Source organism: Limanda limanda, chromosome 11, assembly GCF_963576545.1.
Source record: "Limanda limanda chromosome 11, fLimLim1.1, whole genome shotgun sequence".
Lineage (NCBI taxonomy): Eukaryota > Metazoa > Chordata > Actinopteri > Pleuronectiformes > Pleuronectidae > Limanda > Limanda limanda.
The window spans coordinates 14064004-14208182 of record NC_083646.1 but is presented as its reverse complement, the minus strand read 5'-3'; the positions used below and the strand labels follow the sequence as shown (position 1 = coordinate 14208182).

General features: G+C 42.5%; 4 protein-coding genes and 1 pseudogene across 6 annotated transcripts; 4 read left to right on the top strand and 1 right to left on the bottom strand.

Moving 5' to 3' along the window:
- Nucleotides 1-9171: 9171 nt before the first annotated feature.
- On the top strand, nucleotides 9172-23256 carry LOC133014722 (uncharacterized). Its single transcript, XM_061081986.1, has 4 exons — nucleotides 9172-9213; nucleotides 14088-14466; nucleotides 22367-22774; nucleotides 22993-23256. The coding sequence occupies exons 2-4, from the start codon at nucleotides 14160-14162 to the stop codon at nucleotides 23223-23225; spliced, it is 948 nt and encodes a 315-aa protein (XP_060937969.1). The 5' UTR covers nucleotides 9172-9213; nucleotides 14088-14159; the 3' UTR covers nucleotides 23226-23256.
- On the top strand, nucleotides 23256-27043 carry LOC133014551 (gastrula zinc finger protein XlCGF49.1-like; annotated as a pseudogene).
- Nucleotides 27044-41212: 14169 nt separating this feature from the next.
- Nucleotides 41213-124826, top strand: fhod3b (formin homology 2 domain containing 3b). The gene is made up of 30 exons (XM_061081985.1): nucleotides 41213-41377; nucleotides 47385-47491; nucleotides 53711-53775; nucleotides 91914-92001; nucleotides 93502-93626; nucleotides 105944-106038; nucleotides 106626-106737; nucleotides 107760-107854; nucleotides 108045-108188; nucleotides 108319-108559; nucleotides 109809-109956; nucleotides 112288-112350; nucleotides 112800-112907; nucleotides 113014-113148; nucleotides 113540-113590; nucleotides 114071-114261; nucleotides 114451-114743; nucleotides 114834-115092; nucleotides 115183-116105; nucleotides 116454-116612; nucleotides 117519-117701; nucleotides 118588-118707; nucleotides 119949-120110; nucleotides 120407-120597; nucleotides 120774-120966; nucleotides 122612-122635; nucleotides 123172-123358; nucleotides 124091-124252; nucleotides 124350-124426; nucleotides 124600-124826. Exons 1-30 carry the CDS (start codon nucleotides 41213-41215, stop codon nucleotides 124603-124605), a joined length of 4872 nt encoding a protein of 1623 aa, XP_060937968.1. The 3' UTR covers nucleotides 124606-124826.
- A 2833-nt stretch (nucleotides 124827-127659) lies between these two features.
- On the bottom strand, nucleotides 127660-134901 carry rxrbb (retinoid x receptor, beta b). 3 transcript variants are annotated; one of them, XM_061080471.1, is made up of 12 exons: nucleotides 134730-134901; nucleotides 133538-133731; nucleotides 132790-132943; nucleotides 132342-132521; nucleotides 131982-132035; nucleotides 131255-131415; nucleotides 130948-131077; nucleotides 129942-130068; nucleotides 129788-129829; nucleotides 129588-129679; nucleotides 129393-129498; nucleotides 127660-129282 (listed from the first exon to the last, which is right to left on the bottom strand). In XM_061080471.1, the coding sequence occupies exons 2-12, from the start codon at nucleotides 133676-133678 to the stop codon at nucleotides 129135-129137; spliced, it is 1335 nt and encodes a 444-aa protein (XP_060936454.1). In that variant the 5' UTR covers nucleotides 133679-133731; nucleotides 134730-134901; the 3' UTR covers nucleotides 127660-129134. The 3 variants fall into 3 exon arrangements, with proteins under 3 accessions (XP_060936454.1, XP_060936455.1, XP_060936456.1); XM_061080472.1 differs by lacking the exon at nucleotides 134730-134901 and adding an exon at nucleotides 134483-134658; XM_061080473.1 differs by lacking the exon at nucleotides 131982-132035.
- Nucleotides 134902-138798: 3897 nt separating this feature from the next.
- Nucleotides 138799-140541, top strand: LOC133014550 (lithostathine-1-alpha-like). The gene is made up of 2 exons (XM_061081817.1): nucleotides 138799-138980; nucleotides 140175-140541. The coding sequence occupies exons 1-2, from the start codon at nucleotides 138799-138801 to the stop codon at nucleotides 140539-140541; spliced, it is 549 nt and encodes a 182-aa protein (XP_060937800.1).
- Nucleotides 140542-144179: the final 3638 nt, after the last annotated feature.

Genomic DNA, 144179 nt, shown 5'->3' with positions numbered 1-144179 from the left:
CTGCGCTGCGTGACGTGAATGGAGAAGGTCCAAGGATAACAAGAGGCTGCAGGGTTCCGCTGCTGCAGGAGACCTGCCGCATTCCGCTGGCCGGGGGAGGGCTGTCTGTCACAGACTGCGGTCATCCATTTATTTTAATCATCTCCAAAATGTCGGATACATCATGGCTACGTTCAAGTGCAGGGTACAGTTCTTAGATGATACTGATCCATTCAACAGCACCAATTTCCCCGAGCCCACCAGACCACCTCTGTACACTTTCAGGGAAGATATTCCTCCGATCAATCAGATCGCTGGAGTCCACAGGCTGCTGAAAGCCCCACAGAAGGTATGCACTTTACTTTTCACTCTCATGATTTTGTCCATGTGTCTATAAAATGAATAATTAGCCTGAACAAGTTGATGTGGTTACCACCAAACAAACCTTATGGACCATTGGTTGAGTCAATGACTGTGAAGCTGATGCAGCATCCATATACATCAAAGTTATTACATGTACTGTCAGTACAGGACAGGCCCGTGATATGACATTATGTGAATAATATAAATATTTTGTTGGTTTAAATGTTATTGGAGGTTAATAGACATCCATTATTTCTCCTGGAGGGGGCAGGCATCTGTTAATTTTTTACCTCAACCACAACACGAATCCCATTTCAGCTGAAACTTCTCACTATTCATTATCCAGACTAAGACCTTTCAAAACCTTTGAAAGTTTTTGTTTGAGAGAAAAGAAAGAACCAAGGTAACAGAACATATATTTACATTGATTAGTTGGCCTCGCTGAATAGTGTTATCTCCCTTCAAATTCAAATCAAATTCTTATCTCTTTGCATTGGTGCTAATCATGAATGGGCAGACTGAAGACTACGAAGGAATCCACTTCTACTGTTTTCACCAAACACCAGTCAGAGTGCATGGGGTCAAATAGCCAGTTGGTCAGTTGTTGAGGGATGGAAGAGGATCATTTATGATCTGGACTGACCTAGATCAGGGGATTTGTATTAGAACCCATCTTATCTCATCTTCATTTTGTTATGTTTGGTCAGCACTATCACGTCAGGCTTAATTTAGTCCTAAATCTTTGAGAAGGAGAAACTTTACACATGGTTTTTGTCAGGAAGTTGAGTAAATAGAAAGTTAATTTAGGTCTTTCTTCATTCTGTCAGATCAGGGGGTAGAGAGCTGGTAAGATAAGCCTCAGGATGCTGTGGATCACCACAAGATCTCTGCATCATATCCTCAGCCGTGTCTCATGTGTGGTGACCACATCAGCAGCAGCAGCAACACCAGTGTTAGTATTTATTAAGATTTGATCACATTTTACACACAAACATTTATAAATAATGACAAAACACATAGTTCTTTATGTTCAAACGTGAAACTCTTTATTCAGTTCGTTTTCTAATTTGGGTTATATCAATTCAGTTAACATAAAAAAAAAAAATTAAAAAAAAAACACTAACCACTTTTGAAACTAACACTTTGGTAGCACTAAAATGGCACTTACTTATAGCACTTTGTAGTTTTGCTTTATTTCGAAGAAATGTTACTGTCTTGATTCTTGTTGTTCTTGGTTTGTACCCTCAGGGTTGAATGCACTTATTGTAAGTCGCTTTGGATAAAAGCGTCAGCTAAATGAAAATGTAATGTAAATGTAATCTGTCACATGTTCTTTTGAGTTGTTGCTAACACTTACATTTATGTTTGTCTCTCTGAGCTCCCCTTGTAAAAAATCCTGAAGCCTGGCAACTATGGCATTTCAAAGACAGCCCACAGCAAGTGGAAGAGGCTATATATATTCCAACACGCAGCAGGGTGAGTTAAAACAACGACAAGCCCTGGTTCACAGCAAAACTCAAACAGCTCCGTTTGGAGAGAGAGGTGGCCTTCAAGAGTGGGGACATGGAAAGGTTCATACTCGTTTGGCAAGGAGATTACGGAAGCCAAAGGACAGTATTCCAAGAAGCTGGAGCAACAATTGGCAGCCAACGACTCCTCCTCAGTCTGGAAAGGCCTTCGGGTGATCACCGGCTGTAAAACCAAATCCCCCCAATCTGTGGAAGACCTCAAACTTGCAAACGACCTGAATGACTTTTACTGCAGATTTGACAGACAATGGACCAGCTCCCCACATTCCCAACCCCCCTCCACAGCTATCACACCTCTTCTTCCAAGCATGGACAAAGACCCTCGCACATAAATATCCGAACCCAATCACTGCACCTTAGTACCGCACATGCCCATAACTTATTGTTGTCTTACTGTATATATTGTTGTTTTATGTCCAATTGTTTTATGTTTTATTTACAGTGCACCAACCACAACAAGGCAATTTCCTATATGTGCAAATATACTTGGCAAATAAAAGAATTCTGATTCTGATTACTTTACTGTCTTGGTACTTTTATCTCAGTGAATGATCAGAATTCTTCTTCCACCATTGGTTAAGTTTATTTTGTTGCTTATACTTTAGTACTTGAGAATTTCCACTGTGCAGTATTGGTACTTTCGTTTCCTCTTCGTCCTCTGTCCAGCAGGGGTCGCTGCTGGCTCGCAGCTCGGAGTCTCTGTTTCCTGCTGCTGGCTCTCTCTGTTCGCTCCGAGCCTCCATGTGCGCAGAGAGGAGGAACATGTCCGCCGTGCAGCTGCTGCGGGTGTCGGTACATGAGCGGATCAGCGCTGCCGCTGAAGACTTCCTGCTGCAGCTGGAGAAAGGAGGAGGAAAGGATCGAGTCCCGGAGCTGAGAGCGATGCTCACCGAGCGGCTAATGGCGGCGGAGGAGGAGATCCTCACGGGGCTGGAGGAAACCTTGTTAGAGTCCGAGGAGCGAGTGGAGCGGTCCGAGCGGGAGATCTGCCGCCAGAGGAGGCTGCTCGATGCCGTGATGCAGCCCGAAGTCCGGCTGCACAGAGCAGGTCAGTCCCTAGAGGAGCCGCTAACAGGCTAACGTTAGCTAGCATTAGCTTGAGCAGTGGAGTTAATACGTCACTTCCTGTCTCTGTCTGCTGCTCCACCTCTCACTCTCTCTCCCTCTGTTTATTGGAAAGGTTGGTGTACTTATTGTGCTTACCCTCTGTAATACTGTTCACACTCTATCTTACAATTCTGCGGATGACAAGTTATCTAGCAGGGATTATCTGCAAAGTTAATACCAATAAGCCAAACCATGGATACATTAACTTAGCATAGCAAGAACTCCGCTTACCTCGATATGCTTCTTTAAATTTTAAGGCGAATTCTTGAAGGCTAGCAACTCCTTTTTTTGAGGGAGACAGGAAACGCATTGAAACCTCCACGAGTCATTCTTGGGGCCTTTGAACTCGAACATGTCTTTTAAATAGGGCCACGGGTGGCTCACATCAGAGGGCTCAGTTGAGGCTGACTCTGGATCCATGTTGAATAGGCAGTTAGTCAGGCTGTCTGTTGAATGTTTCAGCAAAACAAGCAAGGTTGTAGTGCTGCTGCCAAACACGCTGTTGCAGGTATGGCCTGCCTCTTTAAGGAACGGGCCCAGAGAGTGACGTAGTGCACCTGGGTATTGTGGGAAAGGCGCACTGTGTGTGTGTGTGTGTAACCCAGATGCGGAGCTGACGAGTGTCCACCCTCCGTCGGCCCAGCGCTAAACAGATTAGCTGATGGTTAGATAGTGATCAACTACGAACTTTAAAAGGAAGAGTGGAAATGTTTGTTGGCGTGTGTGTGGTTGCGTGTGTGGCTGTGTGTGTGGACCGCTGGCGGAGCCGCTCCGTCACAGCAACATTTTGGCGAAACTGTGTTCATAAAATGTAACGAGTAACGACACATATTGTAGAAATGTAGCGGAGTAAAAGTATAGATCAGAGGTCTTCAACAGGGGGCCCGCGGCCCCTAGGGGGTCCGCGGAGGTACTGCAGGGGGTCCGCGAAATCTTTGGTTGATTAGACAATTTTTTTAATTTTTTATAATTTTTTTTTTTTTTTTTCACAAATTTAATTGTCTTTCAATACACATTAACATGCATCCAACATATTGTGAGGCTGATTTGACCCTCTGCCGGACAACCTCCATCCATCCAAGATTAGATAAGTTGTGTGCTACCCATCAGGGTCCGACATCTCACTAATGTGGGAGTATGTGTGCCATCCACAGATGAGGATTCACTGTCTCTTCTACATGTATGTTTAAAATAAAAACATTAATCTGTGAATTACTTTAATAGCTCAGTGTTGTATGCAAGATGTACAGTGGGTACGGGAAGTATTCAGACCCCTTTAAATATTTCACTCTTTGTTTCATTGCAGCAATTTGCAAAAATCAAAAATGTTCATTTTATTTCTCATTAATGTACACTCACCACCCCATCTTGACAGAAAAAAAACAGAAATGTAGAAATTAAAAAAGAAAAACTGAAATATCACATGGTCATAAGTATTCAGACCTTTTGCTGTGACACTCATATTTAACTCACATTCTGTCCATTTCTTCTGATCCTCCTTGAGATGGTTCTACACCTTCATTGGAGTCCAGCTGTGTTTAATTAAACTGATTGGACTCGATTAGGAAAGGCACACACCTGTCTATATGAGACCATACAGCTCACAGTGCACATCAGAGCAAATGAGAATCATGAGGTCGAAGGAACTGCCCAAAGAGCTCAGAGACAGAATTGTGGCAAGGCACAGATCTGGCGAAGGTTACGAAATAATTTCTGCAGCACTCAAGGTTCCTAAGAGCACAGTGGCCTCCATAATCTTTAAATGGAAGAAGTTTGGGACGACCAGAACTCTTCCTAGACCTGGCCGTCCAGCCAAACTGAGCAATCGTGGGAGAAGAGCCTTGGTGAGAGAGGTAAAGAAGAACCCAAAGATCACTGTGGCTGAGCTCCACAGATGCAGAGCCCGCAGAGAGTTTGCCAAAAAACACATGGAGAACACTCCCAGACTATGAGAAATAAGATTCTCTGGTCTTATGAGACCAAGATTGAACTTGATCGCCGCCTTAATTCTAAGCGGTATGTGTGGAGAAAACCAGGCACTGCTCATCACCTGCCCAATACAATCCCAACAGTGAAACATGGTGGTGACAGCATCATGCTATGGGGGTGTTTTTCAGCTGCAGGGACAGGACGACTGGTTGCAACTGAAGGAAAGATGAATGCGGCCAAGTACAGAGATATCCTGGAAGAAAACCTCTTTCAGAGTGCTCTGGACCTCAGACTGGGCCAAAGGTTCACCTTCCAACAAGGCAATGACCCTAAGCAGACAGCTAAAATAACAAAGGAGTGGCTTCGGAACAACTCTGTGACCATTCTTGACTGGCCCAGCCATAGCCCTGACCTAAACCCAATCGAGCATCTCTGGAGAGACCTGAAAATGGCTGTCCACCAACGTTCACCATCCAACCTGACGGAACTGGAGAGGATCTGCAAGGAAGAATGGCAGAGGATCCCCAAATCCAGGTGTGAAAAACTTGTTACATCATTCCCAAGAAGACTCATGGCTGTACTAGCTCAAAAGGGTGCTTCTACTCAATACTGAGCAAAGGGTCTGAATACTTATGTTACAGTTTTTCTTTTTTAATAAATTTGCAAAAATTTCTACATTTCTGTTTTTTTTCTGTCAAGATGGGGTGCTGAGTGTACATTGATGAGAAATAAAATGAACTTTTTAGATTTTAGCAAATGGCTGCAATGAAACAGAGTGAAAAGTTTAAAGGGGTCTGAATACTTTCCGTACCCACTGTATGTTTATAAATGGCAGTGGCATGGCCACCCTGTACCATGCACATGTTTAAATTAAAAACATGAATATATGAACCCGTGTAATATTTGAATAGCTTAGTATTGAATGTACAATATCAGGGTAGTTATGTTGAACATGGCACTAGGTCCAGTTTAATATAAAACACAATTTTATGCAATATATATAATAGGGGGTCCCTGCTCCATCTCTTCACCTGTTTGGGGGTCCTTGGCCTGAAAAACGTTGAAGACCTCTGGTATAGATAATAGCTGCAAAATGTAATGGAGGAAAAGTAAAAAGTATGCACTATTATTTTTACTTAAGAAAAGTACAGATACGTAAAAATTTACTTAAGTACAGTAACGAAGTAAAAAATCCACAGGTATTGTCTGAAAGCAGCTTAGAATGCAAGTGCAAGTGGATGACGAAAAATACTCGTTAACAACCTTTTCCCGTGACTAAGACGAGACGAAGATGTAACGAAAATGTTGGTGGTTGACTAAGTCACAATAATTTTTTAAAACATCATCGTATCAGGCCGTCATGAAGTACCAGGAGCGGGCGAGTGTGTGTGTGTGTGTGATCCCAGATAACGCACCGGCCCGGAGCTCAGCCCCCCCACACTCGCTCAGAGACACCGTGAGATCAGAGCTCGTTCACGTGAAGCACGCCGGTCACTGATTGACCGGCCTGCTAAAATATATTAGGCTGCAGCTATGTTTTTATTTATTTCAAAATAGGGTACTTCTTATTTCATACATTTCCCACAAATATGGGGAGGACTCAAATAGCCCCAGATAGTTTAATTTATTTCAAAGTAGGCCTACACTTGCCTGTGTATGTTCTTCTCCTCTTCAATAGCATTTGGTGTTTCCCTTTGTTGTAACAGGTAAAAATAGAAATAAAATGCGAACAGTTTTCTTTATTGTTCTATAATTTCATAATTGCAACAATCTATAGTTTAGTATAGTATAACTTTATATAAAACTTTATTAGCTTTGTTATCAAATATTTTTTGCGGCTCCAGACAAATTTTATTTGGGGGGGAATGGCACTTTTGATAGTAAAGGTTGCCGACCCCTGCTATAGACCTATAGGGATATCTAATGGACATCCAAAGTACTGCAAGCTAGACTAGTATGCAGTTGTAGACACAACACAGGGGGTCCCTGTACCTGATAAGGGAAGATAAGGAGTTTAATGTGGCTATTAAATGTGACTAAAACTAGACTAAAATGTAATTAGTTTTCGTCGACTAAAACTAGACTAAAACTAAGAAGGATAAAAATGACTAAATGTGACTAAAACTATTATGCATTTTCGTCTAAAGACTAAGACGAAATCAAAAATAGCTGCCAAAATTAACACTGCTTCATAACACCAACTGTAAACGACTTCAACATCTCTACTTTGCTGAATGGGAACAGTCGACATTAAACAACACAACACAAGTTTTTCAAAACTCTGAAATGATAAACGTGTGTATTTGTGTTTCTGTGTGTCCTGCAGACGTCCAGCAACTGATGGTGAATAAAGAAGAGGTACGCCCAGAGCAGCAGCAGCAGTGGAGCCCCATTGTGGACCAGCAGGACCCAGAGCCCCCCCACATTAAAGAGGAACAGTAGGAACCGTGGACCAATCAGGATGGACAGCAGCTTCAAGGACGGGAGGAGGCTGATATCAAGTTCACATTGACTCCTGTCGCTGTGAAGAGTGAAGAAGATGAAGAGAAACTTGAATCGTCAAAGCTTCATCCGAGTGAGACAAAGGAGACCAGAGCGGACTGTGGAGGACCAGAACCAGCCAGGAACTCAGGTCCTGACGGACGTTTACAACCAGGTCCTGAGGACAAGACTGAAGACTCTTCTGAGACTGAAGGCAGTGAGGATGATTGGATGGAGACCCTAACTTCCCCACGTCCTGTTCTCCTCTGTAAGTGACCTAATTGGCTTATTTGGCCTCAAAATGAAAATCTTTTTTACCAGAAAGCCTTTGTTTTATGCTGCTTCCTTTACAAGCTGCGTCGTAACACCAACTGTAAACGACCTCAACATCTCTACTTCCTGAATGTGATTGTTCAAAAATCCCAACAGTCGACATTAAACGAAGAAGGAAACTCTGAAATGATAAAAGTAAGTATTTGTGTTTCCGTGTGTCCTGCAGACGTCCAGCAACTGATGGTGAATAAAGAAGAGGTTCCCCCTGAGGAGCAGCAGTGGAGCCCCCTTGTGGACCAGGAGGACCCAGAGCCCCCCCACATTAAAGAGGAACAGGAGGAACCGTGGACCAATCAGGATGGACAGCAGCTGCATGGACTGGAGGAGGCTGATATCAAGTTCACATTGACTCCTGTCGCTGTGAAGAGTGAAGAAGATGAAGAGAAACTTGAATCGTCAAAGGTTCATCCGAGTGAGACAAAGGAGACCAGAGTGGACTGTGGAGGACCAGAACCAGCCAGGAACTCAGGTCCTGACGGACGTTTACAACCGGGTCCTGAGGACCAGACCTTTGCAACAAAATATTTATTAGGATTTATCAGCAGATATTCATAGTATACATATTCATAGTTCACTGTTTGAAATAGACTATTAACAGTTTTTATGTCCCTAGAAAATATAACTCATTCAATAACACCAAAGATTTGTGTTTATATATATTGTTTCTACTGATTTCGACATAATTTTTCTTTTTTTCATAGTGTCCTTCATGTCATTTTAAGGTTAAAGTGTGTTCCTTGCACAGTCTCAATGTGTGTTCCTAACTAGTTCATATGATTAAATATGTTGGTTTTAAAACAATGGTTTCTTGGTTTGTGAGATTCAATGACAGTGTGAGTTGTCCTTTATGTATTGAATGTGTTTCCAAGAATAAAAGTCTAATAAAAAGATAATGGCGTCCTCGCCCTCCTCCTCTTTGTGTCTGTACGAACGGAGGCTGCACTGGCTACAGATGAATTGTCTCATCACGAGAAAAATGAGTCAGCTTCTCACAGTCAGACACGTTTGTTAACGTTTGACGTGAAGTCGGAACGGGGCCATTTCAGGTCAGAATATCTGACATACGAGTCGTCGGGAACACAGCATTACACTCACAGACACGGACAATGAAGCAGCGGTGATGGAGGAGCCCTCTTTGACATGAATGGTGGTATATGTCAAACAGCAGGATTGTTAAATTCAGAGACAGCTGAGATGCCCCCAATCTATCAAATTTAAGATCATGATTTTTATATGCTTGTGTTTGTACTGGGATGGTTCGATTCCGTCGGTCAATCTGTGTGATACTGGACTCAGTAGATCACAGATCTATTTATAAAACAACATAGATCATAGGGCAGTGATTCATCTTACTAGGAGAAATAATTAACTGAATGGATTAATGAATTACTTTCCCTTTTTCCTATTTGCTATTCAACCTGCTGAGTCATTTATCTTCTCCATTCAACCTCTCCATTCCGTGACACTTTGGGCCTTGTGCTGATAAAACAAGGTAAAACAAAACAAATTAGCCACGAAATCTAAGAAGCTCTCTGATAACCGGGGTTTTGGATAATCTGAATATGTCATTCATAACCTGAGACAATTTGTAGTTTTTGTAAATCCCTTTTTAATTTGAAGAATTTATTGATTGATTACATTTTAGTCTGATTGTGTAAAAATGTATACATTACTTTGTACATAAATGTATAATTAACAATGTTATTTTTTATTACTGTTTTGTGGAAACTTGTTGTTCTCGGTTGTTTCCATGATTAATCTTCAGCTCTTTGCATTTATCCAATGCGGCATTGCGTATTTGATAAGTGGGTTAGGGTTAGGGTCAGTAAGACGGCTGTCGAATCTGTCTGTCGCTCTGAAGCAGATAATGGTGTAAACAACAATTGCAGAAAAGACAGAGGTGAAACCATTGATGACGGAGATGATCACTGCGTCCTGTTCACAGTTGTTGTTAAAGGAGAGATGAGCTATTTTTATTCAAGGATAAGTACATATGCCTTTAACTTGAAATGAGAGTTAAACAAGATGATAAACTTACTGCACTGAGTTGGAGCTGCGAAAGGAAATAAGACCACCGAAAGCCAGAGAAAAAGAATAGAAAACCTAATCACCTGCATCAAGCCAAGTTGATGGCTTTGCCAGCTCTGCAACCTGGAAGAGGTAGCATGTTAGTTTGGGGTTCTGCGTGCTAAGTCCAACAGTCGGTCTTTACTTGTTGTGGCTCAATAACTGCATTACTTATTTTACAAAGTTATCACCTGTAAAATAAATAATTAGTCCAACCTAACACACATTGTTTGAGTCAATGGCTGTGATGCTGATGCAGCATCCATACACATTAAAGTTATTACATGTACTGTCAGTACAGGACAGGCCCATGATATGACATTATGTGAACAATATGAATATTTTGTGGATTTAAATGATATTGGAGGTTAATAGATATCCATTATTTTTTCTTGTAGGAGGCAGGCATCTGTTAATGTTTACCTCAACCCCAACACTAATCCCCTTTCAGCTGAAACTTCTCACTATTCATTATCCAGACTTAGACCTTTCAAAGCCTTTGAAAGGTTTTCGGTCCGTTTTTTGTTTGAGAGAAAAGAAAGAACTGCGGGAACAGAAATTGTGAATGTGGTGGATGTGTCATTTTGTAAATAAGAATGTGATGTCTGCGATCTGTTGCTTTGGGCTGTCTGCGATTTGTTGCTTTGGTCGTTGTGATGTGTTCACACTGGGGTTCCGGGTTTGGACAGCAGAGGGGGTTGGCTCGGGCATTACACTTGGACCTGAAACCTGCATCAACGTTTCTGCTTCTTTCCTCTTTCCTGTCCTTTCCGCTTATTTTAGGTAAGGACAGGTGTTGGAATATGGTGACTGAATGCATTTAATGTATGTTTTAGGTCGTGGTGAGAGCCCTGGTGATGGTATATTTGTTACTGGTAGTTTTGATAGTTAGTTTTAGGAAGTTTAAAACATGAAAGAGCTGGCCCGATGCTCCATGCTTACTGGGTGGGCCCGCAGACGGCGCATGGTCCAGATGTGCGGGCAGTGCGGGGCTCTTTGTGTATTGTGTTGTATGTTCATGAATGCCACATGTGTGTTTTTACATCTTGTATATGTCATGTGTACGATTTTCCTGATGTGTTAATATTTGTTCGTGCATTACACTTGGACCTGAAGCCTGCATCAACGTGTCTGCTTCTTTCCTGTCCTTTCCCCTTATTTTAGGGGCGTAACATGAAAACTGAATGAATTCATATTGATTAGTTGGCTTTAATGAAAAGTTTGATATTCCGTTAAATTTAAGTTTGATTCTTATCATCTGTCCTATGTTCCACTTTGCATTTGTGCTAATCATGAATGGGCAGACTGAGGTCTACGTAGGAATCCACTCCTGCTGTTGTCACTAAACCCCAGTCAGAGTGCATGGGGTCAAATGGCCAGTTGGTCAGTTGTGTCAGGCGTGTTCGTTTATCCTATATGAGACGATGAGCCGAACTCTGTTTGTTCAATCAAGACTTTATATGGAAAGCAATGAACAGGTTATGAATCAGCAAAACAATGGGCAGTCGCGAGTCGTATCAGAGCGCGCCAAACAGCCGGCGCCTGTCCATTTTACAACAGTAGATCTTTGTTCGTCCTCCTCGAAAGTGCGCAGGCATAGGCCATCCTCCTGGCATTTGAATACGGAAGTGAACAGGAGCAAAATCTCCCAATCTTACGCCTCCTTTGATAGTTGCTTGGCAACCCAGCTGATGTCATGAGGGGCAAAACTGTTGTCGAGTGGAGCAAGGAATATTATGTTCCTGCTATATCAAAACAATCCTGAAATAAGTAAACATTCAAAACAACTAAACCCAAAACAATGTCAGTCTGACTTTGCCCCAGAAGGGACAGTTCCGTGAGCTCTGTCTGATGTTGAGTGCAGCGAAGGGAATAAGCCTTTAATATCAGAAGTTGGAATTTAGAACAATTAAAAGATTAATTATTAACACTAAGCAGCAACAGTTATTAAAATAATTTGTATGAAGGCATAATATCTAGCTAAAACTACTCCTATCTTTATTTGGTTAGAATTCTGTCAGACACAGACTATAGTTAAAATATTGAAATCCTTACAGTTGTCGAGGGATGGATGAGGCTAATTTCTGATCTGGACTGACCTAGATCTGGGGATTTGTATTAGAACCCATCTGATCTCATCTTCATTTTGTTATGTTTGGTCAGCACTATCACGTCAGGCTTAATTTATTCCTAATTCTTTGAGAAGTGAAACTTTACACATTGTTTTTGTCAGGAAGTTGAGTAAACAGAAAGTTAATTTAGGTTTTTCTTCATTCTGTCAGATCAGGGGGTAGAGAGCTGGTGAGATAGGCCTCGGGTTGCTGAAGATCACCACGAGCCTGGCTTTGTGTCGCCACATTTGAGCAACGAGTTCTCAAATGTGGTTCTCTCAACGTGTAAAGACCTCAGTCAACAAACCTTTGTGTATGTGTGTGTGTGTGTACTCGTTTGTATAACTTCTTCAGGACCGTTCCCAGCATAAAAACAGACGTTTTCGTTTGGGTGTCTACAAAAATGTTCACAGGGAAACAGTTGTTTGTCAATCACAGCTGGGAAGAAGATGTTAGCAACAACACTTTGCAAAGTAATAAGCACAAGCTACATTCACATAATCCATCTGTGAGATGCAAGTAACATCATATGATGTAAATTCCCTCTGGTTTGATGTGTTTTTGGATTCAATAAACCACTTTTTTTTAACATCTAAAAACAAAGGAAAGAAACCAAAACAAAACAAAGGCAGATTTTCTGATCGGACAATAAGAGAGTCATATAAAAACTATGACATCAAACATTATTGATGTTAATGGTTAATGTTTGAATGTCAATGTTATTATCAGTGAGTTACAAACATCATTCCTGCACATGGTAAATGAGATACAGCATTTAACTCAGGTTGTCTCATCTGTTCAGTCATCTGCATCAGCCGTGTCTCATGTGTGGCGGCCACATCAGCAGCTGCCTACAATTGTTTATTAAGATTTGATCACATTTTACACCCGAACATTTATAAATAATGACATAACACATAGTTCTTTATGTTCAAACGTGACACTCTTTATTCTGTTTGTTTTTTAATTTGGGTGATATCAATTGAGTTAAGATCCTGTCACATGTTCTTTTGAGTTGTTGCTAACGCTTACATTTTTGTCTGTCTCACTGAGCTCCCCTTGTAAAAAATCCTGAAGCCTGGCAAATATGGCCTTTCAAAGACAGCCCACAGGAAGTGGAAGAGGCCATAAGTATTCCAACACGCACCAGGGTGAGTTACAACAACGACAAGCCCTGGTTCACAGCAAAACTCAAACAGCTCCGTTTGGAGAGAGAGGTGGCCTTCAAGAGTGGGGACATGGAAAGGTTCAGACTGGCTAAATACTCGTTTGGCAAGGAGATTAAGGAAGCCAAACGACAGTCTTCCAAGAAGCTGGAGCAACAATTTGCAGCCAACGACTCCTCGTCAGTCTGGAAAGGCCTTCGGGTGATCACCGGCTGTAAAACCAAATCCCCCCACTCTGTGGGAGACCTCAAACTTGCAAATGACCTGAATGACTTTAACTGCAGATTCGACAGACAATGGACCAGCTCCCCACATTCCCAACCCCCCTCCACAGCTATCACACCTCTTCTTCCCAGCCTGGACAAAGACCCTCGCACATAATTTATCCTAAACCAATCACTGCACCTTAGTACCGCACGTGCCCATAACTTATTGTTGTCTTTGTTAACAGGTAGGCTTATAACTTCTGCCTACCTGCACAACGGAATAATGATCCTAACTGATAAACAGACGTGCGTTTCTTTGGTCATCCATCGAGTGGCGTTGTTTATTGCAGAGGTGTTCACAACATACTGCTCTCCGGGAGAGTCAGGTAAACAGAGAGAAGGAAGACGGTAACACCCCCTTATAAGATGGTGATGTCACCAGTCACAGGTGACTTCATGTCATATGAGGCGCAACAGCGCCTCCTCCTGGACAAACACAGTTGCATGCATACATACACTTATTCACTCTCAACAGTCTTACTGTATATTTTGTTGTTTTATGTCCAATTGTTTTTTGTTTTATTTACAGTGCACCAACCACACCAAGGCAATTTCCTATATGTGCAAATATACTTAGCAAATAAAAGAATTCTGATTCTGATTACTTTACTGTCTTGGTACTTTTATCTCAGTGAATGATCAGAATTCTTCTTCCACCATTGGTTAAGTTTATTTTGTTGCTTATACTTTAGTACTTGAGAATTTCCACTGTGCAGTATTGGTACATTCGTTTCCTCTTCGTCCTCTGTCCAGCAGGGGTCGCTGCTGGCTCGCAGCTCGGAGTCTCTGTTTCCTGCTGCTGGCTCTCTCTGTTCGCTCCGAGCCTCGATGTGCGCAGAGAGGAGGAACATGTCCGCCGTGCAGCTGCTGCGGGTGTCGGTACATGAGCGGATCAGCGCTGCCGCCGAAGACTTCCTGCTGCAGGTGGAGAAAGGAGGAGGAAAGGATCGAGTCCCGGAACTGAGAGCGATGCTCACCGAGCGGCTAATGGCGGCGGGGGAGGAGATCCTCACGGGGCTGGAGGAAACCTTGTTAGAGTCCGAGGAGCGAGTGGAGCGGTCCGAGCGGGAGATCCGTCGCCAGAGGAGGCTGCTCGATGCCGTGATGCAGCCCGAAGTCCGGCTGCACAGAGCAGGTCAGTCTCTAGAGGAGCCGCTAACAGGCTGTAGCCGAGCGTTTATTTGTGTTGTATTAGTCAAAGGAAGACAGAAGAAGGGCATCCATTCGGGAGACAGCACCCGTTTATTATCTGTCAACTTCACAACAAGTCATCACACACCACACACTTCCGGTAAACCCTTCACACAACACACTTCCGGTAAACACCTCTTCAAACTAAAAGTCACTAACTAAAATAGCTTACATACCTCCCCCCTAACAAAAGAAACGTCCCCGTTTCCAAACAGAGACAATATCAAAACACAAAAACAACAACAACAGCCCCAGCAAAAAAATTACACATATACATATATATATCAAAAAAACAAAACCATACACATACCTATACATACACACCTGATACCATGTACCACGTACACCCGGCCCAAAAAAAAAAATTCAGTTAACTCGCACAACTGTCAAACAGATCAGTTATTCCTAAACAACATAGTCCTTGAAATGAACCGGCCGTCTCACGGCTCTCCCAGAACGGGACACCATCTGGCGAGGCTCTCTCAGGCCAGTGTCACTACCCGCCAGCGACCTTTCAGCACCACAGCTTCCTTCAAGTGACCCCTCGTCCTGTAGCGAAGGAGCATGACGAGGAGAAGCTGGGGAACTACACGCAGAACCCACCGGCAGTGGTAGAGTGTAAGCCTTGAGTCTGTCATAATGAACCACCCGCTCCTGTCCAGGAGTGAAAGGGCAGTCAATGCGATAGGTCAGCCCACTTTCTCCAGCAGAGTCCATCACAGCCAGAACCTTGTAGGGGCCCTTCCAGTGGGGAGCCAGCTTCATACGGTCCTCCGTAGGATCGTGCAGCCACACCAAATCTCCTACTGCATATGGCCGATGACGAACAGACACATCATAATACAGTTTCTGTGTCTCGTGAGCACTGATACTAAACTGCCTGGCTCTTCCAAAAGCAGTTTCCAGCCCCCCCACCAGAGAGCCTACGAAGTCAGCGTGAGACAAAGTCACGTCCAAATGCCCCGCCTGAGGGGACACTAACACATCCACCGGGACACGGGCTTCCCGCCCATGAGTCAGGTAGTAAGGTGTGTAACCCGTACTTGCATGCACTGAGGTGTTGTAAGCAAATGCAACATGTTGTAGGTAGTCGTCCCACTCACCTCCACAGGCCAGCAATGATTTAGCTAACTGGTCAATGAGTGTCCGATTAAAACGTTCCACCATACCATCCGATTTTGGATTATATGGCGTGGTGCGCGTTTTCTTAATCTTCATAAGCTGACACAGTCTCTGAACAATTTCCCCCTCGAATTGCCGACCCTGATCACTGTGAATTATCTCAGGAACACCATGAACCAACACATAACCCTCAAACACACACTTTGCGACCGAATGAGCGGTTTGATTAGGAAGATCATACAGATTCACAAACTTGGTAAAATAGTCCTCAACAACCAACACATATCTGTTACCCTTAGACGTCACTGGTAGTTCCAAAATGTCCATCGCCACTCTCTGGAATGGATGAGTAGCTTGGGACCCCCCCATCGGTGCCCGATGTTTAGGGACAGGGGCCCTGCGGGTCTGACAGGGGACGCACTGCTCACACCACTGCCTAACATCCTTAAACATACAGGGCCAGTAACACGATTGCCTCGCTCTTTCCCACACCCGCTCTGCAGAAAAATGTGCTGATGCAGGGCCTCCATGCAGGTGCTGCAGTACATCAGGGATAAACGAGGAGGGCACAACCACCTGATACTGAGCGTCCCCTGTGAGAGAGGAATACACTGACCGACAGAGCACACCATTCACCACAGAAAGACGAGGATATTCAGTCCATAATTTACGAAGCCACCGAGAGCTCCCTTTCATCTGCCACCGTGGAGGTCGCGACCCCTTCACCTCAATCCAGTCCAAAACTACACTAATGTCAGGATCATCCTTTTGCCGCAGCTTAATCTCAGTCTCATCCTGAGAAAGTGAATGAACAAAGTCAAAGTCATCTGAATCACAGTCCATGTCCTCATGCTGCCCCCTTGTGGAGGAACTAGGGCTCTGGGGATTTTGCAACTGTGACTGAGAACTGCCTATTCTGGACTCACTCAACTCCCTATCAGAGTCCACGACATTTACTTGGCCAGATGTTTTTGTTACGGTGTTCCTCATCGTGTCAGGCTCAGGATCTGGAGGTCGCCGTGATAGAGCATCCGCATTAGTGTGTCGTTTTCCATCCTTGTGCTGTATGGCCCAGTTGAAAGGATCCAGTTCCAGTATCCATCTTGCTCTTTTCCCTGTGGGGTCATGATCAATTGACATGCCTCGGAGGCCCAACAGGGGTTTATGATCTGTTATGATAGTGAAAGCAGCTGATCCAATGTAGTGTCTGAACTGCCGTACGCCCCAAACTACAGCCCACAGCTCCTTGTCAAAAGTGGACCAGCGTCTTTCGGTGGCAGTGAGTGACTGACTAGCATACACCACCACTCTCTCCAATCCATCCCTGTCCTGTGCCAATATGGCCCCCACAGCGTCCATGGAGGCATCCGTATACACTTTAAAGGGGCAGTTGAAATCAGGCATGGTGACCACCGGAGCGGATGAGAGCACCCCTTTAAGATACACAAAGGCTGCATCACACTCCGCTGTCCATTGGAAAGGTGTGTCTTTACATGTGAGGCGGTGCAATGGAGCCGCACGCTGGGCAAAGTCTCTGACAAAACGTCTATAGTAAGAGCAAAGGCCCAGAAATGCCCTCACTTCCGTTGGATTCTGTGGAGTAGGCCATGTTCTGACCTTGTCTGTGTTTCGTGGGTCTGGCTGCAGGCCACGGCAAGACACAACATGCCCCAGGAACACCACATGATCTTTAGCTAGATGACATTTCTTAGAATTCAACCTAAGACCCGCCGCCTGAATCCTGGAGAAAATTTCCCTCAGGCTGGAGAGATGTTCCTCAAAGGTGGGGCTGTATATGAGCACATCATCGAGATACACCATACACACCTGCCATGGGAGTCCTCTAAGCACGAGCTCCATCATGCGCTGAAATGTTGCAGGCGAGTTGGTGAGACCCATGGGCATCGACCGCCACTGGTAGAGGCCCCTCCCCGTTGTGAAAGCGGTCTTCTCCCTGTCATCTTCAGCGACCTCAACCTGCCAGTAGCCATTAGAAAAGTCCAAAGTGCTAAACCACACGGAACCTGCTAATGCATCTAGTGTGTCATCCACCCTGGGAAGGGGGTGGCAGTCTCTCACTGTTACGCTGTTTAAGCGGCGATAGTCAATACAAAACCTCCACTCTCCATTCTTTTTCTTCACCAGAACGACAGGTGAGGCCCAGGGGCTGCAACTTTCTTCTATCACCCCATCAGCTAACAGAGCCGACACCTGCCTATCTATCTCTTCCCTCTTGTCTGGTGAGGTGCGATATGCACGCTGTCGCTGGGGTGGATGATCACCGGTTTTAATATGATGTTCAATGAGCCTGCATTTGCCAATCACCCCCTCTGGTGTACTAAATATTTGCCTATATTCCTCCAGCAGTTCCATCAACTGTGCCCTCTCATGCTGATTAGTTGGGGATTCCCTCAGGGACACAATCGGCCCCTCCGTGGATGAAATGGTGGAGACCGTCGCCACTGGGGTTTGAGGGAGTAGTACTAACTCAGATTCCTCGACCGACAAAAACTCCCCCAAATGCATGCCTTCTCTGAGCACAATAACTCTGTCTGTAGGGTTCAAAACACGGGCAGTTGTGACTCCATTTTTTACCAGGGTCACAGTGTGAGCCACTACAAACTCACTATTTTGCTGGAGATTTGGAGACAAATATCCGACAAAGTCTGGGAGCTGATCAACGATCCCAGCTGGAGATACACTTACAGGAACAATCATTTCACTGAGGGGGGGTAATTCCAGAGCAGCAGAGACCGTGACATTGCAGCATTCAGGAACAAAGTCTTTGTCACTCAAAAGGGGAGTCATTGTGTCCCACAACTGCAGTCGGCCATGGGCGAAATCCAACAGGGCGTGATTCGGAACAAGAAAGTCCAAACCCAGCAATACTGCTTGTGTCGATCCCCTAAGTACATAGAAAACTTGCTGCCAGGACTCATTACCCAAGCGTAGAGTGGCAGTTATAGTGCCCAAGGTGTCGAGCATCTGGCCATTCACCGCACGTGCAGCAATGAGATCAGGGTTCAGGGGTCGTCTGCGCAGGGCGGGGACAGCCATACGGAAATCAGCACTGATGAAAGACTCTGTTGCCCCAGAATCCACTAGGATATTGACTTCAGTCCCTTCAATGCAACCTTTCACATAAGAGGTGCTCTTCTCCTTCAAATGGCCCATATGTGTTGTAGCTGGTGTCTGGGCCGCAACATCAGCTACATCTCTTTTCCCGACTGCTTGGCTGAGTCCTCTCTTTTGGGGGAGAGAAACCGCACACCGCGCTGTCTCTGCGGTTCCTCATAAAAGGGTCCCCTGGCAGGTCTTGGACCCCTCCAGTTTGGAGAGGGGGCTCTGTTATGTTCAGGGCCCCGGTAAAACTGTCTCTCTCTGGAGCCACCCTCGGTTTCCCGTTCACGCCAGAAACGGTCCGGGGAGCGTCCTCCTCGCTCCCCCTGTGGGCGACGAGATTGGCAGCCATAATTGCCACAGTCACACTGGCAATGACTTCCATGCGCTGAAGGAGAATTTTTCCATTCGCTACGACCCTCGATGGATCTCAGGCGTTTATTCTCATCTGCCATCTGTCTCATGTCCATTCTCATTTCTCTCATTTCCTCATTCAGTCTATCTATGGCTTTGAAAAAACCACCGCCATCAGAAATGGACTGCACCATGGATGTTGAACCACTGTTTACTGCAGGCTGGTTTGCATGAGGATTGCCATAGTCCATCTTTAACGTCTCTCTGGCCATTTCACACCGACCTGCGATAATCAGAGCTTCTTCCAAATCAGTAGCCCCCTGCTCATGACATTTAGCCCTCAGGGACGGGTCAAGGCCATGTAAAAATCTGCGGAATTTTTCTTCTCTTTGAGCAACATCCCCATAGCCTGGGAATGCCTCCTGGACCAGCTTGCTGATGTCTGCTGCATATACCTCCAAGCTCTCACCTAAAGCTCGAGGACGAGCAGAGAGATTTGCTCTGAAGCGGTCCAGAAAATGTCTCTGTCCAAACGCCTCTTGTAGCTTCTCCTTCACTGCAGAATAGTCACTTTGAACTGCCTTTGGCAGGCTATCCCACAGGAGAAACGCAGCTCTAGCCAGGCGGGTTGGTAGAATCCGGACCAGTTCATACTCATAGTCGCCTCCTGCGCCGGTAACCAGCGCCTGCACGGCCACCTCGAACTGTCGAGCCCAGCAGGGGAAACTTTCTTTTTCCTCCCCAGTGAAGGGCAGCGGGAGCTCGATCCTGACGTTGCTTGCGATCGATCTCTCTCCGTAGGGCATCTTAGAGTCCAGGGGGTCTGTGGCACCCCTCCACATCTTAATCCACGTTGACGTTCTTTTAATTCCAACACTCTCTTTTCTTATTGTGAGGGAGAGCTCTGGTTTTCCTCGTTGAATACGTCACAGAAGATCCGTCCACACTTTAGCGGCACGTCGATTAGCTGTGGCTAACTTTAGCTAACTCGTCAAAACTTTGAGCTGCTTCGTTCTTCCTCACCGTGCACTTTCCTGCGATGGGCTTCGGGTGGGCTCGAAACCACCGCTGCCACCAATGTAGCCGAGCGTTTATTTGTGTTGTATTAGTCAAAGGAAGACAGAAGAAGGGCATCCATTCGGGAGACAGCACCCGTTTATTATCTGTCAACTTCACAACAAGTCATCACACACCACACACTTCCGGTAAACCCTTCACACAACACACTTCCGGTAAACACCTCTTCAAACTAAAAGTCACTAACTAAAATAGCTTACACAGGCTAACGTTAGCTAGCATTAGCTCGAGCAGCGGAGTTAACATGTCACTTCCTGTCTCTGTCTGCTGCTCCACCTCTCACCTGAAGAATGAGGAGGATTTCATGCTGTTATGAACGAGTCTGTGCAGAGAACCTGCTGCTGTGTTGCTCATGTGTGAATAAAAAGTCTGGACACATTTCTCTGAGTTTGACCCACAGGTCTTGTCTGAAAGCAGCTTAACCAACTAACTAACTTCCCCTCGCCCTGTTCTCCTCTCTTAGTGACCGAATTGGTTTATTTGGCCTCAAAATGACAAACTTTTTGTACCAGAACCCCTTTGTTTTATACTGCTTCCTTTACGAGCTGCGTCGTAACTAGGGTTGCAAAATTCCGGGAATATTCAAAGTTGGAAACTTTCCATGTTAATTAATGGGAATTAACGGGAATAAACTGGAAATTATGTGGGTAATTTATACTAACTGTATTTACCTTGTCATATACAGACGTAAATATAAACATTTAGTTTCATAGGCTGATTTGAGCCGAGGAAATCTCGGCTGATCTGAGGAAACTTTGGGCACTTGACTATATGCTTCTGCATCTTTGTGTTATTCTTAACATAGGTCTCTGCACAGTATTTGCAAATGTACACAGCCTTTCCTTCTTCATTGGCTTGGTTGAAATGTCTCCATACAGGAGATAGGGCATGTGGCATTGTTCTGTAGAATAAGATGAGAAAAAAGCTTGTAAAAAAACACAAATGCAATGCCAGATAGATGAACTGATGAACAATCCAGAATCCGCATGCTAATATATTTCCCCCAGTAATATCATCGAAACTTACCTGACTAGTCCTGCACATTACAGCAGACCTCGATAGCCCTGCTGTAGTGTGCAGGATGCTGGGAAATATCTGTGCATGTGATGGAAGAATGCACAGTGCAGGGTTGAAATTCAACGTGCAGCGTGTGCTGCATTCCATACATCTTTAAAACAGAGTTTTGAATGCTCAGCATTAAATTTGTGTTTTTTTCAAATTCCCCAAATTCCCGAGCTTAATATTCCCATGGCAAGTTTCCGGATATGTTCCGCCCCTTTGCAACCCTAGTCGTAACACCAACTTTAAACAACCTCAACACAGCGCCAGCCCTGGCAATGTTGGCGCCCTAGGCGAGATTTCAGATTGGCGCCCGCCAGCATACACACGCAAACTGTCATGCATCCCCAAGAACTTTTGGACTGTATACAGATGCTCACACAGGCAGACAAAATTGTAAGCTATAAAAAATATTAAGAATTAAGAATTGTGCACCTGATAATGTAATCCTTTTTTAATTCATCTTTGACTCTAACCGCAGTCTAACACCTCAGTGTGTACGTCAGGGACACACCTGAGGCGGAAGCCAGATTCTCGTGCGAGCAGCCGCCTGACTGTTAACACAGGAAGCGCGTTACTCCACGCTGGTTCAGGTGTAAATGATGATGGTCTTCACAGGTGACTGATCTATGCAAGCCTGTGGCAGCCCCCCACAAGAGATTATGTGCTTGTGTGTGTCTGTCTGTCTGTTTAGACACAGCTGACAAAGATGTGGATTAAGTACAAAATTAAAGATGGTGAAATTTCAATTTTGTATTACAATTATTTAACATGGGCACAGAAAGGAGGCGGACTGCTTTTCTTGGCGCTTCTACCTCCACTGGTCCCCGGGGTTAGAGGATGATGGTCCGACGTTAATGTATTGTTTTACATTGCATGTGTCACGTCATGATAAATCAGTCTCTTGTGCAGCCCTCTCGGCATTTTGCGCCCTAGGCAACCACCTATGTCGCCTGTACCAGGAGCCGCCCCTGCCTCAACATCTCTACTTTGATGAATGTGATCGTTCAGAAATTACAACAGTCCACATTAAACAACACAAGTTTTTCAAAACACTTCAGGAAACTCTGAAATGATAAACGTTTGTATTTGTGTTTCTGTGTGTCCTGCAGACGTCCAGCAACTGATGGTGAATAAAGAAGAGCAGCAGCATTGGAGCCCCCTTGTGGACCAGCAGGACCCAGAGTCCCCCCACATTAAAGAGGAACAGGAGGAACCGTGGACCAATCAGGATGTACAGCAGCTTCAAGGACTGGAGGACGCTGATATCAAGTTCACATTGACTCCTGTCGCTGTGAAGAGTGAAGAAGATGAAGAGAAACTTAAATTGTCAAAGCTTCATCCGAGTGAGACGAAGGAGAACAGAGCCGACTGTGGAGGACCAGAACCAGCCAGGAACTCAGGTCCTGATGGACGTTTACAACCAGGTCCTGAGGACAAGACTGAAGACTCTTCTGAGACTGATGACAGTGAGGATGATTGGATGGAGACCGTAACTTCCCCACGCCCTGTTCTCCTCTGTAAGTGACCTAATGGGTTTATTTGGCCTCAAAATGAAAATCTTTTTTACCTGAAACCCTTTTTTTATTCTGCTTCCTTTACAAGCTGCGTCGTAACACCAACTGTAAACGACCTCAACATCTCTACTTCCTGAATGTGATTGTTCAAAAATCACAACAGTCGGCATTAAACGAAGAAGGAAACTCTGAAATGATAAACGTGTGTATTTGTGTTTCAGTGTGTCCTGCAGACGTCCAGCAACTGATGGTGAATAAAGAAGAGGTTCCCCCTAAGCAGCAGCAGTGGAGCCCCCTTGTGGACCAGGAGGTCCCGGAGCCCCCCCACATTAAAGAGGAACAGGAGGAACCGTGGACCAATCAGGATGTACAGCAGCTTCAAGGACTGGAGGACGCTGATATCAAGTTCACATTGACTCCTGTCGCTGTGAAGAGTGAAGAAGATGAAGAGTAACTTAAATCGTCGAAGCTTCATCCGAGTGAGACGAAGGAGAACAGAGCGGACTGTGGAGGACCAGAACCAGCCAGGAACTCAGGTCCTGATGGACGTTTACAACCAGGTCCTGAGGACAAGACTGAAGACAGTGGGGATGATTGGATGGAGACCAGGGAACCTCAGACTGGTTTAAATACAAGAAATAACAAACAGCCTCTAAGTGATATGGGATGTAAGACAGAAAATAAATCGTTTAGTTGCTCTGAGTGTGGTAAAAGATTTAAACGAAGGGACCATCTAAATAGACATATGAGGATTCATACTGGAGAGAAACAGTTTAGTTGCTCTGAGTGTAGTAAAAGATTTATCCAAAGGGGCCAACTAAATTCACATATGAGGATTCATACAGGAGAGAAACCATTTAGTTGCTCTGAGTGTGGTAAAAGATTTAACCAAAGGGGCGATCTAAATAGACATATGAGGATTCATACAGGAGAGAAACAGTTTAGTTGCTCTGAGTGTGGTAAAAGATTTATCCAAAGGGAGCATCTAAATTCACATATGAGGATTCATACAGGAGAGAAACAGTTTATTTGCTCTGAGTGTGGTAAAAGATTTATCCAAAGGGAGCATCTAAATTCACATATGAGGATTCATACAGGTGAGAAACCATTTAGGTGCTCTGAGTGTGGTAAAAGATTTAACCAAAAGGGCCTTCTAAAAATACATATGAGCAGTCATACAGGAGAGAAAGCGTATAGCTGATCTGACTGTGGACAAAGATTTAAGATTCAGTGCTATTGTACGAGACATGTGAGGATTCATAAAGGAGAGAAGTGATTCAGTTGCAACCTTTGCAACAAAATATTTATTAGGATTTATCAGCAGATATTCATAGTAAACATATTCGTAGTTCACTGTTTGAAATAGACTATTAACAGTTTTTATGTCCCTAGAAAATATAACTCATTGAATAACACAAACGATTTGTGTTTATATATCTTTCTACATAATTTATCTATTTTATATAATGTCCTTCATGTCATTTTAAGGTTAAAGTGTGTTCCTTGCATAGTATGAATGTGTGTTCTTAACTAGTTCATATGATTAAATATGTTTGTTTTAAAACAATGGTTTCTTGGCTTGTGAGATTCAATGAAGTGTGGGTTCTCCTTTATGTATTGAATGTGTTTCCAAGAATAAAAGTCTAATAAAAAGATAATGGCGTCCTCACCCTCCTCCTCTTTGTGTCTGTACCAACGGAGGCTGCACTGGCTACAGTTGAATTGTCTCATCACGAGACAAATGAATCAGCTTCTCACAGTCAGACACGTTTGTTTACGTTTGACGTGAAGTCAGAACTGGGCCATTTCAGGCCAGAATATCTGACATACGAGTCGTCTGGAACGCAGCATTACACTCACACACACGGACAATGAAGCAGCGGTGATGGAGGAGCCCTCTTTGACGTGAATGATGGTAAATGTCAAACAGCAGGATTGTTAAATTCAGAAACAGCTGAGATGTCCCCAAATTTAAGAAGATTATTTTTATATGCTTGTGTTTGTACTGGGATGGTTCGATTCCGTCGGTCAATCTGTGTGATACTGGACTCAGTAGATCACAGATCTATATAAAACAACATAGATCATAGGGCAGTGATTCAAAACAAACATATTTAATCTAATGAGCAATTAGCAGGCAAGGATCGACATCACGTGACGGACGCAGGAAGTGAAGCATTTATCTTTGCCGAAGTGTGCAAAACGTATGCCACGCTTCAAACTGCGTGTGCTCGGGCCCATTCAGTGCTGCTTTGCAGTCCTAGAAATATCAGAAATTGTAATTTTAATATTTAATTTGTTATTGTTTTCATCTTAATTTGAAGTTGATCTGATATAAGCCCTGGTACCTCAAAGTAAAAATGTGCAATATGGCCAAAATGGCCACTTAATGCAAAATGGCGTGCTTCCTGTTGTGTTTTTCATAATGCCCTTTGAGACTTGTTTGTTTTTCTGGTCATGATAAATCGGTCAATGTGAACGCGTTCCAGGGGTCTCATTGTATTTGATTTTTTTGTTCACAAAAGTTTGAAATATAAGTATTTACTTTGTGCTGTCTAGTGTGTTTTTTTCGGCACAGCTTCAAGAAGAGTAAAGCTCAGCACAGTGTTCCTTTTCCAGTGCCTTTGTTGATGAAACAATTTGTTCCCTTAGTTTGTAGCTGCAACTCTAGGATAATGACAACTATGATGAAATCTTAGTTTTTAAGACATCTATGAAAAGAACCTGAGCAATGGTGGTGTCTGTTTAACTGAGGATTATGTATCAGTGATCATATCAGGTTTGAATGACATCCTACGGATAGGAAGTACGGAATGAGACATTTCGATAGCATATTTCTTAAAATGGACCGAATGAAAAAGTCTGCGGAGTGACTGTTTTCAAACTTGGAGGGTCCCAGACCCCCTTCAAATCATTACGGATAGTAAAAACCCAGTGGGCCCTTTAATGTAAAAACAAGGTTCACGTTGTAGTAGAAGGTATTCTGGAAAATATTAATAAATAATTTTCCAAAAAGGAAGTTTTCTTTGTAATGTTCTGATTTTTATTGTCATAAAAATAATAAAATGTAAGTTATTTCAAAAGGTTTTTTAACATGGCTGCTAATTTTGTGGAGAAATGCTTTTGATGGATGTGAAATGTTTTTTTGAACTGGGGTAACACATCCAAAGTGAAAAGCCATGTTTTGGCCAGACTGTCTTACTTTACTATGTTGTGTCAACTTGACAAATGCATAATGAAATGTAAATCAAATGTTCTTAACTCCACCATTATTAATTATTAATCAATATGTGAAAAAGTTCAACAGAGAGGTGTATTATTTTAATCTATGGCTCCTTATGTTTATTAGATTTCTCATCTCTAGTGTAATTAGAAACAAAATATAAATATAAACAGTTAACGATGTCTCACTCAGAATTATTGGGTTTACACGTGGACTATGCAAAATAATACCGCCCATTATAAAGGAGAATATTGGCTTTTTGAAGCTATGCCTACCATTTTAAAATGTCATAGATAAAACCATTATATCCTTCACTCAATTTTGAAAAAGTATATCAGACTGAGATTTAGTTTGACTCACTGGTGATTTCAATTTCGACTGACATATCGATGTGTGACTTTTCACTTTTCTTTGTCTTTCTCCTGATACATTTCCAGATGGCAACAAAAGGTACAGCAATACAGGGTATTCCTGCCAATATAACAATGATAACATTGATCCAGACTGGAAAAGGATGGTCCTCCAGGACCGGAAATTTATCCTGCAATACAGTCAGAGGTTTTTTTGTTTTGAATCAACACGTGACAAATAATCAATGTATTATTCAAGGACCTAGATTATCTACCTAGAAACGTTAGCATTTTGACACACAAAACTTTTCTTTACCTTTCACATACGTCGTTATCTGTTTTTGAAATGTCGGAAAAAAGCAGAGATTTCACAAACTGCCAGCTGAAAATGTAATCCTGGTGGCAGTAGCAGACACATACAAACACATTTATTTAAATTATCTCCAAAATGCCGGATACATCATGGCTACGTTCATGTGCAGGTTACAGTTCTTAGATGATACTGATCCATTCAACAGCACCGATTTCCCCGAGCCCACCAGACCACCTCTGTACACTTTCAGGGAAGATATTCCTCTGATCAATCAGATTGCTGGAGCCCACAGGCTGCTGAAAGCCCCACAGAAGGTATGCACTTTACTTTTCACTCTCATGATTTTGTGAAACTTTACACATTGTTTTTGTCAGGAAGTTGAGTAAATAGAAAGTTAATTTAGGTCTTTCTTCATTCTGTCAGATCAGGGGGTAGAGAGCTGGTAAGATAAGTCTCAGGATCCTGTGGATCACCACAAGCCTGGCTCTGTGTCGCCACATTTGAGCAACGAGTTCTCAAACGTAGTTCTTTCAACGTGTAAAGACCTCAGACAACAAACCTTTGTGTATGTGTGTGTGTGTGTCTGTGTGTGTGTGTGTGTGTGTCTGTCTGTGTGTGTGTACTTGTTATAACTTCTTCAGGACCGTTCCCAGCATAAACACAGACGTTTTCGTTTGGGTGTCCACACAAATGTTGACATGGAAACAGTTGTTTGTCAATCACAGCTGGGAAGAAGCTGTTAGCAACAACACTTTGCACAGTAATAAGCACAAGCTACATTCACATAATCCATCTGTGAGATGCAAGTAACATCATATGATGTAAATTCCCTCTGGTTTGATGTGTTTTTGGATTCAATAAACCACTTTTTTTAACATCTAAAAACATAGAAATAAATCAAAGGCAGATTTTCTGATCAGACACTAAGAGAGTCATATAAAAACTATTGGAATCAAACATTATTGATGTTAATGGTTAATGTTTGAATGTCAATGTAATTGGGTGGATGACATGATGCATGATTTTTCTGTAATTAAGTGTGAATGTTTATTTAGATGCATTTAACCACTTAAACAACACATGGATGTGATGCATATTATGGTACTTTGTTTTAAACTTATGATTTTGTATGAAATATCTGTTGTGTTTTGATTATATTTTAAGGTGAATACGCAAAATGTCCTGCAGTGTGACCATAACATAGGTGAAGCATTAAACTTACATATTAACAAAATAAACCAGAAATATCTGGAGCAGGTAATAACTGCCTTGGCATTATATTGTATATAATGACTTAATCAATATTAGGTTTTAATATGCACAAAACTAGTATATTAGTATTTACAGCAAAATAACTTTCGTGACACAAATGCTGTCCTGTGGCGTGACATGGAAAATCAGATTTTTGAACGGCAGTTACATGGACAACTATAGGGGCCCTCAGTTTATTCCACTACCAGGAAGCCCCCCAGATGTTGGAATGTACTGTGTATGTTGAAAGGTGACTGTTAACCTCTGATTAATTTCATAAATTTCACTCTTTCTGTCAGACAATGAATGTGTGATTTTTTTGAGAGTCCTGTAGTGTGACGGCTGTAGTTAAAAATTTGTAAAAAATGTAAATTTAATTAAATTTAATTAAACATATTAAGGTTAAACTGTGTTATTCTTCAGTTAGCATTATAGCTTAGGTCAGTCTTGTATAGCAATGACTCACAAGGATGAAAATGTCGTGTGGTGTGACATCCTGTCACACCACAATGAAATTATACCAAAAATCCACGGAACACTAGCAGTTTAAAAAAATTCAGCATTTGAACTTTATAATTTCATACAACTGTAATCCTCATTAGAACTTTATTTAAAAAATACTGTTTCACCCTTATTTGTCAACTACCCAATTATCAGTGAGTAACAAACATCATTCCTGCACATGGTAAATAAGATACAGCATTTAACTCAGGTTGTCTCATCTGTTCAGTCATCTCTGCATCAGCCGTGTCTCATGTGTGGCGGCCACATCAGCAGCTGCCTACAAGTATTTATTAAGATTTGATCACATTTTACACCCGAACATTTATAAATAATGACATAACACATAGTTCTTTATGTTCAAATGTGACACTCTTTATTCAGTTTGTTTTCTATTTTGGTTGAAATCAATTGAGTTAAGATCCTGTCACTTGTTCTTTTGAGTTGTTGCTACCACTTACATTTTTGTTTGTCTCACTGAGCTCCCCTTGTAAAAAATCCGGAAGCCTGGCAAACATGGCCTTTTAAAGACAGCCCACAGGAAGTGGTAGAGGCCATATGTATTCCAACACGCACCAGGGTGAGTTACAACAACGACAAGCCCTGGTTCACAGCAAAACTCAAACAGCTCCGTTTGGAGAGAGAGGTGGCCTTCAAGAGTGGGGACATGGAAAGGTTCAGACTGGCTAAATACTCGTTTGGCAAGGAGATTAAGGAAGCCAAACGACAGTATTCCAAGAAGCTGGAGCAACAATTTGCAGCCAATGACTCCTCGTCAGTCTGGAAAGGCCTTCGGGTGATCACCGGCTGTAAAACCAAATCCCCCCACTCTGTGGAAGACCTCAAACTTGCAAATGACCTGAATAACTTTAACTGCAGATTCGACAGACAATGGACCAGTTCCCCACATTCCCAACTCCCCTCCACAGTTATCACACCTCTTCTTCCAAGCTTGGACAAATACACAGTTTTTTCCCCATGGCAGTGGGGCTCACAAACAAGCCCACTGCATCACACAGACCCCCCCCCCCCCCCCCAGCACATAATTTATCCGAAACCAATCACTGCACCGTAGCACCGCAAGTGCCCATAACTTATTGTTTCTTACTGTATATTAGGGGTGCAACGATTAGTCGACGTCGTCGACAAAAATCGATGACAAGAATAGTCGCTGACGAATTTACTCGTCGATGATTCGTTGGTTACGTCATAGCACGTGTTTTTCGTGCCGCGCAGCGGAACTAAACGGCGTTTTACCGGAGGTACTGATGAAAGCAGCTGAGGAGTGAGCCATCTCGCTTCCTTCCTGGGCGGCTGTGGCTGAGGGGTAGAGCGGTCGTCCTCCAACCTGAAGGTCGGCGGTTCGATCCCCAGTCTGAACCATCTGCATGCCGAAGTGTCCTTGGGCAAGATGCTGAACCCTGAATGGCCCCCGATAGAATAACAAAGTGCTGCAAGTAGATGCACTGTATGAATGTGTGTGTGAATGGGTGAATGTGAAACTGTACTGTAAAGCGCTTTGAGTGGTCTTCATCAGACTAGAAAAGCGCTATATAAAAACAAATCCATTTACCATTTACCATTCCTATCTCTGAAAGTCGCGCATGTGCAATAGCGTCAAAACACGGAGCATTGCTGGCTTCCGCTGCAGCAGCATGGTGCACCAGAAAGTAAAAAGTTCGGGAGAACTTCACCCGTAACAGCCCGAAAAAAACTACCTGCAGTATCTGTACAGCGGACCTGTTCTCCATGGAAGCAGGACACGTGCATGTGAGGAGGAGGAGGCACGTGTGACATCGTAACGGAGACGATGCTGACTCGCCTCGGTCAGATGTTATATATACACGTTTATACCTGCGCGCAGGATTCTAGAATCCATTACAAAAATATGGTTTAAACTTTTATTAACGAGTTTAAAAGCTAAAAGTTATCCTATTGCCTGACAAACGTCTTTTTTTAATCACAATTATTTAGTCAGAAGAAGACTGTAGTTTCGTTTGTTGATGTTTTTATTGCTGTTACTTTCCCTGTTATTTTTGTTAACAGGAAAAATGGATACTTGATTTTTAATTTATCTTTTTTATTAGAACTTTGCCTGTCCTTGGTTTTAAATGGTCAAAAACTTGATTTGTCTTTGCTTTTGTGTCACAGTACCCTTATATGCAGCAAAGTTTATTAAAAGACATTTTTTTTAATGAAGTAACAATCTTTATTGCCTGTTTTTTCAGTCATCACATGCCTCGAACAACCTCAAGCAAAATTTAAAAGCTGTTTGCTAAATAAGAGCAATTGAGAATTTGTGTCATTCATAATCCGATTAGTCGATTAATCGTTTCAATAATCGGTGACTAATCGACTATCAGAATAGTCGTTAGTTGCAGCCCTACTGTATATATTGTCGTTTTACTGTATATATTGTTGTTTTATGTCCAATTGTTGTTTTATGTTTCATGTACAGTGCACCAACCACACCAAGGCAATTTCCTATATGTGCAAATCTGCTTGGTAAATAAAATAATTCTGATTCTGATTTCTTTACTGTCTTTTACCTCAGTGAATGATCCGAATTCTTCTTCCACCATTGGTTAAAGTTTATTTGGTTGCTTATACTTTAGTACTTGTTTAATAAGTACTAGTAACAGAGTATTTCTACTGTGCAGTATTAGTACATTCGTTTCCTCTTCGTCCTCTGTCCAGCAGGGGTCGCTGCTGGCTCGCAGCTCGGAGTCTCTGTTTCCTGCTGCTGGCTCTCTCTGTTCGCTCCGAGCCTCGATGTGCGCAGAGAGGAGGAACATGTCCGCCGTGCAGCTGCTGCGGGTGTCGGTACATGAGCGGATCAGCGCTGCCGCTGAAGACTTCCTGCTGCAGGTGGAGAAAGGAGGAGGAAAGGATCGAGTCCCGGAGCTGAGAGCGATGCTCACCGAGCGGCTAATGGCGGCGGGGGAGGAGATCCTCACGGGGCTGGAGGAAACCTTGTTAGAGTCCGAGGAGCGAGTGGAGCGGTCCGAGCGGGAGATCCGCCGCCAGAGGAGGCTGCTCGATGCCGTGATGCAGCCCGAAGTCCGGCTGCACAGAGCAGGTCAGTCCCTAGAGGAGCCGCTAACAGGCTAACGTTAGCTAGCATTAGCTCGAGCAGTGGAGGTAATACGTCACTTCCTGTCTCTGTCTGCTGCTCCACCTCTCACCTGAAGAATGAGGAGGATTTGATGCTGTTATGAACGAGTCTGTGCAGAGAACCTGCTGCTGTGTTGCTCATGTGTGAAACAAAAGTCTGGACACATTTCTCTGAGTTTGACCCACAGGCAGTGGTGGAGGAAGTACTGAAGTTTAGTACTTAAGTAAAAGTACAAGTACACAGGAAAATATATACTTAAGTAAAAGTAAAAGTACTACATCAACAATCCTACTCAATTTAAAGTAAAAAGTACTTACTTTTAAATTTACTTTATGTATTAAAAGTAAAAGTACTCACACAATGGGTTGTCTCTCAATGTCTAGGCTGTGCCATTTTGATAAAGAATGCAGATATAGCTACTGGTAATACTCATGCCTCTACAGATGTCACTACTAGTAATAATTATAAGCAACAACATTTGTTTATTGGAAAGGTTGGTGTACTTATTGTGCTTACCCTCTGTAATACTGTTCACACTCTATCATACAATTCTGCGGATGACAAGTTATCTAGCAGGGATTATCTGCAAAGTTAATACCATTAAGCCAAACCATGGGGACATTAACTTAGCATAGCAAGAACTCCGCTTACCTCGATATGCTTCTTTAAATTTTAAGGCGAATTCTTGAAGGCTAGCAACTCCTTTTCTTGAGGGAGACAGGAAACGCATTGAAACCTCCACGAGTCATTCTTGGGGCCTTTGAACTCGAACATGTCTTTTAAATAGGGCCACAAATGGCTCATATCAGAGGGCTCAGTTGAGGCTGACTCTGGATCCATGTTGAATAGGCAGTTAGTCAGGCTGTCTGTTGAATGTTTCAGCAAAACAAGCAAGGTTGTAGTGCTGCTGCCAAACACGCTGTTGCAGGTATGGCCTGCCTCTTTAAGGAACAGGCCCAGAGAGTGACGTAGTGCACCTGGGTATTGTGGGAAAGGCGCACTGTGTGTGTGTGTGTGTGTAACCCAGATGCGGAGCTGAAGAGTGTCCACCCTCCGTCGGCCCAGCGCTAAACAGATTAGCTGATGGTTAGATAGTGATCAACTACGAACTTTAAAAGGAAGAGTGGAAATGTTTGTTGGCGTGTGTGTGGCTGCGTGTGTGTGCGTGTGTGTGGACCGCTGGCGGAGCCGCTCCGTCACAGCAACATTTTGGCGAAACTGTGTTCATAAAATGTAACGAGTAACGACACATATTGTAGAAATGTAGCGGAGTATAAGTATAGATAATAGCTGCAAAATGTAACGGAGTAAAAGTAAAAAGTATGCACTATTATTTTTACTTAAGAAAAGTACAGATACGTAAAAATGTACTTAAGTACAGTAACGAAGTAAAAATACTTCGTTACATTCCACCACTGCCCACAGGTATTGTCTGAAAGCAGCTTAGAATGCAAGTGCAAGAGGATGACGAAAAATATTCGTTAACAACCTTTTTCCCGTGACTAAGACGAGACGAAGACGTAACGAAAATGTTGGTGGTTGACTAAGACACAATAATTTTTTTAAACATCATCGTATCAGGCCGTCATGAAGTACCAGGAGCGGGCGAGTGTGTGTGATCCCAGATAACGCACCGGCCCAGGGCTCCGCCCCCGCACACTCGCTCAGAGACACCGTGAGATCAGAGCTCGTTCACGTGAAGCAGGCCGGTCACTGACTGACCGGCCTGCTAAAATATATTAGGCTGCAGCTATGTTTTTATTTATTTCAAAATAGGGTACTTCTTATTTCATACATTTCCCACAAATATGTGGAGGACTCAAATAGCCCTAAATAGTTTAATTTATTTCAAAGTAGGCCTACACTTGCCTGTGTATTTTCTTCTCCTCTTCATAAGCATTTGGTGTTTCCCTTTGCTGTAACAGGTAAAAATAGAAATAAAATGCCAACAGTTTTCTTTATTGTTGTTCTATAATTTCATAAATGCAACAATCTATAGTTTAGTATAGTATAACTTTATATAAAACTTTATTAGCTTTGTTATCAAATATGTTTTGCGGCTCCAGACAAATTTTATTTGGGGGGAGGAGGGGACAAAATGGCACTTTTGATAGTAAAGGTTGCTATAGACCTATAGGGATATCTAATGGACATCCAAAGTACTGCAAGCTAGACTAGTATGCAGTTGTAGACACAACACAGGGGGTCCCTGTACCTGATAAGGGAAGATAAGGAGTTTAATGTGGCTATTAAATGTGACTAAAACTAGACTGAAATGTAATTAGTTTTCGTCGACTAAAACTAGACTAAAACTAAGAAGGATAAAAATGACTGAATGTGACTAAAACTATTATGCATTTTCGTCTAAAGACTAAGACGAAATCAAAAATAGCTGCCAAAATTAAAACTGCTTCATAACACCAACTGTAAACGACTTCAACATCTCTACTTTGCTGAATGTCAACAGTCGACATTAAACAACACAACACAAGTTTTTCAAAACTCTGAAATGATAAACGTGTGTATTTGTGTTTCAGTGTGTCCTGCAGACGTCCAGCAGCTGATGGTGAATAAAGACGAGGTTCCCCCTGAGCAGCAGCAGTGGAGCCCCATTGTGGACCAGGAGGATCCAGAGCCCCCCCACATTAAAGAGGAACAGGAGGAACCGTGGACCAATCAGGATGGACAGCAGCTTCAAGGACTGGAGGAGGCTGATATCAAGTTCACATTGACTCCTGTCGCTGTGAAGAGTGAAGAAGATGAAGAGAAACTTAAATTGTCAAAGCTTCATCCGAGTGAGACGAAGGAGAACAGAGCGGACTGTGGAGGACCAGAACCAGCCAGGAACTCAGGTCCTGATGGACGTTTACAACCAGGTCCTGAGGACAAGACTGAAGACTCTTCTGAGACTGAAGACAGTGAGGATGATTGGATGGAGACCAGGGAACCTCAGACTGGTTTAAATACAAGAAATAACAAACAGCCTCTAAGTGATATGGGATCTAAGACAGAAAAAAAATCGTTTAGTTGCTCTGAGTGTGGTAAAAGATTTAGCCATAAGTGCCATCTAAATATACATATGAGGATTCATACAGCAGAGAAACCGTTTGGTTGCTCTGAGTGTGGTAAAAGATTTATCCAAAGGGGCGTACTAAATAGACATATGAGGATTCATACAGGAGAGAAACCATTTAGTTGCTCTAAGTGTGGTAAAAGATTTAGCTATAAGTGCCATCTAAATGCACATATGAGGATTCATACAGCAGAGAAACCGTTTTGTTGCTCTGAGTGTCGTAAAAGATTTGTCCAAAGTGGCAATCTAAATTCACATATGAGGATTCATACAGGAGAGAAACCATTTAGTTGCTCTGAGTGTGGTAAAAGATTTAACCGAAGGGGCCATCTAAATAGACATATGAGGATTCATACAGGAGAGAAACCGTTTGGTTGCTCTGAGTGTGGTATACGATTTAACCAAAGGGGAAGTCTTAATTCACATATGAGGATTCATACAGGAGAGAAACCGTTTTGTTGATCAGAGTGTGGTTAAAGATTTAAGATTCAGTCCTAATGTACTAGACATGTGAGGATTCATAAAGGAGAGAAGTGATTCAGTTGCAACCTTTGCAACAAAAGATTTATGAGGATTAATCAGCAGATATTCATAGTATAAATATTCATAGTTCACTGTTTGAAATAGACTATTAACAGTTTTTATGTCCCTAGAAAATATAACTCATTCAATAACACGAAAGATTTGTGTTTATATATATATTGTTTCTACTGATTTCGACATAATTCATCTATTTTTCATAATTCTTCATGTCATTTTAAGGTTAAAGTGTGTTCCTTGCACAGTATCAATGTGTGTTCCTAACTAGTTCATATGATTAAATATGTTTGTTTTAAAACAATGGTTTCTTGGTTCTCGAGATTCAATGACAGTGTGAGTTGTCCTTTATGTATTGAATGTGTTTCCAAGAATAAAAGTCTAATAAAAAGATAATGGCGTCCTCGCCCTCCTCCTCTTTGTGTCTGTACGAACGGAGGCTGCACTGGCTACAGTTGAATTGTCTCATCACAAGACAAATGAATCAGCTTCTCACAGTCAGACATGTTTGTTTACGTTTGACGTGAAGTCGGAACTGGGCCATTTCAGGTCAGAATATCTGACATCTGACATTGGGGGCGGTGTGGCCTAGGGGGTAGAGTGGGCGTTCTCCAAAAGAAGGTTGCTGGTTCAATCCCCACTCTTCCCCATCTGCATGCCGAAGTGTTCTTGGCAAGATACTGAACCCCTAAATGGCCCCTCATAAAAATGTTGAGTGTACTAAAAAAAAAAAAAAAAAATGTAAGTCGCTTTGGACAAAAGCGTCAGCTAAATGACATGTAATGTAATGTAATGTAACATACAAGTCGTCTGGAACGCAGCATTACACTCACACACACGGACAGTGAAGCAGCGGTGATGATGGAGCCCTCTTTGACATGAATGACGGTAAATGTCAAACAGCTGGATTGTTAAATTCAGAGACAGCTGAGATGTCCCCAAATTTAAGATGATTATGTTTATATGCTTGTGTTTGTACTGGGATGGTTCGATTCCGTCAGTCAATCTGTGATACTGGACTCCCATAGATCACAGATCTATATAAAACAACATAGATCATAGGGCAGTGATTCAAACGAACATATTTAATCTAATGAGCAATTAGCAGGCAAGGATCGACAGCACATGATGGACGCAGTAAGTGAAGCATTTATCTTTGCCGCAGTGCGCAAAACGTATGCCGTGCTTCAAACTGCATGTGCTCGGGCCCGTTCAGTGCTGCTTTGCAGTCCTAGAAATATCAGAAATTTTAATTTTAATATTTAATTTGTTATTGTTTTCATCTTAATTTGAAGTTGATCTGATATAAGCCCTGGTACAAGTACCTCAAAGTAAAAATTTGCAATATGGCCAAAATGGCCACTTAATGCAAAATGGCGGGCTTCCTGTTGTGTTTTTCATAATGCCCTTTGAGACTTGTTTGTTTTTCTGGTCATGATAAATCGGTCAATGTGAACGCGTTCCAGGGGTCTCATTGTATTTAATTTTTTTGATCACAAAAGTTTGAAATATAAGTATTTACTTTGTGCTGTCTAGTGTGTTTTGTTCGGCACAGCTTCAAGAAGAGTAAAGCTCAGCACAGTGTTCATTTTCCAGTGCCTTTGTTGATGAAACAATTTGTTCCCATAATTTGTAGCTGCAACTCTAGGAGAATGATAACAATGATGAAATATCTTATTTTTTAAGACATCTATGAAAAGAAACTGACCTGTGGTGGTGTCTGTTTAACTGAGGATTATGTATCAGTGATCATATCAGGTTTGAATGACATCCTACGGATAGGAAGTACGAAATTAGACATTTCGATAACATATTTATTAGAATGGACCGAGTGAAAAAGTCTGCGGAGTGACTGTTTTCAAACTTGGAGGGTCCCAGACCCCCTTCAAATCATTACGGATAGTTAAAACCCAGTGGGCCCTTTAATGTAAAAACAAGGTTACCATTGTAGTTTAAGGTATTCTTGAAAATATGAATAAATAATTTTCCAAAATGGAAGTTTTATTTGTAATTTCCTGATTGTTATTGTCATAAAAATAACAAAATGTAACTTATTTCAAAAGGTTTTTTTCCATGGTTGCTAATTTTGTGGAGAAACACTTTTGATGGATGTGAAATGTTTTTTTTGAACTGGGGAAACACATCCAAAGTGAAAAGCCATGTTTTGGCCAGACTGTCCAACTTAACTCTGTTGTGTCAACTTGACAAAATGCATAATGAAATGTAAATCAAATGTTCTTAACTCCACCATTATTAATTATTAATCAATATGTGAAAAAGTTCAACAGAGAGGTGTATTATTTTAATCTATTGCTCCTTATGTTTATTAGATTTCTCATCTCTTGTGTAATTAGAAACAAAAAATAAATATAAACAGTTAACGATGTCTCACTCAGGATTATTGGGTTTACACGTGGACTATACAAAATAATACCGCCCATTATAAAGGAGAATATTGGCTTTTTGAAGCTATGCCTACTATTTTAAAATGTCATAGATAAAACCATTATACGTATCCTTCACTCAATTTTGAAAAAGTATATCTGACTGAGATTTTGTTTGACTCACTGGTGATTTCAACTTTCTCCTCCTGATACATTTCCAGATGGCAACACAAGGTACAGCAAGACAGGGTATTCCTGCCAATATAAAAATGATCACATTGATCCAGACTGGATATGGTTTGTCCTCCAGGACCGGATATGTATCCTGCAAAGACAGACAGAGGATTTTTTTTTTTAAATGAACAGATGACAAATAATCAATGCATTATTCTAGGTAGATAATCTCAAAGTAAAATGTATATGTACCGATTCTGGATCCCAAACTTTGTAAAAAAGCTTTTCAGAAAGTTTAGTGACAAAGTAAAAGACCAAGATGACAAACATGATGAGCGGGCTGATGACTCTCCAAGTTGCCTGCCAGAAGATGTTGGGTTTGTGTCCAATCATGAACTCAATGTCGTCATTAAACCTTTATGTAACCCAGATCTCCTGGGCCTGAGTTCGTAAACAAAAAAAAAATGAATATGATCTCAGAAGAATATTTGAAACGAATCTTATCTTTTGTTTCAATTCCTCTAATTAATATTAAAGACCACCACAACTGTATTTAAAAGTCAAAACCTTCACAGGTGTTTATTTACAATATGAAATAAATTAAATTGTTGTGAGCTCCTCTCTCAGGAAGTAAAATATTTGTAACTGAGGAATCTTCTAAAATGCACAAAATAAAATACGGGGTGTCTTTTAATTGTTTAAACCGTTACTATGGATTCTCAATTTACCCTTTAATTCACTGACAAGGTTAAATAAAATCTTTACCTTTCACATGTCTCTGAATCAAAACAAAACAATTCCTATCAACTTTAAATTAACTCACAAACATCACATGTGGGCCCACTTCAGAAATGATAAACTGTAGACTCAGTTGCAGGCTTGTAGTGATGCTCGGGTGCGGGGAGGCCTGAAAACTATAATGGCCACTTCACTCAATCAAGAGCAGAAAATAAAAGCATGTGCATTGTCATATCAGTTGAATACTCACAGGTCCAAACAAGGAGCAATAGGCCAATGACACAGATAGGGGTAATGATGGCAGTCACAATCCAAATACAGGCAGCACACACAGCAATGAAAATCCAGGGAAGAAGAAAACAGCAGGGTCTATCCACCAGCAACCATCTCAGTTTCTCTCTCTCTCTCTTCACAGACGTCCGTCTCCTTCGGCAGGTTACATAGAAGAGTAATATCAGGACCACGAGCAGTCGACCTCGAAGACACCTCTTAAATGTTTCCCACAGCACTACACTTTTCCTCAGGACTCCGGACTCTATCCCTCTCTCTAACCCACCTGCTCAAAGTATGCTGAACGACAACCTCTACTTCATGTCCCTCCCCATACCAAGACGGATGACTTGGATTGGCTGTGACTTTGCTACTACCCAATGAGAAATGCAGAAACTGAATGACTGACACACAACTGAGAAAAAGTTAGATTTCACATTAAAAGCACTCAAATCAATAAGTCTCTCGTCTTCTCAATCACAGAGCTTTTTAACCACACATCTATTTATTGGTTTACTTTTTAACTGTAAATAGCTAAACTTATTAACTGTACATATTATATTTATTACATTTTATCCCGTATTTATCCTTATTCTAACTACTATTTTTAATAATATGAAGTTATCTAATTATCATGAACTTTCTCTTTTAATACAACATTTGTTATGCTATTTTGAGATTAATTTTATGCACTGTATCCTAATGATTTTATACAGGGCTACATATAGGAGGACAGTGACACACACGGGTCATTGTCAGCAATATGCAAAACAACAATTTGGCCAAATTTGGTCGTGATTTTGTTGAGTGGCTAGGTGTCTCTCACTGTGAGGGAGCAACAAGTCAATTGGCAGATGCAGAGCGGAGTGGACGGGCTGGGGTGTGAGGTTTGACCATGTCCTGGATGTGTGAGTTTCAGGGGTAAACACTGTGGCCGAATAGTGACATATGTTCAGACGTAATAAAACAGAAAAACAGATCATAAGTCCATACAGTGTTATATTGTGTTGTGTCATCAGTAACATAGATTAAATCAACAAACTAAAATACTTCCAAAACAAATGATTCTAGCTCTTTATTAAACCATTATCACGTGTTCACAGACACTGATAAGAATAATAAATATAATAAAGTAATGTTCAAAGTTCACTCTTGATCAAAAATCTCTTGGCTCACCACATTTCAATGTGTCATAGTGTTATAAAATCATAAAATATTTAGTCTCTATCACATGAATGCTGAATGGGGTGTTTTTCCATAAATCTGTAATCAATAGTGGCCTTAAAGTGCTTATTGCTTTGATTTGCTGTGTTTTCTTTTGTGTTGTTGAAATTTCTCATTTGCAGTTGTTTTTTTTAAGCTCTATTGTTTTTTTTTGGTTTTTGAGTTTGGTGATTTGCTCTTGTGTTTTGAGATTTACAAAACAGGGGATTTGTATTAAAATACATCGGATCACAACACATCTTGTGAATTCACGTTTGTCCAAACTGTCATTGAATTTTAACTTTGTATCTTGACATTAATTTCCAGCATATTCAGTAATTTCTGCTGTCAAAAGCAGACTACATTTAACTGTATTTCCACATTGTTGTGTTTTCCAATTTGCCTTTGTGAAATGTACTTCAGGGCCACCGTAGTCTTCTGTTTTATCAGCTTTATCTACTCTCTAGCTTTTGTATTTGTCTTATATCTAATTATGTAACATCCACTGCATATATCTAACATCCATTGTATCTACGGTGGCCCGAGAGAGTTCAATGCTCAAATTGAGAAAGAAAAAACACGTGGAAATTAAGGAAAACAACTTCATGAATTTGAGGACACATGCGCTGCAAAAAGTTGTGAAGTTTGTGAAGTTATTGAAGTTTGCTACTCGTCAATGGTGACGGAACTTCACAAAGCACAGGTTCATCACTCTTTGCGGACCCTTGGAAACATAAAACGTTTTCTTAGTTTCCAGCGTTTCTCTGTTTGCAGTGCGTTGAGCTCTCTCGACCACCGTATGTATCTCTACACGCATTCTTCATTGAATGATCTCTGCCTGCTTCAGTGCGGCCTGCGCTCTGTACTGCGTCCCTTTGACCACCGGAGGCCGCCATTGCGCCTGTATCAGCAGCCGGCCCTGCAGAGCTCTGGCACAGCGGGCTCTGGAGGAGGGAGCCGCTCACCATCGCTGTCACTCCGTGCCAAGTGTTGCAGTCCCGTCCGCATTCTGCCTCAGCACCGCCCGCGATGCCCTTGGACCCCGCCGCCCCGCACACTCCCGCAGCTGCCTGACTGGCCGCGTCTCTCTCGGAGGTTTCCCTGGATGTTACTACAGTGAGCACTGTCCCGAGTCCTCTGCGCTGCGTGACGCGAATGGAGAAGGTCCAAGGATAACAAGAGGCTGCAGGGTTCCGCTGCTGCAGGAGACCTGCCGGCAGTCCGCTGGCCGGGGGAGGGCTGTCTGTCACAGGCTGCGGTCATCCCTTAATTTTTGATCACCTCCAAAACGCCTGTGCATGGATACATCATGGCTACGTTCATGTGCAGGGTACAGTTCTTAGATGATACTGATCCATTCAACAGCACCAATTTCCCCGAGCCCACCAGACCACCTCTCTACACTTTCAGGGAAGATATTCCTCTGATCAATCAGATCGCTGGAGTCCACAGGCTGCTGAAAGCCCCACAGAAGGTATGCACTTTACTTTTCACTCTCATGATTTTGTCCATGTGTCTATAAAATTAATAATTAGCCTGAACAAGTTGATGTGGTTACCACCAAACAAACCTTATGGACCATTGGTTGAGTCAATGACTGTGATGCTGATGCAGCATCCATATATATTCAAGATATTACATGTACTGTCAGTACAGGACAGGCCCATGATGTGAAATTATGTGAAGAATATGAATATTTTGTGGAGTTAAATGATATTGGAGGTTAATAGACATCCATTATTTGTCTTGGGGGAGGCAGGCATCTGTTAATGTTTACCTCAACCACAACACTAATCCCCTTTCAGCTGAAACTTCTCACTATTCATTATCCAGACTAAGACCTTTCAAAACCTTTGAAAGTTTTTGTGTGAGAGAAAAGAAAGAACCAAGGTAACAGAACATATATTTATATTGATTAGTTGGCTTCGCTGAATAGTTTAATCTTCCTTCAAATTAAAATCAAATTCTTAGTATGTTAACTATATATCACTTTGCATTTGTGCTATTCATGAATTGGAAAACCGAAGTCTACGTAGGAATCCACTTCTGCTGTTGTCACTAAACCCCAGTCAGAGTGCATGGGGTCAACTAGCCAGTTGGTCAGTTGTCGAGGGATGGAAGAGGCTAATTTCTGATCTGGACTGACCTAGATCAGGGGATTTGTATTTGAACCCATCTGATCCCAAAACAACTTCTGAATCATGTGTCCAATCTATGTTGCCTTAACATTGTTTTTTGACATCATGTATTTTCCACATATACACTTATTGTTATTGTCAAAAGCAGAAAGCATTTGGTTATGTTTGGTCAGTGTTATCACGCCAGGCTTTATTTATTTCAAAACTGTTGAGAAGGTGAAACTTCGCATGTTGTTTTTGTCCTTCTAGATCCACAACTGCATGGCCAGTTTTTAGCAGCTTAAAATAACTGAATGTTTTTCTTTGGTCTGGTGTAATTGCTGTGTTTAAGTTTCCCTAAAGAAACCCAGTGACAAATATTGTAAATTTAAAGTCGGGTTTTACTTATTTTCTGGAGACCACTGATGGCTCAAACGTGAGAAATTCTGTTCCAAATAGTCCACGTTTAACCAAACACATTTCCATAAGGTCTCATCTACTGTCCTTCAAGTTTAAACAAAGCAGAGAGGCCATCGCATCTGAGGTTAAATCTTTTATTGAGAATTCATCTTGGTCTGGTCAGGAAGTTGAGTAAATAGAAAGTTAATTTAGGTCTTTCTTCATTCTGTCAGATCAGGGGGTAGAGAGCTGGTAAGATAAGTCGTGGACGCCTCAGGATGCTGTGGATCACCACAAGCCTGGCTCTGCTAGAGGAGGCCACTGCCGGACGGCAGGATGGGAATGCCTTCCACTGTGTTAGCGAGGAGAGGGAAGCGGGGTAGAATTAAAAACACAAACAAAGGGCTGATGTACTTTTGCCGTCGCAGTTTAGCAGAAGGCCAGCTGGACCTCAAAAGAGAGGGAGTACCGGTGGTGGGTCAGTGCCTGGCTAGTGAGATTTGGTCTCATGGGCTTTAGTGGTTTGCAGTAACTTGAGGGAGCAGCGCATGTGTTTAAAAAAATAAAAATACCAGGTGGATGACGAGGCTGTGTCGCCACATTTGAGCAACGAGTTCTCCGATTGACACCCTCAGACGTTTGTGTGTTTGGTGACAACGTGAAAAGACCTCAGACAACAAACCTGTTGTCTTTGAGCTCCGTCTCTATGGTGAGAGTCGATCCGGTATAAATAGCACACTGCTAACACATGGTGCCCAGGGAGTCAAAACAGCTAGCATATGCTGTCTCTGGGCTGGTGCTGTCAGTTTCAGTCTGCAGTCTCAAGAGGGAAGTGTGTGTGTGTGTGTGTACTCGTTTTTGTTACTTGTTCAGGACCTTTTCCAGCATAAACAGTGACCTTGTCAGGACCAGTAGACCACATGGAGACCAAAGCCCAGTCTTAATTAGGCAATTTCTGAGGTCATGCTGGAGGTTAACGTTAAGATGTGAATTGTGGTGCGGTTCAGGTTAGAGTTAGGCATGAATTAGTCATGAATGATGAAGGTAAGAGATAAGGTTTTGGTTTTGCTGTCCATAATGAAGTGACTGCAAAGTCCCATTAGGGATGGCTGCACAAACCTCTGTGTGTGTGTGTGTGTGGTTGTTTTTTACTCTTTATGACAGCAGGATTGTGTTGTACATAAGAGGGCACACTGGCTCTGCTATTTCAATGACTCAAACATCAATTAGAATCAACTCTGTTAATGTTAGGCATGAAAAGCTTTTCTGTTGTTATTGTCGATAGTTCAGTGCAATTATTCCCTCACTACCTTACTCAGCTATTTGACTTTGTCATGAATATTACATCGTCCTTGTCAGATGACGAGATGTGCATGCTGTTCTGTTGGAGTAAGTCCAAGTCTGCAGTTTTTCTCCACACACATCAATGGACCACTCGTCCTTGTACTTTCCTCTCTGCCTGTGCTTTGCTCAGTCTGTGTCTCGTTGGCCTTGAGGCCCTGCATCATATTGCAATGCAAAATGGGAAAATGTGGCCTTGGAGAACGGACTCTCACTTTACCAATTTCAATTTCGGCCCAGTTGTTTTTCTGCATTTTTTCCCTCTTTCTTGAGAAATTACAGAGTCTCAGAATGAGAAGTTATGTTAAATGCTGTAAAATACAGGTTCTTCCTTCATGCCTGTCAAGAGTCCCTTTGAATTATTTTACACATTGTTATGCAGAATTGACGTTTTGCCGGCCTCTGCGTTTCGGAAGATTGTCTCTGCAGAAGAATACTGCATCTGTGAACAGACTCATCTTCTGAATGATTGACAGGATGTTAAGATTACTGTTGCGGTTTCTCTTTTATTCATCAATTGGGTTTTGATGTGTTTTAAATCGCTTGTCTTTGGAGAAACTACACTAACCTTTATCAAACAAACTTTAAGCTTTAAAGTGGCTCACTCTAATTTATATATTTAGTTACAGAAACATTTCATTTTTTTTAATATGCGCAAGCCATTGGTATTGTTATCATTTGGTTATTATGAGTTTCAAATCTACAAGTTGCACACAATATATATGCTTTCACATTTCAGTTGTTTTTCCCTTGCGGAAGACAAAGACATTTGAAGTGAGATAGCAGTTTAAAATGGAAATTGTATGGTGTTTATTTTTAGTCCTTTCTGCCTTAACTGCCTCCCTGGTCAGTGGACCACAGTATGGTGGTTGAAGGGAGAGGCCAGACCTCAGTGTGTGAGCAGAGCACTTGTGGTGACTTCTGGACTTGGCCATCACAGGGCCACCGTGGGTTCACGTCCTGGGCGCAGGGACGGCTAAGGAAGCCTCTGTTGCCTGTAATCTCGTAGCACTGTTCCTGGATTAAGGACCATTTATGCGTATCAACCTGACCTGGTTGTACAAGGCAAGACCTGTAATCAGTAATCCAGGTTGCTTGTATAATGAGAACCTAAAGTGACACAAGTGAGAGGATGGATGGATCGACAGCTCAGTCGATGGTTCAACCGATGGGATTTGATTAATGGACAGACCTGGGTATTTCAGATAGATTTTTCTGCCTTTTCGTGCTTTTGGTCTGCGAGTTAAAACCTTGTGTGGAGAAATGCATTTCTTGCTTCCACAGCTCGCTAATTACTGGTTACAGCTGCAAATTCTGCCCAATGTTTTGTCTATTTCAGGTTGTGACACAGAGCGTGAAGCTAGAGGAGAACAAACATTTTTCCTCTTCCTTTTATCCAATGAAATACTTATAATTAAAAAAAAGTAGATGTGCATATAGTAAAAACTTTAACTAAGATATGAAATCTGATTAAAAATTCATAAATTGACAGGTTTAAAAGCTTTTACACTTGCAGAATACTGTTAATAATTGTAAGTGATGTTTTATTCTGCCACAAACATTTTATTTTGAATAAACAGAAGAAGAAGAAGCGAGTGGAGACACAAGCAGTGGGGCACAGAGAACATCTTAAACAAACACGACAAACAAGAGATGAACATTAACTTATATTCACACAGTGGATCTTTCGATTCAGACATTAGGGAACTCCTGGTTGTACTAAACTGACAAGTTTGCCTTGGTTTAAAAAGGGTTTCCTTGGTTGAGTGTCTCGCAGGTTATGCAGGGCCACTGGTCAACGTATGTGATTTATCGTGTCTCCTCCGTCACGCTACATTTCATATTACTGTCACACCCATTATTTTCAAAGGCATGTCAGTCCATATAGGCACAAAAATAGTGGGCCTAACTTTGGCTTCTATTTCCTTTCAGTCCAAAATCTGTCCTGTAATCTGGAGAAGCACTTGCCTCCCCCCTTCTGCCTCTGTACAGTAAAGCTCTGTTTCTTTGGCCTCTGCTCTGTCTACCTGTCTCCCTTTCTCTCTATCTCTGTCTCTTCCTATCTCTCAGTCTGCCTCACTGTAAGAGCGTAAACAACAACCTTTAAATAAGACTTGTCACTGTCTTAGAAACAATAGGATTACTTGAGCAATTGAAGTTCAGCCTGATGCTTTGCTCATCTCTTGTGTCCTCTAATGAAGATATTCATTCCTATAATCTGTCCAACTATTATTTCACCAACAAACTTCTAGTTTAGAATGGAAATTAAACAAGATGTCTCAGAGTCCTAAACTGCCTTCAGTCATGCACTGAACTACGGATAATCACCCGAGATGATCTGGGCTATTTCTTACAAGCGGCCGACACAAAAAGTGAAAAAAGAACATACAAAAAGAATAAAAGCTTTTGGCTATAAGGGCAGACGCCATTGTCGAAGTTCTGTAATCAAATCTCTGCAGCAGACTTTTAAACATTATGTCCCGCCTCCTGCATGCTCCACCCAGGCGTCACCCCTCACCTGAATGCTCTGGAGATTTCCCTGTTGTTGTGAGAGCGTTCGACCCAAACAAGCTCCTACTGCAGCGTTCATATGTGAAAAGCAAAGTCTGGATTATGTCCGGACCCCATTGTTCGGACATTTTTTCCATGGGTCATGTCTAAAAACAAGTTATCCTAACCAACCACATGTTTTGTTTCACTTTTCAAATATGACACATGCAGTCTTTGAGTGGTGTAGTGCAGTAATAAAAATGGCCTCAGAGCCATAATGTGTTTTCCAGCCTTTTTCTTTCAGGTTCAATTAAGTTACGCATGTGGGAGGGAATTGAATTGCATGGTAATAACTGGTCTGATTTAAAAACCACATGGTTCGCACATGCTACATATATGTTTACTTATGTTCTTTCAAGAGAAATTCAAAGTATTGCAGGCTGCTCATTTTATGAGATAATGGTAATTTATCCACTTTTATCACAAGCTTTGATGCCCTACAAAGTCTTCCAAGTGGGCCTGATGAGAATAGACAAATTCAAGGGGTTCAGTGTGTATGATGTTGTTTTAAACACCCTAACTGTTGATGGAGCGCTCCCTCCACTTAAGTCATATGTTTGCCCTCCAGTGATGGTATTTTGTCTTCCCTGTCCGCTCCTCCACTGTCGGAGCCGCTGTCCTGCGGAGCTGACAACCTCAGCATATAAATAGGTTAATATCTCCAATTTGGAGGTCAGGCAGACACGCGAAGAGACAGCCTCATTCTTCATCTCCTTGACCGAGGTCAGCCGATGACAGCCAGTCAAGACCAGGCAAATCATAGCTCCACTGAAAAATCATCATGTGTGATGATAGTTTATCAGACAAGGAGCGCAGGGAGACTGGAGGCACCAGACTCTCAATGGTGCTCCAAATCTGCATGACTCCTCTCTTACCCTCATTCTAGAGTGCTGACAGGAGCTGATAGAAGGAAGAACACCCAATGGTCCAGTGCAGACTAAAACTAACCCCACTGCATTTAAGCAATGACGCATAAAGGATTCACCTTTTACTTACTTCTTTTTCAAGCGTTCTCTCTACATGCCAATGCACTGAAGACTAATCAATGTGTAACTGTGTCTTCTCGCTGTTTAGCCTGACGACTGTGCCCTTCAGCTGTCACATAATGGAAGCTACCTGGACTTGGAGTCTACCCTGGCAGAGCAGAGGGATGAACTGGAGGGATTTCAGGAGGAAGGAGGGTAAGGTCACCTCTTTCTCTGTCTCTCTCTCTCTTTGCCGTTCCAAAGCATCATCCATCTCTGCTCTAATCTCAACTAAAATTAGACATTTTATACCAAAAAAAATTTGTCATGTAATTCCATTAGTTCAAAAGGTGGAGTTGGGACTGGAGCCAGAGCAGCTGGACCGGCAGGTGGATACTCACTTTTTGCTCATTGTCCAGGAATAGATTGTTCACATTTTTGTGGTCAAATTAGTAAATGACTAGAAAGCTATTGCTGGGAACAATCAGCCTTTTAAAAATACTGAAAATATGTCTCTGCTTTTAACAGTCGGACATAATTAGAACAATGTGACAGCTGCTTTTTGAGAAAGACATAAATTCAGGCAAGCTAAGAAGGAAAAGATAGTCTTTAAATCTTTGGCCATGGGGCTATGTATTAATTTCCTGCTTGCTATGTTTCCTTTGCCTAATTTGATTCTATTACAGCGATTGGAATCATAATGATACCCATTTCGTTCCAGGATGAATTAGTGAAATAATCCCCTTTCCGGGCCAGAGCAGATTGAGCTCTTCTACCCAAAAGCTTCTCACAGGAGGTGGTTGGTCTGTGGAAGAGCTGAGGGGATGAGCTTTACCCCACTCTAGGAAATCTCCATTTCCAAATCCTTAACATTTTACAGTGAATCAGTCCAAAAAACAATGTCACTGAACAAGGAAAGATCTTCAAGTCAGTAGAAGCATGTGTTGCATTTTTTTAGACGCATGTGACGTTGACATCGTCGTGTAGCATGAATTTAGAGTTTGATTTGTTGTTGTCTTAGTCGGTACATAAGATCGACGACATGAATGCCCCTTGAAACTGAGCAGAGGGGTCCTGATCATGGCCTGCTGACTAAATAAAGACCATAAATCCTGCATTCCCCATGTTAGTGGAGGGGACATGGATCGAACCAAAGAGTAAAAGTACACGTCAAATAAAATGTTCTGTCATTTTAGGCAGTTCGCATCACAATGATGTAAATGGACAAGATACCAACATTCGTTTCCGGGATATTATATCATCATCTCTGGATGGTTTGAGGAGGTGGAGATGCTTTGTCAATCTTTTCACACTGTCTATGGTTTTTATCGGTTCTATAGTTTCATTCATGCCCTTTTTTGTAATAAACGACATGTCTCAGTGTTTTCCCTGGCGTTCATCCACTCGTGCCCTTTAAAGTACCTGGCTGACCAGGCCGAGTGGCAGCAGTGATGTCATCTAAACCACTTATGAAGTGTAGCCACGTCTCAGGAGTAATCTCCCTCATCTCTGTTGAATGTTACCTCAGCGCTCTCATTAGATTGAACTACAGTTGCACGTACGCCCGACACCATACGTCTCCCAGCTTCTAATTTAATGGTGTTGTTTCCCCGTAATGTGAGGCTTCGTCTCGTCATAACCCCCAGACCTGGATGAAGAAGAGAAAGGTTTATAATTGTGTTAGTTTCATTTCAGTTTCATACACTCTCCCTGGCCAGTCACTTTATTGACTCCATATGTTTTTTCATGTACTGTGGACGATGTTGATATATCATTCATGTGCCGCCCACTTTCGACGATCACAAACCAAAGGTTGGCATGAGAGTTCCTGGTTGGCTGGACCACAAACTTGTATGGATTTATTTGTCTAACTTGGAATTCATAAGCTCGCTCTCTGGCGTGGTGTTTCTATTGGACGTCAAGAGAGCCGTCCTTTCCCAGTTCCATCTGAAATTGTTAGGAGCTTATGGGAGGCTATTGAGAGCTGTGAGGTTAAAGTGGTCCACTTCTTCGCTTGTCGAAGAGTGAGCTTGCCAGGGCGCATGTCGTGCCAGCTGGCACAGGCTGGTATGGATGTGTGTCATTAAACCCACACAGTGTTGTCTGAGGAGGAGGCTGGGGGTGAAGGTGGTTAGCCAATTATTTTTTTTAAATAGGGTAGTTTTGCTTGCTGGCTTTTTATGGTGCTGATGTGCCCAGGATTGCATCCCACATTGCTTGGTGTTGTTGATTTGATGATTATCGAGCTAATAAATGTTCTGCTGAGGCATTTCACCTCTACTTGTTCCATTTCATTTTTGCTTTTTCTCTCTCCCTTTCACTGCATAAGATCTATCAACATCAGTCTCCACCTCCAAAACATTAAGAAGTTGTGTTTTTCCATTATTTTTTCATGATTTTTACAACTTGATGTCAAAGTAACAACCCTCAACCAAGTTAAGATAACAAGCTCCAAAATGGTGCTCTCATTATTTTTTTCAATCTTCACAATTTTCAGCCCAGCCACCTACTTTTAGTCAAGAGAATTGTACAATATTCGTATTCTGCCTGAGCGGCTGAACTCTCCTGATCATTGGCCACCGAATCCATCTGTAATTAATATTAATGACAGGTTACATTCCTGAGGCGCCTGTGTCATATAGTGTCTTTACAATCAGATTAAAGTATGATCCTCTGACAGAGCGCTGCAGAGCCTGGAGATATCCATGTCACTGGAGCTTAAGGGCCATAATCACTTCCACACCGTGTTATGAAGCCCAGCTATAGGAGATTGTGACTAATAAATCCCCTTTCCCATCTCTGATATAGTCTCACTTCAAGTCATAAACTGACCACACAGCCCAAACATGTGCTAGAACATATCGGCACTGTTTTAAGTTGTTGGTCTGTCATTCAAGTTCCTAGCTGTGATAGATTGATTGACCCCATGCACACAATTTCCTGCGTTCGTGGCCCTGAGCCGAGTCGGAGTATGGGGGACGTAGTTAAGATCAAATGTCCCGGCATGTGCTTACAGACATTTATAACCCTTGAATATTTTTGTGGATTACATGGATTGAAGAGCAGGAGCCTGCCGGAGCATTTCATGGGAATTTGGGTCTGACGTTGTAGAAAGAATGTTGTATTGACTTCATGTGTGGACTTAATGTGTTGGGTGTCGTGTTGTTTTTACTCATTATGTGACAGTGATTGGCAGATGATTAGTAAAGCAATGCATCAAGGACTTGCTTGTCTTTGGAAGTCTGTTCTTCAGAAAGTGGATTCAGCGTGTGAAATGTGTCGCTGACACACACCACAGAAAACACTTTTTGATATTTCATTGTCCTGTTAGACACAACATCTGTACACCCGCATTAATGATCAGGATATGCCCGTCTTGGTTTTATTACGTGCTCTTGATGTGTGCGACAACAAGTCAGAAGTCAAGCATATTAAAATCTAACTATTCTTGCTCCGCAGGCCTCAACTATTCAGACTTTCTTGTCTCATCCTTTCTTCTCTCGAAGGACAGCTCCGCTTTCATTATTTTCATTTTTTTCCGACCCACTTGGACAACGCGTCGTAGACTTCCCCAGCACACAAGATTCTCATTTGAGCAGAAGAAGCACATTTGAAAAGAACCAGAGATATTGTCCAACACAGCGCGGCTTAAACTTCAAGGAGGGAAATAAAACACCAGTTGTCCTCTTTGTGTTTGCACAGAGCAGTTTAAGGGTATTATTAACAGAATAGAACAGCTCTGTGATTGTTCTGTGTGTAAACGGTTTGGATGTGTGTCAGTGTGTGTGTGTGTGTGTGTGTGTGTGTGTGTGTGTGTGTGTGTGTGTGTGTGTGTGTGTAGATGTCTGAGTGTAGATGTCTGAGTGTGAGGCCTGGTCAATGGTTAGTGAAGCTCCTCAGAGGGAAGTTAACCCCATAGATAGCCCTAGCTTCCTTCTACAGCCCCTTTACCAAACCAGGCTAACTTGGGCGCTGAACGTCCTTCCCCACACACTGATGCAGGATTCCCTGCAGGGGGGGATGTCATAGAGAAGTGCTGAGTCAGCAAACCTTCTGTGGGGCCTTCTTGTCTGGCATTAATTGGCCTTCAAGGGGAAATACTGGCTTTTACTGTATCCCAACTATGTGTGTTCACTTTCTGCGGGTACACATTTTGTGTTGCTGTATAAACAGAGCCAGTAATGCTGCCTGAGATAAAGTCGGAGAGGATGGAGCTGGCAGGAGTCCACTGGTCCAGTTGCTGCTGCTCTGGGTAATAAGATGGAGACAGAGCTTTATGAGGGCGCTGTACAGCTAAATAGAACGGGGTAAATAATTGGCATGTTCATTTTGTAAGGTACGAAGGGCAAAGTGATGGCGATAAATCTCTGATTCATGCTATTGAGAAATGGTTTATTGTCTCACTCTTTCCCATCATTTACAGGCAGAACGAACATGGCCATATGTTTTCATTCAATCTCTTATAAAGCAACCTAATTTTGACCAGTTGCCTTGGCTTATGTACAGGAAGTAAGACGTAAGTAAGAGGTAATGTGTTTTGGGTAACCGTCAAGTTTATTCATTATTAAAAATAGTCATGGTTATTCGAATGGTAGCAACTGGGGTGAATCAGAAGCCTGATGTTGGTCTTGATGAATCAGATTTAATATGAGCTTGGCTTAAGGTAATTATACAGTACCACAGCTGGAAGAAACCCAAAAACTCTGGCAATGAAGAGCATAAGACCCGGGGATTCAGCAGGTATTATATCCCAACATGGAGCCAATTTGTTATATGGCCCACATTTTTTTTACAGTTATGATTATTTCTGTAACTTCCCTGCATGGGGGAGTGTCCAATTTTCATGTTTAATTGTTGAAGGAGGGGGGGATTTGAAAACCTTACTTATATTCCAGGCACGTTTGTTTAATTTGATAATGAGCACGTTGGCCTGCGTAGCCTCAGGTCTTGGTTAAGCACAGGGATACTGTTACAGCGAGGCGGAGAGAAAGCAGACGTTCGTGACAAAATGGCTTTGGTTTGCCCATTTGCCTCAGCGGCATCACAGAGGATTAAGTTCCTGTTCGCCGTCTCGTCCCAGCCGCGAACGTCCATGTTGACAGATGTTGCCCCGGCGTCACCTCTGCTTGTTTTCTGGATATTATATTTGATAAGGAGTGAGCATATGCAGACTTCCACTGCCATGTTATCTGCTTGTGTGTGCACAGTTTCCCGCTGACTGGTCCGGGCAGGAAAGATGTCAGTGTGTCAGTCCGTCTGTCTGTCTGTCTGTCTGTCTGTCTGTCTGTCTGTCTGTCATACAGTGTTCCTGCTTGTTGATGGCGAGACGGTAGCATGATCTGCCTCCTTTGCCAATTCCCTCTCTCCGTCAGAGCCTCTGCGGCCTGATTGTGGCTGACAGTGACAGTCTGCTGCTGGCGCTGCACCAGTCCGAACCAATCGCACAGCCTTTGTGCAGGAAGCATAAAAGCCCATTTGTCAGGGAGCTGAATTAGAAGAGGCGGGTGTTGCGCAACCCTACCTGCTGTGAGCTTGTTCCAAGTTGTGTCTACCGGGTTTGTTTGTGTGCTTCTGTAGCTGGTCAGGTGGTTGAAGGCACAATCTGGGATTCCTGTCGTAAACAAAAGGGCAGGAGCTACACAAAACTATTCAAAACACTGGAATGGAATGTTATGTCTCTGTCAAATTCATTAAGATGAAGAAAAAAAACGATAGGCTCATTATTCATTCCTAATGTTTTTGTAGGTTTTTACATTTTGGATTTAAACTCATGCAGAAAATGATTAAAAACACAAATTTCTGCCGTGGACATTCATTAGTGAACCTCACTCCTTCTTCATCATGGACATGAGCAGTGTAGCTTATTTTGAGTCAGTTCTATAATCACTGTCCCACTTTAAATACCCACTAATGCATTGTTGATTTTGGTCTCTTCATTGGGTTTTGTTGATATGTTTTTTGACATTGTAAGCTGTTGACAGGATGGTGATAGGGTCTTGGCATACCTCCATTAACACAGGGGGCGGAGTTGACCTCTGACTTGCTCCCATTCTTCTTCTGCACCTATGGAAACCTTTCCCCTGATCTGTTCCATGACCCTTTCCCTGTTCACACTGCAAATATTTAAGGGTCTGGAAAATGGTATAATTTAGAGAAAAAGGATTTAGGCTAAAGATAATTTTGCCCCTTTGCACAGAAGCCATTCAGCTTAATGTTCTTGTCAGCACTTGACAGCACTGCTGGTGGCATATTGATGGCTGTCTTAGATTCTGTTTCCTTATCTCTATTCAATCTGTGTGCCCCCCGACACCAATGCACACACAGCATGTATGCGCACACACACACACATACAGATTGAAACAATCACAGTAGTCCACATGTCCACACACACTAACATTTGTCTTTCTCCCTATTTGTCTTTTTTGTTCTTCACAGGAGAGGGAAGAAACACAGCATCATTCTCCGAACACAGCTGTCGGTCAGAGTTCACGCCTGCATCGGTGAGTAATAAACCGCACCAGAATCTAAACTATCTGTTTGTAACATCTCGCTTATGGTGCATTTGTCTTCCTGTATCACCAGTGAGGTTTGGGGCTCTAGGTACCTCTAATACCTGTGGATTGTTTTATGAAAGGTCCTTGTTATGCTTACACTGGCAGTTTTGGGAAATTGCCTAGAATCTTAATTTGAGTTCAGATGAACAGCATTTCAACAACATGGTGGAAACACAGCACTGGCACAGAGCAGGGACTGAAAACATTTTATGACGTACTGTGTTCTGTCACTTTGTTTTATGAGCCTCCTGGTGTCTTTGAGTAATGTGAGGGGAACTGGCACAGAGTAAAAATACATATTAAACATGCATACTGTATAGTCTGTGTGCGGACATACACACTAAGTGCTTATCAGGGGTCGGCTTTTCATTGATCTGATGATGTTAAATGCCAGCGTTTGACTAACTGCTCAAAACTTCATGGTTTAGGCTTTGCCACATCTATGATGCAACGGATAAATATGTGTTAATTATTGTAATCAGACCGAGTAAAGTAATTGAAGGGAAATTTAGCGATGGCTTCTGTGGTTGGCAGCAGCAAAAGGCAGAAAAGCCCACATTCTCACACAAAGACACACAGTGGTGCCTCCTCTGCAGCCTTCAGACGCAAAAATGACCCGAAGCCTGGAAAAGCTATTAGGTTGTAAATAGTTTGATTTAAAAAAATGTTGTCCTCTCATTCAGTAGAGGTCAACTGAAACCTCATAAATGTTTCAGTTAAGTCACCATGATCTGAGAACTATGTTTGATAGTCGTCTCTGGTTATTTATTCAACCAACTGATGCATGACATGGAATGGAATGGTTTGAAAAGTCATTGGTGCTCTGTCATAACAGATCGTTAGACTATTGGTGAGATGCACATGAATTAGAAAGACAGAACCCGATGAGCTTTAGTTTTACTTGCTGGTTGCGTAGGATTTCTTCCTAATGCTCTTGACACTGTAATTATGTAACCGATACATTAAGCTACCACATATCAGCAGTTCTTTTTCCAATGGTTGCTGAGTTCATATCGTCTCCTCTGTCAATTTGTCTGTGTGTTTTTTTTAAGCGGGATTACACAAAAACTTAACGAATTTCTAGAAAACTTGGTGGAAAGATGTGGTGTGGCTCAGGATCAGGGGGTCGATTTAGGAGTTTTTCTTTTCACTTTTGACATCGTGCATTTTTCAACATTGCCGTAGATTTGTCAGGGAATAATTCAACGATCCTGATGAAAAAAAAAACAGGCACAGTAAGGGGACTTGGTGTAATTTGATGCAGATCCAAATAAAAATCTGGATCTAACGGATTTAAATGTGGTTTCATAAGGGGACTGTTGGGTTTTTGTCTGATGTAGCAAGTCACATCCCGAACACGGCTGTACCTGTGAATGTTTGGGTGAACACTGACCACACTCTTCTCTGAACTTGCTTTACCTTATTCTCTGCTCCTGCTAGAGCTTGGCTCGGCTTAGCGGAGCCTGGGGAGTGGCAGACAGACGTGCTGCTCTTCTCTAAGTGGATGATGACCCTCTCTTCCTCTAAGTTGACAGCCACCTGTTGCCCTTAGTCTCCCTCAGCGACTTGCCCGCTCGACCAGCTGATTTACTTCCTCCGGGGCGAGGTGGTCACTGTTACTGTAACTTCTCCAGACATTTGAGCCTAATTGTATCTGACTTGAGGGCTTACCTCTCGGCCCCATGTGCGCAGAATTACTGGGTGATTTTCCTGCTCTGCGCAAGGAGATAATTCTTTAGTCTTCCCACGACAAATGGCTTGGTTTTCTTTAGGCTCGCACTTGCTGTGTATTAAGGGATTGAGCATTTCCCTGCAGTGGGTTCATGGAGGCCAAAGTATCCCCAAAGAGCAGCCCCCCTCTTGCCATACTCTTTTGTCTCGCTATAATGAGCGATGTTATGCAATGAGACCAGCTCACTCACAACATGCGTTTGAAGAAGAGCCAGTACACAATGTACAGACGAATCCGATTGGCTTTGACACCATGGTTTTCCCAATCTCTGGAAATCTTTTTTTTTAAATGCTCCTTTTGTTTAAGTGTGACAAACTCCAAATAATAGCATGAGGGATAATTATGCAAACAGAGTAAAACATGCTGTTTGGACAAGAGTTGTTAAGAGTTTTATAACACATCCCATTTTGAATTCCTCCTCACTTGAGGTTGGATGCTGAATCAGCACTCCCAAGTTGTAAAGATTTTATTCATCCCAGAGGTTCCCTGCGTGATTACGAGTGATGAGTGGAATACAGTAATCTGTGTCATTTATCTCTAATTTAAGGAAAATCCATTGTGTGTGTGTGTGTTTCAGCTTTTAATTGAGCTGCAATGTAACTTTGTTTAGGTCTTCTGGTTTCATGGTTTTCTACAAATTAACACATCACACGGACAGCCTTCAGTTTGTCTGCGTGTGTGCGTGCACCAGTGTACATGTGTCACGAACCACAGCGAGACCTAATCCAGGCTTCTCTAATCACAGTCATTAGCTCTCACACACATATGGCTCTGCGCGGCCCAGGCAGAAATCTTCGCTGCGGAGTCACAGGAGGAAGGGAAATGCTCACCCACAAGAACTAATGGTTTATTAAACTGCTTTAACAGATCCACCTCTGGCACAGCGATTTGTTGTAATCACACAGTGAAGCAGGCCTTTTGTCTACTAAAAGTGTCTGTCAGGTACAAAACAAAGGTTAATCCATGGGTGTTCTGCACAGTGCAGCCTCATTTCCTTGACCTGTTTATTTACCACTAACCCAAATCCTAAATAAAGCCCTAATTTTGGCCAGGGCGGTTTCCTATATGAGCCCTCTTGGAGCTCAAGGGCAAAATCACTGCTCCCAGAAGAGAGATGTGAGGAACCATGTACTGTAACATGACGCCCTGTGGATATTGCATGTTATACAGGGTTACATGATGCGTGAATGCATCCTTTTTTTTCGTCTGAGGTGATGGCTTGATTTGTGTTTGTTTGACCAGCACAACAGCCTGGGAAGTAGGAAATAAACTCAACTTGTCCCTGCATGCGTGTCAGCCTCGGCCACAGCCTGTTTACTTTGTCAGGCTGTTATTGTTGTCGGTGGAGTAGATGTGGTAGCGAGGGCCTGATTAAAGCAGCTCCGTGCTCATTTTGGTGGTGTCTACAAGTACAGTAGGTCCTCTTTATATGTGCCATTTAGTGTCTGAGGTCTCACGAGTTGCGTGAGGTGGTGGTATGCGGACTTGGAAGACGGGAAGAGAGGCGACAGTGTGGGCTGCAGAATGTTTAAATGGGGACACCAAGTTAAGAATTAACAAATGTCACATGTAATTATCAGCAACTCCTGCAAAGTGAAGCATCCAAGCAGGATTTTGTAGAGGTCAAACAGAAGTACAGTCAGAAGCTGCTCCTCTGAGAATTAATGGCATTTATGTGATGGTGGACAAACAAATCTATCAATTGCATTTCTGAAAATTCTCCTCGATCCTCTGAAAACCCTCTGGAACAATGTGTTTGTCATTGAAATCACTCCAGAATAGACAGATTCGATTTTTTTTTAGAAGTAATTACTCACAAATGTTTAAATCCTACGTTGGAAAGTTATGTTTTGGTTGTATTCCCCATTAAGAGCAAGTTCAACTGTCCACACACGGAACCTGGCTGAGGGGTGACAGCCATAATCGGAGGTGACACATTCTTAGTGGATTATCTGCCTTGTCTTTTACAACCTTTAATAATCCAGACCCAGGGCTTGATTCATGACTGTGGCCACTGTTGAACTGTGTTTCTCCTTTGTGCTATAATTTTTTTGACAAATTGATAGTTTTGATCCTCAGAGTGACAACAGAAAACCCTGTGGTTGTTCAAATGGAAGATGCTGAGCAGTAAATTCTCCCTCCCTGTGCGAACTGCGTTGGAATATGTTCCTGGCAGTTCACTGCATGGCTGCATTGAAATACTCTTGTCACAAGTGTGGGCTTTGCACTGCTTGTTGATCTAATCTATGCATTATTATGCATATGCCTCCGTGTGGCATGTCAGCACGTTGACTTAAGGTGATAACATCACCTGCGGGTTTCGGTGCTCCCAGCCACAGTGTCTTTTCCACACACTCTGCCAAATCTCTGCTAAGCCTTGTGCACTTTTGTAAGCACACGTAAAAGTAATTCCAGTAGTTATAGTTCCCTATTAAATAGATGAACTGCAAATGTCTGCTATCACTTTTAAAAGTGCAGAGAGAGGTGATTATAGCCCAAGTGATTGGCCGTATTCAGATCTTTGCATGAGCTAAAATGAATTCAGGGAAAACATAAAAAATATATTATATCTAAATACATTTATGTGACATTTATATCAGGGTAATATCTGATCTACAGAATTGCACTACACTTTGGAGTCATACTGAAACGGTCAGATCAAATCTCGTCATGCTTCTGTTACCTGAGAGTGCCAAGCAAGTGCGGAATAATTAAAAACATGCATATCACGTTCCACCTGTGAGACACCCTGAAAGATCAAGTGACCCCGTCTCTCATCTCCTCGACTCCCCTCAAAGACACCCCAAAATGGGATCAGGGACTTAGCCTCACCCCTGGAGGCCAAACTAAACAACAGTGTGCCAAAGAGGAGAAATCTGAGGCAGCAAAACATCTCGGGGAGAGAGGAGAGCAGAGTGGGTCTCGCTTTTCAAATCACAGCTGATAGCAAAAGTGGATCAGGGAACAGTTTGATGGTATCACTCCCCTCACACTTTGGCTCGCTCTTATACACTTAATGTTTGGGTTTGAGCCCAACAACCCCATGCGGAGAGATATTATCAGCATAGCTTAGGTTAATGCTTCATTTATGGGCAACAGAACAGGATGATGTTTCCCCTCATTTTCTTCTTGTATCCTCTCAACAGCTAAACACAGCAGTTTCCATTGTGTGGCAGTATTACGGCTAATTGTTTGCACTTTTGTAGATTTGTTTCACATACCGCACGAGGCTGCAGACAACTAACGTTAATTTGCGTGAGCGCACTCACACGATCGCATGCACACACGCATGCAAAGGCATGCACATATTAAGTAGCCATCTGGTTCCAGTTGTGGAGCCCCTCAGCGCTTCTCCTGAACCCGTCCAAAAAGAAGAGAGCTATCTCCGTTTTCACCCAAGAGGGGAGGATTTTTTTCCCTCGGTGTGTTTATAAGACGGAAGGAGAAGGGTGAGCGTGCAGCCGGACCAGGGGATCAGACTCTTCTCTTCCAGACAACTAGGGATCCTCTAGCCACATTATTGAGTTTCATGGCTGTAAATATTGATCCTCTCTCTCTTTTTATAGTGTCAGAGAAAAAGGCCCCTGTTTTCGAAAATGTGATCATTGGTTCAAAATTGAAAAAGACGTACACTTTATGGTCAGCTCATAAGAAAATATAGCTTTTCAAAGAGGCACATGGTGACATTTGAGTTGTACTGCTAAAAGTGGATTCTATGTGAACCAGAGCCGCTCTGGGGTTTACCACTGCTGGGAGGCTGCAGCAGGCTCTTGCTGAAGTGGACAGGTGTGTAACCCAAGTAGCCACAGACTTTAAACAGCTGACTGCTCGCAGGGAAGAAAATTTGGATGGAATCCGTGTTTGCTTTCGCTCAAACCAACATTTATTTGATGTCTGCAGAGCGTTGTTTATTGTATATTTACACAGGGGTCTGTGATGGTTTAGAGCTGAGGCTTGAGGTGCCTCTGTCACCGTGGGCGATTGCCCTCGCGCTGTGTCCTTGATGGAGGGAAGGGGGGGGGGCGGGGGTGAGGAAGAGCAGATGGGGAGAAAATACACACATGGAGTAGTTGCATTTTTCTGAATGATTTTGCACAATACTGACTGATTTGAATCCAATTAAAATGAGAACGTGATGAAATTCATAATCTTCAAGCAAAGGGTCACTTCCACTGATAGGTAATCCCAAAAAACCTAAATATTTATGCTCATTTTAAAATCTGGAACTGTAAATTGGAGCCTTTTGCTCCACACAAACAAATCAAATAATCAATCATTGAAATGTTTGCAGGTTTTCAGTCCAATGACCGACTAATTGAATAATCGTGAAATTTAGGGCAAATATTGTTTTCCTCTTGGTGGTTTAAAAGGCGATTTCTGTAGCAGTTCATTTTTTTATGCCTCAAGGATTCTTCTCTACAGTACGTCGACATGTGCCACCTGCCTGTGAACTTCTTGCAGAGTTTCAGATATTGCTTAATTCATCACCTCTGTCATATTCCAGTTTTTATTTGGGGTTACACCAGTGCCATATGTATAGTGTTATACTATATTGGCAGGAAAAAGTTGAGTACCAGTATTAGCTCGAAAAAAAAAAGGCTGACCTCTAACTCAGTACCCCACTGGCCTGCAGCCAAATCCTAGTGTGCCATGGAATTCCTCCTCACATCCTCCCTCACATGTCACGCTGGCTCCTTTTCTTCACCTCAGCTTTGATGTCCATGTCTTTGTAAGGGAACATCTATTTCCCTCTCTCTGCATCCATCAGGAGAATATGAGCAATGCTCACGAGAATCAAAACACCTCAGGTTTTCTCCGTTTGCCGTTACAGTAACTGTCACTCATCCAACGTGCTACGAAGCGGCGTTGTTATTCCTTCTCTCACCTTGGATCAAATACTGTTGCCACAGGTGGCTATAGCTTTGAATCATTTGCGATGGCTGTTTAGTTTTGAAGGAGGATTTATTGGATTTTTGTCACATTCATGTGCAGTGATTGATTTGGTTTTAAGCTGAGTTCGGCTGGGAAAATAAAGATTGATGACATCATTAGGTTTAAGTTTGGAGGGACGTGACAGTCCCTTTTGCACAGTAAAAGAACTTGAACTCAAACGTGTGGAGAGACTTTGTTTCGTATTGTTTTGGTATTGAAGAGCCTGACACAATCATGATGGAACATTTGAACACTACATATCATTTCTGCACAAGTCTCTCATCGTACTCTACTTGCTAAAAATCTTTGCCATAGTGTGTAGCTGTTATGCTTTCCGTCCTATGTCAAGTATTTCTCATTAATCATCTAGACTGAAGAGGCCATACATATTCTAATTTGTCCCATCACACTATAAAATGAATCTAAATTTATATATTACACTTCTCATAAAAAGATAAGAGATCTCCAACGTGGCGTTTTTGTTCAATTGACACGTTGTAAAGCTGTTTACATCACTATTTGCTGTGTGCTTTGTGCTATCGTCTTTTAAGTCATTACTGTCAACGCAGTCAGGCCTCATTTGCTGTGTGTACCCATAAGTGATGCAATGCAATTCTCTCTCTCGCATGAGAACTTGTCTTTCATTCTGTGAGAAACACTCCTATGTCTCTTTCTTTTTTTGTCTTTTGTCCTAAACAAAGGACTCACAGTGGCGTCCTCGTGCCGTCCACCTTATTTGGCCTTTGCATCTCTCCGCATCCCTCTGGCTTGTCATCTCTTCATGCCCTGGGCTCATGTAATTCAGGCATCAGAGGAGCCTTTCAGATTTATTTCTATATTTGATCAGGTAAACAGTAGCGTTTTCATTTCACTGCGTAAGAAAAAGTTAATACTGTCTTTTTAAAATCTCTGCGACTCCTTATGGGGCTGTAGCTGTGGAACACCTGTGGCGTACCATGTTTCACATTGCATTGTGGTAGCTGGCTGCGAACCAACAGAAACTCAAGGCATATTCATCATGAGCCATTTGGCAAAGGTAGAAAGTATGTGGCGTTTTGTGGTGATGTGTTAATGCTTTGAGAGCCGTCCACTCGTGTTCTGGTTCATAACAGTGAAACCACCTGGAGGGGAGACGTGATCCACAGCTGTGGGGTTATTATGGATATTGTAGACAATACCGTGATCCATTGTAAATATTAGCAAGACCAACAGGTATCTGTTTCTTCTTATCAGCTTCAAACATGTTCAAGGCCAAGGAACGTCTACACTTGTTATTTTTAGAGCTGATGTAAGCTCAAACGCAGGCCAGAAGTGAGATAAGCTATATTTATCTTGCAGAGCCTTTAATGAAACGTAATATTCTTTTCACCATAAACCTTACAACAACTTATTTTCTCTTCAGTTTATACCAAACAATGAGGTGAAGGAGAGATTCAGGAGATTTTGTCAAATGTAAAACCCAAAGTAAAAAAAGAAATAAAAATGAAAGAAGTAAAGGGAGGTGCTCTCACTTTGCTTCAGATTAAGCCCACAACCGAAGATGAAATACTTGATCCCCTTACCTCCATTCCAGGCGTTGTTGGGCGACTGAAGAGCCCGGTTGAAATAAAGAACTCAAGCACCAGGAGAATCTCCTCTTGCAGGCCACCCATGGCTCTGAGGGGGGACCACTCAGACCGGCCCTAGCAGGAGAAGATTGGACAACCTTTGTTACCTTCTTTAAAGCAGAAGAAAAGAGCCATAGATAGAGGAAAAGAGAAGAGGCCCCAGCGCCTTGTGTGCATTTAAGCCCAAGAGCCTCATTAATCGGTTCAGGCATGTTGGGCAGTTGGGATGGCTCCATCTGAACTGCAGGTTACAAGAGGATTCAGGAGTGTCTGCCTGAAACGTGTGTCACGCGTGATAGTAAGCAAAGGAGAACATGAACTTGTGCACAATAGAGCTCATAATAGAGGCAAACCGATAGAACTTTTATTTTATAGAATGAAAAATGCAGTAAAGACGTGCCGTTATGTTTAAAATTTACCAAAAAATATGTTCTTCATTCGAGCTCTGTATGTTATTTATAATAAAGTTTATATAAATATAATATATCTAGCCTCAGTTTTATTTATTAACCATAAGGGTTTGATGATGACATCTTTGTTTGTATTTATATCAACCCATATATTGGATAGTTTTTATTCCCTAATTTCGGCATCGGCCCCCAAAATGTGTTTGGTCGGGCTGTAGTTAATGGCACTGATGGAACTGTGAGAATTTGTGTATGGAAAATGTTCTTAGATTAATGATTTCTCAAATTTCGTGGGTAAAAATAAATTCCTCTCTAATTATGTTTGAACAAACATCTTACCCAATGTTTCTCCGTGGTGACAGCAAAAGAAACAGTGTCTGCTTTTGCTTAGTCTAGGTTATAAAGAGGAGTGAAAATCTCCACTGGTATAAACCATAAGTGATGTTTCCCAAAGCTGTGAGGAAAGCGAGCCATGTTTACATCATTGTTGTGGTTGAAGCTGTGTAAAGTTAAGTCTCATCTTTCAGTGAATATGTCAGACGCTGTTGTGATCCATTCAGATCTATTCATATATGTTGTGCGGTGGTTTTCTCGGCGGTCACTTAAGGATCATTGAACACACAGAGCTCTAAAATGTTTTGCTTAGACCTCTTGTTTATAAGATAAAAGCCTGTACATGAGCCTTTAATCTCTGTGTTTGGAAATGTGAAAAATGTTTGAATCTCTCTCTTCAGTGTCTGAACCTCAGAATCCAGTGACATCAGGAGCTGATCTCCCCTCTTGTTCTCTGCTTGTTCTGTGATGAAGGCCTTTTGAATAAGTGCGGTTCAACACAAAGCTAAGAGAGGCCGTGCAGGGTTTCATTCAGAACTTGCTGTTCCCAGACAATACGGGGGTGGACGCGATATACAAACAACTCTGAAATACAAGTGATGGCATTAAAGGCCTACTATCTTTTTTTCATTTGTTTCCCCCAAAGGTGGTTAGTAAGTAGGTGGTAATAGAGTGCCTTAATATGTGCTTCTAGTCTTATGGACCCTTCAAAGCACTTTACAGTCGCATACAGTTCACACATTATAGGCACAGCCCTTAGGGGCCATTTGGGGTTCAGTGTCTTACCCAAGGCGCCCTCACTGCAGACTGAAGGTGCCAGGGATCAAACCCTTATCACTCTCGACGACCCTCTCTACCTCCTGTGCTTCAGCGGCCCAGCTGTAGGCAAATGGGACTACCTATAGGGCATTAAAAAGAAACAAAAGTTTTATAAAAGTATAATGCTACAACAGTCCAACATGGTGTCACTGCTTCTATCCCTGCAACAAACCGCAGTTACAAATGCAATTTAATGGGCAAGTCAAACTGAGTGTCAATAGTGGTCTGTAAGCTTTATACAAGCTCATCATTTACACTCTAAAAATAACAAAAACATTGGCAAGCAACACAATTTAAGGACAGTGCCTAAGCCTAATAATTCAAAGTACAACTAAAAAGCAAACATGATGAGTAGGGTTTTGCTAAAACTCACAGAGCCAGTATTCTGGACAGGCAATAATCCTTTTTGAAGAATAAGCACTAAATCAATACTCAATAAACAGTCTCATGCAAAAATGATTCGTAGTCTATAGGTCCATTTTTGTCTCTAGATAGACAGGGAGTGCAAAATGCATGCACAGACTTTATGCCATTGACCACTAGTGACCTTATATGGCAAAGATGGCAAGTATTTTCATTTGGGCTCTTAATGCAAAGAATGCAATAAGAGCACATTTTGTTCCATGTTGTGTCATCGTGAACCACATTTTAGCTGCAGACTCCTTCCTAACTTTCCACTCCTGCAGCTCAGCTCAGCCCATTGTGGCAGGCAACAGACACGACTGTGCTGGAACAGAGTCAGGGAGTCAAAGAGAACGATTTCCTCTGTTCGTTTTCTATTCTTGGAAGAAAAAGAAAAAAGCGTGCTAGGTGAAGCTTTGACAATGGAAAGGAATTGCTTATGCTCGGTTGCAGTGGATGATTGAAGGTTTTGATTTTGGTGATTAGTTTGTTGAGCTAATCTTACATTTCTGTTTGGGAGAGGATATAATATAGTAAACACAAAAAAAGACTTAGAATGCAGTTACTTCTATTATGTTAAGTCTGTTTGTCGTCCTCCCTGGAACAAATGTTTCAGGAAACATTCCCACCCACAATCCTCGATAATCCTTTGTCAACACGCACCTTTACTTGTCACCCTGATGCTTGAACACCACAATGTATTTACATGGTCTCAGTAAATTGCCTCACACTGATCGGTAAAGTCCGGCCTGTGCTGTGTGCTCTTCATCTGCCAACAGTCAGCTGTTGCAGACGTCAGAAACTCCCAGACTAGCTAAAATGACTGTAAGGAGACCCTCCCCCCCCCCAACCCTGCCATGTGCTGCCATCTGAGACCTTTGTGTCTCAGCATTTAGAGGAAGTGTTTAAACTCAGCCTGCCACGGCAGACGTGTGCTTCTGCTGAGGCTTGTCTGAGAGAGAGAGAGAGAGAGAGAGAGAGAGAGAGAGAGAGAGAGAGAGAGAGAGAGAGAGAGAGAGAGAGAGAGAGAGAGGCTATCGTTTCTCTTAACTGGAACAAATACAACTTATTTTTCAAACCTTGCATAGACTGATAAAAGCTACATTGAAACAAAATGTTCAGGCATGATGACGAGTTGACATGATGACATTTAATACCGAGACAATGTGTAGAAATCTGTGTAATTCAAATACAGTTAGGATTAGAGGAAGAAAGGAGGGTTCTTCGATGAGAGCCCAACCTGTGCCGATACTGAGATTAGGGATTGAAAGGTTTCTCATACCGATATATCGGCCAATATATATGTTTTAAACAATTTGGCAAAGATTCCTAAGAAGTTAACAAAACCTAATGACAAATAAATTTGATTGAGGCTTAATATTTAACAGTTTAACCATACACATAATAAAACTGATACCGATATGTCTGCGAAAGGTGGATTTTGTTCACCGATGAACCAGTCAGGCTCTATTCTTGATGCATGGCCATTCAGTTTCATACCAAAGTCGAGGATGCATGTTTGGACAGACAAAAAAACACAGGCTCTGGTCCGGGGCCTTCGTTATGATGGAAATGCAACATTGTTCTAGTTTCCTTGACAAGCTACGGGCAGATCAACTTCTGACAGCGGAGAGCCAGGGTCAACTGGGGTTAACCCTGTCTATCCCTCTCGGCCACCTGGAGACCCCCCCCCCCCCCCCCCCCCCCCCCCACACACACACACACTACACAGCTCTCCAGGATTATCCCACACCCTCCTACACATGAGTCGCACACATATTAAGGGTCATGGAGGTCATTTTTAGCCGCCTTGCTCTCTCTGTCCCTCTGTTTGTGTCTCTCTCTCTCTCTCTCCCTCACATACACTCCGTCTCGGTCTTTGATGCCAGTGTTCGAGGATGCTGATCCTGTAAATGCTATAGGATGAAAGGTCTGGTTCTGCGCAGGCCTTCCCTGACCTCTATAGCTTCGGCTATGGGAGCTGGCTGCACCCCTTTTTGTTTGGGTTGACGCTTGAGGGAAGCTGTCGCCCCTGAGGTCAGCCAGTGGCGGTGGGCTAACTGACTAGCGGACCACCTCCTGTCACTGAGGAGTGATTTATGGAAAAGAGACAATCCCAGCTCCTGTAGGCAGTGCTGAATACTGAAGCAATAACATCATCTCACTCCTCCGCTGTCCTCTGTGGTGTATAGAATGGCAAAGTTGGAAGAAAAGTATTTTAAAGAGGCATGGCTTCTATTGACTCCCTTCCAAACTGCCTTTACTGGAGATACAGTACCTGCTCTCCTCAGAGATTCTGAATCGGTAATGTTCAGCAATGGTAAAACTTTCAACAATTTTTCAAGGTCTTTTTCTTTGGCACACAGGAAAAGAGGAGGTTAAGTGGAATTCGGTCTCATGTATTTCTTCCTGTGGAAAGTTCCTGAATAGGAGAAGTGATTTTTCATCCCGTCAGTCTGAGGCATTTAACATAGGTCGGGGGTTTTTTATGGCTTAATTTTGCATTATTCTGTCGCCCCATATTTTTTGGCCTAAACCACTTTTCGTGCCCCCTGTTTCTAAATCGAGAAAGATGGTTTTTCAAAGGGAGAGAAAAAGACAAGGAGGAATGTTCCCCTGCTAAGACGTCATGTGGTGTGTGACTGCGCACACCGTGCGGCCATGCAGGCGTTCCAGAGAGACAAGCTTTTCCTGGAAATCTCAATTTACCTCTGAATAAAAATAAATGCACAATAAATCACAGATTTTTACGTCTACATGAAACAGGGAGCTAATGGGGAACAGGAGCTATAAGTGAAGAGTTACAGTCGGACGAGGAAATGCACTTGATTTGTTGACGTTTTTGTATTCACGGACATCTTCTATTCTTGATAACATGCGATTCGATTCGATTCGATTCAGCTGAACATGCTACGTCTGCTTCTGGTGCTGGAATGTGCTCCTCCACCACTGTTGGTTTCTGTTTCTCTCACCTATATTGACTAACTGTAGACTTTAAAGACATATCACGTACTACAGTGCTATGGATCCGAGGAGCTGTCTTGAGCCAGCTCTTTTTGGTCTGTTCCCCATCAGGCAGGCTGCCTCAGCAGGGCCTCAGTCTGCCTGTGAGTGGAAATCTTTGGCCCATGTTATCTTTGGAAAGTGTCGAGTCCACAGAAACCCGGGAGCGAGGAGTCCAGTGTCAGCTAGACATCCCATGCTCACTATTCGTAAGGAAGGATGGAGACATTGTGCTGCAGCAGAATGAAGATGAGTGGAAGTATACGCTGCTGGAAATCAGGGTACAGTTGCCCAGCAGCACGAGGACTATCTGTACACATGTGTGGTCGTGTCACTGTTTTTAACAAACACTGGTCAGTGGTCATTCTTTGGAACCACACAATACCACAGCCATGTTCAAGATGGTATGGCACGATAAGCACTCTCTGACATTGAGAGCTGCATTGTCCATTGACATGCTCCAATATCGGACGTTGCTTTCAGCTGGCACAGCCTGGGATTTCTTTTTTTTTTCTTGTCATGAAAAAGTTGAGGGAATGTGGGACAAAGAACTCCATATGTGTAGTAGACTGTAGTGTAACCCAAGTCCTGTAGCGAGGAGGGCCTCATCCACTTAATGCAGGAATCCATCTCATTCTGTCTTTCTATATTGCTGTGAATTCTTTTTTTTTTTGTACCCCCTTCATAATGACCCCCAGGAGCCAGCAGGAGATCGGATGGCCTCCTATACATTCTGCATGTTGTGGCGGTGCATGACAAATTAGCACCCTGCAGAAAAGCTGAATTTCTACGGATGTTTGTCTCATCAAAACAGCATGGCCATTTCCTGACTTGGCAAACAGTGGTTTCTGGTATAATGGAACATTCATGAGGCTTTCAGGCACAGACAGTTCCTCATCAGATACTCTGTTTCCTGTTGATACATGAGATTCATTATTACTATTGTAATACGCTTTCATCCTTTGATAATTTAGTATCAATTCTGAAGCAGAAGTAAACCAACATACACTGAATACCACACCGTGTCCCATATCCTGAGTGTCTACTATCAGTTTTTACCCCAGGCAGTAAACACCTGAATATTTTATTGCGGTATTACTTTAACCTCATTATTTAGCTCTGTGATCATATATAGCCTTACTGTTAATGTAAGAGATTAAATATCTATTTATGTCATGAAAAGTGATTTCAGACACTCATCTGTAAAGTAATACGGCTACGTTTGGAAACGGATACAAAATTATACATACTGGATTACCAAGGATGGCATCTCCAAATGGGGAACAAGGGTTTTAAGAGCCAACTTTAAGATTTCGTTTGTGATGACAGATGCTTATCTCAAGTTAGATTCTACTCCTGAATCTCTTTGTGGCTGTGGCCTTCACCACCGCAGGATTCCCTTTTCCCTGGATGACTTATTTTAAGAGCCAAGAACTTAAATGTGACTATTACTCCTTTCATCGGCAGACCCAGCACCCTGTGTCACCTGATCGCCTTTCGTGACCAAAATAACACATCAGCTGTGCTCATAATAGAGTAGATATGCTTCAAAAGCTAATCCGAGTTAGATAAAGAGCAGTAATGAAAGAGTGACCTGAATATTAACTGAAGAGCTTTGTCATTTGTTGTTCGCATCTTAGAGAAAAGCTGAGAGTTAACAAGCAAAACAAAGCTGCCACAGGTCTAATGCAGCCTACTGTATTTTTATCTCAGGTTTTTTATGTGAGCTCGTGTTTATATTTAGCGCAACTCCCCGCGTCTGTTTTAACTGCTCAGCTGCTGAGTCATTACAAGTGTTTGTAATGGTGCTAATTTATTTCTTGAACCGACCCATATATAATCTGGGTGTCTCGCTTTCCTCTCACATACACACGGCATGCTCTAACCATATCAGTTCTCTCCAGCTGAGCAGTTTAGTAACGTGCTCTATGTTTAGCAAGTCATTTTTATCAATAATAGGTCATGGTGATGTGGGCAGTCCCATGTATAAACTAGATTGGTACTCAGTTGAGCCCTTACCTTCACCAAGGCCAAACTGACCCGTTATAAAATCACATCGAATTTCACTAACTCAGGATTTTTAGTTGGATCTGCACCAAATTACACACACTTAAAGATATTGGTTTTCTAAATGTGCCGGATTTTTTCTCATATCGAGATCCATTCATTGGTCTCTGGGAAATTGGTGATAATGTCAAAGGAATAAAAGAGTAAAAAACAGATCCCGGCGCAGCCCCTTAGTCCAGATCCATGCCAAATGGGTTCGTTATTCCCAAGATTGGTTCCGTAGTTTTAGCGTAATCCTGCCAACAGACAAACAAACAGCAATGAAAACACTAGAAGGTCAGTCGGGACCTCCGTCAAGGCTAACCTGCGATGTTTCGAAAACTGACAAAGAAATCCTGGAATTCCCCCCATTAAACAAATGTGCTCCAAAATGTTATGGAGTCTCCCTCGGCCCATACCGCCCCTCCCCCCTTCCACCAAGTTTCAATAAAAACGGTTCTGTTGCGTAATCCTGCTTAAGGACAAACAGACAAAAAGACAACAACAGAAATTAATACATAGCCTCCTTGGAAAAGGCAAAGATGAAAACTTGGTGGTGTAATGTCTCCAAATATGTTCTTCTTATTTCCTCCCGTCAACGATCCATTAATACAAACAACATAGATCACTGTAATGTAGGACTAGTAGACTTTCTAGAGTTTGACTTCATAGTCCACTTAAAGTCAAAAATGTTCTGTATTATGTAACACAGCATCTGTCTCCAGTCACATACCTTTGCCAAGGTGTAGCACAAAGCTGCTTACGCTGCTGTTCGGGCCATTGAGTGAGGCAGTGTTTTCTCTCTGCCTGGATGGGTTATTATGCTACAGTATTCCTCCCCCCCGTTGAATGTGACATGAGAGGAAATCAGGTTGATGGCTTTACAGGATGTCCAAGGAATTTTCAGGTCATGCTCCGTAAAGCTCAGAAACAGAGGAGAACAGGAGGGGGGGGGGGGGACGGACCATTTTGAGACCTGTCTTTCATTTTGCATAATGTCTACATGTGGCAGGTGTGTGTCAGTAATCGACACGTCTTCGATTGCTTTAAAGCCTGCCCAACTTTTGTAAGAGGAGCTGAGTATATTCCACTCATTTGTTCAGCTCACTTAGCGTGCAGATGTTTTTTTTGTGAGCAGATTCAATATGAAAGTGGAGGGAAATCTGTTTTCTCTCTACACTGGAGCGTTGGGATTGTTTTTTACATTGATACCACAGGGAGACAGCTAAAATCTTTACTAATATTGATTACCTAAGAGGAACTGGGGCCATTTTTCAGTCTTTCTAGCAGCTTTAATTCTCCATGCTATGCTGCAATACAAGCAATGATCCGTGTGTATGGGGAGATTTGACCGTAAGGTGTTGGAATTCACCCTGGTGTTCATGAAACCACTCTTGAATTCGTTTAGCTGTGTGCACAGGGGCTTTGCCATCTCTTAACATACTGGGGGAACAATGCATCAAAAGTGCACCTGGTCCTGCAGAAACACTTCATATTTCTTGCCGGTTGCACCAGGATGAAGAGGTCGCACCAGACCTAATGCCCGGCGTGAGGCGGCTACAGATCCACCATGCTGCTCTGCATGTAGTGAAAGGGCTGAAAACGTCATACTAATACTTTTTCCATCTTTCTGTGTGTTAACCTTGGATATAGGCCTAAAGTAAGTTATTCCAAATGGAAGTACAGGTATAAATAGATTTTTGGTGTAGATGATGCTATTTCTTTGTTTAGAAATGCAAATATATACACTTTTCAAGGTATAATATCTAACATTTTTTCAATCAAATGCGTAAAAACAACTGGTTAAGGTGGTGAAGACAACAACTTCCATGATCCCACGCTCCGTCATGACGTACTCAAACTGGGTCTTTTGTTAGTTTCGCTCAGTGGTGCTGGGTTAAGTTGTGTGAAAACTCATAAGAATTTTGTCAAACCTCTCGTTGACTCACTAATAATTAGCGTTCAGCACACCACTTCCATTTGTAGCTACATTTTATGACTGTCATTTAGTTACTTCAAAGGTAACCTCCTTTCCCTGTGATGATTCCAGTGTTGTGTACCAACAGAATCAGCTAATCGCCTTGACAACACTAAACACACAAGGTAAAAGGCAACATGCCGTCACCTTGGAGCGTTGCAGTCTCCCCCGGGGCCAGCGCGTCACAAACATGTCACATTGAACTCCAGCTGTAATTGCACCTCTGCAGTTGTGAGAAATTCCCCTTCAAAATCTTGTTAGCAGAGTCTGATGTTTGTGATGGACGGACGGAGGGAACAGATGGAACTGACAAATTACACTGTAACACAAAACAATGCAACAACACATAAATATGGGTCAGCAGAATGAGATGATTGTGTCCCACGGCTCACTGTTTCACAGACCTCTATCTGGCTGAAGTCATATGAACCAATCCAGCTGTTTGGAACAGTCCATAGTGTCCAGAGGGGAGATGATGGGACACAAACTCAGACTCCACACCCAGCCTCGCCACTAAAAGTCAGATTTCATTTCCCCATAAAACATTTAAACTTGCTGGAATTAGCCGAATGTAAGTGACTCATCATCCTCATCATCGTCAAGAGGTAACAACTGTAAAGCATTTAACTTGCTGCCAGCGAGCAGTTTGAGTTCTAAACATGTCTGCAGCTTGGTGCCAAAGAACTGTGGATTACAAAGGCCCGGGTTGGAAGGCTGTGAAAGCACAGCCTCCAACAACTGTATTCACACAAAGAGAATTCCCATGTCCATTTGCTGAACTCCGTGGGAGTTTATTGCTGTTATTTGTGGTTTTGAACATGTCAGTTAGATGTAATGAATATGATCTTTGTAATTTTTTAAACCATTTTATTGTTTGTTTGTTTTACTGTTGTGGTCACATATTGCAGGGGCGGACATTTTTGCCATGTTTCCATGCACTGAAGAACACATGAGGTTGTCATTATCTCTCGATCTGTTGGGTATTTAGTATGAACTTGTCAAACAAATATAACACTTTGTACTTTAATGATTATTTAGATATTTCCCTTGACATTGTCTAATTTCCGGGTGTGTTGCAGTCGTGGGTATTCACATAAATTTGACAGGATGAACAAATTGACTTAACGTGGGCTTTTTGACTTTTTGGAAGGCAGCTCCGTGGTTAAGTGGTTTGGCAGCATTCACATTCACAGAAATATGTAAATGTTAAACTAATGGAGCCCAACCCAAGATGGTGCTTTCCATGAATTTACCACCAGACTGCCTCACGATGTTGTGTAGCGGTACGGTTATTTTGCGCTGAGTCATTCGAGATGCACTCAAAAAGAGACTGTACCTGATTTGATTTTGCCACTAGTCACCTTGTGCAGTGATACACGACAGCCTCCCAGTGCTCCTGCTGTGGTTGGCACGCTCGCTACAAATCTTGTGACCTTTCAGGTTGAATTTTATTTTGGAGAAGAGGAAAATGTAGCAGGGAGCCTAGGCCAGTGGATAAGGTGGTTGTGGAACGACGAAAGTGTTCACACCACAGTTCAGGTTGTTTGCAAGATGCTCCTTACCTGACTGGCCTTCTGCGGGCTCTTCCACTGCAAAGGCTGCTGTTTGGTCTCTGGTTTGTATCCATCTGACACAAACAGCTCAAGTTTGAGGTTAAATTGCACCATGACACCGGCAAGTGGTCCCAAAAATGTGTGTTACACGTCCTGATGTTGATTGTGTGACAAAACGCAGAATCCTGACCCACAAGCTGCATGTGCCTTACCGTGACACGCTCCATTCATGCACGGCAGGAATAGTCTCTGTACTTTTTTTAATCTCACCTCATAGTTGTATTATAGCTTTAAGACACTGTTCATACAGTTTGGATGTCGACTAATGGTGATTAGGAACTTCTTAAAAATGAGAACATGGCATCAGTCCTGCTGACTTACAGCAGAAAATGTGTGTGTTTGATACAAGACAGATCTGTCCACCGCCTCGCTCTGCAGTGTTTGTATGTTCTGTCTGTGTTTGTGTGGGTTTCCTTTGGGAGCAGATATATGGGTCAGATGTATGAGAAACTCGAAACCTAACACAGGTGTGAATGTGGCTGGAGCTGTGTTTGTCTGCCTGTGTTATCCTGTCCAGAGTTTCCCAGTCGGTAGTGCATAAGCTCCAGTCCACTACAACTGTGAGCAAAACAAAGACACAATACCCACTGCTTTTAGATAAGCAGAATATGTTAAATACAAACAAAATTACAGTTTAAGTACAACAAAAGAGTAACAACTATATTTTCCAATGAAAGGCTTGCCGATTTATCCCCTAGTGAGAGAGAGAGAGAGAGAATCAGGCAGATGAAGAGTTTAAGGTTCCAGGGATCAGATATTCACCTGTAGCAGCTCTCGACTTGGCAGTTTGGATAAACAGTGGAGGACTCGCTCTGACCTTCCTGTCAAACAGACTGATATGAATCACCTCCAACTCCTGTGAGCACTGCCAGCCTTCTCTGTCGGCAACACACCAAACGCATCTCATTACCTCTTGTGTTTACTGAGATTTTCCCCCTTTCTCTGCACAGATAGTGGTGTTTCATTTTCTCCCGAGATTTTACCCTTATGCTAAATACATAGACAAGACTCGAGCGCAAACACGGAGCCGTTATAGAATAAAAATCTCACCATAAATCTGCTGATTACAGTTGCGGGTTTGTTGGCGTGAGCGGGCCACAGGGGCCCCGTGAACCAGGACTGCAGCTGTCACATACATCGCACACATGCAGACTTTACTTTTCTCCTCCTCCGTGCCCACTGATGTGGCCCAGTCATCCCAGAGACAAATGGGCCCAGACATGGAAGACATTAAGACCAGCTAAAAACAACATGCTAAGTACAGACTTGCTCTCCCCCGCAATGCAAACACAAAGTGTTCACTCAGCGGCAATTATACACATTTTGACATGGACAGCAGGGGAGACCGCTTTCTTTATATTTATGTAAAACGCTGGTTTCGGGAAAGATATGGAGACAGTTTGTGGCGTCAAATTGTTTCTTAACATTAGAATAAAAGGGTTAAAGTCAAGAAATTATCCGAGTATTAACCATGGAGATATGAAAGGATATCCAATGATGAGATGACATGGGCTGCAGTATTCCTGCTTCCTGCGTTCAGACTACATGGAAAGAGGAGACACATGCAAGCTGGCCTTCAAGAATAAGTTTCCTAAACTCAAAGCCAGCAGTGTGAGGAATGCCCCTGACCCTTCTCCAGTTCCTCCACCCTGACCTTTGTAAATACAGCTATTCTTAACACCTGAATTGATTCTAAATCTGAGAGTGCAGCTGGCCGGCATGATGTTGCACTTTGCCGACTGCAGGGCATATTTCGCAAGCACTAGATTACTTGGTTATCTGGTGTGGGTCGAATCAAAAAGTAAATCTGACTCTGGATATTACATTTGGTGAGAATGCTCCTGAGAACACGCCAGGGTAGTTCAATCAATCTAAGCTTTACAGTTGTGGGGGGAGGGCAAGAGCTTGCTGACATGATCTGTAACAAATGACTTACTGCGGCACTGGGCTGAGAAGGGGGGGCTTCCCCCTGTGGATCCTCTCACATAGTGTGTTTTCTTAAGAGAGACAATTAGCTCTTGATGAGGCAGCCCGCCGCTAGGAGCTGTTGATATCAGGGAGTCAAAGGTCACTGTTTGAAGCGGAAGAGCCAGTGGCATGGACCTGCTTCTCCTCTGGGGAAACATCATTACCTTTTTTTTCTTATTTACATGCTGTGATTTTTTGGAGTAGTACCAGATGCTGATGGGATGCTAATTATTATATATTGGTGACACATTTAGGTCAATGCAATGATATTGGTCGTATACAATTCGCTTTTCATCACAAATTGTATTTTTTTATATTGAAGAAACGTGTTTAAATCCCGATTCACAGAAATTAAGTTTATATAAAACAATTTTATTTTTATTTTTGAAACGATGCTACCGGTGTGACTCTAGGGATTGCAGTGTATGTTGGGCCACCACTTTGTTCAAGACTGAATTATCTCAATGATTTATGAATAGATTCCCACTGAATTTTATACGCGGTCATGGTTCTCAAGCAATCACTGGACTTTTTCTCTTTTGCCACCATTAAGTGGCTCCCATTATCTGTGGTGATCAGTATAACTGACATCTTTAGAACAAATTCAAATCTTTTCCAGTGCTTGTGGGGATAAAAATGACCAGATACAGACACAAATACTTTGTTTTTCAATAAAATGATCTGATATAGAGGATATTCCAAACTGTCTACTAACAAACCATCACATGAAACACAACATCATCTTACAAATGATAGCTTTATCTTCAGCAGGCTCTTCTTAATTTCCTTTTTAACTTAAGAATTACCCGGCCATCCACTTATTTGGGTTGGCAGCTACAATATATAACTAATAGCATATACGTAGTATAAGTGTTCTTCCCTCTGTCCAACCATGAACCATTTCAGCAATAATAAATAAATAAATAGAAAATGTAATCCTTCCAGTCTGTGATCAAACATATCATCAACAGTCCACTTGAAGTAGACCAAATGAAATAGTGCAGCCATTACCAGAACACAAACACGTCTGTTTCCCGCTCTGGATGCCATTAGAATGTCTCAGTGTTTGTTTTAGTCATTGAGCAAAATGTGTTCTTTCTTCCTCTTCATTCTTCAACAGTATGCAAATCATAGCATTCATCCACAGGCCGCCATTGTTCTCCATCCAAACACAGCTTGTGTTTGTAAGTCTGTAATTGTGTGGTGTACCCTGCTCTGCTTATCTAACCTCCCCTCTTTCTAATCATGTAATATTTAGAATATATAAAAGTTATGTTACATCCTGTGGTTTTCACAGAGAGTGCAAAGGCCGCTTTGAGGCCTTTTATGAAATCCAGCTGGCTCGGTCCAACATTTCCAAAGTTCCACATTTATCTGAACCAGATCGGAGCCAAGCTCAGTCCAGTCCAGACATCCACCTCTGCAGCCTTGAGAACAGAAAGAGCATATTTTTCTAGAGAGCATGGCCACATTTGTTTGGATGAAACACTGGGATCCTGAAGTTGTTTTTGTACCTGATGGCGGTCTAACATGCTGACGGAGGCTCCTGGAATCTGAAATGTGACTCATTCTAAAGTTGATCATAATCAGCGAAATTACACCATTCACTGTCTGTGATAGTGCAGCTGGTGAATATGAACACACACACTCACCCACACGGAATCCATCCCACCCCTATAGTAACGTGCTTTAACTCTCCCACACCCGTCAGCAGGTGTGGGCCAAACCTTTACCAGAACCTCATTCTTTATTAAGTCCTGTTCATCTTTCACCATTGCAAAAATAATACCCCTCTGAATGTGGGTCAGACTTACTTTAAAACTATTCTTTTTAACAGGGGCTCTGCAACATTACAAAGAAGAAAATTATAGATATGCATTCCACTGATGATTGACACATTTTAGGCATTAAAAAGCGCACTGCAGTTATTTTTGGTCCAACTGCTATGCACATGAACAAAGAAACGTGATAAAATGTCAGATTTTAAAGAAAGCACAGGTTGTCAAGTGCTCCCATTTACTTGCATCTAACTCCACCATGGAACCCATTAATGAGAACGCCTTTTCTGTCAGGTTCTCCCTGTCCTCTGCAGCCGCTCTCAGAAGCTTGGTGCCCGTGATTGAGTCTAAGCACTACCAGGTGTACTTGTAAAGGTTTTGGTGAAACTGGCACAGGGTCAACACGGGGTGGAGGAATTAGTCGGGGGAGGGGGGGGGGGCGTGGGGGGTGAGCAGCCTACAGAGAAGTGGAGTTGTATGAGAACATCAAACGGTCTGAGTCTGGCACAAGACTGTTAGGCTAAGGTGTCTGAACCTGTTATGGTGCGATTGTGCAGGACTGTTGAAGTCTTTTCTCACGCACCCCCACCCCCCCCAGAAAAAAAAACATAAGTATTTTTGACTCGTCGTGTGGAGTCGTAAATATTATTTTCAAGAATTGGCTCATAAATCTGGCCTGATTTTTATGGGTCAATCATAATGAAAGACAAATGAGGTGAGTTCTAAGATTTACAATCCCCCATATTCTCTGTGTGAGTGAGCCCAGTGTGGCAAAAAAAACAAAATCTTTTTCTCATATATAAAATATTCCATTTTTAAAGGCACCGGAGCTACACCCCCACAGCTTCGTGCAAAGTTACTTTTTCATTAAAAGATTCTTTCTCAATGACTTTTTTCTGGCATTAATCAGTTTGTACAATAATGCTGCCAGTTGGTGAAATTAAAACAGTTACTCAACATATGTAAAGAATAAGTTTATTCCTGATCGGCAGCAGGATCCTTCCCTTGACTTTTGTTCTTCAAGAGTTGCGATAGTTTTCATTATCAAAGTAAATATGCGTAACATTAAACTTCCAAAATTAAATTCACTAGAAATGACCATGATTTGCGGTACTTAAAACATTATATCTAATTTACATTACATTACTATCTACTGCAACTTTTTTATTTTCATATGTGCAGATATACTGGATCTATGATACGCCAATTTATTTTAACTCAAAATATATTGGGCTCTATTGGGTTAAGTTGAAATACCAGAACCACATTGTGACCTCATCAGCAGTATTATGCAGGAGCTTGGTCTGAATAGATGTAGATGCAGCCATGCATTGAGCGGACCCCCTGCTGTGCACAGAGCAAGGTCCCTCTCGCTCTCTCTTCTTTTTCTCTGGCTTTATTACAAGGGCCTCCCATCCTGTTGGGAAAGTTAAACCTGTTAACTCATGAATAATGCTTGGGGGGGGGGGGCACCAGACGGAGACCTCTAGGGGTAAGGATGGTAAAGACACGCACTCTGCATGGATCAGTGATAACCAAGGTGGTAGAATACATTTCAGACATTTGACTATCTTTGCTGAGCTTTTCATCAGGTTCTCTTTCATTTTATTTACTGTAACGTGTTTAGTTCCCGGTCCCACATGTCAGTACTTTTCCTTTTAAAGGACTGCCAGGAATCTCTTATCTCTGTCATCCTGGGAGATACACAAACAACAAGTCCTCACGCGAAAACACACTCTTACACAAGTAACAGACTTGATGCCATTGGACAAAACAGCCATTACATAATAAAAGGAGTATGACCGCGCCAGTTATATGAATGAGGGCGTTTTAACCATTAGCGATGAAATCTGATCCATCATTAGTTGGGAAGTGAGAGATTTGCCAAGGTAAACCGCTCATTCTGTCTTTTGTCATGTTTGACTGTCAGATTCAAACACTTGGGAGCAGACTAAATTAATCTGGAATTAATCTTTAAACACCTCTCCCACTTACTGGAGTAAGAGGTGCCATTCATCTGCTCCATCCACTCCACGTGGTTCCTCCCTAAATAATATAAGTGTTTGGCACACCCCATGTCATCCTCATACCGCAAATATCTTCTCACTGCTCCAAGGTATGTTTTGTTGACGTTGTTTTTTATAGCTCCGGATCATAATCTTGACAGTATCTCTCCTCCTTTTCCATGGCATGCTCTGTGATGTGATGGCTGGCTCTGGCTAAATAAGGCAAGAGAGCACTTTGCATTCTTTCTTGCCAGAGGACGGCTGATCCTCTGTAGTGCTGCGAGCCAAAACGCCCTTTTATCCTCTCAGAAATTGAGGGTTCTGTGGGTGTGCCAGCCGGTCCCTCTCCACCTAGACACTGTCATGCTACAGGGATGCATGACTGGCTCCTAATGGTGGTTTTCAAAAATCTCTTAGTGTGATTTATACTGCTAGGGCATGTTTTGCTGAGAGCCAGGTATGTCTCTCTTCAAAGTGAGCAGCAGTTGCAGGTAAAGCACACCTTCTTTCATCTCACTTTTCACTGAGGCAGTAATTTCCCCCTTTGTTATTCACCAAAGATACGGGCCTTGTTTAATTTTCCAAGCATGCATTTTTTCCAAAAGTAATTGGAAGTCATTTGTTAGGTCATCAAAATAAGAAACGGCTAAATAAAGTAACTATTTCTTCTTTTGGTTTTTAAGCATAGCTTTGATCTGCCATTACAGATGGTTTCCCTGGTCTTTTTTAGTTCACGTTTTCCCTTTATAAACCAGAGAAATGTAATTTGCTAATTGCAGAAAAGCGAATTTAGGAAGGTAATTCTTTTAGAAACATTAAACTCTAAACTGTTTCTCATCAACGTTACAGCAAAACGAAGCCAACAATGCAGGTCACGGCTGAATTGGCACATAAAGGATTGTGCACAGTGGAAAGGCCTGAGTTTCCTCCACACAGTTGACCAGCACTTAAATACTCTCTAATGTGACAGATGATTGATGAGCAAGAGACCCAGCTTGTTGCTGAAGAACGTCGACATGGAGCCACCTTGCAAAAATACTGGAGGACCTCTTCTTGACTTTTCCTGTGTAACAAGAGAGGGCACTCATATCTATCAAAGGGCTATTATCCTATTTTATCTCAAAAGTTGGAGTCGCCCTGTATCTTCTTTCTTTATAATTTGGATTAATGAATGTGTGTGTGTGTATGTGTGTGTGTGTGTGTGTGTTTAAGTTTGATGGATTTGAGCTGCAGTTACCTTTCCTCTCAGAGACAAGCTCGATGTGGTACAGTGATCGCGGGTACTGTATCACCCTATTTGTTCACACCAGTCCACATATGTCAGGGGTGCAATGAGGCCCAATGACAGTGGAGAATAATGATACCTGACCCTTCCCAACAAGGTGACAGGGAGGATGGCACGCTGGAATAACAACAAGAAAAAACGGCGAACATGTTTTGTGATTTGGTCAAATGTGGACTTTATTGTGGAGAATTAAATTACAGTTGACATTTTTATGAGTATATTGAGCAACAGTGCATGTGTGCAATCCCAGTTTGTACTTTAGCAAGCCAACAAAGGTTAAGTTAAGGCCCACATTAAAACAAAAACAACATTTATTATGCCAATACTCTTTCGTTGATTGTACTCACTTGCTTTGCCAAGCAAATATTTATTCTTTATCAGCTGGCACTGACATGGGTGTGAAACCTCATGAGGAATAGAACAGTGAACACATGAGTCATTTGTCCTGGTTAAGTAGGATGTTTGAAGAGAAAGCACTCCGTCATGTTGATTGTGAGTTTGTTCCAGTCGGGCAAACGTGTTTTCCCCAGAGGACAAGCGAGTCCTTTGAGTCCCTTGTCTGTCAGTGCCAAGCGAGGATTATATTCATTTCAGTGGCACCTCAGAATAAAGACGTGTCTATCCAAACAAAACACTTCCTCAACAATAGAGATAATTAAGGATTCAGGTTGAAACTGTCGCCTCTGAAGCGTAAGAAATGTTCGGTTTTAGTGCATTTGACCAAGTGTTGGACTGATCCTTATCTTCTATATTGACAGTGTTGAATCTAAGTCTGCACCACAAGCGTATATATTGCATGTGTCTAATTACAGCATTCCCATTGGCTTTCCATCATATCTTTGCATCTTTGGTAGTCAATAGAAGTGCTGACTCTACCCTTTCCCACGCTCTGCCACCTGTCAGCAGTCAGATCACAGGTCGTAGCCAGCGTGGCATAGCAAAGCCTGTGCCAAGGGACAACATGACAGGGCAGTCACGTTATCGGGATGTTGATGATCTCCAATCACCGCAGGGTCTGTGCTCCATTTTATGTCCACCAACACCTATTAAAGCTTGACAGATAAAATTCCTTCCCCCTTGCACATCCTCCCTGATTTAGAAATCATTTGACTGTAAAATCTTTGAAGGCAAGATTCTAACGGGAAAGATTACACACACACACACACATACACACAAGGCAAACTCATGCTCTAGCTTGTTTGATGGTCGTACTGTAGGCAACATCTGTGCCAGTCTGATTGTGGAGCTGGATCAAACGCAATGGTATAAAAGCTCTCAGAGCCAAGAAATGAGTCGTGTTTGGAGATGTTACACAGAATGTGAGAGAGTGAGAGCCGGGTGTTGCTGTTGTTTCTGTCTAGAGTACTTACCTGTCCACACAAACCTCTGCTACATTAAGAGTCTTTGTTTTCCTCATTCTGGAAAACTTTGTAGCATTTCTTCTACAGGCTCTGTTTCGGGCCCAGGCTTTGTTTTACTTTGAACCCAGAGGAATAGAATACATTTTCATATGTTGCTTGTTTCCCTTGTAAGATTTGGGACATACCTCCAGAGCAACGTATTAAAACCCCCAAATCCTCAAATTTGGAAATACATAGTTTTTTAGAGGGGAGGTTTCAATAGCGCAGATTCTCCTATCTTCCTGTCAAATGTGTTTTTACGTGTCAATCTGACTGGTGGAAGTAATTACCTGGGGTCATTATGGATTGAGAGCAACACTGATGACAGGGGGCTGCTCCTATTAGTCTGGACGTCAGGTTAACTAGATTGTGCCCTCATCCAAACCACTGACAGACGGGTGCCAAAGGTCTCCCTCTTCTATAGAGTCAACAGGAGGAAACACATTTTGAAGAAGGGCGCTCTGCAAGGCTAAAGACCTATCTCGCCATGTTAAAGAAATTATCACTCCTCTTCAAAAGAGCTCAGAGAAATTAGTAGCAGTTTTTGAGTAACCCTGCTGACAGACAAACAAACAGCGATGGTAACACTTAAATCAAGATCCATGTATTTCTCTTTGAGAAACTGTTAAGAAAGTAAAAATAAATAAATCTGGATCCAAGTCAAAACTCTATGCCTTCTGTCTTGGCCCGGTTTCATCCTTCCACCAAGTTTGGTGGAAATTCATCCTGTAGTTGTTGAGTAATTCTGCTGACAAACAAACAAAACATAACCTCCAGGTGAGGGTAAAAAGAAGGAAATGGAGGGAGACAGCAATTGGTCCCGTTTGGGCACAAATCAGATGTTTTGACAGAAAGACTGTGAGCGATGGACGAGCTTTTTCCGCATCTCGTTTCCATTAAGTACGGTCACAGCCTGGCCAGAATGGAAACGAGACGGTGTACTGTCACAGCTGTGTGTGGGTCCACATCGGTCTGCTTCCTATTCCAAGAGCTGAGTCTAAAATAGATGTGGTCTCAGCACAACTGTGTTTATTGGACAGAGTTTGCACTCGTGCATTTCCCCACATGTCAGGTTGTTGAGAAGAGGAGGGAGCGGAGAAAGTCAGAGGTAGAGACGGAGCCAAGGGGAGTGAGGAGGAGGAGGAGTGAAGTAGGTTAGGTGGAAAGTCACTGAGGTCATTGTTGACAATATTTTCCAACTCCAACTTAAGAGAGAAAAGAGCTTTTTGAAAACTCATTGAATTGTTTAACATGAAATGAAACTATTTGGATTTTGGGGATAATGAAGTCTAAATTGAGAAGAGCACTTGGCTTTGTGGAGCTGTCTTTTATGGATAAAAAGATACAAAGCAGAACTACAGCATGTGTGCACACATGTGATAGTAAGGGAATATAAGGACTGAGTTTCAGATCTCATTTTAAGGATCTGGTCTTGCATCTATATCCACTCGGCTGGTTTTCACTAAAGACAGAAAAGCTGTTTGGCTGCAGCAGCTGCCAAGCAGCATATGGGGAACGGCTTTGACCAAACCTTCGTCCAACTCAGAGTTTAAGTTTTATAAACAGAGTACTACATGGGCATTCATCAACAAAGTCACAGACATAACACTAGGAACCAGCTTCATTTTGTTTCCAAACCCGATGTTTGCCCCAATTACAGACATGTGCATTGTAAAAAATCCAAGTTGAAAGCCTAACATGACTGAACCTGAATATCATTTTGAAATTTCCCTCCGAACCCATCTGAACCCGGTCGGGTACCCACACGCTTTTCAACACATGCTGAAAATAATCGAGCCCCATGATGAATTTTGGGATTTGCAGCCAGCAATGATGATAATGACACCCATTGTCTGTTAAGTAAACTAGTGTTTTATATTGTATTTAATGTTGTGTATTTCTTGTTTTCGCTGTACCAGGAGCATCCCCAAACATGACCTAAAAACCCAAGGAAATTACCGAACCGTGATATTTGTATACCCTCACACACACACTGTGACTGCATTACGGCAGATTTTGTGACCACCACCTCAACTAGACCGACTTCAGTCTGTTGACCCCCTTGTTTATATCTGTGTCAGGCCTTTGTCTGGTCTGCTGAATGAGAACATGCCTTCAGTCTGCTCTCCACTCCACTACGTATCTGTGTCAGTGGTGGCGAACGTGAGGAAACCCTGCTGAGGAGGTGAAAGGGGGGCAATGGCTACAAAAAAGCAGAGGGAAGAAAGGCAGGCTATTTACTGGGGGGATGCGGTGAGGGGTCACCCCACCTGGTAGCTAAGGAATGACTCATTAGACAGGCAGGCACTAATGAAAGATTTGTCTGTCCTCACATTGGCCTCGCTGTCATGACTCTCTCCTCATCTGGAATTCTGCAGATTCCACCTTTCGCTTTCCTCGACTGTTTCTCTTTGACGGAGTCAGATACCATCTTGATGGCTGGTTTAACGCAGAGTTTATTGAAGAAACTTACAAGGAGATAATTAGCCTGTCCTTTAAGTGCTCGGCTCAACATGTTAAATCTCTCCGGAATAATAAAAGGGTGCACGAGGCTAAACAGTGGGATGGTGCCCCCGAAATACTTAACCACCCAAAGCTGGGAGGAATGATTGCAACAAAAACATAAACTTTTACTGAATGTCCAGTGTAAACACATCAATAAACACAACAACCCCCACCCACCCCTCTTTCCATCGGGGGACAATGAGCGCCGTTGAACTCTGGGGGCCAGGTTTTGTGTTTATTGGAGCTTGGTATGCCTTGTTATCGAATGCCTCCGCCAGGATCGAGTGTCACAGGCCAGAAACCTGATCTCCTCGCTGCTCCCGTGAGACACGATGTGTAGAGGAAGTCCAGGTATAACATCCGTGAAGGAAATCAAATCAGAATGAGTTAGCGTGGTTTATTTGCATGTTCCTTACACGGCCAGTAACGTAAGAACATAGTCCAAGCATGCTTTACCACAAACGTTTTTGTTAAAGCTCTTCATGAAGCAGGTATCTGTGTCGAAGACGGCAAAACACACACACACACACACAAAGGCAGCACATCTGACTTAGTCCTACACTGCAGGTTAACTGTTTTTCTCATCTCTAGATTAATCCCAGATTTACGAGCTGTTTTGGTGATTCTCTTCCCGTCCCATGCCTTGGATGAGTGTCTGCTTAGAGACATTCACGCCCTGTGGGTCCTTGCCTTCCTGTGGGCCCTGCTCCCAATGACAGAGGCTTCTTCACTCTGTGTGGCCTCCATCTCGGTTTTCTCTAATCTAAACCATAATCTCCATGTGTCTTCCATCACGACTTCCAAAGCATTTGAATAAACTCCAGGCAACAGGAACAAATTAATTAATGTCTGTATTCCTCCGTGCACTTTGCAGACCGGGCCAGTGTGCAGCGTGTGCGTATCCTTGCATGTGTGCTGCGGGCTCATGCACACGCCCACTCACATTTTCCACATAATTGTCTTGATCCACCGTTTGGTTGCACTCAAAACCCAAACATGTTGAAAGTGATCTCATTCTTACCTGCATTCCCGCTTAATGATTTCCACCTGAGTGCTATAAGCTGCTTTTATTGACCCATCCTTCACCCCTTTTTTTGTTCAGGGAGAAGGGGATAAAAAGAGCAAAAAGAAAAAGCCCAGTCCATAAAGTAGCATGTTACAAGCCGACGCACATGTTGGGAGGTCTCTCACCTTAATTACTCGTGTTTACTCTTCATAAATGTTTAAACAGGAGCTTTCCCTAACAGGGCAAGAAAGAAGACAGGGGGGAAAAAATGAGAAGGAAACTCCGTCGATGTTAGTTTGCTGCCGTTTCCTGACTGCGTGCAAAAGGCCATTATGCATACTGTAAACTCAAGGGTTTCTCATGAAAATGAAAAGTTGGGTCCCTCCATCCTTACACATGGCAGGCAGTGATGTGGCAGCGCTGGCTCACACGACACCGTGCTCTCCCAGTTGGCTACAGTTTGCCTGACCTCAGTCTGACCACCGGTACCTCTCACAGACTCTGTGGCCTTCACTGTCCAGCAGAGCAGCGTCGGACCGCTTTAGGACACAGCTAAATGCAGACATGGGCAGGGCACTGGCTCGGGGATGAAGTCCACTCTCAAGGTCCAGCTCTGACCAGACCAGGGGCCGTAGTCACAAAGCTTCATTTTACAAACAGTTTCTCAAGGTGATGAAAGTATAAAGAAAGTCTTGAAAAAAAATTCTTAAAATGATGAAGCACTCCCAATCACAGTTAAGACTAGGTCCGAATCAAGATAGAAGTTCTTCGAAAGAGAAAGGAGGACTTTTATGAGACAAGAAAATTGCATTATTTAGGTATTTACGATTTGACTTTTATTTTTGATTTAAATAACTGGTATATCATCCATCCATCTATTGTCTGCTTATCCTTTTGAGGGTCAGGAGCCAATCCCAGTTGACATTGGGCAAGTGGCAGTCTACACCCTACACAGGGTGCCAGCGTTTTACAGGCTGAACATATAGAGACAAACAACCATTCACAGAACATACAAACTCCACAGAAAGGCCCCGGCCAAACTCAGCATCAAACCAAGAACCTTCTTGCTCTTAGGAGACGCGCTAAACACTGGTATAGCCCTCACCAGAAAATTTGAGGCTTAGTTGAAATCTTTCTGAGAATTTTCTCCGGATATTTGCAAATGTGGCCGCAGAACTTGGCATTTCCGCCAGGCTGCACACGAGCAACAACAATCCATCTTCTGCCATCTGATTAATGAAGTTGCAAAAGCAGCAGGACCAGTTATGCTGCCACACATAACATGTTAGGAACTCTACTTACTGTATCGTGCTTGCAGTACTGTATATAAGGCTTGGGTAAATATATTGTGTATATTGTGTATTTAAGCTGACAATCTTCAACCCACTCGTGCTCTGCCAATATTTATTCTGCTTGCAGATACTAGTGCGATGCTGCTCCTGTCGGTCCTGCACCTCATTTAAGTTTTTCCCAGGTTGTAAAGTTTGTTTGTCGTGACTCGCGATGCTTCAACCATGCTTGTGGGCCTGATAAAGTCTCCTCTACTGCCCACGTTAGTTTGCCAGTTGCCACAGCGATAGCAACAGACCACATGCAAAGACTGGCAAAGTGGGTGATGACAGACTGACGACTTTTTTCACCGCTGACCTACTTAACTTCAATATCAGTACCTTGATGTGGTGGGCGTGACAGATAGTGATGAGGAAAGGTGCAGCACAGACAGAGCACAGCCACATTTATGCCTCGCAGCTATTTTGGAAATAATCATTATTTTTGCTGTAGCGAATGTTCCATAGTCTCATTCGTTGTGTTTCCTCCTCAACCTCAGATTCTCTGCTGTTGATTCCAATCCTGAATCGTAAGGATGCTTCATATACAATCACCAGTATGATGCAGGGATCCTCCTTGTTTGAGCTACCGAAAGCAGACCCAGTTTTATGTACAGCTGTGTGTGCGGGGTTGTCCTGCCCGGTGGGGTCTTTGTGGGTTTCCTGGCTGTGCTTTGGATGTGGTTTATGTGTTCCGCCAGCTGCACGAAGCATGAGCAGCGGTAGTCATCCCTTTCATTTTATAGCTCTTTCTGGAAATAATGGAAACAGAAGATTAACCGAGCATCGCGGATATGTTTGTCTGCAGGAAAATGAGCGAGGTTAGTGCTGGAAACCAATATTTGGTAGCTGTCCAGCGTTGAGTGGCAGGGACTGGTCTCAGGTTGAGATTGGCATGTGGAGATAAATAAAAAAGCCACCCATGACTCGAACAGGCTTCACATTACCGGAATGTGCTGGCACTGACACTGACAATCAGAAGGTGTCTGAAGCAGCACAAAACCGATTTGCTTTTAAAAGTTGTCTTCTTAGCAGTCGCACAACCGTCCATGAGGTCCTGTCACGTCTGAATGTTTTCAGGACCCACAGCGGGTTTTTCTTCGCTCTCTTTTACTCCTGGCATTAGAGCACATTCCTGATGATTATAGAAATTCCATGAGTACTTTTATGATTGTTATAATTATGAGAGCATTACATCCCCGTAGCTGTTCCAGCTGAGAAAACGTGATCGTGTATCGCAATTTTAAGAGGAGAAAACAGCTGCTCTCTGTGGCACATCAATACGAGCCATCAAAGAAACACTTTCCCTCTGTTGAGTCATTCCACTGTCAGGTACTTGTCAGTAAAAGCCTTGAATGTGGAATGGAAAAAAAAATGGGCTGCTTGTCCTTAGATGCACTCCTGCATTCTTTTGATTTTAAGGCTGCCGTGTCTTTTTTGGTAAGAGGAGAAACCGACAACATGATGTGACGCCTCAATCGACATTAAAAGAGTATATTGAATTAACTTAGCTGCTGCAAACTGTTCGTGTTGTTACTTTAGCTGGATCATGTTTTGCGGTGCCTAAACTTTATCCTTCATACCTTCCTTTGTTCTTCTAGTCCTGGGTTTGCTTTGGCCCAACATCGAATCCATGACAAATGTAGTGAGCTATTGAGTTTGAAGTTTCAGGTGGTTTTGAGGGTTTCAGGTGAACGTGATTTTGAGAGTTGGGGTTCACAAGCATTTCCTCTCAATAAATAAGTGCCTGGGCTCTTTTCCTAAATAGGGAAAATGCAGAAGGCCGATTTTGGGTGCATATCTGTGCCAAATGGTATAGAACTAATCTCCACTGAGATATTTCTCATTAGAGGGAGGTGCAACGGTGTGTGGACCACGGACTGGGAGAGGGAAGGAACTTTGTGTTCCTGCAGATGGGCTTCATTTAGAGGAATAACTTTCTGTTGGTCCATACTGCAAAGCTAAGCAGAGGAGCTCTTTAAGAATGGCAGTAAAACTGAGTCTGCGTGGAGGAGTTTCTCTGCCATGTGATTGCTGATTGACACATACTTGCAGCATAGACTGTATATAATGGACAATATGCAGGCTCCCAAAAAAATGTGAATCCAAAAAATCTTGATCACCACCTGGTGGCTGGCTGCACTATACGTCATAAACCAGGCTTTCTCCATGTTAGTGGATGGGACAAGGACCAAACTAAAAAGTCAAAGTACATTTTGTTTCTTTAATTTGGTGAAACGTCATGATAGACAGCTGAGACTGTCTTTTGATTGTTTGAGTGTCCCTGATTTTTGCTGCACAGACGCAAAAGGGCAACTAACAGATCTGGGAATGTTTGGATTAATTTAAGGATAGCAGGAGAAATGTCGTCCATCACTCTTCATATACAGTCTATTATATGCACACAAACACACACAAAACATGCGGATGAGATTTATTTAAATCCTGGATGCATTGTTGTTGTGCTGCTCTGCTGGGAATTACACAGAACTATCACTGAGCACTGCTGGGTACAATTTATCTGTTGCCTGATAAACATCTAGTGTTCGTGAGGACGCTCAGTTTAAAGGAAAAAGTGAACGCTCATTCAAGAATTGTGTTAAAGTAGCAGCACAAATCAAGTTTGCTTTTCTTATGGTGAAGGTGTGATGAGTAACTCAGAGTATCTCCCATCTGTGTATCCGCTCCAGTGATCTGAGAGATTTGTCTGTTTTGAGATCTCTAATCTAAAGTCTGAGTCAACTTCCTGACCACGGAGCCGTGCGGCCAGAGAAGAGGGTCCAGCACTTAAAAAGCTTTGGTTCCTTGGTGACTGAGCCCTTCATTTGTCCAATCCAGAATCATGGAAATGGCTTTTGGTTTATGTCAGCTACATAGACCCCAAACTAAACTATTAAAGATATATAAACGCGATGTCCAAGGAATTTATTTTAGATGCATAAAAAATGACAAATACAGAGGAATCAAAGCACTCTAAGTGTGAGACTGTATACCGTTATTTAGTTGTTTTCTACATTTTCCAGCCAAGAAACTGAATGTTATGATGAGAAATAATTTATATATACTTTTTATCAGTAGTACGGAATTTACAAAGTGCTTAATCACACACAGTGATGATGATAGAATTGGAAGTTTAAGAAAGAGTAAATGTTATATAGCTATCTACAAAAATGTTTCTGTTTGGAGAAGTCGACTTTGGCAACCGTGATTTGCTCAAGCTGGGAGTTCCGCAGTGGGGGGGCCCAACCGAAAAAAGTCCCAGTCACAGCTCCTTCCTGTTATTTATAAAGGCATAAATCACCAATATCGTGCAGCTTCCCCTCCTAATACCTCTGGACTTGTTGAGATTTATTCCTTGAGGATGTGGGTGCCAGTGACTTACCGGTACTATTCCATAAAAGACCAACACTCATCTACTCGTCATGTGTCTGAACCATGTACGGCGCTGAGTGCACAGAACATATAAAGCTGCGCTTCACTCATACCAAATACCACCAGAGTAATAAATTAGAAACGAGACATCTCCTATAGATAAGGAACCCTGTTGTAACTGGAATGTGAGGTGTTTGATTTCAGCAGGCAACATCATCAAATCTGAGCCAGTTGACCACATATGGCTCAGTCCCAAGCTGTGTGTGTGTGTGTGTGTGTGTGTGTGTGTGCGACACAGATGCATCTCCAGTGTTGTGTTGGTCTGTAGCAGAATGGATTACACCAATAATATGAATGTGTAGTGTGACACTGCTGTGGACGTCCTTTCCCTGCAATAACATGTCCTGGAAAAATGTAACCCAAAGTTTGACTCAAATTTAAAGATATAGTAATTAACAATTCTTCGAAGATATCTCCAAAAAGGACTATGTTGTTTATATTTTTGACTTTAACCTGTGTTTTTATTCATATATATGGCCACTGATAATGGATAATGATTATTTATTGCCGTTTGCTGAGTGTTCTGTTGCTTTTATTCAGCTGCTTTTTGTTGTTGTTTTGACCAAGAGACCTCTAGTGGCCAAAGTTAAATATTGTTTGTTTACCATATGAAAACACAACCTTATATCTAGCTTGTTGACAGGTTTTCAGTGAGAGTCTTTTCATTAAGAATTTTGATTTTGATTTTCGGACTGGGCCCTTTGCTGTGTCACTCTCTTGCCCTTTCACACTTAGACTCTGTGCTTTCAAAAAATAATAAAACAAACATGTTGGATTTCTACAAAGTGGGAGGATTGTTGTCTCACTTGGCCCACGTATACCAGCTGTCAGTGTGTGTGAAGTTTGAAGTGTGTTGTGTCAAAAAGGTTGTGTGTCCCCAAGTTCCGGTGTCTAGAAGTATTGCGTGTGCGTGTCCACAGAATTAGCAACATACTCTCTGTTTCTCTCCCTCTCTCCATCTGTCTCTCAGTTCATCAGCTGAGGGGATTTACTGAATGGCTGAGGAGGAGGACGCCAACAACAATAATGAATAGAGGCTTGTTGCTCTGAATCCCAAGCGAACGCACTCATCAGTGTGTGTTTCTCACACTTCTAAATAGAAGTAGCAGCAGCTGTTTGTAAAGACAAGGAGTTCATGGGCACAAATGTGTGCTCTTGTGTGCATGAAGGGTGTACTCAAGGCAATATGCACCTCTGTGTGGCTGCCTGTTGGTTTCTCTCAATTGCATGTTTGGGTGTAAAAGTTGTAACTCATGCACACTCATGCACCAAAAGTGATAAATCATTTCCCTTCCCATCTGGAGAGGATTTTAACAGCTGCTACACACTGCAAAGTTGTAGTCACGTCTTAATGTAGTGAGATGGAGAGAAAGAAAGAAAGAAAGACCTAATATCCTGATTCATGAGTTACCTAATCAACATTAATCTCTATCAATTTAGATTTTTCTTTTAGTTTAGTTCTTCTTTTTTTTAAATGTAGGTAGGTAGGTCTGTCAGTCAGTCGGTCGGTTGGTCAGTTGCTAGGTCAGTAGGAAGGTGGGTAGGTAGGTAGGTAGGTAGGTAGGTAGGTAGGTAGGTAGGTAGGTAGGTAGGTAGGTAGGTAGGAAGGAAGGTAGGTCGGTCAGTCGGTTGGTCGGTAGGTAGGTAGGTAGGTAGGTAGGTAGGCAGGCAGACAGGCAGGCAGATGCATAACACTAAACATAGTAATAAGAAAGTGAGGGGAGAAAAAGAAAGGTCCTGAGAAACAAACTGTCTCATTGTGTTCTTCCATATCAGCCTCCAAGTAATAAAGTATCAGTCCAATACAAAAAAATCTATTTAGAATCTAAATAAAGGGCGTAACACAGAGAGTGGCTATACTGAACTCTGTGTCCTCTGCATTGCACTGGAGTGTTGCTGTATGTGGCTGTATCTGCAGCAGTGGGTTTTGCTGAGTCAGAGACAGAGTCAGCAGTGACGAGTGAGCTACCGAGATTGTGCTCAATGCTGCCCCTCCTTGGCAGACTCGAGCAACTGCATGTAGGGTAAAAGATTGTCAAGCAGTTGCAGGAAATGTTTTACCTCCATCACAAGCATCTATATTCCGCCTCGTCCCCTCCTATATCTCTCTGTGGAGAACTGACTAATGGGTGTATAGTGTATCACAGCCGTTGTGGTGGCTATTGGCTTAAAGGTTCCTCAATGACTATGGTAAACTACAGATCTGACGTTGTCAGCAGAAATACATCCTCTGTTTGCTAATTCTCTGCAGATGTGCTCTGAGTTTCTCCTACTGTTCTTTCACTGTTCCTCTTGTAGGATCATTTACTTATTGAGCTAGTCTGGATAATTGCAGATCACCAAGTGAATTTGAAGGAGAAACATGTGATGAGAATGATTCATTAAAACACTAATAGCTATGCACTTTTTTTATGAGGTACAGTCATCCTAAATCTCTCCTCAACATTAGTTTTATTCATTTCAACTCATCTCTCCATTGTCTCCTTTTCTCTCCCTTCACACAGAAAAACTCTACAACTCAACTGGACGTGAGCTACGACGAGCCCTCTTCTCCCTTAAGCAGATTTTTCAGGTAATTATTTCTCTCTCCTAGTTCTCATTGACCTCTTAAAAATGACTGTTCTTAAAAAAGCATCTCACAAGATCCAGTGCCTTTTGTGTTTTGTGTAGTAATATCAGCAGCAGTTCTTGTGAGGTTTACCTTGCCATGCTTTTTCCAGGGGCACTGAGTGTTTATGTCCATGTACGGACATTAACGTGAAAGGGCTAAATGTTACGTTCACTCACACTTGGACATGGTATTGTTTTCCTGATGCAGAGTCTGCCTCCATGGCACACACACACACACACACACACACACACACACACACACACACACACACACACACACACACACACACACACACACACACACATACACACACACAGACACAGTGGGCTGGGCTGGACCACTGGGCAGTCGACTCTAGAGGGGGAGGGTTAAGTGACAGTTGGATGAAAAAGAAAGCAACAGATTCAGAACAGATTAGAATGGCTCACTTTTTTTACATGTGGCTCTACAGGGTTCAGTTGAACAGAATACTGATCATTCTTGTTTTTTAATAAAACGTCCACTCGCTTTGATTTATTTCAGTCATATTTCTCTACGATGCATCACAGACTTGTCCATGTAGGAGTCTCAGAGCTGCTGTTCATTCTATTTCTTTAGTTGCACCCCTGTAATGTTAGAGCATTTGCCAAATGACTGGAGTCTCCATCACAGATCTATGGTAAAGCTCTTCTGGAAGCACTTACACTTCCTCCTGGGAGAGAAGGAGCCCCGACCACCTCACTGTGTTTATTGCTCCTCTTCCTCTGCTTCCCATCTGAACAGCAGAGAGTATCAGAAAATGTTTAAATCTGCAGAAAGCCTCCTGCTTGGCCTTAAATTACCAAGTCATGGACAGGTGTGAGAGATGCAGGTGGTTTTGTCATCGAGGGTTAAATGTGGGATGAGGAAGGGAGAGCCCAAGTAACAGGAATCCATCTGAACAAGCTGCAGGCACATCCCAGAGCTCAATGCACTTTCAGTGGCTGTAAGTTAATGTAATTGAAGTTAGATTCAATTTATTCAGCTGAGGAGGGAGAAATGAGAAGTGAGCTCAAGCCCTCTGGCAAATCATGGAACACATAAAGAAGTTTGAGTGCATGTTCTCTGCATCACCTCTTTTAGACTCCTTGATAAAACTATAGTAAAATGTGACATATGTTGTGTAGCAGTGTTTAAGTTAAAGCTATAGAACTCTTCTATTTTTAGGAGGGACATATAGTTAGCTATAACTTAGTTATAAGTAATATAAGTTAAGATTGTGAACATTGATATAGGTAAAAATTACAGAATGTCGACTCTGCACTTAATTTGACCCTCAACAATACACATGAGAAGTGTGGAGCCGATAACATGAACAGTTCTGGAGATCTGTGTTCCACATACAGACAGACAGTGAGATTTCTGGAATTACACAGATTATTAGAAAGGTTTTCAAGAGTTGTGTGAGCTTTCAAACAACAGGATTCAGTTTGTTATTTCTCTGCAGGCTCTTTCACTCATAGTCTTCTTGCTTCTCCCCAGGATGACAAGGACCTGGTGCACGAGTTTGTGGTGGAGGAGGGACTGACATGTTTGATAAAAGTGGGAGCCGAAGCCGACCAGAACTACCAGAACTACATCCTCAGGGGTATGTCCGCTGCAGAAGTGCACCTATAAACAACACAGCGTGCTTTCCTCTCCTGTACTTTCTCACACCTCGCCGCCTGATCGAGGATGTTATTAATCAGGCCCGTAACACTTTTCTTTCCATAAACCTCTCCAGAACCACATGTGTTTACATGCACCATGTGAATTGATGATTCTGCTCATCGACTTCCTCACACTCACACACGTATGGTAGATAAACAAACTCAAATGTGTGTCTCAGTTCAGCCTGAAGTGAGGCCAAGGGTTAATTTATTTGTCCCATGTCGGTGAGGTGAAAGATCATACGTGATGTGGTCGGGGAGGGGCAGCATGTTCGGGAATACTAGAGGACAACAGCACTCCAAGGTCGCAGCCATTTAACAGCCTGTTGTGAAGGGGCGGGCTACACACTTAAGTGGCTAATAAAATTTCTGGCAGGATATTGCAGATCATAAAACTAATTTTCCCTCCTCTCCCTCTCTTTTTTTTTCTTTCACTCTTGTTTTATTTTTTCTTGTGTGTTCCCTTCACTTTTTGTTGCACTTCTGTTTTTTAACCTGATGTTATTGATGGTTGTCTGTCTGTTGGCAGGATTACACAAAAGCTACTAAACCAATTTTTTCAAAACTTGGTAGAAGTGTGAGATACGGGCCAAGGAAGAACCTGTTCACCTTTGGAGCAGATTCAATTCAGGGGCGGGTCTAGGATTTATTTTTGCCACTTTCTTTAACTTTGTTAGAGGGTTAACAGTTTTTTGGGCATTTTTGTGAACAACTAATGCAGAATTTTGAGCAGATCTGATAATGATCCAGATTTTGTGAATCAATATAAACTGTTTTAAGAGGGTGATATTAAGTTACAGTAACAAGTAATCATTTTAACCTAAATCAAAGAATGGATATTTTGCCTCTCTACCTTTAATGTAAGATGGCTTTCTGCGTACATATTACCACATATATATTTATCTGACCTCAACTTATGTTTATGTGATGTGGCCAATCAGCCTTGGAGTAAGTGTGTGCTCTACAAGTGAACTTATAGTTAATTCACGTTTTCATGAACAGAATATAGGATCAGATGTAAACAAATGCATAAGCTTGTATTCAACTTTTTCAAGACTACACTTTTTTATTGCTTCACTAAGCTAACTTGAGTCTAAATCAGATGTCAGCTCCCACTCATCTTTAAATAATTAGGTGCTTCATGTCCCTAAAAGCTTGTGTTGTAATTTTGTCAACTTGCCCTTCGTTGACCTTTTCTGTCACTGAACAACATCAAAGAGCAGAGGACGGGCGTCTGTGACAAAGTAATGCTGTTGCCAGATGAGCAGGTTATAAACATGAACATGATCCATGCCTGGACGGCCTTGGTCGGCTCTGGTCTTTTAATGTTTGATGCTTCATCTGAACTTGGCCTGGTAGGACTCAGACAGATAAATCACACAGGTTAAATGGCCAAGAACAATGAGAGAGCAGGAGAAGAACAGGCTTTTCTCCCAACGTCAGAGTTGACCACATGTAACAGTCCCATTGTGCCTGTTGTATCTTTTCACTCCTCCTCATTTTCTATACTTTTTCCCCCTTCACCTCCCACAGAATTCTGATAAAACATGTCAGTACCTTTCTGTCGGACTCTTTTCATTCTTTCATGTGATGATTTATAGTTGAATCTCCGCAGGCTGCATCGTTTTCCCTCGTGTGTCGCCACATCACCACAAGAAACTAACCCAAGCTGCCCCTCTCCCAAAAGCCCTTTTAACCTGCTTCAACCCTGTTTCAACCCGTGACCTAATTTCTCCTGACCAGCTGAGGAAATGTGGGGTGTAGTAGATCACCCTCCCTCGTGAGCTGTGTGTTGAAGAACACAAGTCGAGCATGTGCTGGAACGCAGATGCACGGGTCAGAAATGTATATAGATCTGGCTGCTTTACTTTTGATGACTTCCAAGAGGAGCTATGTCATATCCTTGACATGTCATGTCAAGGATTCCCCGGAGGGGAGTTAATTAGCTGCCTGAAATTTTCACACTTGCACACAGAGAGGACGAGAAGAGAGCAAAGCATCTTTAGTAATTGCTTCAGTATCAAACTCTGAGCATTTCTAATATGATATGTTTTTTAGCTGTACTATCTTTCAAGTTGAGGCCAGTAAAAAAAAAAAGGAATGTGCAGCCTTGAACCCATCTGTCTGGTGTACATTAACCCCCCCCACCCCCCCACCACCCCCCTTCGACAATACAATCTTGCTCTCTTTCATGAATAAAATTCAATCTTATGGGTCTTTTGTAGTTAAAAAAGGCAGAAGTCACACATGCACACCAGTCTGAATGCATTTTGCAAGATCCTTTGCTCTCTGGAACATTGCCGTCATTGTAAATGGTAAAGTTCCTGCAGCCCTCCCAGTAATCTACACCTTCTCACTTTTTTCTTTCTCCTCATTTTTTCACTCCGCCTCCTCACCCTGGAGGTGTCTGTGGCCAGTTAGTGCTCCCTCAGTGATGTGGGTATTTTCTGGATCTGCCCGGCTGGGCTCTGGCCCCTCTCCGCGCCCCTCACACCTGGCTCAGAGGGCTTCCAGACCTGGACTTAGCTCCTTGGAGGCCTGAGTTTCTTTTTCTTTGGGGGGGGGGTGGACTTTGTATGCCTTTATCACCCCATCAGAGGGGCAGGGTGTGAGGTCACTGTTTCAGAGGTGCCTGTGCCATCTGGTACTCCTGTAAGCTTCACACTCAGCCTTAAGTGAGGTAAAGGATGATGAAGGGCTCATTAATGACATTCATTATTCATTTTAAAAATTAGTATTTTCAATTCTTTGTTCTACACAATGATTCTTTTACAAACAGAAAGCATTCAATTCAAATTATATACATATCACTCTTTTGCCTTGCAGAGTGTTACTAGCAAAATGTGCTAATGATCTTTCTCTGAGAGCCCTAAAATGATTAAGTCAGTCTTTATTGTGGTTTCCTAGGCAGCTGTTTAACATGCAAGTATAATTTAACTGAGGTCTAACTTGCCTGAAGCGATTTGAGGCTCTTGGTGTGGAATAAAATCAAAGCACAAACTTATGTAATAATGAGTTTTAATGCTGGGTTTTTATGAGGAGATGAATATGTAAGATCAGATATTGTCCGAGTCAAGTTTAGGCCCCTGTCCCCCGGGGTCACAACTCCAGAGCTCAATCACCCAGAGAGTTTGGTTTCTTTTTAGAAATTGAATAAACCAAATTTGGTCACGATGAATTATTCCCCCCCCCCCTTTGGCGTAACTCTTGTAACCAAAACTTTAGCAAAGAGCTTGAAAGCCTCTTGAAGTAAGTGGTATAGACCAATTTGCAGATGCATAAGTTGTCCACACTGCAACATATTTAGGGGTATCTGATATTTTGTTTACCCAAAATGAATAAATATGTCTGTTTGTCTTGTAGATTTTTTAACTTCTTTTGTTTTAAGTCACAAAATAACATCAGAAGCGTGTGCAAAAGCTCAAAAAGGCTTCGGCACAAAACTCAAAAAGATGCCTACAGTTATAATTTCCCTGAATAGCTGTGAGAAAAGTAATGACAGTGTTTTAATTGGTAGGTGTAAAAAAATGCCAGCGGCAGACATGAGGGCAGATTAAAGATGAACCAATTACAGTCGACTTGAAGCAATTATTCCCTGCTTTGAAATGTTCACCGTTGACATTCCTCACCGTGACCTATGTTTTCAGCTACACTTTCTGTGTTTGCACTTTGTAAAGGCCGCGACACTCCTGTCTGCACACTGCTGTTTACAAAACACCGGCCATAAGCGTCGGTGGAATCAAACTGGTTTTTCATCTATAGGAATTTACCAAAACAGCCTTTTTTCTTTTTCTTTTTTTTTTACAGCTTTTCATCTCGTACACATTTTTGGAAAACACATTCCTGAGCTTTGTGTAAATTATGGTCACGCCCAGAAGGGCATATCTAGGATCACATGCTGTGTGATGCTGTATATACACCAGCTTACATGATTTAACCTATACCTGAATTTATAGCTTCCACACAAACGGGGGCTGAGATGTCCAGAGGTATAACTGTATCAAATAAGTCATGCTCATTTTTCATGATATGCTTTTATCTCCTCCTTTCTTCCTCTCTCACATATGTCTCTTTCTATATGTCTATCTCTCTATCTCTCTCCCGCTCTCCTGCCACCATCTTGAGCACCCCTGTATTTAATGACACCGCCGTACATACGCCATAAATTAACGCTCCTGGACGCTGTGGGTTCTAGAGGGAGCTGCTCACTGGGCCTCTGTGGGAAAAGGAGATGTGCGCTAGTCAAGTGTTTCATTGCCTCTTAAACTGTCTGGGACCTGGAACACTGCTCCCAATGCACAGTCAGTGCAGCTTTTAGTGCCGCGCACAGCAGTAGCTTTAGTGGGCGGCTGTCTTTTTCACAAAGCTACAAGTGCACCTGAAACACAAGGCTCTTTTCTTCTGCAGTCGGCCCCTATGGTGTTTGTCAGTGTAGCGCCATAACATTTTATTTGTTTCACATCATGCTAGGCAGTGACACATCTGCACAGCTGCTCACCAAGTATTTGTGCGTGTATATGAGTGATCCAAGATAATATCACATATTAACTCCTCCTCTGTGACACCAGCAGTGAACCTGTTGACCTCCATGACAAAGAGCAGAGAACTAACTTTACAGTAATAGTTTATATAACCCTAACCCTAACCCTTTCCACTATAAATTCAAAACCACATCAGCATTGTTTGAATCATTTGCAAAACTAGAATGGAGAGAGCAGAGCGCAGAATGACCAACAGTCACAGACCTTTATTCGGCTCTGCAAACAAATTGCCCACACTCAGATATCAGCCACATTCATTGGCCCATGTCCCATCCTTCATTTCGTGGAAATCCGTTCTGTAGTTTTTGCATAATCCAATCAGCAAAACAAATGGACAGAGGTGAAAACATGACCTCCTTGGTGAAGGGAACACCAAAACACATTTGGAGCATGGACTGACTTTACATGTGTTTAGCTGCAAGCGATGTCGTGTTGCTTATGTCCCTGCTCTTTACATCTTTATTTTAAAATTAGTATTTAGCACCATTACACACAACTGTGACATTTACTTATTTGAATTTAGAGTCTGGATCGTTCGTTTTTTGAGGAATAACCTGACCCAAGTTCTAAAAATGTTGAAGACAGCGAAACTGAATTCTCCCCCCCGCCGGTTTGACCATTTGCCTGAGCAATAAGTGAAAACCCAGGCACAAGTGGGTTAACAGGGACGTTGGAAGCTCCTGTTGGAAACAGTGTGTATTGTGTTGTCTGGCTGTGTTATAAGTCGTCTGTTCTTGAGGGGGGGGGGCATTTCTACAGTCTATCATCTGGATAAACATTTCCATTCCGTCTGGGCTGGGCTGGGCCTGAGAGGTTTTGTGCAAATGCATCGGTATACAGTGCCACATATGCTGGTTAATGTAGGCCCAATCATTTCCTTGTTTGCATGATCATGTGAGAATAATGCTTAGGAAAAGATGAGGGTATGCTCTGGTAAATCCTCCAGGATGATGGAAATTCAAGAGGGAAAACGTAGGGAGAACCGCTGACACACATATTGAATGTGGACAAGCGGGTTTGTAGCGAGGAGGAGATCTCCAGGAATGCCTCTGTCGTACCAACAGAGACTCAAAAGTCCAGCTTTGTAATGAGATCCCATGGGAACACGTGCATGTTTTCCACCAGGTCTCTCCTGCAGCTCTCTGAGCCAGAGCCACCGCTCCTGCTGCCCCTTGGCGCAAAGTTTTCAATCTGAAAAACACTCACTCACTCTCATAAACACATGCACACATCAGTGATAACGCGCTTGTAACTTCAAACGTGAAACCATTCACACTTACTGTTCAATGTGCTGGTAATGACCCAAAGGAGGCACAGGTTTTTGTTATATTTACCTCATTCTCCTCATGCATCCAAATATTTCTCACAAGGTTTCATCCTCTTGAAGAAATACAGTAATATTTGTTTCATATCTAGGCTACTTTACCTGCCTGAGACTTTTCTCTATTTTGGGATGACAGGAATAAATTCACATGGTCGGAGGAAATATAAGAAATGAGGACTAGACATGGTTTTTAGCCAACAGCCTTTCAACTACTCTCTTTGCTCCACTGACAACATTACCACAGTCAAATTAAATCACAAGCTTTCAAATTACATTTTGAGTGCTGCTTGAAAAGCTACACTGCTGTATATTCCATTTACTGTCATTTTAACACCCTTTACCTTAAATTTCAAAATATAAAAAGTTAAAATTAAGAAGAGGCCGGTCAACCTTTAACTGAATGGAAAACATAATCTGTTGTTACTTCTCTCATTAAGCTTCGAGTCACGTTCCTACAGGATACGTCCCAACTCGCCCTCCCCCCAGTCTCAGACCCCCGTAGACCCCTTCAGCTCCCCCTGACACGGGTAGACAGCTTACATCTGAACCCAATTCACCCACACCTGTGTGCCCTGTTTTCTGCTTCCCTTCATAGAAAGTTTCAGCCGGAGCAGAACCCGCTGGAATTCCAAACCCTGGAGCCGGTTTTACCGTAACAGACTTCAGTATACAAGCCAATTATATTATAAGAATGTTTGATTTGGTTCATTTCTCAGGCTCTTATTTTATCATCTCTGACCTCGCTGTCTTTAGATACATAAACTATAATTTGGAAAATAAATAAATCTCTTGCTGTAATGGAGCACGCAGGCAGATCGACTTGAAATCCTCGGCGTTTGAGTGGGTTTTACAGCTGATTCCTGGGAGTGTTTTTTGGGACTGAATTCAGAACATGGCTGGCTGGAGGCGAGGTGAATCACATCACTGCTCTCTGAAGAGCAGTAAGAATTCACCGCAGCTCATCTTTCAGTGGGTGGGTGTCAGTGCAGGAGCTTTTTTTCGAAAGTCTTCCCTGCTTTGATAAGGATGGAGAAGCTCATCTGTTCGGTCTTTCCCCCAGATTGCTTGTTCAAAAAAGATTTTCTAAGATTCCTGCATATCAGTAGAACCTCAAATGTGTTACATGTAAACTGTTTTACAGATGTAATAGAGGGTGATAGAGAATAACACATGTATATAGGTATATTTTATTTTCCGTATAGTCTGATTTTCCCTGCTCAGCATTGCAGTGGTACATCAGGTCTGCAGTGCCTGTGGGGTTTAAACAGCCAAACACTGGAAACACACACGTTCCAGTTTGGTGACTGGAATTGGTCTGGCAGAGACGGTTAGTCTGGCTCCAATGGGATATGGGTGATTAGCTGAATAACGGATGGAACGTAACCCACTAACACGTCTTACCCAGTTCATATACACTGAGGACTGTTCAATTGGCCTGAGTGGTAAACTTGTCTTTATTGTAGACAGTCTAACACCTCAGGTGTGATGTTTATGCAGTAATGATAAAAGACAAATCTGCCATCATCTAAGTGTCAATAAAAATAGTTTGAATAAATGTATCTACAGGAATGTCCACCACCTTGGTCCAGACTGAAGTATCTGAGCAGATGTGTAATTGATTTGGCAGACACATTCAAGTCACCGTCTAGTGGTCCCCTGACTTTTCACCCGATGTCAAAGTTTTACATTTGTTCTTTGGTTTGGTTGCAAAACGTTGTCATCAACTTCTAGCCTGCAACACAATTTTAGTAACTGACGAAATCAGGGAACAAACTTTTTCGGTGATCTGTATCAACGCAGAAAAACGCAGACGATGAAAATCAAGTGCAAGGCTGTCAGTCAACTTTGTCCTGTTGCCTGACCAGATTCTTTTTTTTCCACATGGGGGCAGCAGAAACAAATTGTAAACCCCTCACCGATATGCAGAAACTTTATGAAGTTAATATGATATGTAACCTCTTTAACATTGTATTAGAACCGTGTGTTGGGGCCACATGAGGAACTAGAATGCTGCTCAGAGCTTTATCTCGCCATATTAAAGAAGGTAAAAAAAATCCTGGATATGCCCATTTATTCAGATCTGCTCCAAAATGTAATGGGTCATGCGCCACTTCACCATTTAGTAGATTTTTAATAATCCTGCTGACAGACAGACAAACAAACGGCGATAAAAACTTAACTTAATTTAGGGAGGTGAATTAATGTTCTCAAGCTTTGCAGGAGTGAGGGAAACAGAAATAAGAATGATTTATTCTCTCTGGGTTCATCCCTGCGAGCGACCATTTTCACATAGAGGTAGTCATGTGATCTACTGTAAACCTGAAAGTATTGATTATGACTGCTTTAAACGCTGACTAAAACTGAAGTGGGTGGGAGGAATGTTGGGCTTGTTATGTTGGGATGAACCTACTGTATGCTATAGAATGTCAGTGCATATCTTAGCTTGGTCCAGACAAGTATTTTTCACGTGTAAAAGTTTGATGAAAGTATTCCTGAATATATCTGATGACTCACTCACAACAATGACCACCAGTAAAGAGAACATGAGAAATCGTGAGGTCAGTGTTGACTGCTGTCTGTCTCGCTGCCCAGAATCCAGCGTGGACTCTGCCCTCATGAAATTAAAATCATCGACTTTAATTACTGTTACATGGTAGAACAAGAATTTACATTAAAAGTCTTTTCCAGACTTTGCAGTAGAGCACGTCCGGCTCACGCAGGTACAGGGGGGCACACCTCTGAACTTTGGGTGCAGCTCCCAGCTAATGCAGAGCATAACAAAGGTAAAGTCTCCAAACTGCGCTGCACAGGACGGAGATTTGGCCTCTATCCCGAATAGTCCTGGTAAAATAAATGTTGCACGCTGACAGACAGTTTGGCTGACCTAGTTTTGACAAATTCCAAAATGTAAATGAAACCAAAGGGGCAGAGTGGGGAGAGCGAGTGGAGAGCGAGTGGAGGGGGGACAGGTTTGTAGAAGGGAAGCTGTTAAGTTGATTTCTTGCATCTCCACAGATAAGATAAGGCCGATAAGAGGTTTTTTTTTAAATGTCTCCATATGAGTCAGCTGGTTCATGTTGGTGCTGCCACCCAGACGTCGGAGTGCTTCTCACCTCGGCAGTGGTCAGGGAGCAGCCCTTCCTGCACATTCCTGGAGCTGTGGAAGATAATTGCTGTGGTTTATGAGAGGGAGAGGCCCTGAGGAAACACTTCCACCAGACCTCAGTTGCTTGCATTCTTACTTCTCTCAGAGTTCTGGTTCAGACGCCGGACCAGGCTCCGTCTCCTTCAGTCAGTGGGTCTGTGGTCCCGCATCCGCAGCATGACACAGAACCGTTTTTCTCACACGGCAAATTTAAGTAATTGGAAGAATGAAGAGCGTGAAAGTCATGCACAGGCACAAAGCTGCTCATTGAACACTTCCAGGTTTATTTTAAAGTAAATGTTTCATCCTCGGATATCCTCTCCTATTTATTCTAATCACAGTGCTTCGTCTGCCAGCCTCTCATTACGTGACATACATGCGAAGCGACTCAGCAATGTTATTGTTGTCCTTTGTGTGAGGTACTGTAGAGCTGCTCGTGATTACTCGAATGGAGGCCCACATTTTTGGCCGCAGATCAGTGGATGAGTCCTGTCCAGACTCAGCCCTCACATGCTCTTCTTATTGGCCCTCTCCCAAAGTTATTGATGACTGTCTGTTGGGGAGTTTCAAAACAAATCCCAGGTTCTAGATCCGGGCCCACAGTCTCAGCTCACCACAAAGGCCCAAAGCCTGACAGATACGCCACAGGTAACTTTTCATTTTCCTGCAGCAGTTTCATGACTAATTTAATCACAAGTGGGTGGAAATCAGTTCCAGTTGCAGTTCACAGAAGTGATTGCTTTGGGAGTAATTAGATGTTTCCTTCCAATGGTTTCTGACCAGACTCTGAAGGTTGCACTTTCCCATAATGACAGGTAATTTTATTTTTTTCAAAACAGTTATGGTATCAGTTTACCTATAACTGTTCACCGGGTAAATGCTGTTTATTTGGTTTCTGGTCCTTAAAGTTCAATTGTTCATGAAGGGCAGCTGGCATTGAATAATTCCATGAAGCAGCAGTTTTGATGAATCTGAGAGAAAAATTTAATGATTGTGTGGTTCCTGGCCTGGTTCACAAGTGCTTTAATATCATGTAATTTCTGTATCTTAACTGCTCGCTAAATTAAACTCACATACGATATAGACATTCATTCCCTTTTTCTTTTTTTTACTTGGCTACGACCTGAAAATCTACCCGCTTGCGTTTGTTAAAATCTTAGTGATCTAAAAGTCATTTTGTTGTTGACTTTTGGGACCAATCACTAACGTCACATCTGTCAGCAGCTGAACATTCACGTTTGTGTAATGACACTTGAAAAAAGTCTCATTAAGGCCACCTATCTTTTCTCACCCCGGTTTTCAACGGACATTCCTCAGAGCCTCGTTGCACCAGGGGCAGATACTGTACACAGGTGCAGCCGAGAGATAAAAGACCGAGCGGTGATGATATTGCAGGTCAGACATCGGCTTCCAATCTGAAGAGAACCACGCAGCTCATTACTCATCTGGCAAAAGTCACAGCTGTTTGTGTCTGTGTATAAAGAATCACTGCAAATCGTTATTTTAGACACTTCCAACGCGCAGGTCTGATTTTTTATTTTCTTTTGTAAACAACCTATCGCAGGAATCCATTCTGGACACAAGCTGAACGTCATGTCATTACTGCTGTCACTTATCCGTCAGCAGCCGTCCCATACAAAGTGTGTCTGTGTGTGTGTGTGTGTGTGTGTGTGTGGGGGGGGGGGGGGGGGTCCTGCACAGGGTGACACCTTGGCCCACGCTGAGTCAGGGGGATAATCATGTTTTCATAAACACACTCCGGTGCGGCTGCTGTGACACACACAGCTCCGAGCTTGCAGCAAGGAGAGGACTGCTAGGAATGCTCGGGGCCTGACATGTTGTGAGTAATTAACCCCGATTGATAAAAGATGAAGTGCCGCTGCTGCAGCAGTGGGCCATCCACATGCAACCACACACACACACACACACACACACACACACACACACACACATATACACACAATTGCACGTATGCATACACCCACGCACCATACACACTCAGCAGCTGCACCTGGGAATTTTGGCTTATCCACAGCATATTCACGATTTTCATGCCCTAGAGAAGAGGAGGGGGGAAAAACATATGAGAGAAGCTTCAGCTATTCACCATAACATGTCAAATATAAACTGACCTAAACACAGCAAGAGGAGAGAAGATGGTGTTTTGTTTGAAGAGGATCCAAAGTTTGTTTAAAATGTTTTGTTTTTGTTAGTGAGAAGTGATCAAACTGTCCAGGGTTGTCTCCGCCAAGGAGGCAAAACTATTTAGAGGATTACAATGAAACTTGGTGGGAGGATGTGGTTTGGGTCAAGGAAGAAGCCATACAATTTTGGGGCGGATCTGGATCAGGGGGTGATTCCAGAAACATTATCACTGGTCATGGAAATTTCATGGATCTTGATGAAAAAAAGGCACATGTAGAGAATTGAAATTGTGTGCAGACCTTTCAAAACTGTTTCAGCCTTTTCCCCCCGTGTCCGCTGATGTATCACCTGAAGTTGCAGCGGGTTTAAGCTGAGCTCATCTCGTTTTCTGTATTCGTCTGTGTTGACTGTATTAATTCCTTATGTGTGCACAGCCACTGAGATGCTGTTTTAAGAACTAAAGGGGGACTTTAGCTTCCCCCCCCCTCTTGTCCTCCAGTGTTTGCCTCCCTTCCCCCATCTGTACCTTCTTTAACAGAAGTCCTACACTTTTTACTGCCCCTCACTTTGACCGCCCCCCACTGAGATCCCTTGGCTCTTATGTTCTTATTTATGTATCCTGTTACCGATGGAAGTCATGTCAGCATCCAGTGAGGCGCTCTGCTCAAACATTTCACCCCCAGTTGTGTTCTGTTACTTGAGGGATGGGGGGGGGGCTGTTTTTTGTAAAAATTTACCTCTGCAGCAGCTCCAGTTAAATCACTGTGGACAGATATCATTGACCCCTTTTTACTAACAATACATGAGTTTGCTTATTTGTGTGAGTGTGTGCATGTGTGTGCATGTGTGTTTTTGCGAATGCAGACTAAATACTGTTCTCTCGTATATTCATGTGACTCAAAAACAAAGATTGGTAAAGTACCACTGAGATTCTTGGTTTTTAAAGTGCACACACATTCAGATCAAGCATTTACTCCATTTGGCTCTTTTCATTTTGAGCAGGATAAATGTGATGAACTGTCATAAAAGGAAAGATGAAAATTAACAACTTGAATAGCAGATGATTAATCACACCCTATCTCTTTCTCTCTCTCTCTCCAGCTCTCGGACAGATAATGCTATACGTGGATGGGATGAACGGCCTGATATCTCACAATGAAACGGTCCAGTGGCTTTACAGCCTGGTCGGATCCAAGGTAAAGAAAGAGTTCCCTGCCTCATTTCTACAGACTCTCATCTGGGCCCTAACTAGGCTGAAATAAGCAGATCATTTCCTACCTCACTGCTTTGTAAACATGCAGGCAACTCTCCTGTCATGTGGTCTTCAGCCCTCTAGTGGCCAGACTGTGTTATGGTGCATATTTGCAGAGCTGCAGTGGCTCTCTCCTCTTTCCCCACTGTTTTCTGTTCTCATGAAATTTCTTTTCTGCATTCCTGTGGAAATATTATCATAATATTTGGCAACTATTATGTTTTCATTTTTAAATCACGATACCGTCATCCTTATCTTTTTATATGGCAAATTTCCCTCAGCAATACTCATTTTGACCACAATTATTTGGCTGTCGCCTGTGCAGTCTTCATGCTGATGTGGCAGCTGTTCACCAGTGATGAGACCTGTTTAATTATGTTAATTTTCACTCACTCACACTTTCCTTCCACAACGTGGCTTTTACTCCTCTCTATAGTTTACTCTCTCTCTCTGGAGGTCTTCACGGGTCCACCAAAACCATATAGGACTCTATAGGATTTTCTGCATTAACGGTTGTTTTTCTTTGTGCAGTTCCGTCTGGTGGTGAAGACGGCGCTGAAGCTGCTGCTGGTGTTTGTGGAGTACACAGAGTCCAATGCCGCGCTGCTCATTAAGGCTGTGAACGGTGTGGACGCCAAAAGAGGTAAGAGCTCAGGAAAACTAGCCAATAATTCAATAAATAAGATGAGAAACACCTCAAAGCTCATCATCACTAACACAATATAAAATGACTCAGACATATCGTAGTTTTAATTCAGATATATTCTTTTGACGGGCACATTTTTTATTCACTCTGATTAAATTAAGTATTAATGGTCAGCAAATTATTTTTGACATTAAAATCAATATCTGCAGAATCACAAAGCATTTTCATTAGATTCAATATCTGTAGGATATGTGACAGACTGTTGACTCATTGTTTGAGAAATTAAATACATACAAGTCTCATCGGAATGTGAGTTGCTCACCTAATTCGAAATCCCCCTTATCTCTGTAACATCGTAAAAGATGCTGTCATGGAGTACTAGGCTGCTCCAGAATTCAGATATTACTTTCAGTGTAGCGTTTCCCTTTTAATTCCGCTAATAAAACCAACCCCAGCGGCTGCAGAGCTGTCCAGCTGATCACAGATCAGTGTCCAGTTACACAGTAGTCAGATCAGTTGTCCTGAGCTGCTCCTCAGCCATGCATGGCACGAGGCTTATGGAGACAGACTGTAAACTCCCGCCTGCGGTGGGGTTCGGTTACCTGCCGCTCTTAAGGCCCCACGCTGCACCGGGACACGAAACATTGGGGTTGAGCATCAGCGTGAAGGGCTCAGGTGTCCCTCTGTCTCTGCTGGGTTTCATCCCGTCACTTCTGCTGTTGCATTAGTAGAACCTGATCAGTAGTCCCCTGATGAGAAGGGGATGGACTTGACCCTCGTGGCTGAGGCACGGAGCTGCTTCTCCCTCAGTGCTGTTTTTCTTCTGTCACTTTTCTAGATAGAAACTGTATTTCACCTTAGGGAGCCATTTGGTGACAAAACAGTAGATTTTTTTTCTTTGCTGCACAGTAGTGGAGTCAAATGTTGCAGCAGTTTTTACGCTATAGGATGAACACTTTAGTTCCTCGAGACTTTATTGTTTTTCAGTGTCCAACAGTCTTTGTTTTGTGCTTCTGCAGCTACAAAGCTGTGGTCAAACGTCGTGGAGATCCTCGACGAGAAGGATGGAGTGGACACGGAGCTGCTGGTGTATGCGATGACTCTCATCAATAAGGTCGGTGAATTCTATTTAGCGAAAACTTTCCACATGAATACTGCATGTCCCCCCCAAACTCTAATACTGCATCCAACTCACAGCGTAATTTTCTTCTATCTGCAATGCCGACTTTCAGACCACATTGACAAGAAGGCGAGAATGCAACTTTTTTCTGAGGAGTTAAAATCTGTATGTGTTTGTTGTTCAGACTCTGGCAGGCCTCCCCGACCAGGACTCCTTCTATGACATGGTGGACTGTCTGGAGGAGCAGAGCATCGAGACCATGGCCCAGAGACACCTGAGCAGGAAGGGCACGGACCTCGACCTTATAGAACAGTTCAACATCTACGAGGTCAGGAAGCCTACACTACCGCTACACTAGGCTCATGCTGCAACCATAAATTAAGTTTACATCAAATTTCGCTATCAAAGAACAACACAAACACAATTTCATTACTCTCTTTGATGACTCATTCTCCCAGACGACATTGCGCCATGAGGATGGTGATGATGAAGCCCAGCCGCCTCCCAGCGGCCGAAAGGACCGCCGACGGTCTAGCGTTGGCGGCACCAACGAAAGACGAGGCCTGGAGAGAAGACGCAGCCGGAGACATTCGCTCCAGAACAGCAGAGGCCACGCCTCCGCCCCAGCATCGCCCAGCAGCCCGCACACACGTGCAGGCAGCTTCCTGCCATTCAGTGGCCAAGGTGTTGAAGACATCAGTGAAAGGTGAGGCGGGAGGAGCACAGACAGGAAGGGGAAAATGGAGGATGTCCAAGAGAAGAAGATAAAACATTGTCCTTGCTTCCATTTTAGCTTGAATTTTATCTAATCTTCCTCAAAAGCTTCAGTCTGGTGGATTTGTTTTATATTGTTAGACCCGGAGAGATAACTGCAATGAAATAGGAATCAAAAAATGTATTCTGGGTCAATGAAGTATTACTCATTCACAGGAAACATCCTGACTGGAAGTGTTGTATTAGGTTTCAGTCACACTGATCCAGAGCCAATGCAGAGAATTTAATTATATAGTAATTTAAAAGAAAAGAGGAGACTAGTGCTCCTGCATAGTGATATTTAAATTAATTTTCCTCACCGTCAAAGACATTTTCCTGCGTCTGATGGAAATAGGAAGCTTCTGTAAACACATGATATCATCTATCTGCTTCCTTCAGTAAGTGGAGTTATATATACGACAAACCAAAACTTCAAAAACCACGATCGGTGACTCAGGCAAGAAGCCAATTACAATCTTGTTTAATTATACAGTGGCCTGGTCTGTGCTTTATAACAGCAGCAGAAGAAAACCGACACTTACACTGAAAAAAAGTATCCTTAAAGCCACAACTGATTACTGTCTCTCTCTCAGTGCTGCATAAAGGAGCATACCTGCTAATATTTCTGGTAGCACTCAGGTCTGCAGGTAAACTTAAATTCACTCCAGCAGTGTCATATGATACCAGTCCAGCTTCTTCCAGTCCACCACAGGAAATTCAAGCCGGCTTTGAAGTTCAACATTTTCCATGTTGCTAATGAAATCCAGACACCCACGAGGGATCCAAATGGCTGCAGACTCATGTACGACAGAGTATCTGTTCAAACACAGAAGATCTGCCCTGCAGCTTTCTGAGTTCAGTCTCAATGTACTCAGTGAAAATAACTGTTTTTATGTTAACACTATAGTCGAGGTTGTGCCTGAATGTAATGGTAACTACCAATTATTAATACTTGAAGAGTCTTGAAGAGTCTTGTCAAAACCTACTAATTTTCTCTTACTCTCACTAATATTTCTGCTTCTCTTCTGACGAGCATGTTTTCAGTGTCTGTGTGTTGTCTCTTCTGGGCCATCGTCTTCTCTGTGTGTCTTCATGTTGTCTCTGTCCAATCTCTCTCCCTTCTCTCGCCTGCCTACATCCTCCCTTCCCTCCTTTCAACCCTCTACCCCCTCCTCTCACCACAGAGAAGAGGAAGAGGAGGAGGAAGAAGAAGAAGAGGAAGAGGAGGATGCGGAGGAGGAGGGAGAGGAGGAGGAGGATGAGGAGGATGAGGAGGATGAGGAGGAAGAGGCAGATGATGAAAGTCATCCAGTCACTGAGTCCTCTAGACAGGGCGCTCACAGGTATTTTGGGGCAACGGGTTTGCTGCAGAGTGACCCAATCTCCCGTTCCCTTCACATCTGCATAGTTGCTCTGACTTAGACCCTGTTCAGACCTGGTGTTAACATCCGTCCTAAATGAAACGATCACAAGTGATCAGAGGTCAGTGCAGGTCTGAGCGTTCCATTGTCGCAGGAAGTCTGGAACACATGAGGCAACATTATTTTCACTGTGCGAACTCAAATCTGTCCTGAGCCACATATGAAGCCCGGCCTACTCTGCTGACCCAGCCCAGATTCACTATGATAAAACTTTAGTGTCCAGTGTCCATAGGTTGATTTGATTGTGACCACTGCCATAATTTGAACACTGACCAACACATAATGGTTAATAGTTTTCTTAAATTGGTAAATTCTTTCGTCATAGCAGAACCGCACAAGACCCATTTAGTAAGTAAGTAAGTAAGTAAGTTTTATTTATAGAGCACATTTAAATACAGCATAAAACTGACCAAAGTGCTGTACAATGACAGCAAATAATACAATATAACAATACGGTGCTATACAATGACAATAAAAGGCAAATAATGCAATATAACAATACAAATTGACCATAAGTCCTAAAATCCAATACAAAGTGCAATAACATTCAATAACAGTTAGGGGGAAAGGAAGGCCAGGGGGTAAAAGTGGGTTTTTAGCCTAGACTTGAAGGCAGAAATGGAGGTGGCGGATCTAATGTCCTGAGGGAACAGGTTCCACAGACGTGGAGCGGCGACAGCAAAGGCCCTGTCACCTTTCTGCTTGAGCCGTTTAGTTAGTCCCTCCGGACCCCTCTCTCTCTAAACTCTCGCTCGCTTACTCGTACCAACACACACACACACACACACACACACACACACACACAGACACACACACATCGACAAACACGGTGACATTGTACACGTCTATTAACTCAGACCGGGTGAAAATAACACCATTTGGTCTTTTCTAACACAAATTACGTACATGTTTGCTTGATTTGAATACACGTACGAATACACGCTCTCCTATTGTGATTGGATCTCTCTGGACCAGGTCTGAACAGGGCCGTAGATTACCAGTATGATTCTTGCCCTCTACCCATTTGGACTCCTGCTTTCTTGTATTTTGTCCTCCTAGTGTGGCTCCGGCTGTAGCAGACACTTCTGTCATGTGTTTGAACTTAAAGTGTATGACCATCCTCCCTAAAGCCAGTGACCCCGAAGGGCAGAGAGATTATCTCACCGTCAAGACCAGGACGTCCTCTCCTGTTTCCGTCGCACCTAAAAAGAGGACCTTTAGTCCTTGGTGTGTTCCCCCCCCCTACCCTCCAGCCACCAAACTGTATCTCCCCTGTTGCTTTGAATGGAATGCCAGAGTCTGCACACCCTCAGTGTCAGTCCACACCAACCTCACCCCCTCTCCTGCCCTCTCCCCTGACCTATCCCTCCATCCACTCACCTGAAACCGAGCCAGAGCCAGGTGTTTGTCGGGTTTGCAGGTAGTGGACAGGAAGTAGTGTACAGTTCATCTTGTGTGGCCATCACCCCTCACAATGTGGAAACCCTCCCCCATCACTGGTGTCTGCGTCTCTATGTCACTCACTGTATTCTCAGCAGAGACACACATGAGCATCATAAGAACAGCAGATCATTTTAATGGCAAAAGTTTTTTTTCTTCTCTTTCGAGTGTTCTTTTAAATTGTGTCACACAGTTTGTTTTGGTCGACATGCTTTAGCTTTGTTCCTCTCTACTTCCTTCATCCTTTAAAGAGGTTTTCTTGATCATAGTGACCAGAAACTCATTTACGCAGATGTGATTTATGCTTCATCTGTCATCTCTAAAGATACCAGCAGAAGGACGGTCATAATTACTTTCCTTTTTTCAGTTGCTGGAAAGAATTATTTAACAGACGTTTGCCGCTCATCTGTCTTTGGTTGTGGCGTCTACACCACATGAGATCCAAGACAAATCGATAAATTAATTCCAAGCATTAAGGAATTGAAATAACTCTCATGAGTCACTTGTCTCAAAGTCGTTGTATTACGGCAGAGATCTGTTGCAATAACAGGGAACCAGATCTGGAATGGCAGAGCCGTTCCTCTATTTATTTAGATGAGCAATAGTTTCACTGCTTTCTAAACAGCACACTGAATAGATGAGACACACAGAGAGATAGATCCCCCCCCCCCCTGCAACTGTCAGCTTTATCGTTAGTGTGGTCTTGCAGCCCATCTACCTTCTACCGCTGTCTCACTATCTTGTCTGTGTTTCTAACTTTGGGGTTTCTGATCTGACTGTTACTCTCTTTTTCTGTCTCAACTCCATCTTCAGTCTGACAGATACAAACGACTCTTCTCCATCTTACTCAGCTAGAAAGCCTTGCTGGGCTGACAGGTAAGAGGTCAGGGGTCAAGAGGCCAGGGGACATGATGTACATATGACGGTTCAGAGGTTTACAATTTTTGTACTTTGATTATTTTAAATTTACACACAGCGTATTGGGAAACTATTCTTGGACAAAATGTGCACAATTTACTTTTTGATTAAACTCAGCAAGGACAAAGCCCAAGAGAAAAGAGTTATGCACAGACACGGAGGAGCGACGCACCTGCAGAGTTTGATTGCATGAGTTACTTTCTTCTCAGGAAAGTTGCTTAGACGCTTTGGGAGAAATGTGTTAGAGCGCTGTACTTTGATTCAAGACAGTCATATCTCAGCGGAAACTGTCCAGCCCACAGGACATTGGAATCACATCACAGATTCTTGAAGTGCTGTCGTTTCTGTCCTCAGTGAAAAAATATGTTAGGAGAGAACAAAGCATTTGTTTTCTCTTCTTTTAACAGAATCAATGCCAATGGCACTCCGTACCCAGGCAGGCACCAGGCTCCCGCGTCAGCCGCCCATCGCTTCTCCAGTTCAGCGGCCTCCGCACCAGAGCCCAAGCCTGACAGGTCGGCATGTCAACTTTGATTTAACTCAAATAATAAACACACAAACCAATCACTCAATTGGAATTATGTAATCACACGTTATTCTTTATTTCTCTCTGGCGTGTAGACCCACTTTAGGGGGCTTGCTAACGTCGTCGTACCGACAGCATCAAGAATCGCTGGCTGCAGAGAGGGAACGGAGACGCCTGGAAAGAGAGGAGCGTCTGCAGAGAATCGAAAGAGAGGAGAGGAATCGCTTCAAGTGAGTCTCACCTTACCAGTCAAGACGAAACACGGCATGACTTCATATGACAGAGGAGATATTTATATACTTGTAAATAGAGGCATACTGGAATTTAGGGAAGCAGCAACAGCTTTGACTAAGGAGGGATAATTACAAATCTCTGATGAGTCTAAGAAACACTGGAGTGTCTCTTCTTTTGAGGATCGAGATAGATAGATTCATGGCAGGAGAACTACTATTTATTGAGTGTTGTCTAAGCATTTTATAATGCTCAGTTGGCTTTATTTGCTTTTATCGCTCTCAGTTCAGTAATCATCACATTTTCAAAGAAAGTCATAATTTATGTCAGCTATGAATGCAGGTTCTAAATCGTCTCTTATCTAGCTCTGTTCTTTTCTTTCTGTCTCAGTCGAAACTACGCAGACAAGCTGGAGGAAGTACGACAAGCCCGGGAAGAAAGGTGAGTTTATTGCATTTCATAGTTTTCAGGTAATTTCACAATAGTGCGGCACTTGTGAAGGTAGATCGTCCGGGCCCCTCTGGACCTGCTCACCATTAAGACGTCCAAATGTTAAATGGACAAGTGTGTAATTGTGTTTTACCATGGATGTGGTGTTGTTATCTCCCTCTGACTGTGTCTTAGTGTGTGTGTGTGTGTGTGTGTGTGTGTGTGTGTGTGTGTGTGTGTGTGTGTTACTGAGGAAGAAGACAAACATGGCAAATGTAAAACCTGAATGAGTCTCTAAAATGTCATATTTCCACCAGCCTGTGATTTTTAAAATGTATCTATGTCTTCAAAAGAAAAAAATAAGAATAATTCCAGTTTGCTTGTACTATTATGTGCGTCTACCTCATTATACCAGAGCTGTCAAGCAGCTGAGCTGACATAAACATTTACTTGGATCAGTAAACATCTGAATCCCACGTGTTATTATTGCAGGTACAAGGCTGTGGAGAGGTTAGCTACAGAGGAGATTGAGCGGGAGCGACCTCGAGCGCCAACACGCGGACGGACAGAGATCACGTTGTGTTTGAGTTCCAATCCCGCCAGCCGCTCGGTGTCCCGCTGTGCCACGCCCTCGTCCATTATCTCACAGGAAGACGCCGTCACCACTGCACAGCAACCGTCAGGTGAGCCGTGAGGAGTTTTGTTCTTTGTGAATCACTTCTACAGTCTGAATATGTACATCGTGTTCAGACAATCTCTCAGTGCAATTAAGGACACGTCAGGAAGCAATTTAAAGCTGTTTTAACACGCACACAACTGAAGTATTTAAAGTAACTTTTTTTCCCCACTCATTGTTTTCACTTCTCCTCCAGGAACAGACCACATCTCAGAGCCAAACCTTGACCCACAGACAAGGACCAAAAGTCCTGAGCCAGAATTAACAGTATCAGGAGCTCCCCCCACACCTCCCTCCTCCGAGCCAGAGAAGCAGCAGACTGAGCCAGAGTCGCCGGCAGAGACGGAGGATGTTGCTGAGTCTCACCAGAATGTAGTGGCAGAGCCGGCATCAGATGAACAGTCCGGCAAGGAGAGAGAGGAGAGACCGGAGCAGGAGAAGCCTGAGGAGCAGGAACAGTGCAGGGATGAGGCAGAGGTGCAAGAGCAGGTAGAGGAAGCGGTGATAGAGGAAGCGGTGGTAGAAGAAGCGGTGGTAGAAGAAGCAGAGGTAGAAGAAGCGGAGGTAGAAGAAGCGGAGGTAGAAGAAGCGGAGGTAGCACACGTTGCAGAGGTAAGAGAGACAGATGTGGAGGTGGATGTGGAGTTAGAGGAGGAGTGTGAGAAGGAGCAGCCGATGGAAAGGGATGTAGAAGATAACGTACTGCTGAGTGAGAAGGAGAGACAGAATGAGGAGGTGAATGAAAAAGACAACTGCTCTGCCTCCAGCATCTCCTCCACGAGTAGCACTCTGGAGAGAGAGGAGCGGGAGGAGAAGCTCGGCAGTGATATCGACGCAGGTAAGATTGGTCATTATTTCTATTCTCTTACTTTGTCAGCTATTTCTATTTCTCCTTCTATTAAAATTGTGTCCATATCAACTTCAACAGGCCAATGGAGTCAGTGCATTAAAGACGCGGATGTGAACGACCAGTGCAACAAAATTCTCAACAGCAAGCGCTTCATGCTGGACATGCTCTACGCTCAGACGACGACCAACGTGGATGAGGAGAATGTTGCCGAGACAGAGAAAGAGAAATGTCAGTGCGAGAAGGAGACGGAGCTCAGTGACTCGGCGGTGGCGAGCTTGGCCAGCAGGATCTCCACCCTGGAGGCTCACAGACAGGCCAGAGAGGACAATGTGAAAAAGATGGAGGTGGGACATCTGGACAACCAGGGCAGTGTCCGAGCGGTGGCGGAGAAGTTTGGAGATTTGGTCAAAGGGTTGGCTTCTCCAGAGGTGGAGGCCTCAAAGGAGCAGCAGCAGCAGACGGACAAATCCTCGTCGACCGCTGCCTCATCAGCTTTACCTCCAAAGAAAGAGTCGGATTATATCTGGGATCAGCTGATGGCGTCTCCCAGGGAGCTGCGGATCAAAGAAATTGACTTCACGGACCTGAGGGATGAGGACGACCTGGACATTTTAGATATGGACACTATCATGGGGTCAAGTGACCTGATACCACCGCCTCCCCCTCCTCTGTGCAACGCTGGCCTGCCACCACCCCCGCCGCTGTTTGGGTGCCCGCCGCCTCCCCCCATGCTTGGTAAAATGATGCCGCCGCCCCCACCGTTCATGATCCCTATCCCTCCGCCCTCCCCTCAGCTCAGTCGAGGGGAGGTACCTCTCTTCCAGAAGAAGAAGAAGACCATCCGTCTCTTCTGGAATGAGGTTCGTCCTGTGGACTGGCAGTGTAAGAGCCATAAATTCTGTAAAGAGTCCCTCTGGTCCAAACTGGAGCCAATTAAACTGGACACGTCCAAACTGGAGCAGCTGTTTGAGTCTAAATCCAAGGAGCTGCCTGTCACAAAGGTAATTAAGTACTGTCCTGTTCTCACAGCATTAACGTATGATTTTATAGAAAGCTGGTTCATGTTGCAGTCAGCCCAGGCCTTCCTGCTAGCAGACATTTAACAGATTCATTCTGTGTCTCACATGACTAAGGGTGCACACGGTAAAGTGAAGATTGAAAGTAGATGAGCCCTTCTCTCTAATAGTGAGATGAATCAGGGCTGAAATTAGGGATTCTAAGCTAACACAGGTTCTCTTTCATGTTTTGAAGGCATCAATTATTTAAGCCATGAAGAACTGCATCAACTTTTCAAGATACATCATCTGATATGTTTCTTATTTCAGATTTCTGTTTTGTGTTTCTCATAGAAAGCAGCTGTTGATGGAAAACGACAAGAAATCATCGTCCTGGATTCGAAACGGAGCAACGCCATAAACATCGGCCTGACGGTCTTACCTCCACCCCGCACCATCAAGACCGCCATCCTCAACTTCGATGAGTACGCACTAAACAAGGAGGGAATTGAGGTAAGCATCGAATGATTGGATTGCTGGTTGTCTTTCTTTCAGCAGGATTATACAAGAACTACTAAACCAATTTTATCGTTACTTGGCGGAAGAATGGTGTATGAACCAAGGAGGTTTTTTTTTATTTTTGGAGCAGATTCAATACATTTTTTACGTTCTCTCACATTGCAAGATAGAGTGTTACCCTGGATGGAGCTATGCGCTCTCTGAATGCCCTTTCAGCTTTTAATGGGATTCTGTCTCTGGACACATACATTCAAATTTGCTCTGTATATTATAAGTACTGACTAATGCAATCACATCACATTAAATCCATTCATTTTCATTGGGTCCAAAATAAACACAGTTTTCATGATTGATATTTAACCCAGCACACCAAAATACACTGGTGGATTCCCCTGAATAGTGTTAACTCTAGATTGCCCACAATGTTGACATATCATGTGAGTTTCTGGCTGCAGGGCTGGATTTTTGCCTGATCTCATTAATCACAGAGATTTCCAGCTTGTTAAAAAAAAACAGAAAAACCTATGGGGGATTTCAGCAGGTAATGGTCTATGTTGTCATCACTCTGGGGTAATATAACCTGCAGGTGTCAGAGCTCCTGCTTGAATTCATTTTCAGCAGAGAGGAGGTTTCCTCTGCACGTCTTGTCTCTGATGGGACATTCAGCCAGACAACAAACACGAGGTTGAAAGTTCAGATGTCACACAAGTTTGTGGGGAAGCTGGAAACATCGTAGATAAACAGAGTTAAACATGTCAGCATTGTTTTTCCTGCTCTCCATCTCTATGATTTACTACCTGAAATATAATGTAAAAAGTTTTACACAGACACTGAAAAACAGGAATCTATAAGCCTGCTCCTTTCCTAACCCCTCCTCTCATTTCTCCCTCCTTTGCCCAGAAAATCCTGACAATGATCCCCACAGAGGAGGAGAAGCAGAGGATCCAGGAGGCTCAGCTGGTCAACCCTGATATTCCCCTGGGCAGCGCTGAGCAGTTCCTCCTCACCCTCTCCTCCATCACAGAGCTGTCTGCTCGCCTGCAGCTGTGGGCATTCAAGATGGATTATGAGCTTATAGAGAAGGTCGGACTCATTCCTGCTCACTCTAATCACATGCAGATACATCACACTTTGGAGCGGCGTTAGAAATCATATGTTTTTTTTTAACTTTATAACAGACATGCTGTTGTGTGATTTTTTGGGCATAGTTCCCTTCATACCAGTAGTTAACAGAGGGATGTTGATAACACTGTCAGGTCTGGAAGGTAAATATAAAACTCCGGAGATAAAGATAGAGGAGGAGTCTACCCTTATTCGCTGTTGAAGATAAAATGTATACAACTCCTGCCTCATGCGCGGTCATTAAGGTAATTTGGAGCCACAGTCTTTGCTCCTCTGACCGAGAGAGGGAGCTGCACGCTCAACCAATCACAAGTCAGCATTAGCTGTCAATCATCACCCTGTTTAAATGGTATCAAATAACTAACACTTGTACCAACATCAGTGTGATAAGAACTATCTAAAATGACAGAGAACATCTTTGTGATAAATTTGTTTGATATTTTAGTTTGGTCAGTGTCCCTTCTGCCAACATGGAAGAGGCAGGGTTTATGGACCATATTGCAGCCAGCCACCAGGTGGCGATCAAGATGATTTGGCTTTCCTTTAAGGGAGCTGTCATATCGTCCATCTTTATATAAAGTTAAAGTATGGGACTATCTGTTGGCCTAGTGGAGTGGCTGTTACAGAGTAATGCTACATTAGCTGTTCCCCATGTTCCTGTTTTTTATATTAAGCTAAGTTAACAGACCACAGATGGCTGACTGTAGCTTCCTATTTCCCATACAGACATGACAGTGGCATTATCATCCAATTGTGCATCTTTATCAGGAGAGAACAAGAGCAGTATTAATTGGCCGAAACGTGAACAGGTAACATCCTCATTGACTGTGTTTTCACATTGTTTTAGGAAGTGGCCGAGCCGCTACAGGACCTGAAGGAAGGGATGGACCAGTTGGAGAAAAACAAGACGCTCCGCTACATCTTGACCACACTGCTGGCCATCGGCAATTTCCTCAACGGCACCAGTGTGAGTGATCCTCAAGACTTATATGGCTTTGACGTTCCTCTGTTCACTCACTTCCTCCATTTCCTCCCACACTCCTCCTCCTCCTCCTCCTCCTCCTCCTCCTCCTCCTCTTCCTCCTCCTCCTCCCAAGCAAAAATATGTATTTGGCAGGGATAACAGTGGAGTCTGTGTGTAGAAGAATGTGCTGTCAGACTGTCTGCAGCAGGCGCTGTCCTTCTACAGTATAAAATGCTTGTGGAGGATTCTGTGCTTGCCTCTGTCTGTGTCTGTCTGTCTGTCTGTGTTTGTCAGCCTGCCTGTCTGTGTGTCTGTGTGTCTGTGTGTCTGTGTGTCTGTGTGTCTGTGTGTCTGTCTGTCTGTCTGTCTGTCTGTCTGTCTGTCTGTCTGTCTGTCTGTCTGTCTGTCTGTCTCTGTTTGCCTGCCTGCCTGTGTGTCTGTGTGTCTGTCTGTGTTTGTCAGCCTGCCTGTCTGTGTGTCTGTGTGTGTGTCTGTCTGTCTGTCTGTCTGTCTGTCTGTCTCTGTTTGCCTGCCTGCCTGCCTGCCTGTCTGTCTGCCTGCCTGCCTGCCTGTCTGTCTGTCTGTCTGCCTGCCTATCTGTCTGTCTGCCTGCCAGACTGTCTGTCATCGTGAGAGGGAAAAGGCGGAGGGAGTTGTGCAATTGTGTTTTTTCTGGAGTTGTTGATCTGGCTGCTGGTGTGTGAACTTCCATCTGGGTCTCTTACTTTATTATTTTCTATTTTTTTGTGTGTCTCACTTTGTGACGGGCCTATTTGTGTTTACTGCAGCCCTGCAAGAGAACATCTGGGATATGAGAGCCAAACATGCGAGAGGGAAACATAAGTAATCAACATCAAAACAAGTAGTTCCTGCTCTTAATGGCTGCATTTATATTTTGCAGTAAGCCATTTAAAACTGGCACGAGAACAAGGGAGATCCTGTTCAGATTATGATCCTTTGTGATACGTTCTGGCCTTTTACATTTTTTTTTATTTTAGCTCTGCTGTGCTTATCTGAGCAGTCGGTTAGGACTGAAGTAGATTGTGGTTTTGATAATCCCAGTTTAATGAATCTACATATCTACTGGGCAAACTCTATTGAGCCCTTTTTTCCCTTCGACTGCACCAAATAGGAAATTCACTGCAATTGTTCCTGGAATAAAAGCCCTTGATTTGTTTTATCTCAGACGGTTCTTTCTGTTTCACATTGTGAGCGTGTGTTGCTGTGTGTTCATGTTCCTTTAGGCTAAAGGTTTTGAGCTGAGCTACTTGGAGAAAGTGCCGGAGGTGAAGGACACGGTTCACAAGCAGTCTCTGCTGCACCACGCCTGCGCCATCGTGGTGGAGAAGTTTCCCGACAGCACTGACCTCTACTCAGAGATCGGAGCCATCACCCGATTGACAAAGGTCAGCCTTGTTTACTACTCAGAATCACATTAAAGAGAATCGGCTTGGATTTTTATGTACAATATCAGTCACAGTGATTTTAAACTAGACGGGCACATGGACAGGGCTTACATTCACCAAGGCTGATCGGCCACTTTATCAGCATATTGCATTTACATGGTAGATCAGATATATTTCGATTGAATGTCGAAAAATTACCCAAAATGTCATAAACACTACATCTTGCATTGCTAAAGTGAAAATAAACCCTGGATCCACCCCATAATTGAATCCACTGAATCCGATGTTGTTGTCAGGTGGACTCTGACCAGCTCCAAGACAACCTTACCCAGATGGAGCGAAGGTGCAAAGCATCATGGGATCACCTCAAGGTCATTGCGAAACACGAGATGAAACCAGCGTTGAAACAAAAAATGTCCGACTTCGTTAAAGACTGCGCAGAGAGAATTATCATCCTGAAGATTGTGCATCGGAGAATCATCAACAGGTATATTCAGCTGTAAAGCAAATGTCTCCATGTTGAATTGAATTAAAACTTTAATGCATTTTGCTAAACTTATTCTAGTTTCAGTGACTTTTCATCTGCAAATTTAACTAAATATTCTTTCAAGTTTAAACATTGTTTCCACCAGAGTGTCTCGTGATGACATGATGTCTTTGCAGGTTTCATGCCTTCCTGCTGTTCCTGGGCCATCCAATATATGCGGTACGTGAGGTCAGCATTCATCGCTTTAGCAAAATCCTGAGCGAGTTTGCCCTGGAGTATCGCACAACAAGAGAACGTGTGCTGCAGCAGAAACAGAAGAGGGCCAACCACCGAGAGAGGAACAAGACCAGGGGGAAAATGATAACAGATGTAAGTGGTCTTCAGTCACATGTGGACATTCTCAATTTCCTGATCCTTGTCTCTGTTTAGTTTACATTTTCTCAATTCTACGAAACAATATGAACAATCCCTCAACACTGGTTATATTCTTAATCTGGCTAAAGCACCAAACGTGGCCGTTTGTGACATACACACGGCATTTATTTGTCATGACATCAGCACGGTTGCTCGACGCTGACATGTCTAGGTTACTGTAACAACAATCAAGTGAATTGTTTTTGGTGTATCCCATTCCTTAGCTGCAGCAGGCTAAGAAAGGCCAGAGCAAATACCTCCCTGCATGATTAAAATCCCTTAAACCCAGAGGAGTCGGCTGCTCAGAACGGACTCCGAGGCGAGACCGTTGGCAGGGGCCCCTCGGTCTTCAAAGGGACTCTAATTCAATCACTGTGTGAAAATTCAAACCTTTGAATGTTCCTGAAGGAGAAATAACAAGACCCACACCTTAACCGCGCTCTTTCAGAGGTGTTTAGTCAAATGTGCCTCTTTGTTTCGTAGCTTGTGCATATCTGTTGTGTTTTCTATCTCAAAGCAGATTTGTTTGAAATAGTTTGACAATTTGTGAAAGACCCCGATTCTTATCCAGGGTGAGATGAGTAGATTGATACAACTTTGTTATCTGTTTTAAATTATACTGACAACAGTGGCGGCTCAGCATAGCTTAACCAAACTAAAAGCAGATGATCACAGGAAGCATTGTTATATCCAAAAGTACAATAATCCAACTTCCAGCTAGAATGACACAGCCAAGGGCTCAAATGGCAGTGATAAAAAAATGTCTCGTTCAGATCTGCACCAAAATCTATTATTGTACTGCAGCTGGATTTTTTTCTTCTTCTTTTTTAAAAATCTTTTAAATTCTTTCTTGGCCCATGTCCCATCCTTCCATTAAGTTTCATAGAAATGTTCTGTAGTTTTTGCATCATCCTGCGGAAAATCTGAGAGCACGTACCTCCACCAAGGCCCAACAGCCCCTGAATGAAATCACACTTCATTTCACAAGTTCCCAATTTTCATTTGAATCTGCACCTAATTACACACACTCATGAATATCAGTCCCCTCAATGTGCCTCTTTTATTTCATCAAGGTCAATTATTTATTCTCTGAGAAATATAGGAAAATGTGAAAGTGAGAAAGTGACCTCCATGCACATCCTTCCACCAATTGTGGCCATCTGCCAGTAGTTTTTTGTGTAAGCAAGCAAAATAACAAACAAACACACAAACAGATATGAACATGACCTCCTTGGTGAAGGAAATAAACACCTTTTGTGGTGTTTTTTTTTGCACAGATCAAACTAAATATTGATTAATCTGCTTTAGAGGTGGAGCTAAGCTTAATTCATTTTCATCATCAGGTTGGTATCAGTCTCCTTATCACAGCATAACAACTAAATGTCAAACTATACCTCTAAATTTAGAACCAAACTATGAGCTTCTTTAGGATTTGAGAAAAAAAAATGCTGCGTCATCATGTAAGTGTCGTCAGTTTACATGTCTGAAAAACCTCAGACTGCTTCCTGGAAGGATTTTCACTTGACACCAGCACTGAACAGTTCTTTGTTTACAACACACCTCACTGCATATTTGTTGTCTATCTCCTTTGTCTCTGTAGAGTGAGGATGACGATGATAGTGAGGTAGGGTGGACGGGGGTGGGGGATTGTGTGTGCAGACAAGTGCATGCTAACTTTGTGTGCTGATTAACGTTCAACCGGACCGAAACGTTGAACAATAACTTGTGGATTGGTAAAGAATAACAAAGGACGAGTCATTAGTGAGACTGAAATGTGTATGTATACACACATGTGTCTGTGAGGAAGCTCGATGGTGTTGACAGGGTGAGAAGAGGCGGCTGCATGATGTCAGCTGAAGTCTAAAGTGAATCTCAGCAGGAGGAGCCTGGTGGAAAGTAATGGCGCCCGCGAGGACACAGAGCTGAACTTTTCAACCTGGCATGTTCGCAATGTTGCAAGAAACAGTCATGAAGCAATTCTGTGGCTCTTTGAAATGACTAACTGTGTTGGAAGTTTGCCGTTTCACTTGTTGACCTGTATGACAAGTTTGATATATAAACCTTTAACTCAAATAACTAAATGTTGCACAGCATGGAGCGGAGATTTACTGTCTTTTAGGACATATTGTAATCCCCGTCTCTCCTCTCCACCCCGTGCAGAGTGGTAAATTTGGCAGTTCCCCGTCAGATGCACCGGAGAGCCAGCCTCAGGGCATCCAGTGCGCCGAAGACGCAGCTGAACATGAGAACATGAAGGCCGTGCTGAAGAGCAGCCTGTCGGAAGGAGGGAGTGGGACGTCCACGGTGCCGGGCCTCCGCACACGCACCAGAGCAGCCGGCGTCAGAGGTCAGTCTCATAAGCAACTGTTACAACCCCAACACAGCTTCTATAGTCATTTCATCTTCCTTCCAAGGAATTGAGACTCGCTTTGTGGTTATAAACGCTCCGGGAGCATCTTCATTCTCCGAATCTAATTCTACCTATAGCCTTCAAGCTAATCTTTCACTAGCACTAGTTTTCAGCGTGATATCACCATGAAGATGTCACACTGTCAGACACTTTGGTCCAGACAAAATTATACCAACAATAATGTTGGGTTGCCCTGAAATACTGAGATTCATGATCCCCAGAGGATGACTCTTTAAATCTTTGTTAATGAACTAAAGCATCAGCGGCTTTATAGTTTTTTTGAGTGAAAAGTCTTTAAAATTCATTACACACATTCATGTCACTCATTGATTATTTGGTGATCCTGAAACTTGTCATCTGGTCGAATTTTTGTCTCCACCAAGGAGGTGAAGTTTTCATCAGCATTTGTTTGTTAGTGAACAGGATTACGTAAAAACTACCAAATCAATTTCCTCGAAAGTTTTGGGTACGAGTGGAGCATGAGCCGAGGAAGATATAAATAATTTTGGAACTGATTGGAGCTGCCAAGTTTAGGTGTTAGCCTTGGCGAAGTATACACACTCTCAAAGTGTCCTTCTACTTTGTAAATGGCTACACGCTGTCGTATATAAACGACTCAGCTGTATAACATTACACCTGCTTAGTATTGTCATGTCACTGTGCTCTTAGGGCGTGTTGCCCCATGGTGCTCTGCCACTGACGACCCAGTCAACTGCACAGACGACACGGCCGATGAGATCATGGAGAGGATTGTCAGGTCAGCCACTCAGGGGCCCAGCCAGCGGACGCAACCTCGAGAGAGGAGACGATCTCGCGTCAACCGAAAATCACGTGAGTCACGTCAGCTACACCTTAGCTCACGACAAACACAAAAAGCTCATGTTTATAACGTGTCCTCTGTGCGTACTTATTCTTCCTGACGACACAGTGAGACGGACACTGAAGAACGGTTTGACGACGGAGGAGGCCAGCGCTCTGGGCTTGTCCAGTGGTTCGGAGATGCAGGTATGAGATGGGCCTGGATCCCATTGGACATTAAGATGCCTGGAATCCCTTTTACTGCCCCCTCCAATGCCCACCACCAACCTGGCAACCCTCTGCTCCCTGACTTGGCACTTATCCCCCCTTAGCTTTGATGAGTTGATCTCATTTTTTTGTTTTGCCTTTGGTTTACATAGGCTTGACGCAAGGGCTTCCTGAGGAGAGTGGATAGAAGGCTGAACCAAGATTTGATTCACGAGCCTGCAGGGCGGAGGGAGCAAAAACAGAGCGCCGCATTCAAACCACCGAGCTTTGCTGTTGCTGGATAAACATCGTCGATCTGCACTCACAAGGCGTAATCACCATCATCCCTCGAACGGGACATCGCTCACAAACACCCGCGCTTAAAGTGTATTTTTTAAGGACAAGGTCATGAAAAAAGTTGGCAGGGCGTGAGGTTCGATCTCCGTGGCTGAGAGTGTGGTGCAGACTCTTCACTGACTCGGGTTTATTGTCGGCCCCGCAGCTTTAGCATCGAAATGAATCGAAAGACGCTTTCATCTACTGAATAGATGGATTTGTGCAGAGCTATTCTGTTAGATACTACTGTGGTAGTTTTGTGTTTCTGTTCCATGTTGCTCAAGAAGGTGCTCAAATAAGAAACAAATTGCACTGGATGGGAAAGAATCAATGGAATGTGAAATCCTTTGACACTGATGAACCACTCTGACATCTGAATCTGAAAATACACTCAACTATTTTACCAGCAATCTAACAGTAGCACAGTTTTTAAATCATATGATTCAAAGTCGACAGGTTCAAGGCAGAAGTGAGTTAGTTCACCGGCTGAGAAGGAATTTACCAGAGAAACGATGCAAGTACTTTTTGAGGAGAAAGAGACGGTTGCTGTGGTGTAACTGCTAATCTCAGACTAATGCTCGTTTCAAACATTTTTAGTTAGAAGTTCCATCACGTGACCTTCTCTCACTGACGGTTGGGGACAGGTTGAGTTTGGGGCACAATGATACAGGTGAGCAATCTTCATAAGTTATGTCGTTTTATTTTCTAGAAACTATGAGCTGCACATTTCAGAGTGCCTTTAAAAGACCGTTATTTATTAAGATGTTTTCAGGGAAATAAAAAAAAATAAAAAAAATAAGGGAGATGTTACTACAAATGTGCAGTCTGTGAGGGGTGAGACCATCATGTTGCAATCATCCATGAGCTGTGATTTATTTTCAAACCAGTGTTTTTAAAACTTGTCCTGACAAGAATTTCAGTTTTTCTTTTCTTTTCACGTTATCTCTTGGATCAAATAGTTGTGTTATGAAGATAGCTTTAACGTATTTATGACAACTTAGGGTTGGTTATGCACATGTAGCTGTATCCTGTGGCCTTACTGTAGAATATTGGCGTGTGTTGTTCCACTCTAGTCGAGCTCTAGGTACAAATGTTACAGTAAAAACAATAAAAAATAGATCAGGCCAAATTAACGTGTAGTTCACTGGAGATCTCAGTTTGTCATGTAGAGTATTCTTTCATTATTTAACTATGAATGTGAACATCAGGGGTTACATGATAATCAGTAATATGGGCGCACAGTAAAATCTAATTTATCTACGTTCAAACGTGTATAGAAGTGAATAAGGAGCCTGCAGTTCAAACTTTTCAATGTGTGTTTGAACTAGCAATGTGCTTTTAATTTAGAATGGCCTTGGTTACACTATAACACGCTTCCTTAAACTCAATATCATTGCTTGTAATTTGCAAAGTTTACTCATCCACTTGCAAATTTTTGTGGTGGAAACATAGCCATTAAGAGGAAACTAGCGCAACACCATGCTAAAGCTACGAGGAAGAAAACACACACCAGCAGTACGTTGTTTTTGTTTCATTTAGATTTTACTGAAAACTATTCAGCACCTTAGACTCAATGTGTAGCATGCAACGTAGACCTGAAGTTACGAGGGAAGGGCTCATTGTGTTTTCCCAGATTGTACTGACGTTTGTCAAAAAACGAGACACAATAGATGTGTAAAGTAATAAAGGGCAATGCTGTAAAATGATGTACATGTCATGGCGATGTCTTTGTGTTCTTGTTTGTTTTTTGCTCCATGTGTAGAATAGTGTATTATAGACTAAAAGCAGTATTATTCTAAATATAATTTAATGTGGTTTAAAAAGGTGTCACTTCTGCTTAATACAAAGGGAGGTTCACTGAGGTCGTCGGAGCTGTAGGGTTTGTGTGCGTGTTGATAAAGTACAACAAACGTTGTACTTTACAGACTGGTTTTTAATTTACCAGCTACTCCTATGGAATCCCTTAGAAGCCTTTTGATTACGTTGCATCCATCGTTTTTATTCTTTTCATTTAACATACGCTTACCACACACACACAAACACACGTCGCTGCCTGTGCCATAACATCACTGTGGAACTTGGGACACGAGCACTACACAAACAAGGCTTCCGTTGCATCTTTGTGCCCACAGCAAAAACTATGTAACAACTACAATAAAAAGGCTCATTAAAACGTACTTTGACTGTTTCTTTTAATTGTCTTTCATTATGTTTTCACTGCTTTGTTGTTGTTTGTTTGTAAGCAAGATTACACAAAAAAGGAAAGGATTTCCATGAAACTTAGTGGAAGGAAGTGGTGTGGGTTAGGAAAGAACCCATTAAATTTTGGTGTGGATCAAGATCAGGGGGTAGAACTAGTTTTTTTTTATCTTACTTAAAATCCTCCTCACGTCCTTATAGCCATCAATAAAATAAAACTGAACTTAATTAAATGATAAACTGGCATACCTACCTGTCATTGCTCTCGCTGGCGTAGGCCACTGAAGCATAGACGATACCCAGAAGTTAGCGAGCTAGTCACACAAATCTCAGCTTCTAGCAGTTGTAGGTCCACGATCATGTGTTGTAGGGACGTACCGGGAGAGGGTAGGATGCACTAGTTGCATATTTTCAAAGTGTTGCATAATCTTGCAATGGCTTTTCCAGGATTAGCATCCCTAGATTCAACATTGTGAGAAGGTGTGTTTGAACATTTTCACCGCCAAATCTGGTACTTTTAAAAAGGGACAGACAAATCTATGTTTATGTGAAATTTGGTGCCGATCGATTGGATTTAAAGGAACTGTTTTACCTTTGCGTAGGTGTGCACTCTACTGAGTGTCCTTGAAGTTTGTGTTGTTTTCTTCATTTCCTCCAGGACAAAGTAAGTGTCACAGAAGAAAAACACAATCCCCAAAAAAACTTAAGCCTCTTTATTTTTAGTCCACACAACCCATGCTTCAAGTCACTTTATGATCAAGATCATACAGAGGTCAATGACAAGCTTACCAATCCAGCTCATCGGGTGTTTGCACATGGCCAGCACACAGACCTAATTTTGGTCTTGTTTAAACTTCCTATTTCCACAGGTGTTATGGATCTAAATGTGATTATGGTTTGCTTTTAATAAATTGCAGAGACATTACAACGAACAAGACAGCTACCTTTTAAAAAAGGGGAGGGCAGGGGTGTAGGAAATACAACTTAGCGTCCAAAAAGGGGGGGAAATTTAGCTGAAACAGTCTCAGCAAATCCAGTGCAACCCAAGACACGTTCTGCTTTATACTAGCTGAAAACTAAAAACAAGGGAACATAATAAGAATTATATAATTTGTATCTCCTGATCATAATTCAAATTTATCAATGTACATTTTCCCTGAACAATTACTTTTGCACAGTACCTTAGAATTGTATAGATAAATTACAAAATGGAGTATTCCCTTTCCACCAGACATGATTTACTTTGTAAAACCCCTGAATGACAGGCAGAAAGCTCTTTTTACATTTTATATTGCTACATTTTCAACAAAGATTAACAAAAAAAAAAGAAGGATTTTCAGTTTTGCATATTTTTCTTAGGTTTGTGGTTCGATGTGCATCTGCACCGACGTCAAATTATCTCTGAAATAGCACCAAAAGACAAACGCCTGACCATTTTAATAGGCCAGGGGTTTATTAAAAGTATGTTTTAGAAATAGTACATAGCAAGTGTGCAGTGCAGTCTAATCGTCAACCACAAAGTGATTAGATTTATAAAATGGCAAAGAAGTAAACAACACTACCTGTATATTACTAAACACAGAGCTGATCCTCAATCAACATGTACGAGTCCGACCTGACAGTCTGAATCACTGACTTGTCGTCTATCCCAGGGTCACTGTTGGAATTTTATATTCTGCGATGGATTCAAGAGAACTCAGATCTGCTGTAGATCTGGTTGGAAATTATATAAAGACGACCACATCCTTGATGCATACTCACAATTCAGGTTACCTTCCTTTTTAAAAAGACAGAGTTTAGGTATCAGTTCATCTTGAGAAACAACTGAAGCTTAATGTTTAAGGTGTCTAAAAAGTTTATATAAAAATGTGTACCCAAATTATAGTTATTCCTGTGAGGGAAATATGTAAATGTTTACATTGTTTTTTAAAAATACTTTTTTTAAACCATAGTTACTCATGAAGTTATTTCAACATACAGCACCAGCATGATGATCATGCCATGCCTTGGGTTTGGTCTAAAGAGCAAATCTGTGCTGCACTAAGAAAAGTGTAACCCAGAGAGAAGTGAGACAAATTGACAAATCTTCAATGAACTTAAAGTGCCACTCCAGTCCCACTCCAGCTTACTAGACTTCAGCTATCTCAACCTAACCACAGTACGCATTTCCTAACTAAGACAACTGATGGGGAGCTTCAAGCATTTCCATGAGGAAAGTGTCAATAGGTGTGTCACCGATCAGCTTGAAGAAGAAGAGATGCTCCAAGCACTTCAAGCCAATGGATCGTAGTGCTGGCAGTCGAAGAAGGAGCTTGGCAAACCTACGGGAAGCAAGGGCAGGTTGTTTATTTTGACGAGGTAAACAATACACCGGTGATGTTCAGCAAATAAATCAAACTCTGCTAGGTTGGTCAAAGTTGAAGTCATTTACCTTCCCTGCTGCTCGGGGTATTTCTGTTTGCAATAGGATTCCAATGATGCATAGACCTTTTCTCTCAAGAGCTCCACCTCACTGGTGTTAGAAAGCCCTTTAGCATCTGCAGGAAAATGCACAATATTTTCATTAGGAGTTAGACACAAACAATCTCTTACTGAAATATCGGCAGTGTTTTGCACTGTTAAGCACCTGGATTGAAGAGGACGATGGCTCGGAGGCAGCCCAGCTCTGTTTTGTCCATTTGCATATCTCTCATTTTGTTGACAAGCTCTGTAAGAACCCTGCACAATGACAAACGAAAAAAAGTGAAAAGATGTCCATGTAAAACTCAGAGCGAAGATGACAAAAACATTGTTACAGAATATTAAAATAACAAATGATGAAGTTACCTGTCAAATATGGCGCCGACCTCTGCACTCTGCACACTCTCCCTGTGTCAAAAGAAAGCTTATGAAGATTCTAAACATACACACAACGTTACATAAAGCCATTTCAATAAGCTGCAATTTAATAGGTGAAAGGTTTTTGTCTTTATTTGGGTACCTGTCGAAAATAGCTCCAACTCCTGCACTATGTGCACTGTCTCGCTGCAGCTCAGAGGCAAGGAGGACTCCATCTTTCATACCGATGGAGCGATGGGAGAACGAGGCGATAAGGAGCTCATTCCACCCTGACATATGAAATACAAAACAACACAGGTTAGTAGTGACAACAGAGAAAAAGCATTACCCCTACACTAAACAGCTGTGTCAAAAAGATCACTCAGAGTGAAACCAGTTCTATAAAACAGATTGGTGGGATTTCAGTGGGACTGTGTCCATGTCACATGAGGCTGCACCTTGACTGATGCAAAGACCTGTAACCTGCCGACCAGTTCTCCTTGAGATTCACTTCAATTATGTTCTGACTCAGTTTGTCAGTTCAACATGCTCAAGTTAAACGTTTTCTCTTTAGACAAAAGACACTTGTGACATCACCAAACACCGTGCACCAACACAGTAGGTGGCAGAAATGCACTTTGACTTTTGATGCCACGAGCCAATAAACCAAACGAAGGAGAAACAATCTGGTGTCATCTCAGCGAGTACCCTCACACTCTCCTGTCTCAACCCCCCCTACCAACACATCCTCAACTTCCTAAAATATTTTTAGTGCATTCATTTAATATATTCTTATCTTTAATTGAGACCACCTTTCGTAAATTTCGGTGCACAATTACCAGAATTAAGGGTTTTTACTGTTTGTATTCAACTATTCAGTTTTGTCTCTCTATACAAATATTTCCATGTGTTATAGCATTTACCTTTAAATTATTTATTAAGTCAAACAGTGAAATACAATATTTTTATTATTCTTTTGTGTCGTTTAAATTCGGGTTTACCCTGAAACAAGAAAAAACTATTCCAGCAAATGTATTTGGCCTAAATACGGCAACATTCATAATGTGCCAGTTCGAAACTTGTAAAGATACAAGTTCGATCTGATCTGTGTTGATTTTGAAGATACAGTTTCACTCGGATCATTCATGACTTCAGGTGCTGGATCGTACCTGCACGCAAAAGGATGACCTGGTCATCAAGGGGCAGTTCGGAGAAATGAGGGATTCTCTTTGCCCACTCCACCAAGGCGAACAGCTGTTTGTCGGCAGTCTGACAGATGTTGGTGACTGCATCATGGGGCTGAAACCAAACAATACAACAAGATTAGAATGGTTATACATCTGTGACGACAACCTGATGGCAGATTTTTCTCAAGAAGATATCTTGAGCTAAAACTAATCGTGCTGCCAGGATAAGCTGATGTCTGACTTTTATCACTTATAAACAACCACAGATTGCTTTGTTCCAACCACTCACAGAGTTGCCCGCAGAGCCTCCATCCGAGTGAAGCTCGGTCTTCTGCTCCACTGCCGTCTCTGCCTCCAAGATCTTCTCCACGGGCATCTCCTCATTCACCCCAACGCTGAACTCCAGCTCTCCTTCGCGCTCTCGATTCCTCTGGCGCTCCTCCTGGACCGCTGCAGACAAAGCATAAGGAAACCATGACGGTGGGAAAAAAGAAATGAGATGATGGTAACAAGAAAGAATGAAAAGACTCTGCTGCATTGAGAAAGTCCACTGTCCAATTCATTGCACTCTCTCTCTGTCCTTCCCACTCCCCATTGGCCGCATCAGTGTTTTTAGTTTCTACCATCCTGGCAGAGGGACAGATCTCATCATAGTTTCAGCTGTAGCTTAGCATGTTCCCATGAGGGGCATGCTGTTCTCAGCAGTTAGCCAGTCTCTCTGTGTAGTCTGTCATTGAGGATCTGTTGCACATGACACCGAACTGCATGTGCTCACTCCCCTGCCCCCCTTTACTGCTTCAATACCAATCCAATCCACGAGACTTTTACGCTACACACATTCAGCAAAGAACTACAGCTGGCTAACTGTTCACTTTATAAACTATCACACTAACACACATTTCTGAGCACATTTTCACTCAGAAATCCCCCAGTTAACAATTTTGCATGTCTAACACAATGGGCTATTTCTCTGAGCAACATTTAAAAACAATATCTTTAGCATTTTAGTGCCATACTCATCCATCCCTCATCTTTTCCATCTTCTTTTATCCATTTTACATGTTTGACCACTATTGAAAGATGGAGAAAGGGTAGAGTAGGAGAGAGTGAAGGGGAGAGATGGAGAGTGGGTTAGTTGTATAAACCATCCCCAATAAGCCCTACTCCACCCTTTAGAGAATCTAATCAAGCATCCACCCTCACCTAGGTGAGTTCTCCGTAGGTGAGGGTGGATGCTTACGGATGGTCAACTCTTGTTTGTACAAATCTCTGATATATATATATACGTTCCCTTTTTGCAGCAGCATGACAACTCACACCAAACCAAGCAGGCTCTCAGTATTAATATAAACCTCTGATACAACCTTCTTGCATACCTTCCCTCTTCATGCCCATGGCCAGGCACTTCTGGTAGCGGCAGTACTGGCAGCGATTGCGCTGGCGTTTGTCGACCAGGCACTCTTTGTTATCCCTGCAGGTGTAGCTCAGGTCTTTACGCACAGTTCGTTTGAAGAAACCTTTGCAACCTTCACAGCTGTACACGCCATAGTGCTTGCCTGTTGATTGTGAACATTTTGAAAAAATGTTAAGTTTGAGGCCAATAGGAGGACCAAAGACAACCAATCAAAAGTGAAGGCAACAGTCTGAGAGACTTTTTATTTTCATTAGGTACAGTAACAGATTTATTTTGTTAAAATGTTGAGGGAAACACCAGACAGGACATCAAATAGTAAGGAATTATCCACCCTATCGTTGCCACAGGATTAAACAGTGTCCAGCTGATGTTTCACTTTTGCTAATCCTGCTCTTAGTGCACTCACTCACCAGAAGAACGGTCTCCACAGATGACGCACAGGCGTTTCTGAGACAACATTATTCCAGGGCTGTGGGCTGGCATAGGCCTCAAGCCAAATGGAGGCTTGATATCCTCTGAGCTGCTGATCGAGTGCATCCCTGATATGGACGCTGAGGAAGAGATCTGGACACACAGTGCAACCAAATTTAACTTTTGTATGCAGTGATAGAGAATTGGTTTTATTTAAATCACCTTCAATGAGGATAAATAATGATGGAATGAAAATGAAATAAACCAAAGCACACATGGAAAAATGTAAAAGCCTGTAATAGTATGGCTAATGCATGGCGAGTAATCCGCCCTTTACTTCACGGTCGTAGCCCCAATGAATGTGCATTTCTTTATTTCAGCCTTGCACACTAATTAAGGCCGGTTTATTTTTCCACAGCAGACTGCCTTGGTTTATTTTATTTTTTTTTAATCAAAATGTAACACCCCTGCACCAAAGAGCACCTAGTGGAATTTTTCCCCAATTTTTTCGGGCCTTTCCAGGATAAATAATGTTTCTACATCAGTGTGTCCAGTGTGCACAAAATGCATCTGGTAACAAATAACATGCAAAGTGATATCCACCACATCGTGCACATTGTCTAGAAAAATGCATCTGGGTATACCCTCAACTAGCATCTGCCTCCTGGAAACAACACCAGCACCTTAAACAGCTAAAACCGAATGGAGTGTGACATCAGTTCTCAGACTCTTGTGTCTCCCAATTACCTGACTGTTGCTGATGGGTCCAAATCCCAGAGAGGGGGACACCACGGGGGAGTTAAGTGAGGGACTAATGACTGAGAAGGGAGAACCCAGGATGTTGGTGGGGCTGTTGGAGGCTGAGCTGTTGGGCTGCTGTGAGGACATGGCTAGTGAGCAACCCAGTGGAGAGGAGGTTGTCCCGTCTGAAGGATATCAGTCTGGGGGGGGGGGGACAAAACAAGACCATTAGGAATTTTTTTTGATCGACCATATGCATAACATCGGTGGACATTTTAAGATGTGGTTTTCCCCCCATTGTTTTATATAATTTTAGGGAGTAATCATACGTTGCAGACTGACATTTTACATACAATGGCGACGCTTATCAATTGTTAAATACAACCCACACGCAGAAATGGTGCTTTGAAGGACTAACGTGATGGACCCGCACCGTTTACACGCTGTGCTGGATCACAAAATCCGCATTGTTTCAACAATATCACCGTCAGCTCGGTCGAAAACCCGCTGGAGGTCGAAAACGCTGCGAGGAGCTTCGATCAAACTGGATAAACCAGGACATGCATTAAATATCTGCTCCAGTCTGCGTTTGATTAGGTTAGCTGGCTCCCGTTAGCATCGCGTTGACGTTACACGTTTGCTAAATGTTGCTAACGATACGCAGTTGCGCTGACATTAACGTCACACTTAGCAGATTAAAACATTACAAAACGCCGAGTGCACAAAGCAAACAGCCAAAAACACCGAGGTTTTACACGAGCTAACATGCGTATTAACCAGTCTCCATAAACTACACCCGTACGTTTCTTTAATCGTTAGCTAGTTAGCTAGCTGCGAACGAGTAGATGTACGAAAGACCTCGGCTAGGTGACGTTAGCTAACGCTAGCAGCCATACGTTTGACCGCTGCTGCGTTATTTCACGTTTTATAAAACTAAAGAGAAACACATACCCGGTTCGTCATCAAAAAACAAACATGGAGATTGATAACACGGCGGCGGCCGGACGACTTCAATAAAATCGCCCGACTGGCGCAGGGATCTCTCACGGTCGCCTCGGTTAGCCTGTTAGCTGCGATTACGGCTAACTCGGCTAACGCAGCTAGCATCGGGCTAATGCGAGGCTCAAGGTGATCGTGTGGAGAGGCAGTGGCGGAGAAAAACAAGCGGCGGGGCGGTGGGAGGCTCGCGATCACTCACCAGACACTCCTCCGACGCATTGTGGGGAACCACTGGACGGCGCTGGTCGTGTTCGGGGGGAGAACCGGGACGAGAGGCCGACACTCACATCCAGTTCCCTTCAACTTGACGCTGCTGCCGCTGCTGTTGTTGTTTACAGGCCATGGCGGCTCGGTGCCAGCATCCCCTGAGCCGAGGCGTCTCATGGGACCACCCAGAACAGCGGTCATATGATCCGGCTGCACCACATGCTGCTGCGAATCACGCTGACTTCATTCGCCTCTCATAGATTGTAATAAAACAAAAAAGATATGAATATAATTCTGATAAGACCGTTTGTGATGGTATTTTGAGATTTGAGCAAATGAAAAAGTCATCACAGCTGGAGACCACTGATGCATTGACGTGTGCATAATGGGAAATGAGCTGCACAGCACATCTGTATTTACGTGTCTTTGTGTAAACTCGCATGCACAATGATCATAATTCAGGGTTATTTAAGTATTCAGTTTTGTAAATAGTCGCTCTTTACAAATATATCCTTATGTTATAGTTTTCCAACCATTGTGATCGATTTTAATGTCAAACAGTGGAGAACAATATTGTTCTTATTCATTTGTGTCATTGTTTAATTGCAGGTTTTGCCTGAAACAAGAAAAAAATATTTCAGCAAATGTTCTTGACCTTGTTATTTGAGTCGTGCACTTTAAAATACTGCAACACAAGATACTTTAGATCTGATTTATCTGTTATTTGTGTTGATTCTGAAGATACAGTTCCACGTGGATCTTTCACTACTACAGGTGCTTGATCAGAAGGGTGACCTGGCCACCAAGGGGCAGGTCGGAGACATGAGGGATTATCTTTGCCCACTCCACCAGGGCAATGCCTATGATAAAGACATATGTGGTTTGCAGTGGTGGGAAGTAGCAAAGTAGAACTACTTTGTTACTGTACTTAAGCAGATTTTTCACATATCTTACTTTTACTCGCTACATTTGAACACAAAGAGTTTTACTTCCTCTAGATCAGCCATTCCCAAACTTAAGAATGCCACGCCCCAATTTGAAAACTGAAAAAAATGTGTGCGGCCCACCCACATCTTTTATCACAACTATGTGATCCACACACAGGACTAGAATCATACATGTTTTTAATTTTATAGCAAAAATAATTGTATATGTACGCAGGCATATGCAGTGCAAATCCAATAACATCCCCATTTAAGCATAACAGTTTGCAAAGCAACCAATGTAAGTGCAAATAGGGTTGTTGTTGTTATTGTTAAAAATATATTCTCACTGTTTGTATAACAGAGCACGACAAGGATATCCGGGAGAAGACAAACACATTTGAGGCGTAACCAAATATAATTAAAGCGTTTAAGCTGGGCCTGCGACACGTACTCACTTGAGTCCTTTCTGCGAGTCCTCTTTTTAGTTTTGAATGAGTCAATGAATGAATCTTATTTTGTGTGCCTAGAACTTGTTTCCCTTTGCTGAGTTATCATAAGGGGCATTGTGTAGCATTCCTGCTACTGATGAAAGGTCAATGTTTAGTGATATTTACAGAATTATTTAGTGGTTATATTGTGGTCTATTAGTGTTCTTAGGTGGACGCAAGAGGCACTTGTTTATTCTGCTGTGTTGATACTTTGTTGTCTCTAGAAGTTCAGATGCACTAGTCCCATACTATTTGAACCTCAGCATCTGTGGTTCCAAATTTGTAAAATAATATATTATATGTATATTGTTGTTATAATTTTTCAGTCAGTTGAAATAAATCCTGAAGAGAACAATTGTGGGTTGTTTTGTGTCTATATAGGACAACTATAAAAAAGCACTTTGCATTTTTCATTTTGGTACTTGTACTTATACTTTTGATACTTAAGTACATATCAACACCAGATACTTTTGATACTTTAAGTACATTTAATATGAGCTACTTTAAGACTTTTACTCAAGTCATTTTCTGACGGGTGACTTTTACTTTTTACATGAGTCACTTTCAGGTAAGTTATCTGTACTTTTACTCAAGTATGGCTTTCAAGTACTTTATACACCACTGGTGATTTGTGACTCATGATATTCTGGATGATACAGCTAGATGCCACTCATGCATTCAAGTGTGCTTTATGGGAAATGACTGGCGAAACGCATCTGTATTAACTCTGACAGACTAAAAGTGTCCTGCCTCGATAAACTTTTATTGTTAGGAAAAGATAAACTAAAATGTAAACCTGATCCAATCAGAGGTGCTGTGTAAACTGATCTAATTTGAGCTGTCACACCTACATGCTTCTGTCTGTGACAGGATGGGCACAATATGTTTGGTAATATGTTCCACTATCTATTTCAACACAATGGTTTTATTTTTCTTTGAACTTCCTCTTCCTCCAGGGGGATGATGCCTTTTTACAGAAGTGACAAAATTACCTTTAAACAGCTGTTATGTCTCTTTTTCTATTCTCATGGTTAGATAGTTTTAGTAATAATTTAGGCATCAACATTTTAAAGGAAGCGGTTTCTAAGTAAATCTCTGTGTCCGTCTAAATTCACACAAGAGCAGACCCGGCAAAAACATTACATTTTCCAATATGCAGGTCCAACAGCATCAATAGATCACGCTATTCTTTATTTTAGATTTTTAGATTGATGTTTTGTTTTTTTATTCAAATATGATAAGATAAAATAAAACTGTATTGATCCCACACCGGGGAAAATCCCTTGTTACAGCAGCAGACAAGTAAAGATGAGGTAGACAAGAGAATAAAATATAAAAGAATTGAACAGAATATTAAAAACAAAAAATGATGATGACATGAGTGGTCGCTGCATTTGTTGATGTAGGCACAGCTTTTAATCATATTGTTTTATAACATATGTACAACCCTGACAGCTTTGTGCTACGTACAGAGTGAAAAACCTGAAAAACTGCATTGCCTGTAGTTTTCTTCCGGGGACGTGTCTCCTAACAGGCCAAGTGGCATTCTTCCTGTTTAGAGCACCACACTGTGCAGCTCAACACTGCAGCGCAGCACATCCCTCAGCAGAGCTGCCGGCACCTTGTGTCAGGACCAGCACCTGGTCGCAAAACTATTTAACATGTATGCTTCTTTAAGTATTTTCTTTTCAACATTTTTGTTTGTTATGATCATGACTGAAAACAGATCCATCCTGATGAAAAGGAGTCCACTTTTTTATCTGCTCTTAATCACAGGTTTGTATTTTCCATAATTTATTCTGCGGGTGTTCAAACTGCTGTGAGGACTTTTCCTGCTGTATGATGTGAATGTAAAATGTATAAAATAAGTAAAGACATTGATGTTTTAAATAGGGTTTATTTTTTTAAGAATGTACAGTAATCTCAGATAAAGGTTAGAAATTATAAATGGATAAAAGACTATTTTTGTGGTTGTTGTTGCTGGTATTCAAACTGCTGTGTTAATTTCCCCTGCTCTACAAAATAAATTTAAAATGCATAAATTAAGTATAGACACTGGTTAGATACAATAATAATTTTGTGGTTGCAGGTGCTGAGGTTCAAACTGTTGTGACTCAACACTCTGTCTCTAATTCCACAGGGTTCAGCTCCTTTACTGTGGGATCCTCAGACTTTCACCTTATTAATGATAAAAAGAACTACGAGGAAGCAAAGAGTTACTGCAGAGAGACGTACACCGATTTAGCCACAGTTCACAACTTGGACGATATAAGGAGTTTGACCACTTTAGTTTCAACAGCCGCTGACAGAGCCTGGATAGGACTGGAGGCCAGAGCTGTGAGAACGTGGCACTGGTCCTGGCCTGATCATCCAGTGGATTTTTTAAACTGGAAGGCAGGAGAACCACTAGAAAACAATGAGGATGCATGTGCGGCATTGGATCAAGGTGGCGAGTGGTTTGAAAGTGACTGTGGAACGAGGAGAAGTTTTGTGTGTCGTGGTAAGTGAAACTGTTGGTTTTTTTCACATTAAAAAAAATTCCTGGTTAAAAGCAGAACCGCTTTGTATTGTATGTGATAAAAAATGTCAATCCTTGGCACTTGCAGGTAACAGTGAATCTAGTCCTCCCATATTTATCGCCAGCACCATGTCATGGAGGAATGCTCAGACTCACTGCAGGAGCCTGTCACTTGATCTGGTGAACATACTCTCAGAGAAACAGAATGAGGAGGCACATAATGTGTCCACGTCACAAATTGTTTGGATCGGCCTCTTCAAAGATCCCTGGGGGTGGTCGGACGGAAGCAACGCATCGTTCCGTTACTGGAAACCATCTCAGCCTAACTACCAAAGAGATCAGGATTGTACTGCTGCCATATTCAAAGATGAAGGGCTGTGGAATGACTTGAGGTGCAGGAGAACATTTAAGTTTATCTGTCAGGGGGGTAAGTTGTTGTTCTTTATTCGTAGAATACTGTAGAAAAGTTTCCTACACAATTTACAACAGAGCTACATCTGTCCTCTTCTCCGTGTCTATTCATTTGTTACTGATTTTTACAGCAAGGAAATTAAGTCCAACAACCACCAGTCCGACAACGACACAGAAGGCGACGACCACAAGTCAACTGCCAACACATGCAACGACTCTTCCCAACACCTCTCCTCAGGAGGTCATGACAACATTGACTTCCACTACTCCGGGTAAGTTGTTGTTCTTTATTCGCAGAATACTGTAGAAAAGTTTCTTATACACTATACAACAGAGCTACATCTGTCCTCCTTTCTGTGTCTATTCATTCGTTACTGATTTTTACAGCAAGGAGTTTAAGTCCAACAACCACCAGTCCGACAACGACACAGAAGGCGACGACAACAAGTCAACTGCCAACACATGCGACGACTCTTCCCAACACCTCTCCTCAGGAGGTCATGACAACATTGACTTCCACTACTCCGGGTAAGTTGTTGTTCTTTATTTATGGAATACTGTAGAAAAGTTTCTTACACACTATGCGCTACATCTGTCCTCCTTTCTGTGTCTATTCATCGTACTGATTTTTACAGCAAGGAATTTAAGTCCAACAACCACCAGTCCGACAACGACACAGAAGACGACTACAACAAGTCAACTGCCAACACATGCGACGACTCTTCCCAACACCTCTCCTCAGAAGGTCATGACAACATTGACTTCCACTACTCCAACCAAACAACCAAACACGACCAGTATTACCACAGAAGGAGGAACAATTGCCACTGACCCGACAACTGCAAATACCACAGATGTTGCACACAGCACCTCAAGCACTGAGGTCAACAACACAACTCGTGAGCAAGTGACCACCACTACCCAGAGCACAACACAGCTTTCAACTATAAATTCCACAGGAAACAATCAGTCTGTTCTTCCAGGTTTGTTGACAGTAATGCCATTTGATCATTTTGCATGTTTTTGCAAAATTTGCATCCAATGTACTTCCTGCAACACAGATTGAAGGGTTGTTTCTCTTTGTGCTGTCTTCCTAAAGGAAATCTGATACTGATCCAGCAAAACATGACCTGGATTGATGCGATGACTTACTGCAGGGAGCACCACAATGACCTCGTCCACGTTACAACCAAAGAAATTCAAGAGGAGGTGGCTGAAAAGGCGAAGAACGCCACCTCACCCCACGTTTGGCTCGGCCTACGCTACACCTGCAAGTTAAACTTTTGGTTCTGGACCAGGTCGACGTCGGCCTGCTACCAGAACTGGGCCCCAGGACAAGGCCCTGAACGGACATATAACTGTGGTGTTACAGGCGCCACTGAGGCCACTGGGAGGCAGCAGTGGGTCGGCTTGCCTGAGACAGAGAGACTGAACTTCATCTGCTCTGCATGTGCTAGCTGAGTGTGGAGGGCCTGTGACACTGCAGATGAAGTAGAACCTGCAGTTGGAATCATTCTGTGTGAAGGATTAACACCTTTGTGCTGTTTATATTCATATTGTTTTTCATGGTTGATCTTACATGCATGATTTTGACTATTGAAACGCTAAGCCTGTGAACTGTGACGGACTTCAGCAGTGGTATCATGGGTGTTTTAATGTTCACATGTGACGTCATACTTTTACCTTTGTTAAAACACAGCTGCCTTCTCTATTGTTGAGCCTGAATTTCATTATATATGGAAAAACTTGTGCAGCATGGAGGCGTGCACATTCACAGTCATGGGCAGCAAGAGTAATGCGAGAACACTGATCTGCTCTATGCCTTTCACTCTGGGGTTACTATTTGCATGTTGACCCCTTGGGTTGGGCCCCAAGATTGTCCTTTTTAGACCACCGGAGTATGGCCCTGATTCTGACTGCCGGCTGCCCTCACTGACCTGACCTTCGCCGGCAGCCACACGAAAGACAGATCTCACAGACCCTCACCTTCCTCACTGCACACTCGACATACACGGAGCATCTATAACCATGGGACCCATTTCAGCAGTGAAAACTGCAATTATTAGATCTCAAACTGTACAACATAAATACAACCGTGAACAGACTCTTTTTACTCTCGTCGGACTGACTCAATCATGGCTGGGAAATTTAACTTGAATTTTTTTACTTTGCGCAACACAGTACAACCTTCCTTACTTTTTTGAAATAATATCTCCACATACTTGTTCGAATAAGCTTTAGTGCATGTTAACATCAACGCTCCTTCTGGTCAAAAAAGAAGAAAACTGTGTTAAAAGAGACACAACACGGGAAATATTCATTGTGATGGCTGTCACATAAAACTATTGGAAAATAAATGATATTTGGTTTGCGCTGACTTCATAAAAGACCAACTGACAATAAAATTATATTTAAATCAAAAAATATCTCTGCTGTGTTTTTGTGTTTGGAAAGAAGTGAAGGTAATATTTGTAACACTTTTGATATTATCCAGAGGTGAGGATAACAACTATTAAAACACTTTTATCAGTATATGACTGTGTTTCCGTTATTGAATGGATTAATCATATATAACCGCTGAATACTGGTGTGTATATAGTAATCGGTGCTGAATTCTGATTACGGCTTTTGCATCCTCAATGAGGGGCCTTGTCACTTCTCAATTACCACGGACCATTACACATGAGTGTGTCATAGCTTAGTTTCTCTCTGAATGGCCATTGGTCAGCGAGCCTCCCATCAGTTCAATGTTAATGTCCCATTGGGTCCAGTCGGTTGGTGTGTGCGTCGCCTCCCCCTCACCACCTTTTCTCACCCTCATCTCCTCTTGTGTGCTGTCCAGCTGGCTCTGACCTCTGACCCTTTCACCCTCACTCCTGACCCCTGGAGACATTCCCACGCCACACCCTTTTGTGTACATCTCCCCATGGTAACCCTGTGGTCACTCCATCTGCATTTGTAGAGATTATGGTCATAAACATAATTCACCTTCACTTAGATCAGTGTAATGCAACCTAATTTGGGACTTATCCTAATTCAAGCATGAGGCGCAACAAAACTGAAACCTATATATTAATTGAAGGTGCTAGAACATTCTTACCAAATTCAGAATAAAAACTTAGAATATACTGTGTAACATGTTTTTTTCAGATAAGATATAAAAAAAATTAAATATTTAATGCGGGAACTGAATGAATGGTTAAAAACACTAGACTAAATTTATACATGAGTATAATCAGAAAACACAATTTTCTGGATTTTTATTTAGTTCAGTTCACTTTTAAAGTTGAAACTTTTTATTTAAAAAAGAGCGCAAATATTAGTGTTAAACTTTACATTTCTCTACCTGCCATGCACACTCCTGTCTTTCCCCTCTCCCCCTTTTCTTTTGAGTCTTCACCCCTACGTAGATCCCTCCCTCTCTTTTCCTTCTGTCACTTTCACAGTTAATTGTAGAAAAAGAGATTTTCTCCATTGAGGCCGGGTCTCTTAGGTAACCCCACTCCTGCATGAAATGAGATGGATAGAGGGGAAGAGACAGAGAGGGGGGACAGGGACAGTCACTCGGAACAGGCAGTGGTCGAGGACGGACGCAGAGGAGCGTGGACTTAACGATATTTGAACAACGCTAGAATGAAAGAATAACACTTTAATATTTTATATGCAAAAGGACACATGATTAATAGATGCTTCTCTGGGACTACTATCATTCTGTTTCTGATGATGCATAATGTAAGTATCAAAACTGTTTATTTTTTAACTTATTAGAACAAGTTAATTTACCAATACAACATTTTATGTATATGTATATAATGGGATTGGTAGATGAAGAATATTTGTATTTAAAAACAACATTTCCTGTTAAAATGTTTTAAAGAAACAGCTCCTCTTGGATTTTTAATTGTTTCTTTTGACAGCTTATTACTTCTCCTCTGTTTAAACAAGCAGCAAATACTGAAATTAATGTTTTTACGATTTTCAGCACATTCTCTGAGAGCCATTTTTGTATTAGCTTTAATTCATCTGTAATTATTTTATTTCATCTTCCATCCTCTGCAGGATTTCCTCCCCGGGCCAGGAGATGCCACTGACGCTCTTCCAGAGTTTGACAGGGATTCTGGTGTTGATTGTCCAAACGCAATTCTTGTATCATTTGTCTGTACCTAGGAGTTGTGCATGGACATCATACCCCAGACTCCCATTTACTCCGTTTTACTAATTACTGTTATAAGATCAAGATCACCATCAGATTTGATTAAATTCTGTGTAGCTGTGCTCAAAGAGGAGACTTTTAATCATTGCTAAAAGAATTTCGGTTTTACAGGGCTCAGACTGAATTAGGAACATTTTTAAGTGTACTATAATTGAATATTTGTAATTATCCAAAAATCGAGCTTATTAACATTTCCAGACCCTGGACTTGGACATTGCAATTCTATGAGTCAACTCTTTTAGGCTCTGTACCATCTCCAAAGCTGCAGAATAAAATCGAATTTCGCAATTTTCTGTCAATTTCCCTAAAACTGAAACTGTTATATTTGTTTACTAAACTGAACATGTGGACCTGCTGCTTATCTTATTTACTGGACAGCTAAATGTTGTATATCTTGCCATGTGCGGTGAATAATATTATGAATGGTTGAGGAGATCATTTGGAACAGGGCCACATGGTTTGTAAAGTGAAATGGAGGCTGACATCTTCCATGTGCTGAAAGAATCTTTGGATAACCGACCTATTTTCATTAAGATTTTGAATTACAACTTTCCATTAGCAAATTTAAGTTCATATTACTGCCGTTTAGTTTTTAAATCAAAAGATTCTGGGATGTCTATTTTACACAATTCTATTATTTTTTCACATGTTTACAATTTTGGATATGAAAAGAATATTACATAAAAAGCATAGAAAAAACATTAAATATATAAATAAAATAGAAGAAAGAGTACATCACATTAGAGTTCAGTTAGACTCTAAAATCTTGCCATTTTTAAATAGGAGTTTAAAAAGCAGGTTACTCTGTCTCATCTTTGTGTTTTATGTTGAATATTTGATGCCTCCTACAACACAAGACAGATGTGAATTCATGACCTTCTTCACT

Coding starts and splice junctions, on each gene's coding strand:
- LOC133014722 (XM_061081986.1), top strand. CDS start 14,160: ATGTGCGCAGAGAGGAGGAACATGTCCGCCGTGCAGCTGCTGCGGGTG. Junction 14,467..22,366: donor AGTCCGGCTGCACAGAGCAG/GTCAGTCTCTAG, acceptor TGTGTCCTGCAG/ACGTCCAGCAACTGATGGTG. Junction 22,775..22,992: donor CCCACGCCCTGTTCTCCTCT/GTAAGTGACCTA, acceptor TTTGTGTTTCAG/TGTGTCCTGCAGACGTCCAG.
- fhod3b (XM_061081985.1), top strand. CDS start 41,213: ATGGCTACGTTCATGTGCAGGGTACAGTTCTTAGATGATACTGATCCA. Junction 53,776..91,913: donor CAGAGTTCACGCCTGCATCG/GTGAGTAATAAA, acceptor CCCTTCACACAG/AAAAACTCTACAACTCAACT. Junction 113,149..113,539: donor GAGGAGAGGAATCGCTTCAA/GTGAGTCTCACC, acceptor TTTCTGTCTCAG/TCGAAACTACGCAGACAAGC.
- rxrbb (XM_061080471.1), bottom strand. CDS start 133,678: ATGTCCTCACAGCAGCCCAACAGCTCAGCCTCCAACAGCCCCACCAAC. Junction 132,944..133,537: donor GACCCATCAGCAACAGTCAG/GTAATTGGGAGA, acceptor CTGTGTGTCCAG/ATCTCTTCCTCAGCGTCCAT. Junction 132,522..132,789: donor CTGTGGAGACCGTTCTTCTG/GTGAGTGAGTGC, acceptor CACAATCAACAG/GCAAGCACTATGGCGTGTAC.
- LOC133014550 (XM_061081817.1), top strand. CDS start 138,799: ATGTCATGGAGGAATGCTCAGACTCACTGCAGGAGCCTGTCACTTGAT. Junction 138,981..140,174: donor GCATCGTTCCGTTACTGGAA/ACCATCTCAGCC, acceptor GTGCTGTCTTCC/TAAAGGAAATCTGATACTGA.